This window comes from Pseudonaja textilis, chromosome 1, assembly GCF_049901715.1.
Source record: "Pseudonaja textilis isolate UNSWEBS1 chromosome 1, rPseTex1.2, whole genome shotgun sequence".
Lineage (NCBI taxonomy): Eukaryota > Metazoa > Chordata > Lepidosauria > Squamata > Elapidae > Pseudonaja > Pseudonaja textilis.
In genome coordinates, this window is record NC_141990.1 from 228,086,162 (window position 1) to 228,230,340 (window position 144,179).

Here is a 144,179-nt window from a genome sequence, read left to right on the forward strand (position 1 = left end):
AATCAAAACGAATGTCTCAAAGCATATTTCAATTGGTAAACCTTTACATAATAATTGTGTCCATATTTTGCATAGAAAGTTGGGGCATATTGGTTTTCCCATTGTTAAAAAGATGCTGAATTGTTCTGAGGGACTCAAAGTAAACAATTGTGAAAATTATTTAGAGTGTTCCATTTGTAAGAGTTCAAAGTCAAAAGAAAAACCCCAACCAAAAAAATCAAAAAGAAATACCATGCACATTTTTCAGTTGGTACACATGGATCTAGTAGGCCCCTTGAAGCCCTCTACTGGCCACAAAAACATTTTCTCACAATTGTTGACGACCATAGTAGATATGGTTTCGTATATACTCTCAAACACAAGGGGGAAACATTCACCAAGTTTAAAGAATTCTATAAGAGGGTAGAAATCCAAGATAACATTAAAATCAAATAGATCATGACAGACTGCGGTTCTGAATTTCTTTCCAAAGAATTCAGTGACTGGATTAATAAACATGGTTTAATACATTTTACAACTTCGCCATTTCTGCTTTTCAAAATGGTGTGGCAGAACACAGGAATGGCATATTACAGACTATGGTTAGATGCATATTAGAAGATGCCGGATTAAACTTTTCATATTGGGGAGAGGCCATCTTATATTCAAACTATACCCTTAATAGAATATGGTCAAGTGTGATACAGAAAGCCCCATACGAAATGATGTATAATCAGAAGCACACACTAGCACATCTCCATGTTTTTGGGGTAACTGCCGACGTACACATACCCAAGCAACTCAGACAAAAAGGAGATAAAGTATCAAAAAAACTCAAATTTGTTGGTTATGAACCAAAAACCAAAGCTTACAGATTCATGGATAGTAATCACAAGATAATCATATTGAGATCAGCAAATTTCCATGAAAACACAAACTGGAGTAAGATCCATTCAAATGAAATAATAATTGGCAAAGACACATTCAAAACTCATCAGAAACAAACACAACATCACACACACATTACAAAAACAAAACCCAACAGAAATAGCATTAAGGTTAGGGAGTAGAAGGAAGATCACCACATACTCGAAACCAAAGGTATAGATGAGTACAGTTCAGATGACTCATCGAAAAAAAATATCCCAACCGAAAACATACCCAGGAGATCACTAAGTTCTAATAAGGGCAAAATTCCAAATACTTTAAGGGACTATGTGATGTCTATTGATACCACCATAACTACACCCAAAAATTATAATGACATACACGCACTCCCACCAAATGAACAGCTAAAATGGAAAGAGGCCATGCAGAGGGAGATGGAAAGTATTAAAAAACTAGAAGTTTATACCCCCTCAAAGGTTCCAGAGAACAAAAAAATTATTGGTACCAGGTGGGTATACAAAATAAATCCCTTAGAGGATAACAAAAATCTATACAAAGCAAGACTGGTGGCACAAGGTTTCTCACAAAAGTTTTCAGATGATTACATAGACACTTATTCACCTATAGTGAGAGCAGAGTGTGTTAAGGTAGCCTTAGTCATTGCCTCAATTCTAAATGAACACGTGTATCAATTTGATATACAAACAGTATACCTATATGCACCATTAGATAAGGAATTATATGTCAGAGCACCACCAGGAATTGACTGTATTGAAGGAAAAACCTGGCTACTCAATAAAAGTCTCTATGGTCTGCGACAATCGGGTAGGAGATGGTACGATTGTTTTTCAAAAACTTTAAGACTAATAGGTTTCACCGCCACATCAGCTGACAAATGTGTACTTATTAAAAGGGAACAAGGTATATGTGAAAAAGTACTTGTCTGTGTCGATGATATATTATACATATGTAAAAGTAAATTTAAATATGATCAATTTGCCAAAAAACTTCCAGAATTACTCTGGCCATAAACATTTTTTAAAGTTAATTTTGGCTAGATCCATTAAAGGTTATTAACACTGGCTGATACAATCTTAATAATAATAATAATAATGAAATGTATGGCAATGAAGTATCCTGCCATCAGTGCAGATAAGATGCTACTTTCAAACAGCAAGATTAATCCTCCTACATAATCCATCCTCCGCTGAAAGTTATCCTGATCCATGTCTCCAAAATGATGTACATCATACTTCTGTGCTCTGGATTCAACTTTAGAGGAGATGCTTCAAAAAGCAGCCCCTGCCTGTAACTCATTAAAGTAACTGTGTCATAGAAAAAAGGCTGGCTCTTGCATTTTTTGAAGCATGTTTTTAGAATTGATCCCGAAACACTGCACAGCCCGAATCTATACTTCTTTTACCACTTTGTCAAGCGCTACGATTTGGAAGCCAACAATGATGGTGGGGGAGGAGACTCCCACTGCATTCAGGTTTGCACCCTAGCAGCTCCTCCGATCCATGTAACAGTTCACTATTAACCAGAACATTGCATTTCAAATACTTCATTTAATTTTTAATGATGCAAAATTTAGGACAGATCCTCCTTTACTCTCATATGTACCGCACCATAATTGTGTGGTTGAAAAACACACCTTAAAACAACCTGGTTCTTATTGGTTTTATTGTCTGCTACCTCATATTAAAATCTCCTAGGACATCTCAGCACAGCAAACTTGCCTCAGCCAACTCATCACTGTCAATTCGCCCCAGCCAACTCACCATGGGCCAAATTCAACAATGTTATTTCATTATTTAAAATAATTTTTAAAATTATTCTAATTTTTGGCAATTCATATTTCATTTTGTCCCTCCTTTTGCATCCTTTCTTTCATGATTCTATTTCACTATTTCTTCAATATTAACTAACCTTTGCCCCTCAACAAGTAGTCCCATGGTGAGTTGGCTGTGATAAACTGGCCATAGTGAGTTATTTGTAGTCAGGGTTGAAACAAGGTGCTCTCTGAGCTTGGTTGTTTTCTTGCAGATGCTTCATTACCCAAACTAGGTAACATCATCAGTGCTAGTAAAGAGTGGAGTGGCTCTCAACTTATATTCTAGTGACAGAGCCAGCCACTAAAATATAACCTGAGAATAAACCTCACCCCTTATTAGCATTGATGAATTTACCTAATTTGGGTAATGAAACACTTGCAAGAAAACAACCAAACTTGGAGAGCACCAAGGACCCCCTGCAAAGTTCTTGCCTGCTGTAAACATAATTAATTGTTGCAATACCTTTGTGGTTCTGGCATGGTACATAAATTCACAAAATTAACCCTCAATTACTGATCAATAAACTTAACCCTAATCTATCTGGCAGAAAAAAGGGGCAAGACAGTCAAGATAAGTGGACATAATCAAACTTGGGGTTGGGGGCTAAAATGTTTTAGTTTTGGCTAGCCAAAAAGGGACAAGACCTGTTTCATCCTAGTTTGGTGTTATGTCAGAGTAATGTTGTTGCTGCATTTCAGATTATTCTTTTTGCATTCAGAAGCTCACCTCTCACCCATCCACTCCAGCTTCTCCAAACTCCTCAGACAAATGCCAAACACATGGAGCATTGGCCTTATTTTGCTTCATGTCACTTTTATGGAGGGGACAAAGGGATTTATTTTTTTTGTGAATTCATAGAATCATTGGGTTGGAAGGGTCTTAGTGGTCACTGAGTGCAACTTTCTGCTCAGCACAGGGTCCTGAGCTGAACCATTCTGAACATCAAACCTCCATTGGACTGGTTCTTGTGAATACCCGACCACTTGTCCATCTGTTCTACTGACTGAAAAGTTCTTCTTGGAGTCTTGCCTGAACTTCTTTCTATGTAATTTTAAACTATTAGTTCTGGTCCTGTCTTTCGGGGTAATAGCACATGTCCACTATGCTTCCATGTGACAGCCCTTCAAATATTTAAAGAGGGCTATCACATCGTCTGTAAGCATCCAGACTGAAGATACTCAGAGCTTTGAAACATTCCCCATGGTGCTTGGTTTCCTGATTCTTCCCCAACTTGCTAGCCCTTCTCTGTACTTGCTTCAGTTGTCATTGCCCTTTTTGAATTGAACTGGACACAATACTCCAATGACATGATTATGGAAAAATCAGTGGAGGATATACTTGGATCTCTAGTTTCAAACATCTAGGAAATGTTTCTTACATCAGCGAAGAAACAATTGACAATTATTTGACACAGGCATCTACTAGATAATCTGTATTACACCCATATAAAGTTTTTGCAATAAAGTATTTGCAATACATTGCAATCCATCCACCTAACAATTAAAAAGTATTATGCACAGTGCTCATATAATAATGTAGATCAATGTATGTTGAAAACAAGCTCTGAAAATTGTAGAGTTGTAATTGTAGGAATATCATTATCTTGATGGCAAACCTCAGGTAATAAAGGTTCCAAAGCAAATACAACTCAAGCAAACAAAATCACTAATGCAAAGAAGGATTAGAGAGAGGAAGTAAACATATGTTAGACTTTAACTAGAGATAATTAGTTGTGTTAATTACTGTGCTAAACAGTAACGAAAGCTGAGCGAAAACTAAAGTTAACCAATGTTAGAGGATTACTAAAAATGTGTATAAATGTAAGACTAGACTCCAATAAAGTTCATCTTGATTCATTTGATCATGATCAAACACCTTGACTGCCTCGTCATTACAACAGAAAATAATAAAATAAATAGTATGAGGAGATCATGGTGTTGCACATAAATGCTAGGGTTAGTAGCTTGGGATGTCCCTCTATTTGGATGTACCCTTGAAGATAATTAGCTGCAAAATTCTATTCCTGTACAAATTTAGGATGATATATCCAGACAAGTATGAGCAAGCAGTATTATGGAGATCTAGAAAAGAATAATCTTGGGCTGCACTAATTGAAGTATTGTGTTACACCAGAAAGTAATGATTTCAAAGTACCATATTTCAGTTATAGGCTTCTTCCGTTGACGAATGTCATTGCTAAGATTTTATTTGTGTCCACGGTTTACAGATTTACAGGTAGCTTTTTCAAAATTATGCACCCAACTCAGATGGCTGGACTCATATGGTGCCATCAAAATGCCACAAGAGGACTCTTATTTAAGCTTTCATTATAATTCAAAATAAACAGAATCCAGCTGTTACTATTTATTTCAATTTTAAGAAAAGATTTAATATGGTTAGGCAGAAATTTCTGAAATGGACCATGATTCCTTTGAATTTCCCAAAAGGTTGTAGTTTCCATGCCATTTCCAGATCATGAATGTTTATGAATGGTGTGTTTTCTCTTCAGTCATGGGGAATGTAAGACCATAAGATTCTGTTTTCCCTTCATTAACTCCTTTTACTCGTAAGTTAAATTCATGTTTAACAAACATGTGTTAATTACTAATCAAAAATGAATCACTATGTAGCATTTCAAAAAAATTATCACAGACATCCACTCATTTTCATTGCACCTGTCTATTAGGAACATATATTAGAATAGGATTAGTACAGTGTTGCCCCAAAATACGACCTACCTCAAAAATAAGTCCCAGCCTGATTTTTGGGGTGGGCCTAATATAAGCCCTACCACAAAAAAAGCCCTAGTGAAGGGGGCGGGCATGGCCAGCACAGGAGGCAGCCCTTCCCTTCCCTGTCACCTCCTGGCTGCCTGGCCCTTATTCATGGTCCACAGATCAGCTGAGATAGCAAGGGCCGGTAGTTGCCTCTAGTTTTTTCTCTCTGGGCACCTGTTTCCAGCATACTCTTGCCAGCCCCAGCCCTGCCCACTGTGCCAGGCAACCTGAATGGTAAAAATGAATTGGTTTTCATATGTACAAATACAATCTAGATCTACAATCTACAAATTAGAGGAAGAACAAGTTAAAGAAATGATGATTGCTTGGGGGAAAATTTTTGGATATGGGATTGACTTAGAGAAATGGCAAAAAATGTGTTCTCAAAATTAAAAAATGACAATGTCAGTTGCATATAAAGAAAATTTGTATAAGATGTTTTACAGGTGGCAGTTACCCCCCACAAGAATTGCGAGAATGTTCAAGAATAAATCGGATAAATGTTGGAAATGTCATCAGATACCTGGTTCATATTACCATATGTGGTGGACATGCTCGGATGCAAAAAGATACTGGACTATAATCCACACGTGGTTGGAAAAAATGATAAAACAACACATAGACTTTAAACCAGAGATATTTTTATTGGGAATTATACCAGAAATATACAACAAAGAATTGAAATATTTGATTGTAAATATTTTAACAGCGGCTAGAATTGTATTTGCTAAGAATTGGAAAAATGAAAAAATACCTATGCAAGAGGAAATAATTAAGAAAATCATGGATTGTGCTGAAATGAGTAAATTGACATTTGAAATTAGAGAACAAGAAGAAAAACAATTTTATATGATATGGGATTTATTTTATCAATGGTTAGATAAAAAGACATGGTAAAGAAATAGATTAGGAAGTTTTACAATAAAAAATTAATAGAATACAATATAAAATATATAACCATTGGATGAATGTATAAGATTAAACTATAATGAAATTTAGAATATCTCGCATAAAATGATGGAAAAATAGTTTAGTCAAATGAATGATTAATGATTGATAAATACATAAGCATATGTTTGATTGACAGGGTGAGAATTTATACAACTTGTGAGTAATGGCTAAAAAAAAGGATAGCACAAAAGATTGTAACCAACTGACACACTGTATGTATATAATTGAAAGATGGTTTTATGTTTTGTTTGTATGTTTGTCGTAAAAAATAAAAACTTTTTTTATAATAGAAATAGACATTCATAACACAAAGCTTGAAGAAGGCAGAAAGTTGCATGTTCTCCTCTCATTTGTATCTCTTTTCTTAAATTCACAACTATGTTGACATAAGCGACTCTCCCATTTTGAAAATGCACTGATATCGGGAATGAAATTAGAGGTGATAATGTACTTGAAAAAGTGAGGGGTTAGAGCGTTCCATGCCTAAAAGGATTTAGAATTTTGGAAGCAGTCTCATGCAATGCTTCTCTTTCTGAATGGATTTCCCAATTCTCTGCTTTTCTGCTTTTGGTGTTTACAGAAGGAAGCCCATTTAAAGAAACTGTTGATGATGAGGCTGCTAGACTTCTATGGAGAGCTGTTATGGAACTTATTCAATTCTTACCCAGAATATTTTATAGTTCTTTATTTTTCCCACACTGCCGTTAACCTGTTGCACCAGATGTAATCTTGCAAGGCTTCCTTACAACCTGTAGGCAGGCATTTCTTCTTTCAGAGAGCATAAACCTGGAGAGTATTAGAGTATCAAGTTGGATTAATGAGGATATTATTGTTGAGGATCTTCTGTTTTTATTTTTTTTAAAATCCTCAACAATAATATCCTCATTAATCCAACTTAATACTCTAATACTCTCCAGGTTTATGCTCTCTGAAAGAAGAAATGCCCGCCTACAGGTTGTAAGGAAGCCTTGCAAGATTACATCTGGTGCAACAGGTTAACGGGAGTGTGGGTGGTTGATAGAAGTGTATATAACGTTGGCTAAAACATTTAACAGAATGAAGAGGTAGAATCGCTTTCACTTTCCACAGGGTAAAAAAACCACCCCAAGAATTCGTGGAGCAGAACTTCTCAGTGCTTCCAGCCAGGATGCTGCCTCAGTCAGGAGCCAGTGTAGTAAAGCCAGGGGTCCCACGGCTCTTCACCTGGGAGGAAGTGAGTCTCCGCACAGGCCAAGGAAACTTCAAGGAAGAGAGATGGCTGGTCATTGATCGAAAGGTTTATGATGTTAGTCAGTTCTATTTGCAGCACCCAGGTGGGTTTCGTCTCATCAGACACTATTCTGGACAAGATGCCACGGTGAGTCCTTGCTGAAGGGAAAGAGGGCCTTGGATGATTGAAGGCTGCCACAAAACACTTGCTTTGTGTGCACACACTCCAGGATGAGACTGTGTCTTTCTCCAAGGATCTCAAATAGCAGAATGAGGGGAAAGAATCTCTCTTGTCTGAAGCCATAAGGAATTCTGACATTACAGAACAGTCATTCTGGGTTGGACAGTCCAATGCTTTAACACAATGTAAAGAAATTCCAGGTGGTGGTTGTAGTGCTTGGCAATTTTGTAGTATTGAGTAACAAAATCTGACCAAAATTTAAAAGTGTAATTGGAAAAAGGATAGGGCAGGGGCCAGGCAGCTGATCCCCAGATATACAAGTTGATGTGATTTGCAGGCTTTCTTTTTTCCAGTTTTTGGTCAATGTTTGCCTGCAGTTAAGTTACTTAACTTTATTGACTTCTAGACAATGTGAACAAAATACAGCTTAGGTTTGAGGACCTGATCAGAAGGTGTTTGTGAAAAAGAATGGACACAGTTTATATTTTGCCTAAGCAAAATTCAGTCTGGCAGACTTTCTCAGTGAGAATATATGAGTAATATTGGGAGCATAGAAGTGTGACCTCTACCAAGTACTGCAGGATTTTAGCTTTTTTTAGTAAATACAATGAGTACTGAATTCTAGTTAAGTTTAGAATCTGTAGACTGTATTGTATATTTCACAATACAATAGTTTATAGACCAGAATTCTATTAACATGTTGATTAAACGTTTAAATGCACACACATACACACACATGTACACACACACACACAATGTCATTATTGCTTCAATGTGTGAAGAAGAATATAAATATAAGCTAAATAAAAAAATATCAGAACAGAGATAGACTTTTTCGATTTACCTGTTGTAACTAGCATATATAAGGATCAGTAGCCGTGGCTCAGAAACATGTTCTGTGTGCTTGCATATCTATGAGGACTTTCAATCTTGGAAGCATCTGCAGCAGATCACACTTTCTACAGACGTATCTGTATGACTTTTAGACATATCTGATAAAGACCTGATATATTCTGATATATTCAAAATTTACAGTTATATCTGTTTCTGCAATGTCTGCAGAAAGATTCAATCTTGTATGTCCTTAGGAAATTCTTCCATTGAAGTCCTGATGGAATGGAATGAGGGACTTTCATGGGTATGGATCATGAAAATGTCATCAGTAAATTTCATATAAATTCAGGACTTAAGAGTTGAGAACATTTGAAATCTTCCATGAACACATTGGCATATTGCAGAGCAATATATGTGCACATAAGTGCACTGATAACTCAGCGTGGTGCAATATTGGTGTGTCGCCTTTTAGTTTCATGAACTTAATTAACCACATTCATAATGACAACTATCCCTCATTTATCAGCTTGTTTAATTATAACAGCATTGTTGTTCTTAAAGCCTTAGATGGTATCTTGTTTTTCTCTGCTGAGAGTATTGTGCAACTGAGGGTAGTGTGCTAGTTTTGCCCTTTCCTGGACCAACATGGTCACTGTTGAGGTAATTCCCCGTAAGGAGAATGAGCGCATAAAGGGAGACGTATAGAGAGTAGTGATGTTTAAAACATGGTTACTACACTTTATGGCTTCACCCCACAGTGTTTCAGGTAAACCTGAATCAGATAACATAGTGCGAGCCATGGCTTGTAATGTTTGCCCTCTTCGTTCTATAAACGAGTTATGTTGTGGTCTGTAAGGTGCAGAAAGTTTATGCTCAACACCAGCCAATTTCGACATATTTTGGAATCTTTTATTAACAAACTCAGTCCCATTATCAGTTACTAAAGTAATTACTTTACTTTTCATTTTTCTCTCAGCAAACCTTAGCCAGTTAAAGAAATGTTGGAACGTTTCTGTTTTGTTTTTCATAAGATAGCAGAAACCACATCGTGAGTAATGGTCCATAATACTCAAAATATAGCAGGCTAAACTTGATTTCTTAGGACCAATTATGTCAGCAAAAACAAGCTCTAAAGGTCTTAAACCCATTTAGTCTGTTTGCTGGAGTAACCTTACTTTTTTCTTGGCTACAAGCATTACAGTGTAAATACTTGCTACAGGGTTTCAATTTTACTCCCTCTGCCAATTCAACAGTTTGTTTGAGCATTTTGAAATTAATGTGTCCTAGACATCTATGTAGTAAATGTATACATTCATCATGTGGCTGAACATTGTTATAAACTGAGTTATCCATCTTCAGCTGATCATCATGTATCACATATAAATCATTTTTTAAAGTAGCAGTAACACTTTTACCCTCTTTCTCTATTATACAGTTATCTCCCCTAAAGGTTACTACATAACCAATATTAACTAAAGCCTTTACTGATAATAAATTAAATTTCAGTTTAGGTACATATAACATAGTTAAATGTTCGTTTATACAAGAACAATATGCAGTACCTTCACCTGATGCTTTCATCTTCCATCCATTTGCCAATGATACATGTTGTTTACTCGTGGACATCTTTACAAACCTTTTTCTATCCTTAGCAATGCATTGTGATGCTCCACTATCAACAACCCACAAATCATGGTTTACAGTTGAATTGCTAGACATAGCTAAACTAACATTCTTCTTGGCCTTCTGGTGTTTGCCAGCATTCTGTCCTTTTCTTTTCTTACAGAATCTAGCTATATGTCCCTTAGCCCCACAAGAAAAACATTTCCTAACAGTATAGGCAGTTAAAGACAAATCCTCTTCTTGTGGTTGTTCCTTCCTCAGTTGGTCCCTATCCAGCCGTCTTCTTGCTTCTTCTAACAATCTTCCAGTTATGTCAGTTAATGTCAGTTTATCTCTGGGCAGGACTTCCAGTGAAGATACATAGTCATCATAACTTTCATCCCATGAGGAAAGAATGATGTAAACTTGATGCAGCTCTGAAAATATCCGTTATTTTTCATGTAGCTCTTGAAAAGTTCGTTTCATGAAGTTGAGCTAGCATATGAGCTAACATATCTCCACCTTTCAGAAGACGTGCTCTAAACAGTTTATGTGTAAGATGTATGTGTGCACCTACACTGTCACGAACATAAATCCTCTTCAAATTCTCCCAACACTTAGCAGCAGACTCTTCTCCACGAATATGGACTAGCTGCTAGTCACTCAGTGTTAGTCCAATTTTACAAAGAGTTCGTTCATTGTTCTGTTTAAAGTCAGCAAGCTTCTTGGCATCATCCTCATTAGCTGGAGCCCAAGCATTTACATCCGGTGGGTCTTGAAATACATTCCATAAACCTTCTTTACGCAGAAGTAGACTACATTTCATAGACCAGGAAACATAGTTTGTTCCATCCAACCGGGTTATCAGTGATAGACTTGTCGAAGTGACTTGTGCCATCTTTACCAGGATAGTAAACCACAATTAAACAGTAAACAGCTGTCTGTATACAGTATTGTGTATTCACACTAACTCTCAGTTATCTGAGCCTTGTATGGCCTGGGCTCATAACCAGTGTTGAGGTAATTCCCCGTTAGGAGAATGAGTGCATACAGAGAGACGTATAGAGAGTAGTGTTGGAATAATACACACAGAGTACACAGATACACTGTATAGTAAATGTAGGTTTTTACTTCCAGAAATGTTTAAGCAAAGTCCAAAATAAGCAGTCCAAAAATCATTCACAAGTTAATCAGTCAGTTTTCAATCCAGGGATAATCCAAATATCAAATTCCAGTGTCAAAAACAGTTCAGTATCAGACTTACATCAAATTCCAGTAATATCAGTCAATTAGAAGAAATGGAGCAACGGCAATATTTTCCAACAGAAGGAAACAGTGATGCACTCACTCAGACACACTCTCTTCTGAGACTAAGACTAAACAACCCGGGTTTCTGGCTCCATCTTATGGCTGTTTAAGAAACCACACCCAATTGCATGCTCTTGCATTCCCTTAAAGATATAGTACTAAAATGTTTATCCTGGTTTATATATTTCTAACCCAAATACCTGTTACGTGACTTCTATTCCTAACAGTCACTTATCCATTTCCTAGACAAGCATGGCCACTTATGCCCTAGTCACCTTCCGTCTTGACTATTGCAATGCACTGTACATTGGAGCTGCCCTTGAAAAGCATTCAGAAGCTCCAGTTGGTTCAAAATGCAGGAGCCCGCATGGTTTTGTGCATGGTGACTTATAACCTTCCTGGTGTTTATGTGTCCATTATGTAGTTTATGTGTCCAATAGTGTGTCTTTTATCAGAAAAGTGGACTTGTTGGATACATCTAGGCTTAGGTTGATATTGGGATTGAAGTATTGGAAGTATGCACCTATGTCATCTCTTGTGCGGGAGCTGAGATTGGTTGCCAATTTATTGCAACTCAAGGTGCTGTTTGTCACCTTTAAAGCCCTTCATGGCTTGGACCAAATTATCTAAGGAACCGTCTCTTGCCAGTCATATCCACCTGACCATCTAGAGTGGGGAGGCTAGGAATGTTGTGAATTCCACCCACTAAGGAGGTATATCTGGTAGGACCTAGAAGAACAGAATGATCAGTCCAAGCACCGCTTGTTATATGGCTCCCTCCTTCTTCCAGTTGGATTATCTTGGAGCAGCATCTTGAGGAGATACAATATCTACTTTTGATTCCCCAAGCACCCCCCTCTTCATCCCCTCTCTCATGGCAGTCTGTCACCACATAACAGTGAAGCACAGCAAGCATAAGGTGATAACTGACTTTCTGCCCTTCTTGAAATAAGGCATTAGGCCTGGAAATGAAAAGGGAAGAAGAAAGGTTAATTAATTAGTGTGGCTTATCAGGATACTGAGCATGGAAGTTATGTAAGAGGTTTGGTGCTCAGAAATGTTGGGCAGCTACCCAGAAGTGGGATTCAAATTTCTTAACAACTGATTCTGTGGGCCTGGCCTAATTTGTGGGTGTGGCTGGTCATATAATTGGGGTGGGCATGGCTAGGTGGTCATGTGACTGGGTGGGTGTGGCTTGCTGACTTGTCATGGCTAGGTGGTCATGTGACTGGGTGGGTGTGGCTTGCTGACTGGTCATGGCTGGGTGGTCATGTGACTGGGGTGGGTGTGGCCAGGTGGCTATGTGACTGGCAAACCAAATATAAGTTGTTCTCGCTTAATGGCCAGTTGGTTAGCAAATGTTCTAATTTACGACTGACCTCCACAGAGCTACTTAACCAGTTTTTGGTGTTTTGACAGCAATGCACACACGCACGTGCACACACTTATGACCAGTTACAATATCCCACACAGTCTTGTGCCTGAGGTTTTCTGTTTTTTTGCCAGTTTCCAAGTCCTGGGGAGCTCTGGAGAAGGCAGGGTGAGTCCGGTGAGCTCCGGGAAGGGCCTGCAGAGAGTAGGGCAAGGCCTAGGGAGCTACGGAGAGGGCTGAGAGAGGCCTGGGGAGCTACCAGGAGGGCAAGGCGAGGCTCAGGCAGCTACAGGGAGCTACAAGGAGGGCAAGGCACCCTTCCGGTTTGTCAGGCTTCGGAGGCAGCAGGAATTCGCGTTTGTGTGTGATCCCTGCTGCGCTCGCTGCTGGAGTGCCTTCAATCCAACTGGATTAGGAGGCTATAGTTATCCCATAGGGATAACTGAAGAGAAGGGAGATCCGGGCAGGGGTCGGGGGATATCGCACCCCCCCTTCCCAGCCGGCTTAACTCCCTTTTCCAAAGGTGGTGGAGCGATGGTCAGCAATGGCCGTCATAAAGAACCTCTCAGCCGGACAAGTTATGTGCAGGAGGAAGTGAAGACAGAGAAAGCTTTTGGCTGAACCAGGATGACAATTAACATCTGAATACCCTGGAACTTTGGCCTTTAAAGTGATATATTGTTTCCCAGAAGATCGTTAAGCTGTGGTGGAAAGTAAAGGGAAAGTTTTTTTCTCCTCACTTTCCTTCCCACGGAGACAGCAGATGGAAATCAGAAATACCCGCTTTGGCAGCAGAAGGTACTAACTTTCAAAATTGAAGCCAAGGGGACATTAGATTTCTAACCACTGATATTTAAAAATTAAAATCTTTTTGCTTTAAGTGGGAAGGAAGAGAGGTAAATGATTTATACTAACGTTTGTTGAAGGAGACTGCTTGGAGTTTTATAAGATTAGAGATTAAATCGCAATAAAACTTCCAAAAAATACCTTGGAATTGTGTAATTGAATTTTGCCCCAGGAAGAGAAAGTAGAAGAAATTGAAACAGACTGTGCTGATTGTGCTGATTTTGATTGCTTGATGACTTTGGGACCTTAACTATCTTTTGAAAGACTAAGAAAACATTTGGATTGTTTAAAAAAAAAATTCTTTCACAATGGTATCTATTGAAGAACTGAAAATGCAATTTGAAAAATTAAGAGAAGAGGAAGAAGAAGGCAAGGGTTCTTTTGGATCTATCCTTTGCTTTTTAGAAATGGCAATTTCTGCTTATCAGGAAATGCAACAAGAAAAAGGCTGGGATGATGAAGAAGAAGCCATCTTTAATGGACATATGATTTTAAAAAAGGGTAAAAAGGAGAAGAAAATGAAGAATTTAAGTTCTAAAAAAACAACCAAGAAAGGGAAAAGTAAGGTGAAAAATTGATATAATGATAGAAAGCAACAGAAAAGAGGAATACAACAGAGAGGGGAGACTAAAAAGCTGGAGATGGGGGGGGGGGTAAAAAGGTTAGATTTGACAAGGAAGGAAGGGATAAAGTGAAGGGAAGTTATAAAGGCTTAAAACAAGATGTTAATAAACAATTTTTTTTAGAGATAAAGGGTAAAACATAATCTAAAAAGAGATTCTGCAAAAGTACATAAGATTGTATTTTAGTATTTGTATTTGAAATATGTGTTAATAGAATACTGTAGGGAATCTGTAATTAATGTGTAATTAGTTTAATTAACTAATTTGTTATGGAACATTATTTTTAATATACTATAAGATCATTATGTTTTATATGTTAAAATGTTATGTAGAATGTACTAAGCAGAATCAGAATAGAAACTATGTATTATTTTAAGTGTTAAATTTGGGGGGAAAATAGAAAGGTGTCATACTTCAACCAGTCACTACAGGAAAAAGTTTGTGTTAAAGAGAAAGATAAATGGATAATTGAAAAAGAACGGACAAAAGATACAAGTGTAATGATTTAAATTGAGATTAAATAAATAAAATAGAATTAAGAGAGTGAAAAGAGGGGAGAAGATATATGGAAAATATAGAATTTTAAATAAGATATGAAATAGTATATAAGGTGAGCATGAATTTGATTTATGTCTGTACAAAAAGTTATAACCCGAGGTTAAGCCGCTTTCTAAAAAGAAGTTTTATGTTTTTATGTTATGTGTTTTGTTAGTTTATGTTTGTTTATTGAGGAGTAATGATGTTGGATAAGAACATATGAAATAGTAATAATATGAAATATAGTAATATGAAATACATGAAAGTATAAGTTTAATGAATAAAATTGAACAGAAATAAAGGAAGAAACAGTGAGAAGATGGAAAACAGTAATAAGATATGAAGTTGAATATATAAGATGCATATTAAATTGTGTGTGGAAACGTGATAATTTAGAACTATGTTGTACTTAAATGAGATGTCTTATTTGTTTTGTTAAGCAGTTGTTAGAAAAGATGTCTATGTTCTTATGTCTTATGTTTTGTTTGTCTGTGTACTCTCTTTGAAAATTAATAAAATTTGTTAAAAAAAAAAAAAAAGGAGGGCAAGGCGAGGCCCAGGCGGCTACAAGGAGCTAATGGGGAGGGCAAGGCAAGGCTTGGGCAGCTATGGGGAGCTACGGGGAACTCAAAATAGATTTGAAAATGACAGTCTGTAAAAAAGATGTTGCACTGTGTATATAAAAGAATGGCTGATATTTTCATAATTATAATTCATTAATTGAAAAAGAAACACTTAAAATGAAAATACTATTAACAAACCATGGGAGTTTGTTATTTTGTGCCAGTAGTGGCACAAAAATCTTTCCTAGCCAAGACTACGTACCTGGACCAACAGTCCCTAATGGAATGCTTTCTCTATAGCAGAGAGAGAGAGAAGCCAGGGGAAGCCATGTTTGGTCGCCTAACCTTTTTAGAATGCAGCTTAAAAATGTACTGAAGCTTTTTACAGCCTTATGCAGATATATATAGTTCAAAAAACAGATAATAGTAAAAAATCATCTAAGATTTTAGATTACGAATGGAATTGATAGGCACATTCACAGAGCAATACTGAATTCTTTTTCTGAAATTTATTCCTCAGTTTAAAAACCTGGAATATATGAATTCAGTTTTGGGCTCTGCTAGTGTAGCTATTCAAAAGGATGTAGTGTCAACGTTAGCAAAAATGGTAAAGCAACATATAGATTTAAATTTTAAAACCAGAAATATTTTTGTTGGTATGCATGTAATAAAGGGAGTACAATATATATTTAATGTTTCACGTGTTAACAGCAGCTAGAATTATGTTTGCACAACAGTAGAAAAATGAAGAGATCCCCATAGATGAAAATGAAATTAAAAAATTACAATGTGCAGAAATGGATAGAAATAAAAGGTAGAAATTAGGCAGAGAATGATCATTGCTATGTATAAATTAAATACAGAAGGTTGACAATTATAAACATGTTGATATAATTAATAAAATTTGAAATAAGCCAATACAAAGAAATTTAAATAATTTTTCTGTTATACTGCTGTACTTATTGATACTTATGTTTCTGCTTTGTTTTTTCCTATTAGAAAAAAGCAAAACAGAAACATAAGTATCAATATGTAACAATAGTATAACAAAAAAAATTTCATTTATGAAATATTTTATAATATAAGTATAATAGAATTACAGAGATAAGGTAAAGTAAGGATATATTGTTATAGAATAGATTGGTGATAATGAAATGAACATTATAAAGTAGATTAAGTAAAAATGGTGATTTGCTTGCCTAAAATGATGTAATATTACTAAAGTCTAGTAAGTAAATAATAGTAATAATATAAATATATAAAGTGAATTTATGATATAAGGATTAATGCAAATTGGAAAGGAAAGACTGCAGAGATTGTGCACAAATGATTTGAACCGACTGACATGCTGTATGTAACTGAAGATGTTTTATATTTTATGTTTGTTTTGTTTATATTTGTGTTTAAAAAAAATAAAAAACTTTTATTTTTGAAAAAGTCCATTTATCTATGCATGCAGGTTTTTGTTACATTGCTGTTGTTATATATTGATTTAAGCTGAAACATAACTGGGTTTTTTTTTAAACACTTTTATTGATTTTCAAAGACAATACACAAACAAACAAAACATAAAATATAAAAACATAGAACATCTTTTCTGATAGCTGCTTGATCTCAGGTTACACCTCTTCGTACAGACACAAATTCAAATTCATATTCATTTTATATACCATTCCATATCTTTTTACCATTTTCAATTTTCTATATAACTTCTCACCTCTTTTAACTTTCTTAGTTTTATTTTATTTATCTCATCTCAGTTCAGATCATAATACTTATTATTCTTTGTTCTGTTTCCAGTTATCCATTTATCTTTTCTCTTTAAACAAAACTTCTCCTGTACACTGATTGGAGTATGACGCCTTTAACTCTTTCCCCTAATTTTATAATACTTAATATAATACATAACTTGCATTGGGATTCTGTTTAGTACATTTTAAAATTACACAATGTTTTTTATAGGAAAAAAAAATAGGTATATGATGTAATTAAAACAACTATCAATGCCAATACAAATCTAATCATTAATATTAATATTCATTTATATCTTAAACACTTTACACGTTACTTTTCAATTAAATATCATACTTTTATGGGAACGCTTATGCTTTCCATAGTTATTTTCCCCCCACATCACATGTTTTAAATAATTATTTCATTAAAATACTCCCACTTCTCCTACTTCAATTCTCTCATTTATTTCATTACCTTCTTTTTCTTCACAAAAATTTCACTAAATTACATTAAATATTTTATCCCATTTTTGATTACATGTTGTTTCCAATTTTCTAACATTATTTCTGAATACAAATATAAGAATATAATCTTATGTACCTTTGTAGAATCCCTTTTTCAATTAAGTTTACCCATTGTCTCTAAAAGAATTTTGTTTCTTTACATCTTGCTCCCCACCATTGAGGCTTCTCATCCCTTCCTTTCTCCCTTGCTTGTTCTTCTCCTTGCCCTTTTTACCCCCTTGTCTCTCCACCTCCCTTTTCTTCTTCTGCTTCCCCCCTTTCTGTTGTTTTTGTAACATTGTATCCACTTTTCACCTTATTTTTCTCTTTTTTGGTTGTTTTTTCAAATCTTAAAGTCCCCCCCTTTTTTCCTCTTTCTCCTTTCCTTCCCCAAATAGACTCACTTGTTCATCAAAGATGGCTTCTTCTTTATCCCAGTCATCCTGTTGGCAGTCAGCTTTTCATAAGTACAAGCCACCATTTCTAAAAAAGAGTGCCAAGAGAATCTTCCCCTTCTTGATCTTCTTTTTTGTATTTTTGGTATTCAATTTTCAATTCATCCACAAGTGATGCCATTGTAGAGAGAAAAAGTTTTTCCAAAACAACCACCCAAGTGCTTTTAATCAAAGATAGTTCCCAAAAGTTCCAAAATCACCAAGCAATCCAAATAATCTGTTTCTTTTAATACTTTCTTCTTTCTTTCCTTTCTCTTTCTGGGGTTACTGTTTAGTCACAAAGTTCCAGTTAAAATGTAACTTTTAGAAGTCTTGTTAATATTTAATAGCTCTTTAAAATTCTAGGCAATCTCCTCCTTACTTTCAAATTCTGCTCCAATTTTTTCCCCTCTCCCTTCCCACTTACAGCAAAAAAGGTTTTTTTTTATTAATGTTCAGAAATCCTTATCCCTTTAGCATTTAATTACCTCCAATGCGGGTTTTCCAATTTCTCTTGCGGTTCTATTTGCTGTCAGGTTAGGAAGGAGAGTGAAAAGAAAGAAAAACTTTCCCTTTTAAACTTCCATTCGCCGCTTGTAAATCTCTGGAAACGATGTATTATTGGCAAATTTTAAGTTCCAGGGTACTTTCGCTGTCATTTTATCCCGGTCAGCAAAAACACTTTCACTTCTTCACAGCTCCTCCTGCACTTTCTTTTTCTGGCTGAGCGCTTCTATGTGGCAGCCATTTCTGACCGCTGCTCAGCTGCCTTCGGAAAGGGGGGTTTAGCCGGCTAGGGAAGAGAGGTGCTATATCTCTCGACCTGCCAGGTCCCCCCTCTATGTCACCTTCTACGGAGGTGGCTAGCCCTGAAGCCGGGTGGCTCAGGGCACTCGGGCAGCGAGCACAGGCAGAAACTGCACACAGTCGTGGATTCCTGCCTGCCCCAAAGCGCTGCAGACCGGAACTCCCCTGAAACATAACTGTTGAGGTAATTCCCTGTTAGGAGAATGAGTGCACACAGGGAGACGTAGTGAGAGTAATGTTGAATAACACACACACAGCACACAGCTAAACTGTATAGTAAAATGTAGGTTTTACTTCCAGTAAACAGTTAAGCAAAGTCCAACAAACAGTCCAAGTCATACACGGTTATAGCAGTCAGTTTTCAGTCCAGGGATAATCCAATAACAAAGTCCAGTATCAAAAACAGTTCAGTAACAGACTCACATCAATACAAGAATAATGACGATCAGCAACAGTCAACAGGGAAATGCAGGAATGGCAACACTCTGGGAAACCAGGCTTTTGGCTCCATCTTATGGCCGGTTGAGGAACCACACCCAGTTACAATTTTAGCATTCCCTATTAATAACAGTATTAAAATGTCTATCCTGGTTTATATATTTCCAACCCAACTGATAGGTTACTTACATTCCTAACAATAATTATCAATGTATAACAACAGCAATGTAACAAAAAGTTGCCTGCCACATTTTTGGTTAGCTGCTTTTAAAATTTATTTATTTAGTATCTGTTTTGGTTTTTAATAATCATAAAAACAAAACATACTAAATAAATACATAAATAAAAATTATTTTACTATTCATCTTGATGTTTGTTTCTCCTTTGCTTTTTCCTATTAAGGAAAAGCAAAGCAGAAACAAGTATCAATATATAACAGCAATGTAACATTTTGTTTCCATTTATGCATCATGTAGGTTTTCAGTAGGTCTACTGATTTTATCATTCATAAAAACAAAATCCATAATTTTTAATAATATTTTTATGTATGTTTGTAGGCAGCGCACATGCGCTATAAGTAGGGGTGGGGCAGGGTGGGTGGGGGAGAAGGCAGTCAGCTGTTATTGCACATGTGCAATAATGGTTGATTGAGCTGGGAATTGTGGAGCAGGGCTGGGGACGGGAGAATGCCTTCCCCGATCATCGAGCATGCTCGCAATGTCACGCATGCGCAATAATGAATAACTGGGTCATGAAGGGAGGGGCAGGTGGGGAGAATGAGGCAAGGATTGTTGCGCATGCACAAAAAATGTCAAGCATGTGCAGTAAAAAAACCTGGTTTTTGGAGTGGAGGAGCAGTGGAGAGGGGTGGGGCCAGCCAGGGATCCGTTTTACCGGTTCTTAGAACTACCAGTGACTTTAACAACAGGTTCTATAGAACAGGTGTGAACCGGTAGAATCCCACCCCTGCAGCTACCCATTCAGCTTCAAAGGATTGGGGTAGTATTAGAGTTTGCCCCTATGAAAACAAGAATCCAAAATATTATTTACTTCAAAATGTTGTTCGCCATCATTTTGCTGGGTGGGCATGGCGTGTATGGCCTGATCAGCCTCCTTCAAAGTGGTGGGGAGGAGGGTGTTTTTGCCCTCCCCAGGTTCCAGAGGCTTTTCTCAAGCCTCCGGGAGGGCAAAAATGGCTTCCCCAGGCTCTGGAGGCTCTCTGGAAGCCAGCCTTCCCAAACTTCCAGGAGGCCCGTTTTTTCTCCCCCCCAAACATCCACGCAGACCCTGCACTTACCTGCATCCAAAATGGGCTGGGTGGGGACTCCTGAGAGGGGCAGGGTGAGATGGGCAGGGCCAGCCAGGAGTGACATTTGGGTGTTCTCTGAACTGCACAGAATCTTAGCTAGGGGCTCCCCCAAACCCCTGCCAACCCCCAGCAGCCCACCACTGGTTTTCAGCCAGTTTAAGAAGACTGCAGTGGAAAATAGAGTGTACTTTCTAAGGTTTTTTGGCAACTTAAGTTCAACCATCACTGGTCATGGCTACAAAGTCTCTGCAACTCTTGCAACTTGGAAAGAGGCAAAGCCAGTGCTGCTATGTACTGAATTGTTATATGCTACTTCTGCAAATGGGAGCAGGTCGGTTCAATTATCTTGCTGATAATTGATATAACATCTGTTCCAATCCACTACTGGTGTGTTCAAAGGACCTGTTAGTCTAAGGATGGTACAAAGACCTAAATCCTTGGGTTGTCCCTACTAATTTCAAAAACTTTTGCCAGAATTGGGAGGTGAACTGCACTCCTCAATTGGAGGTAATCCTTTAGGAGGGATGACCTTGAAGGAATGTTTTAAGGAAGTACGGTCTCGATTCCCCAAGCATCCTCCTTCTCATTCCAGTTCATGCATAACAGTGAAGCACAGCAAATATAAGGTGACAGCTGACAGTGGGGTTATTGTCTTCTATTTTTTTCTGTATATTATGGTTTTTATTGTTTCTAAGCCTCCTAGAGTCACTGTCAGCAAGTAGACAGCTATATAAATTTTGTAAATAAATTGTGTAAGGAGCTTTTTCTTTAAATGATTATTGTGACTTGGGTTTATTGCTGAGAGCACAAAATGTAGAAATCCAGTTCAGTGTTGTGTCCATCTGGGGATGTCCATGAAGGTTGTTCATTTAAAGTCTTTGGAATCTGTTGTCAATCATGTTTTCAATTAATGTATGCATCTTGTTTCCTGTCTTGAAAATATTCCTTAAGCAATGAAAAAAAAATCTCAAAACATAGAGTTGTATAATTTTTGAATGTTTATTTCAGCCCCACTAAGTAGACCAGACCAGATAATCAATTCCACAGTAAGGATCAAACTATTTTTTAAAGACTGGCTGTAATAATAGAACCTTGAAAGTCTTATCATGTAGCCAACCAAGTCCACCCATTGCAAAGGAAGATGGTCCTGCCTTATTTTCATTTCAAGTAAACTACAACAGCACAGCTTTAGTCCACAAAATTATTCAAGGTCATAGAATTGGCCTCCTAGAGAGCCAGTTGAGAAGCATTGCCTACAATACACTTTTTATTATTTCTAAAAAGAACACTTAGCCAACTTAACTGGCATTTCCATCATGTTAAAAAGTCTTCTCCATGTTAACCTTATTTGTGTGTGTGTGTATGTGCCTGTATTTAGGATGCCTTTATAGCTTTCCACAAGAATAAGGACCTGGTAAAGAAATATTTGAATTTACTCCTAATTGGAGAACTTGCTCCAGATCAACCGTGCTGTGAGCCCACCAAAAATGTGAGTATTGGGTGATCTCAGCTGTTGTATTCCTTTTGCAGAACCTTTATTTTAGAGTTAGACATACATGTGTATGTGTGTGTTATATATATATATATATATATATATATATATATATATATATATATATATATATATATATATATATTTCTTAAGTTTCTACGGGTACTTACATGTATGGTATTCAGCATTGTTCAGGTATTTTCCCACGTCATTATACTTGTGCTTTTAAAGTTGTAGCAACGTTTCGGCAGAATCTCATCTGCCATCATCAGGCTTCTGTATAGTGTTCGTCTGTGAGTCAGACTTTTACAGTTGTTTCAGTTTTAAATTTGGGGCTAGCCTACTGCTGTGCTAGAATGGGTTTTTCTTCATCCTGATTGGTTGGGAGTCTTGGTCTATGTTTATTGGTCTTGGAGTTTGCTGTGTTCTGCTTGATTGGTGTTTCTAATATCTTCTGTCTGTTTGTGGCTTTTTTTGTCTTGATTGGCTGGCAACATTGTGTTCCTATATTGGAGGCTTTTAGTGCAGCTTGGCCCCTAGTAAATGGACGGCTATCATTTGTTAGGAAGCTAGGTTTCATCTGGGTGCCTGGTCGGGGTGTGTTTGAGCTGGAGGTATCAGGGGGATCTGTTTGTGCCCAGGTGTTTGCCTGGCTTGTGGTGTGGAGATTTTTTTTGTTTGTGAGTGCAGGCTTCCAAATAATTGACAGTCTGTGGAATCATCTCTTCTATTCATGCTTTCTGGTCTTTTTTCAATCTCTATGGCTTCTCTGATAATTCTGTGGCTGGGGTTTTCTATAATGACTAGGGTTTTGGTGCCACTGAAGTTGATGCTATGACCTGTGGCTTTCATGTGTTGGACTAGTGAGGAAGTGTGTTCCAGCTTTTTTACTGCATTTTTGTGTTCATCCAGGTGGGTACTTATTCTTCTATTGGTCTGTCCAATGTATGTGGCCGGGCATGATGCACAGGGGACTTCATATATGCCTTGGTTTTCCAGGTCAATTTATCTTTGGGGTTTCTAAGGATGGCTGCTATTTTTCTGTCTGTTTTGAAGGCAGTCTTGATGGGATGCCTGTGTAGTATCTTACTGATTTTGTCCAGAAGAAAACACACACCAGAAGAAAACACACACCAGAAGAAAACACACACCAGAAGAAAACACACACCAGAAGAAAACACACACCAGAAGAAAACACACACCAGAAGAAAACACACACCAACCGCTACCTCAACGCCCAATCCCACCACCACCCAGCACAGATAAACTCTGTGGCCAAAACACTAATCGCTAGAACCAAACGCCTGGCAAAGACACACATAAAGACTGAACTATGCACCCTGACTAAAGTACTGACAGCCAACGGCTTCCACAAAAGCAAAATTACCGGCTTGATCCACAAAAACACACTGAGACATAATGGAGACCTAGAAGATGAACAGACCTATGGAACAGCTGTCCTGCCCTACATAAGAGGTACTACAGACAAAATCAGTAAGATACAATGGCACCAAAACCCTAGCCACTATAGAAAACCCCAGCCACAGAATTATCAGAGAAGCCATAGAGATTGAAAAAAGATCTGAAAGCACGAATAGAAGAGATGATTCCACCAGACTGTCAATTATTTGGAAGCCTGCACTCACAAACAAAAAAATCTCCACACCACAAGCCAGGCAAACACCTGGGCACAAACAGATCCCCCCTGATACCTCCAGCTCAAACACACTCCAACCAGACACCCAGATGAAACCTAGCTTTCTAACAAATGATAGCCGTCCATTTACTCAAAGCCAAGCTGCACTAAAAGCCTCCAATACAGAAACACAATGTTGCCAGCCAACCGGGAGTTCCGGTTTGCAGTGCTTTGGGGCAGGCAGGAATCCGCGATCGTGCATGGTTTCTGCCTGCACTCGCCACTGGAGTGCCCCGAGCCAGCCAGCTTCAGGGCTAAGCCACCCCGTAGAGGTGGTGAAGACAGGGGAGACCTGGCAGGGTCAAGGGGAGCTGCACCTCTCCTCCTCAGCTGGCTAAACTCCCTTTTCCAAAGGCGGTAAGAGCAGCGGTCAGAAATGGCTGCCTCAAAGAAGCACTCAGCCAGAAAAGAAAGTGCAGGAGGAAGTTAAGAAGTGAAAGTTTTTGGCTGACTGGGACAAAAAGCAACAACTAAGGTACCCTGGAATTTAAATTTTGCAAAAGATACATCACTCCCAAAGAAGAGTTGGAAGCAGCAAACGAAAGTGAAAAGGGAACATTTTTTTTTCACTCTCCTTCCTAACGTTGACAGCGAACAGAAATGAATGAGAAATCAGAAAAACCACTTTGGCATCAATAGGTAATTAAACTGGATAATTAAATGTCAAGGGGATAATAAGGATTTTTGAACACTAAAAAAACCCCACTTTTTTTCTTGCTGTAAGTGGGAAGGGAGAGGAAAAGAATAAGAGCAGGATTTGGAAGGATGAGACTGCCTAGAACTTAAAAGAATCTGATTAAATACTAACAAGAGTTCTAAAAGATACATTTTAACTGGAATTTTGTAACTAAACAGTAACCCCAGGAAGAGAAAGTGAAAAAAGAAGCAAGTGTCAAAAGAAACAGCTTGTGTGTATTTGGATTGTTTGGTGACTTAGGGACTTTTGGAAATTATATTTGAATGACTAAAAACACTTGGGTGGTTGTTTGAAAAAAAATTTTTTTTTACAATGGCATCACTTGTAGATGAACTGAAAATGGAATTTAAAAAATACAAAGAAGAGAAACAAGAAGGGAAGGGCTCTCTTGGCTCTCTTTTTCAATTCTTAGAAATGGTGATCTGTACCTACGAGAAACTACAAGAAAGGACTGCACAAAAAGAGGATTGGGACAAAGAAGAAGCCATCTTTAATGAACAAGTAACTTTACTTGGGGAAGAAAGGGGAAAGGAAGAAAAGAAAATGGAGACTTTAAGATCTAAAAAAACAACCAAAAAAGGGAAAAATAAGGTGAAAAGTGGATATAATGTTAGAAAGCAACAGAAAGGGGGAATACAGAAGAGGGAAATGGAGGTGGAGAGACAAGGAGGTAAAAAGGGCAGAGAGAAGAAGCAAGGGAGGAAGGAAGGGATGAGAAGCTTTAAAGGTGTGGAGCAAGATGTAAAGAGACAGGACTTATTTAGAGATAATGGGTAAAAACTTAACTGAAAAAGTGATTCTGCAAAGGTACATAAAATTGTATTGTTTTATTTGTATTAGAAATAATGTTAGAAAATTGGAAACAACATGTGATTAAAAAGTGAGATAAAATACTCAGTGTAATTCAGTGAAATTTTTGTGAACAAAAGGAAGGAAATGAAATAAATGAGAGAATTGAATTAGGAAGGAATGGGAACATTTTAATGACACAATGTTTTAAAATATAAGTGAAGTGGGGGGAAAATAATTATGAAAAGTTTATAAGTGTTTCCATAGAAGTATGATACTTATTTGAAAAGTAATGTGTAAAATGTTTAAGATTTAAATGAATATTAATATTAATGATAGATTTGAATTGGTATGGATTGTTGTTTTAATTATATTATATATTTATATATTTTTTTCTTTTTACAATATAGTGTGTAACTTTAGAATGTACTAAGCAGAATCCAAATGGAAGTTATGTATTATACTAAGTGTTATAAATTTAGGGGAAAGAGATAAAGCCGTCATACTCCAATCAGTGATTACAGGAGAAATTTTGTTTAAAGAGAAAAGATAATAGACAGCTGGAAACAGGACAGACAAAGAATATAAGCATAATGATCTGAACTGAGATGAGATAAATAAAATAAAATTAAGAAAGTTAAAAGAGGGGAGAAGCTATATAGAAAATGTAGAATGGCAATAAGATATGGAATGGTATATAAAATGAGAATGAATTTGAATTTGTGTCTGTACGAAGAGATGTAACCTGGGATCAAGCTGCTTTCAAAAAAGATGTTTTATGTTTTATGTTTTGTTTGTGTTTGTTTTTGAAAATCAATAAAATTTGTTTTAAATAAAATGTTGCCAGCCAACCAAGACAAAAAAAGCCACAAAACAGACAGAAGATATTAGAAACACCAATCAAGCAGAATACAGCAAACTCCAAGACCAATAAACACAGACCAAGACTCCCAACCAATCAGGATGAAGAAAAAACCATTCTGGCACACCAGTAGGCTAGTCCCAAATTTAAAACTGAAACAACTGTCTGAAACAAAACTGAAACAAAAGTCTGACTCACAGACGAACACCATACAGAAGCCTGATGATGGCAGATGAGATTCTGCCAAAACGTTGCTACAACTTTAAAAGCACAACTATAATGATGTAGGAAAATACCCGAACAAAGCTGAATACCATATATATCCCCATCACACTAATGCCTTTCAGCGCAAACAACATTATACAAAATGCAGTGGCATAAAGAACATTAAACCAAAGGAATTAAAGATATAAGGTAAAAGCTAAATCAACAATCAATAATCAACCAATGGAACACTTTGCCCTCGGAAATTGTGGGAGCGCCATCACTTGAGACTTTCAAGAAGAGATTGGACTGCCATTTGTCAGAAATGGTTAGGGTCTCCCGCTTGGGCGAGGGGTTGGACTAGATGACCTACAAGGTCCCTTCCATCTGTATCCGTATCTGTAAATCTAGGTTACATCCATACTACTATCCACTTTATCTCTTCATATTTTTCTATTAGAAAGTGAAAGTGAAGCCATCACAAATGTGATAGACAGATAGACAATCAAGAGACATCCTTACAAATTTCAATTGATTCATCTACATCTATTTATCATTTCATTCATTCTCTATTGCACTTTTAACTTATTCTCTCTCTCATTTTAAGGATATCTAGTCACAACTTTCTCAGTCTTCCCCTTGACCCATTCACCTCTTACAGATTTTACAGGTTTTACAGATCAATCTTCATTCATTCTTTTTTTACTGATCAAACCACCTCAACATATTCATCATACAGTCACTCACTTTTGTATTTAATAGCCTTCACTTAGGAACTTTTAACCTTCTCTCTTTCTTTTACTATTTCTTCAGTACCTTATTCCTATTAGAGATCTTTACTATTACTGCTATATTATTATAGTTCTTGGTTCTTTGTTTTAAGATCTGGATGTCCTGTTTAGTGTAAAGGCAGAAAGGCAGTGGGAAGCATTTTCCAGATGAGACATTGACTTTGTCAATGACTTAGATAATATTTTCTGGTGCAGTAGTAACATTGAAATAAATCTTTGGGTATTGACTTTGTTATTTCATTGAAAGGAGAATGCTTGGTAATCTTTAAAAGCATTCTGGTTACCATTCTGAAGAGAAAATATTAGGTTCAACATCTGAGAATCCAAAAACCTCTAGGCAGTGGAATCAAAATGATAGACCATTATTTATTAGTTATGTATTGCATTTACATCATACACTTTCTTAAAACCTCCAGATGACATAAATGGAGATCTCCTTAATTTTTCTCAGCAAGTCTGTGTTACAGCTTGGTCTGAGAGAGAGAATAACTAGTCGTAAGTCACCCAATAGGCTGCATGTTCAAGTGGTTCAACCTGGTGCAAATCCAACCTTAAGTTTAATACATAAAACTCAAGATGGCCTTTTGGTCTAGTCTACCAAAATGATTCGTATGCAAGTAAAAAAAAACCTGCCATCCCTTCTTGTAGGAAATGCTGGTAAAGGATTTTCATGAACTGCATGCAACAGTGGAGAAAATGGGGCTCTTTAAGTCAAGATTCAGCTTTTTTGCTTGGATGTTTCTGCATGCTTTCATACTAGACATTGCATCTTGGTCTACTATCTGGTACTTTGGAAAATCCTGGATGCCTTTCCTTCTTGGAGTAGCAATGTTCACCATTGGACAGGTAAACTCTTTGTGATGTAGAGCATAGCAGTGTTGTAGCATATTTCAGACAATTTAATTGCTTTCATTAGTAACTTAACACCTTGTACGTGTATGTCAGTTTTCAATTCTTTGAGCTGTTGAATCTAAATATAGTAACTAAACACAGATTAAGAAAAATGCTTCAGTACCTGAGAGAATTATACTGCAGAATATGCATGATATTGCTTCATCTTTTTTGTCTGCTTAAATTAAAATGTTTGAAAGGAAGGCAGCAAGTAATAGTATTTGCTGATAGCATACAGCATATAAAGTCTTATGTATGTATGTATGTATGTATGTATGTATGTATGTATGTATGTATATGTATACATACAGAGACATGTACCTATGCATACAGTATATAATCACACAATATGTGTAGTATAACTGGTTCTTTTCAATTAATTAATGATGATTAATGATGTTCCTCTACCAATTAGTTCAGGTAGAAAAAAATGTTGAGAAATCATACAGTGTCATGTTTGTTGACTTTTGCTTCCAGATCCAGTATGGTTTTCTCCAGCATGATCTTGGCCATGTGTCGGTCTTTGAAAAGCTCAAGTGGAATAAAGTAGCTCACTTTGTGGTGTTTGACATTCTTAAGGTCAGAATCCACCCAAACGAAGGGATGATGATTTGTGATTTATATATTTGAAGTTGGGTCTGCCAATCCATCGTTATTTTCTATCTCTAGAGTTTGAAAAATAGGATAAGGATAAAGAACTAATATCGAACACTTAAAGCACTGAAGGGCTGAAAATATAAAATCATCTTTTTGCAATATCTCTGTAAAGTCTGATAGTATTATTAGTGCTTCCTTACAGAAAAGGGTGATAGAATAGAATAGAATTCTTTATTGGCCAAGTGTGGCCAAGTGTGATGGGGTTAAAAGGAATATAGCCAATCTTCATTTCATAGGTATGGATCATTTTTAACAATACTGCCCTAGCTGTGCTTTTTTACTACTAAACAGAAAATAGTGGAGTGTTTATTTTTGTTTCACACAAACGCATTTAACATCAAAGCTGGAATTTTCAATAGTCAGTCTCGGAATAAAACTTTTTCAGATGCTTAATAGGAAGGGGACAAAATGAGTCTAGCTTACACAGAAGTAATGGAGGTCAGAGTGCCATTACTGTGCACAATTCAATTCCTGCTAGATGGATGGAAGCATAAGCCAAAAGAACTGCAGTTGGTTTATGTATTTTGTTTGTAAATAGTCAGTGGGGAATCCAAAAGACACAGCATTATTCATAAATAGGTGGAATTTATGTTTGTACTTCTGTACTTCTCAAGGGAGGGCCAATGGGCCTATGGAACTACATGCATAATCAACATCACGCCAAACCCAACTGCTTCCGCAAGGACCCTGATATCAACACACATCCGATGTTTTTCAGCCTGGGGAAGAAACTTTCCTTGAAGGTAAATAAATAGAAAGTCTTAGGTAGATAAAAGACCCTGAAAAAATATTAGCAGTACTAAAAGAAAAAAACTACCATATCTCCGATGAGCAATCTAGGAAAGTAGGAAGAAAAGATTCTTTCTATCTCCCATATTTCTTTATAGCAACTCTTGCTGCTGTTGGATCAGTTCACGCACTGCCTTATTTTCTCGTCACTGCTTCTGTAATGAATCTGTCAAACTTTTTTTCTTCTTTTGGATAATAATCCCTTTCATGTTTGCTTGCCAGTTACATCAGAATCTGTTGCTATATTTCATTTTCTTCGGGCTATTTGGAACTTAAACAAGAGAAGGCCCCTGATTAGAAAATCGTTCCTATCTTAACAGATCTTGATAACTACATAGATTTCCTCTCTGCTCAGAGCACCATTTCATAGTACAAATTTACAGGCAAAATATCAATTTTACAGTTAAATATTTAGTTTTCTGGTATTTTTCTCTCTCTCTTTACCCCAACCAAGTTGAATGAATAGGACTGTTAACGATTCTGAGCTACATTTAATGACACAAAGTTCCACTGCACCTCTGCATTAATCTGTACAGTGCAGTCTAAATATGTATTCCCCTTCCCAAAAGTTGTGCTTAGATGAGTGCAAAGTCAAATAATTTAACCAAGTGAATTGTGCATGTTTAAGGCTGCAGTAAAATGCAGTGCCCCTCCAAAAGGTGACAAACTATAAGTTTTAATGTGGCAAAAAAAGAAAAAGTAATTTAACTTGTGGGGATTCAATGTAGGAATAAACTGAATAAAATTGAATCAAATTAAAATGAAATCATATTTAATTTTGGTACTGTCTTGTCCATGTTTTTCCCCGGCTCTTTTTATCTCGGAAAGGTAGCTTCCCTCAAAGATCAGGTGCAACCCTCAGCGCACAAAAGCTGTGTGTATGGCAGAAATTCAAGAATCACAGATCAAATAATCTGTGATATAGTAATATGCAAAGATGAAAATTTTTCAAGAATCTATATTGTAAACAATGGGCCCTGACAACATGACTTTGATGTGGAATTTACATAGTTGTTGATTTAACTGTTTGCTCTCTTACTCCTTGTGCAGCTTGGAAAAAAGAAAAGGAAGTATATGCCTTACCAGTACCAACATAATTACTTTGTCTGTAAGTATTTTATCATGTTTACAGGAGCCTAAATTTGGAGGAGGATAACCAGTGAAGTTATATATCAGCACTATAAAGCAGAACAGACTAAGAAACTAATGCCACACAGGTTGGGATTACTTTTATTGGAACATCTAGAGCAGACTTGTCAAACTTGCGGCCAGATGCGTCAAGCCCACCCTGTTTTAGTGGGCCATGCCCACCCTGTTTTAGTGAAGGGTGGAAGTGTCATGATACATCACGTGAAGACAACATGACACCGCAGGTTTGATACCCCTGACCTAGAGTAACAGGAACCTATGGATATGAATGTGTTCTTTCCTTTATGTCAGGAGTTTCAAACTCATATAGTCATGGTTGTGTCACGTGACATATCAGGACTTTCCCCCCCTTCGCTAACAGGATGTATTATACTTTATTTTAGTCACACACTCATTTTGTATTCTCCTTTTGCATTTTTATATTAGTGTTTGCCCCATTGATGTTTGTAATTGGTGCCCAATTTCTGCCCTTTCGCTTTTTCCTTCTAAGAAGAAAATGGTTGGTAAGTTATAACACCTCTTTATTTTAGGGGATTGGTATATGATCAGGTGTAACACATAAAGGTCCTGAATCCTCCTTCTTTCTAATGAGCTACAGAAGATGCATTACAAAATGCAAGTTGCTTTCTTTCCTTAATCCTCCACAACATCATGGGAACATTCCCTGCCATTCGTGATTTCATTGGCATTCCCTTTGGTCAGCACCATGGAACAGAAAATGTAACTGGTTTGTTTAGGAAGGGAAGGGTGAGCAATAAGCAAATAGTACCATGAAAGCCAAGGAATGCTTGTCACAGCTGCAAAGAGCTGACCAGAGTATCTACCCTGATGGTAACAATGAGCCTCTTCCACTGGGTTGCATTAGGCATTAGTGAAATTATCTCCTAGACTGTGAATCTTTTCCAAGCCAACCTGAAAGTCAGAAAACAAGCACACACTCCTCCAGGCAGAGGCAGTAGCAACAGTGGAACAGAAAGTGATGAGGAGCAGAGGAAGAGATTGTCATCTAACTGCCATGGATATCGGGTTGCATTTACAGAGCGATGGGGGAGATTATCTGGGCACTAGTATGTGGAGTACAGATACAATTTAATAATAATAACAATGCAACCAGTTAGACATATTCTTCCCCATGGATGCAAATCCGCTCCCCCCACACACTACTCATGCCACTATCCATTGCAATTCTCAGCCACTTTGAAACCTTTAGCAGCTTCAAGAATCCCATTTCTAGAGAAATTCTTTCCATTTTGATGTAAAACAAGGTTTCTGCCCAACTGATGCTAGTATGCTCCACCCCCACTCTTTTTATCATTGTGGGAGTTTTACTAGATGCACAAATGAAAAGACCCTGAAAATCCTTCAGCACTACAGTACACCAGAGGTGGTATTCTACCTGTTTGCACCAGTTTGGGAGAATCAGTAGCAGTGGTTTGGTGTGGGTCGCCAAACTGGTGTTGACCCCTGGCTGGCCACGCCCCTGACCCAGTTGCCTGGTCGCTTGGTCGCTCACTTGCCCCGGTCACTCTCCTAACTCTCCCTACCATGTGGTGGCTGTGGCACAGCTTGGGTGGATGTCCTGGGGCTGCTGCACATGTGTACCGTGTGTGCAGCCACTACACATGCAGTGCACATGTGCAGCAGTCCCAGGACATCTGCCTGCCTGCCTGCCCACCCTCCTGGAGCATGCTTTCTGCCTCCTCCCGACAGATGCGCCTCTTCCAGCCTAGGCTGGCCCAGCCAGCCAGCAGGTGGGTGGGCAGATGTCCTGGGGCTTCTCACTCCACTTGTCATGAGATGCGTGCTGCTGCTGCGTGCTTTTTGCGGTGCCAGGCCCGGCAAGTCCGAGGAGCTGGCACACAGAACAGGGAGGCCCTGGACCATTGATAAGTGGAGTGAAGCTGGAGTTAGTAATTTTCACTGCAAGAAGCCTGCAACTGCCTCGGGTTCTCAAGCCCCATCGAAAAAAGCAAAACATGCGCTGGCCCATTGGGGATGTGGAATGGCAGCTACAGGGTTCTCACACCGAAAAAGGGGCGGCTGGAGAAGACTCTTTTTCGGTGCCAAAAGCGTCCGCCAGCCACCTCTTTCGGCAGGAAAAGCCTCCTGCAACCTGTCTGCTTCTCTCTTCCTCCTTGGCCATACTGAACAAACAGGAAGAGAAGGAGGAGAGCAGCCTCCAGGTTGCGGGAGGCTTCTCATGCTGAAAGAGGCAGCTGGAGACCGAACAAGAGTTGCCTCTAGCCGCCCCCTTTTTGGTGCAAGAAACCTGTAGCTGCTGCTCTGCTTCTCCAATGGGCGGGTGATGTGCTTTTTTCAGTGGGGCTGGAGAACACGCGACAGGATTCTTGCAGAGAAAATGACTGATCTCTGGCTTCACTTCTCCAATGGTCCGGGACCACCTTGTTCTATACACTGCCAACTCATCGTTGGAGAGGTGTAGCCCCTGAATGAGAAGTCTTGGGCAAAGTTCTCTGACTTAAAACGCCTCTGTGCAGTGTCTGCCTCCCTTCACGCTCCTTGTGCATGCCAGGAGTGCCCAACTGGAGCAAGAGAGCGTGTAGTTGGCTGCTATGGGGCGAGCACCTTGGCTTCCCCCCTTGCTCCTCACAGTCACCCTGAGCCAGTGCAGTTCTTTAGTTGGGCAGCCAGACAGCCGGAGCAGCACCCGCAGCAGCAACAGGCAGCGCCTCAACAATGAAGTACAGTAAGATTTGGCAGTGCAAATTTATCTCCGAGGGGCTTCTGGCAAAAAACAAAACAAAAACCACCCCAAAACAAAACCCATTCGGCAGGCAGTTGCAATCTTTAGTTGGGCTTTATTTATTTTTTTGTCAACCCAAGGGCAGAGGGGAGGGGAGGTACGTAGGGAATGACCCTGTCTCTGCAGCATCGGTCATGTGAGGGAGTGGGCGTGGCCAACTGGACGTCACTCACAGCAAGGTGCCGCATCACCTTGCCAAGTTGTCCATGCCCACCCAGTCACATGACCACCAAGCCATGCCCACCAAACAAGCCACACCCACAGAACCGGTAATAAAAATTTTTGAATCCCACCACTGCACTGCACACTGCTTATTATTCTGCATGTTATTGCATTATAGCCTTTAGCATTTCTATTTGCCACATTGTAACTAATTAATCTGAAATTGACAAAGGAACTCATAATTATGATCCACATGCTGTTACTATTGTGCTTATTTAACACTCTGTTCTTTGACAGGAGATGTTTACCTATCTTTTCTTTTACTTCCGTGTCTGCCTCATGTATGTTCCTTTAATGGGATTTAAGAGCTTTATGGCTTACTACTACTTAGCAAGGTAATAATAATTATGTAAAACTCTACCCTGCTTCTATGATTCAACTAATGCTTTTAAATGCTGTGAAGTCAAAAAGAGACCTTCAATATGTACATAGCTAACTTTGTTTACCAGTCTGAAAAAAATAATGAAGTCTCCATTTCTTGTTGACTTAATATGGTGATCTAAAACAAGAAAACAGTTAAAATTAGTATACACTGTTACTGATCACTATTACTGATTTGAGAGATGCAATAAATATCTTCCACACGGTGCATGCCACAAAAGGGCAACAAGTAATATCTGTATCTATGACTATATTGTTTGGGTTTTTTAACTTAAAAATGATACGTCATGCCTCCTCAAGCTCACCTCAAACTAAGTTTGTAACCCCAAAAACTTTAAACTTAGACTATTTACTACTGACCTCACCCCTTTCCCAAGAGGTCTGTAGGGGGCATGCATAAGCGCACCAAAGTGCCTACCGTCCCTGTCCTATTGTTTCTTTTTATTTTTCTTATACGTATCTATTTCATGTATTCATAACTATGTTTATATTTATACCTACTATCTTGTAAGCGATTGACAAATCAAATCAAATAAATAAATAAATAAAATAAAAGCATAAAAATGAAAATAAATTAAAAATAATCATGCTATTGCAAAGAGCATAGTTCACCACAATGATCTTGATCAAACTCTTGTTATTATTTGGTCATCACCAATTATCAAATTATTACTTACCAATTATCAGTCTCAAATATTCTTCACTCATTGCCAAATAGCTTCATCTGAGAACAGAGGTTGGTGTTTAAAAGCTTGATCTTATACTATGAGCAGGTTGGTATAGGGGGAGACATTTCTTTAAGCATTGATTTCCTCAGAAAAAAAAATATTGTTATTTATTTGTCCTGCACTTCACAGTTAGATAAAACTTGCATCTTGGTGGCTTCATCCAAGGAGTGGGGGCATTTGGAGAGCTTGTATATATGCATATACAACCTGTCTCTCAATTTGTGTTTCATCCAATCTACCTCACAGCAAAAGGCCTCGAATGTAGTTTTGCTAGCATGCCGTTTTGTAGCCCCAAAACCCTCTCAGAAGTTGTTGGACCAATTAGCTATAAGGCTGACCCTACACCAGGGAAATGAAGGAATTTTAGACTTCTTTAATTTTTTCACAAATGACTCCTCTGTTACAATCTGGCAAGCAATCTACCTGAAAGATTATTTCCTAAACAAACTGACAAACATACATATGTGTTATGTCTCACCTGTATCCACAGGTGAGCAATCAAAATTCTAAAGTTCCAAAAATACAAGCAACCAAAAACAAACCCCAACAAAGATAACTGCTGAGGTTTTTCCAGTCCTCAGCAGTAATTCTGAAATCTGTTTGGCAATCCTGAAGTGCCTATAAATCACAATGCCTCCGAGAATCTTCACAGTACTTTCGCTCCAACAATACACTTTGCTTCTGGCAAATTTCTCAAGCCAATCCGTTTCCTTTTATCCCCTAAAGGGGGCGTGTTAGTCTCATTAATCACTGGCTTGACGCTTCTTTCCCAATTGAGATTGACGTCTCAATCTCCGTCTATTTCTCACGTCAAGCCAAGATCCCTCAAAGCCGTCCTCCTTACTTGAAACCTCTTGCACGTTTTCCTGATTATCTGTTCCCGGCTGCTGTGTAATCAGAGAGGGAGATTCGGGGTAGGACACCTTCAATAAATTAGGTTCGTCTCTCATAGCTAAGTCCATTTCCTCATCCTGGCTATCTTCAAAATCACTCAACAATGCAGGCTCAAATCTCAGTGCCAGATCCTCTTCATTCAAATCCCGGAGTCACAAAACATATGCATGCTGCAAATGCCTGACTAGTGCATGTTGTGGGGGAGGGGAGTAGAAACTCTTTGAGATTTTTTGTCAAAGGAAGGAGCTGTTTGTAACTCATATGCCACTAAAAGTTCTGGAGACAATTCATGTAGTGATATTCAATCCAGAAGAATGTCAATATTCTGTTCAATGGCTGGGATTCTTGGTGTAGCTGTTGACCAGTCCAAACTGGCAACAATTGGCTCAGGGTGATGTGTGTGAAACCCAAACTCATAAATACTGTATATAAATAACATTGAGCTAAAAGGGTTTTGATCAATTGATAGTGAGGACATGTTGGAGAATTCAGGCTGGTTTTAAAGTACATTGAGAATTATTTGCAGATGAGAAGTGATTATGGAAAAGGAGCTGTGAAGGCAAATACAGACAAATCTTAAGCACTTTCCTCCTTCTTTAGAAACTAAGCTGAACTTAAGCACTTTTACCCATCTTTCTTGCCCAATAGTTAATCCAAATGTGGGCAGTTCATCAGCTTGTGTAACTAATAGTACTACTTACTTAATTGAGAACTCTGAAGAATATGAGTTTTAGAATACCTGAAACTTCTAACTAGATATTAGGTCTTAAAGTGTGATAGATTGTACAAGATTCAGTTGTAGTATTCATCCAGTTCTCACCGGTTCGCATGAACTGGTAGCAACAATTTGGTGTGGGTCACTAAATCAGTAGTGACTTCTAGCTGGCCACGCCCCAACCTGGTTGCTGCTCACTCACTTATTCCACCTGCCCAATGCTTGCTCACCCTGCCTGCCTGACGCTTGCCCTGCCCAGTCACTCCTCACCTCTTATGTGGCACACTGGGTCTTCATGGCTTGCCTTAATAACCTGCCTTCCCACGTGGTGCCTATGCCCCAACTGAGCAGCCCTGATCTGCCTGCTCACAGGTAAGCCTGTGAGTCATGCTATCCCCTCCACAGTCCCCAGAGCTTGCTGCCCCCCTCTGTCCCTGGAGCTTGCCGCCCCCCCACCATCCCCCCAGGTTGCTGGGGCCCCCCATCCCCAGAGCATGCTAGTGGGGGCTCACTGTCTGGAGCTGGTCGGGGCCCCCCCATCCCCAGAGCTCGCTGTCCCCCACCATCCCCGAAGCTCCCCACCATCCCCAGAGCTGCCAGGGCCCCCATTGTCCCTGGAGTTTGCTGAGGGCCCCCACTGTCCCTGGGCTCGGCTAGCTGGTTAAGCTGCCATGTGGCACTCTCCCAGCTGTTCCTACCACATGGCGGCCACGGCACAGCTCTCCAAAAGGGCAGAAGGATGTCCTGGGGCTGCCTCCCAGAGCAGTGCTGCTGCCGCCACCACTCACTTTCTTCCTTTTGTCCCCTGGGAGATGGAAGAAAGATGTAGTGCAGCCCCGGGACATATGCCTGCCCTGCCCTCCTACCCTCTGTGGCCACTCGCTTTCTTCCTTTCATCATCTGAGAGAAGGAAGAAAGTACCACAGGTGCAGCCCTGGGACATCCGCCTGCCACACCCTCCTGCCCCTGCAGCTTCTCACTTTCTTCCTTTCACTCCCTGGGAGAAGGAAGAAAGTGAGTGGCAGTGGAGGTGCTCCAACCAGGAGGGCAAACAGATATCCCGGATCTGCTTCTTGGAGCAGTACCACCATTGCTGCCACTGCCTCTTGCTTTCTTCCTTCTCCTGCCACCCATTGCCTGATCAGTTCATCCCAGACCAGGTGTGTGTGTGTGTGAGAGAGAGTGTGATGTGTGTGTGTGTGAGTGAGAGAGAGAGAAAGTGAGAGAGAGAAAGAGAAAGATAGAAAAAAAGAGGAAGAAAGAAAGAGGAAGGGAGAAAAAGAGATAAAGAAGGAAGGAAGGAAGGAAGGCAGAGAGAAAGAAAGAAAAGAAGAAGAAATAGAAGGGGAAGAGTGTGTGTGTGGTGTGTGTGTGTGAGAGAGAGAGAGAAGAAAGAAAAAAGAAAGAAAATAGGAAGGGAGGGAGGGAGAGAGGAAAAAAAATATTTATCATGTGTTAATATTTTACACTGTCCCTACCCCTAGAGTGATTTTACTGCCTTTCTTTTGCCCAGGGCTATCACATATTTTTCAGGGATTTACATTCATTCAATGTCTATAGTCCAGAGCATAAATATGTGTGTGTTTAAACGGGCTGCCGTGATTGGTCTAGCCAAGTGCGGCAAACTCAAATCACCATCATTGGCTGCCTAGCCGCAGCCAGACCTATATAAGGGGCTGCTGCGGCTGGGATATTTCGCTCAGATCTGAAGTCACTAATAAAGAGCTGTGGTTGCTATCTGAGTCTTGTCTCTGTCCTTGGACCCATCCTCCCAGATCTAACACTGGCGACGAGGGTGGGATGCGGAGACAACAAAGCCTACTGAACACTCGCTAAAGCTGTTGGAGCACGTGGCTGACAGAGCGCAACATCGGCGACATGGCCAGCAGCGCTATAACACCCGCCCCATTCGATCCAGCCAGCGAGGACTGGGACTCATATATGGATAGATTTCAAATGTTCCTGGAGTCCAATAACCTTAAAGATGCCACGCCCAGCAAGAAACGAGCAGTCTTTCTGATGCATTGCGGACCCGCCATTTTTAAAATGGCTAAAGCACTTGCGAAACCGGCTGAAGTCAAAACGATGGACTGGGATACCCTTGCTCCCATCCTTCACAACCATTATGCTCCAGCAGTACAGACTCTCATTCGCAGGCACGAGTTTTACCAGAGGGATCAGCACGAAGGTGAGAGCATCGGGGATTTCGTGGCTGACCTGAGAAACCTGGGCGGATTATGTGGCTTTGCCAATCTAGAAGAAGCCATGAGAGACCGAATTGTCCTTGGCCTGAGAGATCCAACTGTCCAAAGCAAGATCATGGCCAAAGGAGACATTTCCCTTGCAGATTCCATAGCAGACGCCACTGCAGCTGAAGCCACCCGTAAATCAGCAGCACGAATGTGCCGAACCAGTGGGGCCAACCACCAACCCACCAACGATGCTGGGAAGCCTTCAGACAAATACACATCGGCCACCCATCACGAAGATGTCGAATCCTCCTCAGACAGTGAGGAGGAAGAAGTCCACAGACTCCGGTCAGAACGTGAGCAACGGGACCTGCGGGGTCGTAAATCGAACTACCAATGTGCTGGATGCGGTGGAAACCACCCACGATCCGAGTGCAGATTCCTAGACACCATCTGTCATTTTTGTGAAAAACGAGGACATATTGCAAAGGTATGCAGAAATAAAAGAGGCTTCAGCCCCAGACAGAGAGGGAACAGCCCAAAAAGAACCGATGGCAACCCCACCACACAGAGGGACCGCCCAAGCAACCAGTGGAACCAGTACAACAGACCCCGAAGGTTTACTGGCATACCCAGACGAGAAGAGGCACATCAGACCATCACCATCAGCCACACTTCATCACTAGTTACAAAGAAAATCCGTGTAGAAGTCACCATCGAAAATCAACCATGCATCATGGAAGTAGACTCCGGGTCTTCCCTATCCATGGTATCCTGGAAAACCCTTAAACAACTGATTCCCAACATCCGCCGCCGAGATCTCAGCAGTCAGAGACTCATATTAAAAGATTACCAAGGCAACCAGATTCCAGTTGCGGGCACCAGCCACTTCCAGGTTTCTTTCAAGGGACATACTGCAATACTACCACTCACCATTGTTGATAGAGACCGACCAAGCCTACTGGGCCTTCAGTGGTTCATGCCATTAGGAATCGGAATGGCTAGCATCCACCATACCAAAGACGATGACTGGGAAGTGGCCCTCGTCCAAAATTTCTGGGAAGTTTTCAGCGAAAATTTAGGCAAGTACAAAGGGTCCCCTATTTCATTTAATCTCTGCCCTGACATTGCGCCCATTCGCCTAAAACCACGCCAAGTTCCCTTTGCTCTCAAACCCAAAATTGATGAGCAACTGGACAAATTAATTGCACAAGGCATGTTAGAACCCATTGATCACGCCCGATGGGAGACACCAATTGTCACCCCCATAAAACCTGACGGGTCTTTGAGAATCTGTGGAGACTACAAGGCCACCCTCAACCATGCACTGCAGCAGAGCGCCCATCCAGTACCAGTCGTCCAGCATCTCCTACATTCACTTGGGGGTGGCAGAATATTTGCAAAACTTGATCTGGCCTAAGCTTATCAACAGCTGCCAGTCGATGCCAAAACCGCCGAAGCCCAAACTATAGTTACACATCGAGGCGCGTTCAAATGTAACAGGCTCCAGTTTGGAGTCAGTGTAGCACCAGGCATTTTTCAAAGCCTGATGGAGAGACTATTGCAGGACATAAAAGGGATTGTGCCCCATTTTGATGACGTGTTAATAGCCGCCCCAACGAAGAGTCATTTAGAGAAACGCCTAAGAACAGTCCTACAAAGGTTCAAAGATGCTGGCCTCAAGGTTAAAAAGGGAAAGTGCCAGTTATGCACAGAAAGGGTTGAATTTCTTGGTTACCTCCTTGACAAACAAGGAATTCACCCTACAGAAAAGAAATTGGCAGCCATCAAAAATGCCCCAAGACCCAAAAACAAAACAGACTTTCAAGCCTTCCTGGGACTCATTAACTTTTATAACATTTTCCTACCCCAGAAGGCGACCGTTGCTGAACCCCTTCATAGACTCCTCGATAAAAGGGCCTCCTGGATTTGGGGATGACGGGAGGAACATGCTTTCCAACAAGTAAAGGACCTTCTCACTTCAGATGGAGTGCTCATACAATATAACGAAACACTCCCATTGACTGTTACTTGTGACGCCTCACCTTTTGGGGTGGGGGCCATCCTGAGCCACGTCCTACCAAACGGTACCGAGGCACCTATTGCATTTTTTTTTGAGAACCTTGTCAAAAACAGAAAGGAGCTATAGTCACCTAGACAAGGAAGCCCTTGCAATTGTATCTGCAATCAAAAGGTTCCACGATTATGTATAAGGGAGATCATTTTCTATCATCACAGATCATAATCCATTACTTGGCATCCTGGCAGGCGACAAACCTACTCCACACATTCTATCCCCCAGAATGACACAGTGGTCGGAGTTCCTAGCCGCCTACGACTATCAACTGAGGCATCGCCCTGGAAAATCTATTCCCCACGCAGACGCCTTGAGCCACTCTCCACTACCTGAACTGCAAAATGACCCAGCTCCCATGCTTCCAATACTACAAATTGAGACAATCCCCTCACCACCACTAACAGCTCAGGACATCGCCTTTGAAACCAAAAAAGACTCAGGTTTGGCACGAGTTCTTGGCTGGTTAGAGAGGGGATGGCCAGAAAACGAGCCCAATGAAACCTTTAAACCCTTCAAGAACAGACAATCAGAACTTTTCTCACAAAGAGGGTGTGTATTATGGGGAGATAGAGTGGTCATACCAGCAAAACTACACAAAAAAAGTCCTACAATTGCTACACGAGGGACACCCGGGCATCGTGCGTATGAAAGTGCTGGCGAGGAGTTACGCCTGGTGGCCAGGTATGGACAAACAAATTGAAACCTGGGTCACCTCCTGTAACAGATGCCAAGAAACCCGCTTAGCCCCACCAAAAGCCCCACCAGCAGAATGGGAAACACCCAGAGGTCCCTGGTCACGTATTCATATCGACTTTGCGGGACCTACAAAAGGGCATACTTTTCTAATAACAGTAGACGCATATTCTAACTGGCTCAAGGTTAATAAAATAAAAACAACCACCACAGATGCAGTCATCAAGAAATTAAATAGACACACACAATAGCAACACACAGCCTACCCGATGTTCTGGTATCCGACAATGGGCCTTAATTTACTGCCTTAGCCTTCGAACAATACCTAACTGACCGTGGCATCTGACACGCACTGACATCGCCGGCTCATCCAGCGGCGAATGGTAGAGCTGAACGAATAGTACAGTTCACAAAAAAAAAAAAAAACTCTACAAAAAATGAAACAAGGAAACATCCACGACAAAGTCACTAGGATGCTCCTTCTCCAGCACATCACACCTAACAGCACGACTAACAAGAGCTCAACTGAACTCCTGATGGCCAGGAAACTCAGATCGCCTCTAGACCGGTTACACCCTGTTTACACCCTGGAAAAACCCCTGGGCTCCAACAGCAAGCACCGCGCCTTTAAGGTAAGAGACCTTGTATTTGCAAAAAACTTTTCAGGGGATCCCCTGTGGATTCCTGCTCAAATAACTCAAGTCACAGGCCCCCGCTCCTACCGCCTACTAACCACTGATGGCAGAGAGTGGAAATGCCACATTGACCAGCTATGTTCCAGGCTGACCACAACTTCCACCAATGACCCCAACCTCGACACCGGGGGGGAGGGGAAACCGTGAGTCATGGAATAGAACCAACATCTGGCCCACCAGAACTAACCCCAAGATCACCACATCATAGCTTACAATACTTACCAACTGAAGTAGAGCCTGGCCAAATGAACACCTAGAAGCAACAGCCAAGCAGGCTCAGCGAGCCCGGGGAGCCATAGCAGTAGCAATGAAGCTGGCGACTCAACCATCCCAAGGTCACCAGTAGAGAATCGCAACTATGGCACTGGTTCACCGTTCCAGACAGATCCAGCAAGCAGTCCGTCTGAACCCGAAATTGAACACGGGCAATTGGAATTACGTGAGTCAGGTAGACAGGTGTGAAAACCCACCTACCTGTGAGACTACATAACCCCGCCTCTTAAACGGAATCGAGAGGGGAGGGGTGTTCCGGACTAGCAGGCTCAAAAGCCTGCAACTCTGATTGGCCCGCTGATAGCGGATCGTGATTGGTCACCTCAGACTGATCCAGTTGGCTAGTAAACAGGCTGCTGCGATTGGTCTAGCCAAGCGCGGCAAACTCAAATCACCAATATTGGCTGCCTAGCCACAGCCAGCCCTATATAAGGGGCTGCTGCGGCTGGGATATTTCGCTCAGATCTGAAGTAACTAATAAAGAGCTGTTGTTGCTATCTGAGTCTTGTCTCCATCCTTGGACCCATCCTCCCAGATCTAACACATTGCACCCCCCACTTCTTTCTGGCAGCCTCTTAAAAGCCTTTCACACTCTTGGGCAAAGCATGTGAGCCATTTCCTCCTTTCAGTGATCCATGAAAGTACATCTATAGTATGTAGATAATAAAATCAAAAAAGGTGAACAACATTTTTGCAGAACTATAGATACATTGAAGTTGCATGTGACAAGGAATGGCTAGGAGGGGAGGGGCCAGGTGAGGTACCCTTGACGTGAGTGACATTGAATTGGCCACACCCACCCAGTCACATGACCTCCAAGCAATGCTCACAGAACCGATAGTAAAATTCTTTGAATCCCACCAATGACAAGATTGTTACAAAATACTATAGCTTTAACTCCCTGCTTTTACCTGTAAAAATTGTGTTTCTGTATAGTCTGTTAATGCAATGATGTGCTAATAGTAATTATCATGTTATGTTTTGGGCTGAGAAAAGCAAAGTAGTTTTACTAGTGAGTGAACCATTTAAAGAATTTGTTTGAATCACTATTGTTATTGTTTCTATGTCTACACAGGTACATCGAAGCTTCATGGTTTCTCTGGGTCTCGCAGATGAATCATATTCCAATGAATATTGACTATGATCAGAATTTAGACTGGTTCTCTGCCCAGGTGAGATAGTTTCTAACAAATGTTGGGTCCTTAGTTCTGAAACACAGGGCCAGATCATGCTGCTGTTTTCTTAAATATTTCATGCCCTTAACTACATGGAAACATGGTCTTATAAAGAGCAGGTCATACAAATGGAATGTCTATGCTGGCAGCTAGAAATCACTCCCATATTGCAGTTTCTGAGCAAATCACAATTGCACAGTGATGCCATTTCTCATCTCATGGAGAAAAGTTACAGGGACAAACAATGAACTAATTGTCCACAGTAGATGATGAGATGGTAAACAATGTAGCACATTGCCTGTTAATCTGCCTTGTTTCTTCAGTAAAGCAGGAATAGCACCAATGCTATTCCTCCTCCATCCAAAAGGACACTATATAATTCTACATCCCCACGTGTGGATTTCAATTTACATAATTGTTCTTTTTGTGTTCATAAACCAGATTTTCCATGGCACAAAAATTAACTTTGTAAGATGCATTGATCCACAGAATAAGAACATAGATCCATAAGGCTAACATATTGATTCCAGATAGGAATAGGCAAAAAATGATGGTGATAGTGGAAACACTGCCATTTTCTCTTTATAATGTAGGGAAGAACATATTGGAGTGTTGAAATACATTTTGTTGGAATATTTATGCAACAACTACAGTGGTATGCAGCCACTAGATAGCAGTGTTTACAAGTTGGGATCTATGGTATATATCAGGGGTGTCAAACTCATGGCCCACAGGCCAGATGCGTTATGTGTTGGCCTGCCCCTGCCCGATTTAGCGAAGGGGAAAAAAGTCCCAATGCATCACTTGACGATACTGTGACGATGCGAGTTTGACACCCCTGGTATAAATTCTATGCTTTTTATACTAAGTACGGTTTCCTGTTACAGTTGAGCAATTAATCAGTAAAGCACATAGTGACCGTACTCGTTATTTGATCTATGGTGCTATATATAAACAGAATTTCTAACATGGAGGAAGTCTAATTCTCCTGATGGTAGTTACACCAATCTCCCCAGAAAGGGTAGAGTGACTGTGTAGATGTGAAAAAAAAAACCTACCCAACGATTTTTTTTAAAGCATGTTTTTTCATGCTTTCTTGGTGCCCTTTTCCTTTAGGGCTTTTTACCAGATATTATGGGACTAGAGATTGGATTAGATACATTCAGTTTCAAACTGTGGTTTAGGCAAGATAATTAAGGGATGAGACCAAATGACTAGATTATGTGAATAGGCCTCTGGCAAGCATTAGACAATTTAAAGTTAATACCTGAAACATGATTACAGTGATGCAAGTTAACAAGAGAAACAGCATATAGTTGTTGTGACATTAATAACAGATTATTTCTGCATAGAAATCACAAAGAAAGAATGAAAGATTATGAGAGACAAGACAGGTTTTCTCTCTTTTTTAACAGTAAATCCTAAATATAAATGCACAATGGCACTTGTATATTATCTTATATGTCCTCCAAATGTAAGCTAGTACCATCCTTTATTATATCATTACTGTTGGTACATCCTTATATTACCCATGTATATATTTCATTTGGATTCTACCTTTTCTTTATGGGACTTACAGTCAGTTTTTAAGGTAGCTCTAAAGATTGGTTTATTCATACACAATTTCCCTGTTCTAATTTCTGTTTTCTTTTATGTTTGTAGTAGCATGATATAACCCTGAGGGAGGGAAATGGTTAACTGCTAATCAACCGGTTCTAGACAGTTCAGGCGAACTGGTAGCTATAATTTTGGCTGGCCCTACCCACCCCACCTGGTGGTCCTTGAGGCCCAGAGGACAGCCAATGGAAACACCCGTTTCCTGCTTCCATTGGGCTATCTGCGCCGCACTGGATCAGGAAGGGGAGCGGGGAAGCAAAAAGCCTACTAGGTCCATAGGTATTCACCATCACAATAGCGAATCTCTCCAGGCACCAATTCTCCCAGCCTGCCACACAATTGGACTCCCTTTCTTCTAGTGCTCATGCGGGAAACAAGACTTGTAGCAGCAGCAACAATTTGGAGCTTGTTAAGAAGGACTGCTCCTCCACCCCAGCCATGCGTTTTCCAGCCTGAGCTGCTTGGAGTGAATAGCATGCAATAAGCTGCTGCTCCCATGATTCCCTGAACAAGCGCTGGAAGAAAGGGAGTCTGATTGTGAGGCAGGCTTTTCCAAGGCAGGTCATAGAGGGAAACAGTGAGTGCTCCTTGCCTCCCCATGGCTCTAATCCTTTAAAATTTTGAGTAGTTGCGCACATGGAGAGCTGTGGGAATCAGTGCCTGGAGTGAGAGGGGAGCCCGGGCTGACTGGTTGGGGAAGGAGTACCGGACCTCCAGTGCTCATGCTAGGAGAACAGCCTGCTGTGCCAGAGGGACTTGCTCATGTGCCATCTCCTTGCAGAAGATCCCGGCACTGTGAGATGCATGCACTGTGCATGCTCTGTCTATATTAACATATCATGTATGTTAAGCAAAGACCCTTGAACCTGGAAAAGTGAAACTGAAATTGCTTTTTAATGTCTGTTAAATTAATTTTTTAAAAAGTATGAGTGAATAAGGTTTTGACTCCTTGTTTTCTTGAGAGAGTACTCTCTTTTCAGAGCAGGGATTCCTTTTCTTTCTTTGCCTGGGATTTCTTTGGCACAACTTTATTTTTCCCCTCCTCTGGGCTTTTCAAAAATCTAACCTCCCTCCCTCCTCCCCTCTCTCTCACACACCCACGCACACACAGAGATTGGATCTTTCCTCCTGGCCCATACAGGCAACACCCACGCCATGATGTAAAGTTGGCCATGCCCACCTAGTCACATAACCACCAAGCCAAACCCACCTAGTCACATGACCACTAAGCCATGCCCACAGAACCGATAATACATTTTTTTGAATCCCACCACTGCTGCTACTGTATGTTTATATTATTATTTTTATTAAAATTGGAGGGTACATTAATTCATATGATTTCATTATGCCCAGTTTTGATTTCTGTTTAAAATAAAATTAAAGCCCATAAAAATAGATTTATGTATACAGTAGAACCTCTGGTCACAAAAGCTTCTGACCAAGACCAAAAAAATTCACATTTTTTTTCGTGGCTGATTTCTCCTTCCACACCATTTTTTTTTAAAGTACCAAATTTCCAAAATTAGCTTTGGGTCATGACCAAATCAGGTTGCGACCAAAGTTATGGAACAAATTATGGTTGTGACCAGAGGTTCTACTATGAATGTTTTATATTGAATGTTATTTTGAATATATTCTGAAATCATGCAAGCTGCTCTGTTTTTAGGAATTATATGAACTATATAAAATATAATTATGAAACATTTTTGAGGAATTATTAGGTAAAATTATATTGGATCAAGTAAATGGTATTGAACGACTGGGAAGTCTGGATATTAAGGCAGGGGTGGGATTCAACCGGTCTTACTACCGGTTCGATCAGAGTGCTGTGTCCGTGTGTAAAACAATTGCAAAAAAACAGCTATGCCTCCTGGACAGCTCACAAGTGCTGCACGCGGCTGCGCAGCATTTGAAAATTGACTTTTTTCCTGCTCTTTCAACCTCAGCTGTGCCGCGCAAAGCAGCTGAGGTTGAAAAAGCAGGAAATAAAGGACAGCCAAGAGTCCGGGCAGACAGGTGGACCAAACAGACGACCAAAAGGTTGTCGCACCGAACTGGTTTGGTGCCTGCTGTTCTTCAGAGCTACCAGTTCTATAGAACTGGGTTGAACCAGTAGCATCGCATCCCACCACTGTATTAAGGGCTGGATTGGAGAAAATCTAACTTTTTTTTAAAGCTACTTGTTCTAACCAATTAAAACTTTTAAATTTGTTTCTGTTTTCTGTTTATTTAATTAAAACACAATAATAATTCATTAATTATTTTAGAAGGATACCGTCTTTTGAAAATAGGAGAAAAATAATTGGTTTAAATCTGTTTGCTGAGGGCTGATGGAGATTTGGACGTTGCTCTTCTTGATTCTAGCCTAATGTCCTAATTTTCACAGAACTAATTACATAATATTTCCATGTCTACTTCTAAAGAAATAGTTCAATAAGGATGACTCAGGGAAGCCAACTTTAGATTCGGAGGTTGATTGATTCACTCCAAAAGAGAACTATATTTCTCCTGAAAAGAAGCTAGCCTGTTAAGCAGAATAAGCCGTTGAATCTGAAATGTCATCAATATCCTAGTCTGTGCAAATTTCTTCCCACACATATATACCATTGGATTTCTTCCCATGCACATAGCACCAGTACAGTAGTTAGCCTGGATTGTCTGGCCTGGATTAAGGAATATTTCTAATGTCATTCTGGGCAGTGGCCATATTATAAATCTAAAATGAATGATGGTTTACAATACTGTAAATTGATATAATTATTTGTACTGTTGATAGAAACTAGGAAGAATATGAAGGAAGTCATTGGAACTCTACATGTTTTTATTTCCCCCTTAGCTCTCAGCAACATGTAACGTGAATGAATCTCCATTCAATGACTGGTACACTGGGCACTTGAATTTTCAGATTGAACATCAGTAAGTATTAGTTATATAGAAAGGTTGTACAGTATATAATGCAGCTTTTGTACAGCTTTTTCTCACCACTAAGCACCACCTGCATATTATGGTCCAAGTTTTAGTCCAAATGATGGCTGTGGCCAGGAGTTTTGGCTAGTTTTAAAGAAAGTAGATCTTGTCCCAGTATATATGCTATGGCTATTCCAGACTAGATTTGGGGATCTATCCTGTTAAAATGCCTAGAAACAGCATTTCATAAAAAACGCAGCAGTGAAACTGATATCTAGAGCTTGGGCTTTTCATATCTTACTTTGAGTTATATAGCAGATTAAATGGTTGATAAATATAATTCATTTCTGGACCAAGTCAAAATGCTGGTTTTCACCATTAAAATTCTTAACCAGGATTACAAAACCTGAGAGCAACTCCACAGTACCCTACTACAAAGTGACTCATAAGGAAAGATGATGGTTCAGCAATAATCAGAAGGACCTCAGCTTGTTCATCTACCCAAAACTTTCTGGGAACCAGAAAGGTGAAAGGTTATCCCCTTCTGTATCAACCTGCCTGTACTGAATAGGAAAGGAGAACTCTTTGCCACTGAGATGGGAAGGGCAGTGATGACAGCAGGATCCAAATCACAGAAGTATCTTCTACTGTGTCCTCTTGATCTTTTCCCTCTCTTTCCACAGTCTTTTTCCAACCATGCCTCGACATAATTATTACAAGGTGGTTCCCCTGGTGAAATCCCTGTGTGCCAAGCATAACATTAAGTATGAATGCAAGCCCATGCTCACTGCTTTTGCAGATATAGTGCGGTAAGTATAAGCCAACAGGAAAAAGGCTGTTAGGAATATAAGTCACCTAACAGGTATTTGGGTTAGAAATATATAAACCAGGATAAAAATTTTAGTACTATATCTTTAAGGGAATGCAAGAGCATGCAATCGGGTGTGGTTTCTCAAACAGCCATAAGATGGAGCCAGAAACCTGGGTTGTTTAGTCTTAGTCTTAATCTCAGAAGAGAGTGTGACTCTGTCTCTGTTTCCTTCTGTTGGAAAGTATTACCATTGTTCCATTTCTTCTAATTGACTGATATTATTGGATTTAATGTAAGTCTGATACTGAACTGTTTTTGACACTGGAATTTGATATTTGGATTATCCCTGGATTGAAAAACTGACTGATTTACCTGTGAATGACTTTTGGACTGCTTATCTTGAACTTTGCTTAAATCTTTCTGGAAGTAAAAACCTACATTTACTGTACAGTGTATCTGTGTGCTGTGTGTGTATTATTCAAACACTTCTCTCAAAATACATCTCCCTGTATGCGCTCATTCTCTTAACGGGGAATTACCTCAACACTGGTTATGGGCCCAGGCCATACCAGGCTCAGATAACTGAGAGTTAGTGTGAATGCACAGTACTGTATACAGACAGCTGTTCACTGTTTAATTATGGTTTGCTATCCCGGTAAAGATGGAACAAGTCACATGTCTATCACTGATAACCCGGTTGGATGGAACAAACTATGTTTCCTGGTCTATGAAATGCATAACTCATTTATAGAACGAAGAGGGCAAACATTACAAGCCATGGCTCGCACTATGTTATCTGATTCAGGTTTACCTGAAACACTGTGGGGTGAGGCCATAATGTGTAGTAACCATGTTTTGAACAATGTAGTTAATACAACAACTGGAGAATTGCCATTCACTTGTTAGCATGGCAGAAAATCAAATTTAAGTTACCTACACACATTTGGAGCTCCAGCATGGGTGCATATTCCCTCACAAGTAAGACTGAAAGGGCAACATAGAGCTAAGAAATTATTTTTTGTGGGTTATGAGGCCAACCATAGATCATTTAGATTCTGGGATCAAGGCACAGCTCGTGTTTATTGTGGTGCTAGTGCAAAATTTCTCAAGCATGTTGGGTGGGATAAACTGGAACAGGAATCCAGCAATGATATTATTATTGATACCCAAATAGTCCCTAAAGATGATATCAGTAAACAATAAATAGCCATTAAAGAGGAAGAACAGGAGGAAGTAGGAGAACAGGCGCAGGAAGAAATAGAAGAACAGGAGCAGGTGGCACAGGAAAGTCCACCAGTAAGCCCTGTATTACCAAGACGTTCAACCTGAGTAACACGACCACCTGATAGATATCAGGCTAGTGTTGTATGACAAGTGAATACAGTTCTAAGTAATTATAGTGAATTCAAACTGTTTCCTGTTAAGGATCAGGCTGCTTGGCAGAAAGCAATGGATAAGGAACTGGAATCTTTAAAAAGACTGGAGGTATATGAAAATGTTAAGTTACCACAAGGTAAACATGCCATAGGATGTAAATGGATATATAAGCTAAAGACAGGTGTAGATGGGACTGTTACCCATAAAGCCAGGTTAGTAGCACAAGGGTTCAATCAGACAGCAAACGACTATGATGAGGTGTTTGCACCTAGTCTAAAGGCTACTACATTAAGGGCGGCATTAGTGTGGGCAGCTAAAGAAAAATACATTGTAAATCATTTGGATGTAGAGACAGCATATCTGCATGCACCGTTGCAACACACTATATATTTAAAGAAACCTTTAGGTCTGAAAAATGATAATACTGATAATAATGATTGCTGGAAATTGAAAAAGAGTCTTTATGGTTTGAAGCAATCTGGATATGAGTGGAACCAATGTATAGTTAAAGAATTAACTAAGATAGGCTTTGTAGCTGGCATGGCTGATCCATGTTTGTTTAAAAAGGAAAGTAATGGTATAGTGTCATTATTGTTATTATTTACTGATGACATAGCATTAATCATCAAAACTGAACAAGAAGCTACTGAGATAATTTCACTATTGAAAAATAAATTTAAGATAAAACAATTAGGAGAAATCAAACAATATCTTGGTTTAAAGATAGATAGAACTAGAGGAGGATACAAGAACTCACAAGCTGATAAAATTAACCAATTACTAAAAAGTTTTAAAATGGAACTTTGTAAGCCGGCTAAGACACCAATGAGCCAGGAGTTTAGCCACAGTGGTGTTCAAAGTCCTATTTTTGATAAGAACTTTTATCAGTCTTTGATTGGTAGTTTATCTTATCTCAGTAATTGGTCAAGGCCAGATGTTGCATACATGTTAATCAATTAGCGACATTTAACGCTGAGTCTACTGAAAGGCACTGGCAAGATGCTAAACGTGTGTTAAGATATCTGAAACAAACAATGCATTATGCATTGTATTTGGAGCCAAAAGATGAACTGAATTTGACTGCATATGCTGATGCAAGTTTTCCTACAGACATAAATACATGAAAATCTACATCGGATACTGCTGTATTATTGGGAAAAGCATTGATTGGATGGAGATCTATTAGACAGAAACATTTAAGTTTGTCAACAATGGAGGCTGAATTTTCATGTTTGTCTTTATTATGTACAGATTTAGTTTTGTATAAGCAATTATTAATTGATATGGGAATTGATGTAAAAGATCCTATTGTTGTTTATGAAGATAACCAATCAGCAATACAGATGGCTTCAAATATTGCTGTTAAAACAAGAACAAAACACACAGATTTAAGATATTTAAATGTGAGACAATGTGTGCAAAGTAAAATGATTTAGCTAGAATACTGTATGTCAGAAAACAATATAGCAGATCATTTTACAAAGGCCCAAGGCTCTATAAAGCATAAGGCTAGCTGTGAAGATTATGGAATTAGAATGTAAGGTTGTATGTATTATCTTACCCAAAAGGGGAGAATGTTAGGAATATAAGTCACCTAACAGGTATTTGGGTTAGAAATATATAAACCAGGATAAACATTTTAGTACTATATCTTTAAGGGAATGCAAGAGCATGCAATTGGGTGTGGTTTCTCAAACAGCCATAAGATGGAGCCAGAAACCTGGGTTGTTTAGTTTTAGTCTTAATCTCAGAAGAGAGTGTGACTCTGTCTCTGTTTCCTTCTGTTGGAAAGTATTGCCATTGTTCCATTTCTTCTAATTGACTGATATTACTGGATTTAATGTAAGTCTGATACTGAACTGTTTTTGACACTGGAATTTGATATTTGGATTATCCCTGGATTGAAAAACTGACTGATTTACCTGTGAATGACTTTTGGACTACTTATCTTGAACTTTGCTTAAATTTTTCTGGAAGTAAAAACCTACATTTACTGTACAGTGTATCTGTGTGCTGTGTGTGTATTATTCAAACACTTCTCTCAAAATACATCTCCCTGTATGCACTAATTCTCCTAACGGGGAATTACCTCAACAAAGGCCACTTGTAAGCATGTTATCAAGGGAAGATCAGTGGGGCAACATAATATCTCAAGTGGACAGTAGCTTGAAAGAAGTCATTGCTGTTCAAATATGCTTTTGATTAATATTTGTAGAGATTCTTAGTGTGCTTTTGATGAAGGTGTTCCCTGTTCTTTTTCCCTCTGCAGCACCTTGAAGGAATCAGGAAAGGTCTGGCACAATGCTTATTACGAGGAATAAAATCAATACCAGTGAGGAATTAGGATGGCTCCACTGAAAGAACATCTGAACTTCTCTCTTAGCCTTTGTAATTTAAAACAATTTAAATAATAATAGTTTTTTTTCCTATTGATTGTTTTATAATGTTGTTGTATGCCACCCAATCAGTTTTCATGAGATAGACAGCCATGTACAGTTGATGAATATATAAATAAATAATCTTGAAAAGGAATCTTGTGCTTTTCTCCTATTCTGGATGGATGGATGGATGGATGGATGGATGGATGGATGGATGGATGGACAGATAGACAAACAGAGAAGCAGAGGTCAAGATGATAAATGATATATTTGACAAAGAACCATCCAAGATGTACTCCCAACTGCAGTGCAACACCAAAGTAACATAAAAGCTGCCTGTCAGCAAGCCTGCTGCTTGCTGCCGTGGAAATGGGGGAGACACGTTCAGTGGAGAATTTTCCTTTGCAGCTTTGAAACTACTGATCTTAGTTTTGCTTATCTCTTCATGGTCATTTCTTCTAGCTTTGGTATGCAGCAGCCAGAGACAATGTACTTGAATCAAACTTTCTCAACACATTTCCTGTCCAGTGCTTACGCTCTGATTGCCTGTATACAAGGGGATTGGGCTCTATGGTTTGTTTCAATCTCATGCTTCATACACTTTTGCCTCAGATCTTGCCTGAAACTTGTTGCATTCAATTCTCTCCAAGTAAAAGTACTTTTTCTCTGAATCTATGGAGCCAATGGTTTTTTTCTTTCCTAGGCAGTAGAGAGAGGAAGCCCTGACATTAGGCAAGATCTGCTTTAATGGTCAACCTGGAGATAGCAATCTACCATATGGACTGAGCATCCAATGTCCAACCATGGGAGTAAGCTGGAATAAACCAGAGCTATAGCAAGCTCCCCCTCTAGACTGCACCATGCTCAAGATAAGGCAAAATGACAAGAGGAGCTGGACCTCAATCAGAAGCCTATCAGGCCCAGATGGTCTCTGGATGTGAGGAAAAGGAATGTTCTCCACTGAGCCAAAGGGAGAATCCAGGATGGGTAGTCTCTAGTCTCATAGCTCTGCAGACCCAGTTGAAAAAACTGAGGACACACTCCCTGGTAACGGTCCCCAGTTCTTCACTTGGTCTCAGCGTGTTCAGACCACCTTTAAGGGCTCTGAATAGTTAAGATTGTAGAAGAAGCTTCACCCCCTGGATTGAGTTATTTTTTCCTCTTCAAGTGGCTTAGAGCAGGTTTGACAGCTAGCTGGCTGTCTTTTGTTTAGCACTTTTGTTTTTTGCATTTTTGGTTTTTTTGACTGCTTTTTTAAAAAAATTCTTTGCTGGTAGACTGGTTTTTGGAATTGTGATTGTAAATTTGGTTGGAGGTGCCCCTGAGAGCCCGTGTGGCCCGGGCTGGCGGGGGGGCAGGAATCAGTGTCTTATTCAACTCACTTTATCCTAGTCCATTCTTATTGATCTGTGCTAGCCGCAAAAACCACAAGGCGCTTCTGCGCCTTTTCAGCATCGGCGGCCATTTCAGACGTTTCAGGACAATTCTGCAGTTTGTCTCCAGGATTGTCCCTTGGGGGGGTACTGGCCATCTAGATTGAATCCTGACCTCCTGTCCAGTCACCAGAGCACCATGGCAGCTGTGAGATGCTTGAGACTGCCAAATTGATTGCAGTGCAGCCAGCACTGGCTCACAAGCCTCTGATCTGTCAGGGCTTGTAGCAATTTTAAAGAGTCAGCCATTTTATTTTATTTTTTCCTTTTTGCTTTGACTCTTGCCTTAAATTGCGGAGCTGTGCACTAGCCTCCTGAAGTGGTGGACAGCTGCTGTGACCAAAGCAGACAGCTTTAGATCAAATAAATTTTGTTTTTATTTTTCTTTTGCCCCCTTTTTCCTTTTCTCTCTCCCTGTCAGTGACAATTATTTTTGGCAGGCTCAAAATGGCCACCAGGGGAGCTGGCCAAGAATTATCAGCTCCTCAGCAGAGTAGGGAGAGAGCTGCAAGGAGATCAACTAAGGTCTGTTGGGCTGGAGGCAGCAGCTAGGATCAGAGCTTGGACCCTAGCCCCTAAAAGACCCTCTAGGGCAGAGGATAGGCAGGCCAGGCATAGACAAAAAGCCCTAGATAAGGAGTTTGATAAGGTGGTGAGAGACTCCAAGATGGCTGAAAACAGGGCCATCTCTCCTCTGCTCCCACAAGATGGCAGGCAGCAAAACCAATTGGCAGATAGACAATATTTGACTGCCTGATATCCTGGTGGCTCAAGTACTCAGAATTTGCAGGGAAACCTCCAAATCAAGGCAAAAGCCACTCATAATAATTCTGAGCCACCGCAAGGATTTTTGATTGCTGCACCTGGAAGCCCAGCCTCCAGCACCAGACCTGTGCCTGAAAATAAGAAAGCCATCTTTACCCTATAGTGGCTGTGTTGTGGTCTGAGGAGGCCCACAGGCAAGAGATGGATCTCCCAAACAATTAGACAAGAATTTCAGGCTTAAGTCAACCAGCTGCGCCGGCTGCCTGGTTTGGACACCAACAGAGGAATTCCTCAGGAACAGGCTTCTGTAGAACAGCCAATCTACTTCAGAAATAGTTCTGCATCCCCTTCAGAAAGAAGCCAGTCTTATGTTTCCGAGGGGGACCTCCTTCTAGAGAGGGCTTTTTGAACAGGGAGTCGGAGGTAGCAGGTCCCCCCTCCTTTAAGGACCTTTTCCAGCTGGCTCTCTCCAAGACTCTGCTGGTTAAGGCTAAGAGCACAGTTCATCTTAAAAAAAGGGACAAGGTCACCGGGATCTTTCCCCAGAGGGGGAGGATCAGGAAGATTACCTATTCACTGAGAAAGCATCTGTGGTGAATGCTGTACCTGTGCCCCAGATGTTTATGAATGTGATTAAAAAGCAGTGGGAGTCCAATGGGGGGGTACACTTGCCCCAGTGGTCTGAGTCTACCTTATTTAATGGGTGGCTGCAGCAGCTGCAGGGTAGAATCCCACCTGAGGACCTCAGGGTGCATCAGGACTTAAATAAGATAATAGCCGCAGCTCAATCAATAGCAAATGCCATCCTCACATCAGCCAAAACTTCTTCCAGAGTCATGGCCTCATCTGTACCGGCATGTAGGCTCATCTGGCTAAGAAACTCGCAGATGGACTCCAGAAACAAATGGAAGCTGGCGTTTGCTCCCTTCAACGGAGAGAGGCTTTTTGGGAAAGCCCTGGATCCCTTTTTTTGATGGAAACCAGGGACAAGTGAAAAATCCTGCCCTTCCAGGGGAGGCGTTTTGAAGAGGAAGCTGGGACAAGCTTTCCCTGTCAAAGTAGGCTCTTCTTCCAAAGATCCTCATTTCGGGCCGATAGACCAGCCTTTGCCGCCAGAGGGCATCAGAGGCAAGATGACAGAAGGTCTTTTCAGGGTTCCAACAGACCTTTTAGATGCAACAAGTGACACCCAAGCCTCCTTTCCCACAGGGGGCCGTCTGGGACTGTTCTGGCAGAGATGGGAACAGATCACGACAGATGCTTGGATCCTGACAACTTTATGGTCAAGTCTCTCTCGGGAGTTTCTTTCATCCCCCCCAAGTGCCTTTGTGTGCTGCCCCGTCTCAAGGGATCCCTCAAAGAGGAATCTCATGGAATCGGCGATCCACCATCTGCTGGACGTTTGGGCTATCCATCGAGTTCCTGAAGACCAGGAGAGACAGAGATTCTATTCAATTTGGTTTGTGATTCCAAAGGCCTCGGTGGGGTGGCGAGCAATCCTCAACTTGAAAGGGCTCAACAGGCATCTAATCTACCGAAGATTCAAGGTGCACTCCCTCCACTCTATCCTACAGGGCCTGCAGGAGGGAGATTTTTTTTGCCTTCGGTAGGCCTGACAGAGGCCTATCTCCATGTGCCCATAGACCCCAACCACCGTGAGTTCCTGAGGTTTTGCTAGGCGTCCACCATTTTTAATACAGGCTCTCCCATTCGGCCTGTTATCAGCCCCACGGACTTTTACCAAGCTCCTGGCGGCCATAGCGGCGTACCTTATATCCTTACCCATAAGGATCCTATGCTATTTGGACAATATCCTGATAGCATCCTCTTCCAGACCCCAGGTGGAGGAGGATATGATGTTGACAATCAGGATCCTTCAAGAGCATGGGTTCTCAATAATCCTGGACAAATGCCACCTAGTACCATCGAACCGTCTCTTGCATTTGGGACTATCATAGACCTTAACTGGCCAGGTCTTTCTCTCACAGGACCATTGAGACAGTATAAGGTACGTCACATCACAGATCCTATCTGACAGAGAGGTGCCTATCATCTTGCTGTCTCAACTTCTCAGCAAGATGATATCATGCATTGGGATCGTCCCAGGGCCCGCTTCCATGCCCGAACCCTGCAGTGGTTCCTGCTCCCTTACCAGAAGGTGGGCAGGAGTGACTCACCAAGGAGGATTCATGTCCCCTTGCTGGTTCTTCTTTCTCTCCATTGGTGGCAGTCCTGAGCCATGGATCAGGGTTGCTTGTACAGGGCTCCCCAGAGGATTACCATCACCACCGACACCAGTCTGTATGGTTGGGGGGCCCACCTGGGAGTCCAGGTTAGGTGGTCATGGGAGGAGCTTGCCCACAACATAAATTGGCTAGAGCTCAGGGCTGCCCGCTTAACTCTCAAGGATCTAAGGCAGGAAGTGATGGGGAGACAGGTTTTTCTCCTCACAATGTGGCCACCAAAGCCCACATAAACTGGCAAGGGAGCACTCACTCCAGATCTCTAATGCAGGAGGCGACTCAGTTGTGCAGGTGGGCAGAGAGACACCTGTTGTCCCTGTGAGCAAAAAACATCTCGGTAGTTTCCAATGTGCAAACAGACTGGTTGAGCAGGACCACAGTCAACCAGTTGGAATGGCGACTGCATCCCAGTCTGTTCCTGGAGATGATGGAACAGTTCAGCCATCTGATTCTGGATCTCTTTGCATCTCCAGAGAACTCGCAGCTCCCGAGGTTCTTTGCATGGTTCCCAGGACCGGGAGCAGAAGGGGTCAACACTCTGCAGTGCAGGTGGCCCCAAGGGCTATTGTATGCCTTCTCCCCTTCCCCTGATTCCGGGGACAATCAGAAAGGTACTGACAGAGAGGGCAGAGGTTCTGTTGGTAGCCCCTTACTGGCCTAGGTGCCCATGGTTCACCTACCTGGTGGGCCTGTTGGTCACCAGACCCTGGAGAAATTCCCCTGCACAGGATCTCCCTCAGCCAGGGCCCGATTGAGCACCCAGATCCAGCCTGGTTTTGGTTGACCATCTGGCACTTGAGCGGGTGCTCCTGAAACAGCAGTAGTTTTCCAGAAGGGTCATTCAAACCATCCAGGTGGCCAGAAGACCTTCCATGACCAGGATATACGACGCATCGTGGAGGATTTTCTGTGGCTGGTGTGCCAGTCACCTATTGGAACCTACTGCTGTGTCTGTGGCAAATGTGTTAGAGTTCCTGCAGGACAGATAGGACAGAGGTCTCACTCCCAGTACCTTGAAGAGACAGGTGGCTGCCTTGGCCTCAATTTTTTCAGTCAAGGACTCAACCACTCTAGCCCAACACCCCAGGGTGAAAGCTTTCCTTAGGGGAGCCACTAATTTGAAGCCACCGGTGGTCCACCGTTACCCCACCGTTACCCCACCAGGGTCCTGCAGGCACTGACTTCTCCCCCATTTGAACCCTTGCGTGAAGTCAGTCTTCGCCTACTCACGTGCAAGATGTCATTCTTAGTGGCCATTATTTCGGCCAGGCATATCTTGGAGTTGACGACCTTAACCATCAGACAGGACCTGTGCCGACAGAGTGGTTCTGCGGTTGGGCCCTTCACCTTTCTGCCCAGGGTGAACTCCTTATTCCATCGCTCACAGGAGTTGATTTTTCCTGACTTCTGTCCAGGGCCTACCCATGCACTGGAGAGAAAATGGCACACCTTGGATGTTAGGAGGCGCTTCCTATATCAAAAAGACCTCCTCTTTTAGGAGGACTGAAGCCCTGTTCATTTCCTTTCAGCCGTCAACTTTGGGTCACAGGGTGACACTATCTACTGTGGGTCGCTGGCTTAGAGCCTGTATTGCGAAGGCCTATGAGTTACTGGCTCTTCCTGTGCCCAGGGGAATCACTGCGCACTCAACCAGGAGTGTAGCGACCACTGCAGCCTAGGCAATGCAGGCTTCGGTTCTGGACTTTTGTAGAGCTGCAACTTGGTCATCTGTGACCCCATTCATAAGACATTATAAAATTGACTCCTTTGCCTCAGCAGAGGCGTCCTTTGGAAGACGAGTCCTGCAGGGTGTTCATGTAGAAGTGGGGACCTCTGACCAATCCAGTTCCTTCCCATAGGACAGCCATCAGCCAGCTTTGGTATGTCCAATCCTGGATTCTCCCTTCGGCTCAGTGGAGAAGGGGCGTTGGTCCTACTTGAATGCTTCTTCTCGGGGAGCTGAAGGGAGAATCCAGTCCCACCCTGTATTCTGTCTGGTCGGAGTAGGGAGGAAATGTTTTTTTCTCGCAGTATCAAATAGGCTATCTGTTAGAGGACAGGGAGCAACTGGATTCACTTCAACGTCGTTCAGAACTGGGGACTGTTACCAGGGTTTTTTTTCAACTCGGTCTGCAGAGCTATGAGACTAGAGACTACCCATCCTGGATTCTCCTTTCGGCTCACTGAGAAGAAGCATTCAGGTGGGACCAACGCCCCATCCCTTCCCTTCCTCTGGAGGGAAGCTTGGAGTAAGCCAGGTACTGAACCAGGTACTATTCTTGATACAACAATGAGGAATCAAAGAGCCAGGGAAACTCTTGCACAGACCCAGGCTTCCTGGGTCACCCCAGGTCAAACCATGGATGGGAGCTACTATGATGGGGGCCGCACTTGCTTTATTTGGACTGGTGTCACTGGCAGCAACTTCACCACTGGTAGCAGCTGCTGCACAAGCTTCTCTGCCTGCAGGGGCCACTCCTTAGAGGCATCGAGCCCTAAAAGTTCCAGCCTTGGGGGTGAAATATGGGGGAGATCCTGAGCAACTGGGATTCTTCCTCACTCAAGTCTGGTACCACATGCAGGGGTATGGGGCTGAGCTAGAGACAGGAGAAGCCCAAATGAGACATGTCATCAAGGGTGAGACCAATCAACCAATGGAATAGCTTGCCTTCAGAAGTTGTGGGTGTTCCATCACACACAAGCAACACAGTTACAAGATAATTTGAAATCTTTACAGTCTAATACTGCAAGCTAACTCTTAAGGGATGAAAATGCAGGCTCAAAATACATAAACATAAAAACAGCATTGCAATCCTATTCTAATTTAATAAAATCAATTCTGATAATTAGAACATGTATTTAAAAATACATAAGAACTCTGACAAGAAACTCTTATTCTGTATTAACATTTTAAAAACTCCTTCCCTGGACTAGTCCTGTCAAGTTTCTATTGTTTATTCAAGACTGTGCTTGGCTGCATTCCTGCAGTTTTGTCATTACAAATAAGTATTTTCCTGTTAATTAGTTCTTGTCTTTCTGCCTGGAGCTATTAACTGAAGGCAGAGAGAAGGAAAAAAAACTCTTGCATTTTATTTTCCCCTCCTGAGTTTTAAAGGGGCTAGAATTTTTCTGCTGAGGAAATGGCTATGTGGTTATTTCTTCTTTTTCTTTTCCTTTCCTTTGGTTAATTACAAATGAGCAGGAAGGTCTGAGGTGTGTGTGAGCTACTGGAATCGTTAGGCAGGCAAGCAGGCAACCTTGACTATCTGGCCAATTGGCAGAACTCCAAAAAGAGTTAACAAACAGTTCTCTTGAACTTGTGCAAGCTGGCTTAATCCCACCACTGAATTTAGTGTAGAGAAAAGCAAGGTTTTAGGCATTTAGACAGGGAAACCCAAAGTACACATAATGTGATACACATTAGATGAAACCTGGCTCAAAACCAATAACTGTGAGAGGGACCTTGGAGTCCTAGTGGATGATCACTTAAATATGAGCCAGAAGTGTGCAGCAGCTGCCAAAAAAGCTAATACAATCCTTTGTTATATAAACAAAGGCTTAGAATCAAACCACATGAAGTATTAGTAGCACTTTATAAAGCCTTAGTTTTGATGACCACATTACAAAAAATATGTTAAGACTTTGGAAAAAGTGCAAAGAAGAGCAACTAAGATGATTAAAGGACTGGAGACTAAAACATATGAAGAACAGTGGTAGGATTTGGGTTTGGCTAGTCTAGAGAAAAGAAGAACTAGTGGGGCCATGATAGTAGTATTCCAGTATTTGAGAGGCTTCCACAAAGAGGAGGAGGTCTACTTATTTTCCAAAGCATCAGACGGTAGGACAAGAAACAATGGATGGAAACTAATCAAGGAGAAAAGCAACCTGGAATTAAGAAGAAATTTCTTAACAGTGGGGACAATTAACCAGTGAAACAGCTTGCTCTCAGAAGTTGTAGGTGCTTCATCTCTGGAGGTTTTTAAGAGACTGGACAGTTATTTGTTTGAAATGGTATAGGGCCATGGTGGGCATGCGAGCCGTCACCCCACCTCATCTCTGTTGTGCATGCATGCGTGCGCCTCCAGATGATCAACTGGTCTTCGGGTCTCTGCCATGCATGTGTGGGGTACACACTCAGTGGTCGCATGTGCATGCGTGGGGGCAGGGCACACATGGGGGGTAGCACATGCATGCACAGGGAGCAGGGTGCACACGCACGGTTCATGAACATATATGCGGGGATGTGGCACACATGAAGGGGCTGCATGCGTATGTGCGGGGTGGGGCACTCTGTGAGGGTTGCACATGCATGTGTGGGGAATGCAGGAGCACGCCCATGCATTTGCGGCAGCGGGGTGCATGCGCAGTGGCATGGAACATGTACGGGTGATGGGGCACATGAGTGGACATGTGTAGAAGCCAAAAAATATTGGTCAAAAATACATATGTGGTTGGAGAAGATGATACAACAGCACATCCATCTGAAAACCTAAATATTTTTGCTAGGGATTTTACCAGAAACTTATAGTAAAGAAAATGTATATCTGATTATTCATGTATTAACTGCAGCTAGAATTGTATTTGCATAAAACTGGAAAAGTGAAGAGATTCCTACAGATGAGAATGTGATTAGGAAAATATTAGAATGTGCAGAAATGAATAGGTTAACACTTGCAATTAAAGAGAAGGAACAAACTGAACATTATATTATATGAGAACTAGTCTACCGATGGCTAGAGAATAAATATGAAAGTTCAAAATAAAAGTAGATTAGTGAAATATAGAAATTATATCAGTAGAATTAGGTTAAGATGTTGTTGTTACAGTATTGTTACAGTATTAGATATGTTATGTATATCAGCATTAAGTTAAGAATAGACAAATAATGAGTATGGATGTAAATGTTAATTGCTATTGCACAAAACATTTGTATCTAGGCGACACACTGTTTAATGGAAGATGGATTGTTTGTATTAAAATAAAATACAAATTTATAAAATAAAAAGAAAGAGAGAATCTGGTAAAACCTACATACCATTTCTCAGAAAAATGTATTTAAATGTCAAAAATAGCAGAGATGTAATATGTGTTTCTTTATAAACCCATCTGTTAATTTCAGATAGTAAGGTTTGTTAAAGTTAGCAAGTATTTTTGGAGTCTAAAGACCATCCATTATTTTATTGCCTACAACTGGTATTGACAGCAAAGCTAAATCTCAATTTGGATAGTGAAAATATAGTTTTAACTTTTTTCCCATCCAAGTTCATGGACCTGTTCCTAACAGATTACAAACCACTGCTCTGAAGCTTGATGATCATATCTTTTAAAAAAAAAATTAACTTATTAAATTTATATGTTAAATACAAATTAAACAGAAATTAAATTAAATTTATCTAAAATTTATCTGTTGAGTAACTTTTAATGGAGGATTTCCTAACTATCCAGACCCTGTAATAAACTCTGAAGCCTTTGAAGCTAGACATGTACAGAACACCACAAGCCAATCAGAACAGAACACAATGTCTCCAAAGGCTGGATTTTCTTTTGCAAGAGGCAGCTGTGATTCTCCCTGGGAAAAAAAACCTTTCTGACTCACAAGAATATAAATTATGCAAATGTTGTAGATCTTATTGTATCCGGATTTTCTAGTTTAATAGACATGGTGGATTTGATTTTTTTGGCTGGTTGAAAAGTAAATGTTGACCAAAATGTGGATTTTTATCTGGGACTTGTTGAGGTAATTCCCCGTTAGGAGAATGAGCGCATACAGGGAGATGTATAGAGAGTAGTGTTGGAATAATACACACAGAGCACACAGATACACTGTACAGTAAATGTAGGTTTTTACTTCCAGAAAGGTTTAAACAAAGTTCAAAAACAAGCAGTCCAAAAGTCATTCACAGGTAAATCAGTCAGGTTTCAATCCAGGGATAATTACAATATCAAAGTCCAGTGTCAAAAACAGTTCAGTATCAGATTTACATCAAATCCAGTAATATCAGTTAATTAGAAGGAACAGCAATTTCTCCAACAGAAGGAAAACAGGTTTCTGGCTCCATCTTATGGCCATTTGCAGAACCACACCCAATTGCAATTTTTGCAATCTCTTAAAGATATAGTACTAAAATGTCTATCCTGGCTTATATATTTCTAACCCAAATACCTGTTAGGTGACTTATATTCCTAACAGGGAGAAACTGTAGAATGTGATTCTTATGGAAAGATAATGTCAAAATGGGAGGAGTGGAAAATTATTATAATATAGTTAGTTATTGTCCTTCACTGGATAACTTTTAAAATTCAATTTTTCTGGGAATGAGTTAGGATGAGTTATTTTGGGAGGAACTAGCAGTAAGAGAAGGAGCAAAGGCAAAAGAAGCAAAGAGAGACAAGAGTGACTAGAACAGCAAAACCCATTTATAAGTAAAATCATGGAAGAAGAAATAAAGTTAATGTCTATTAACATAAATGGACTGAATTCGGCAATAAAAAAGAAAAGGACCTTTAGCAAATTAGAAAAATTAAAATTGACATAATTTGTTTGCAAGAAGTCCACATCAAAAAGCAACACAATAAAGTATTGACAGCATGGGCAAAAAAAATTGGTTATACAATAGAATTAGAAAAATGGCAGCAATTATGGGATAGAAACTATAAATTAAGAATGTCAACTGCCATATAATGTCATATAGAGAAAACTTGTGCAAGATGTTTTACATGGCATTTTGCACCGGCAAGGTTGGCAAGGATGTTTAAAGACAAATCAGCTAAATGTTGGAAATGCCACCAGACACCTGGTTCATACTACTATATGTGGTGGACACAGTAGTGAGATTCAAATTTTTTTACTGATGGTTCTGTGGGCATGGCTTATTTGGTAGGCGTGGCTTGGTGGTCATGTGATTGGGTGGAATCAGAAGATTGTGGATTCTAGCACCCCCACCCCTTAGGCATGAAAATTAGCTGGATATGTTCTCCATCTTGAGTTATTTATAAAAACAATAAAAGTGAGATTAGAAAAATTAAATAAATAAAACAGAGGATATGCAACATAGTCTTCAATTTCCTATAACAGCTCTTTATACATTTTTAAAAAAAGTAAATCTCAGTCGTGTCTGACTCTCGGAGGCAGTACTTAGTTTCCTAGCTGAAGGAGCCAGTGTTGTCCAAAGATGCTTCCATGGTCATATGCCTGGCATGAATATACACTGAGATGCATCTTCCTGCTGAAGTAGTACCTATTTATCTACTCACATTTGCATGTTTTCAACCTGCTAGGTGGGCAGGAGCTGGGAGTTCACCCTATCACACAGTACTTGGCTTTCAAATTGCCAACCTTCTGGTCAACAAGCTCAGCCTCTTAATGTTAGGCCTCTGTACCTTCTATACCTTATTCATACCCATTTTGAATTTAAAATCACAAAACTTTCTAATAATAAAATCAAGTTTACTTCAACATTGTTGCCACAATAACTGCAGGGGCAGGAAATCACTAAGAGTTGAACTCTAGTCAAGGAAGATGTTTTAATAGTGTTGTCCAGGCAACTGTAGTCATACTTAAGCAACTTCTTCTTAAATTGAGATATAGTTGTGTGCAGAAGCCAAATACATAATTTAAAAGACTATATATTTAACCCAAATATATTTGTTACTGTATTCCGGGTGTCAGATCCATTCTTCCTGCTTTGTGGGACTTTGTTGGGACAGACTGATTATCATCACCATAATATGATATGAAATGGCACTTAATGGAAATCAGGTTCAAACTCATAAGAATTTTACCTTTTTGAGTAAATAAGATATGATTAACCACTGAAGTATAGCATGTTTGAAAAAAATTGAATTATAAATGATAATCTCATTATAAAATTAGAATGAAATAAAGTAAAGTGGCTTTCTCCATCTTTTCTTGCTAGATGTGCTAATAGCCAATCCTATGCATTTTCTTTCTGCTGTAGACCCCAAACTGCTACTTACCAGTCATAATATAGGTCCTTAGACAGTGTTATATGTTTATCTGGGCTGAGTCCTGAATCAGAGATAGTTTTCAATAATCTTTGAAATATATTCAATATTGTATATCCAGAAAGTAAATTCTAACTGAAGATTAAAAGTAATCAAGGATGATGATTACTTGAATAGAATAGAATAGAATAGAATAGAATAGAATAGAATAGAATAGAATAGAATAGAATAGAATAGAATTCTTTATTGGCCAAGTGTGATTGGAAACACAAGGAATTTATCTTTTCTTTTATGTATACTGAGAATATTTGCACCAAGACAAATTCGTCAAGAATCATAAAGTACAATCCTTAATGATAGTCATAGGGTACAATAAGCAATCAAATCATACTAGGAAACAGTAAATATAGATCATAAGGATACAAGCGACAAAGTTATAGTCATACAATCACAAGTGGGAGGGGATGGGTGATAAGGAGTGATGAGAATAGAATAGAATAGACTAGACTAGACTAGACTAGAATAGACTAGACTAGACTAGAATAGAATAGAATACTTTATTGGCCAAGTGTGATTGGACACACAAGGAATTTTTCTTGGTGTAAATACTCTCAGTATACATAAAGAAAAGATGCATTCGTTAAGAATCAAGAATCATAACGTACATCACTTAATGATAGTCTTAGGGTACAATCAACAATCAAATCATACTAGGAAATAGTCAATATAAATCGTAAGGATACAAGCGACAAAGTTTCAGTCCTACAATCACAAGTGGGAGGGGATGGGTGATAAGGTGATAAGATGGGTGATAAGATTAACAGAAATAGTAGTGCACACTTTGTAAATAGTTGAACAGTGTTGAGGGAATTATTTGTTTAGCAGAGTGATGACTTTCGGGAAAAACTGTTCTTGTGTCTAATTTTTCTGGTGTGCAGTGCTCTATAGCATCGTTTTGAGGGAAGGAGTTGAAGCAGTTTATGTCTGGGATGTGAGGATGAGTTTGATACCCCTGTTCATAATCCCTAAACCTAAAATAAAGACACAAATGAATTGGATCTGAGTGTAGGCACTTAAGCAACTGCAAGATATGGATACATATTATTACTGATAGATCCCTTTCAATTCCCCATAACAGGCAAACACTAACAGTAGGATGTGAGATTTGTCACTGTAATGTTTTGACAAATGAAAAGTTGTTTCAGATTGTGCCAATCTCTTTTTTGTGTAGCAGGTAGAAATTCTCAACCTGTGGCATTCCAGAGATGGCGAGGAGGTGGAAAGAGAAGAAGCAACTCTGAATTTTTTAAATCACAAGTCAGCCTATTCACCAAAATGAACACATACTGTCAAAACTGATTTTGTTCCCATCACTACCAGCTGGAGAGGTTAAGCATTACAGACACGAATTACCTCTGGCAAAACAATAAAAAATGGAAAGAGGCTATAAATGAAGATATGTTGTCTATGCAGAGACATAAGTTTTTCACTGAAATGAGGTTACCAGAGGGACAAAAAGCTGTTGGGTGGACAAAAAGAAACTTTTGATGAATGTACAATATATAAATCAAGGTTAATTGCCCAAAATTTACACAACCCTGGTTAGGAATTAAAAGAATACTACATTATTTAAAGAGAAATATAGATTTAGAATTGCATTTGTAACCATCAAATGAATTGGAATTGAAATGTTTTGTAGACAGTGATAGGCCTAATAATGTACAGAATAGAAAATCAAGGTCAGGGTTTGTTGCAATGTTTGCAAATATATTAGTTGGTTGGAAATCTAAAAACAGACTTCAGTTGCCATTTCCACAGCCAAAGCAGAATTCATAGTGTTATGAGAGTTGTGATGAGAGATAACATGACATACAATTTTAAGGGATTTGGATATTGAAATGAAGAGTGCTATACTAATATTTTAAGATAATACAACATGTATACAAATGGCAACAGATGAGAGAGTGATGTGCCTGACAATCTTGTTTGCTATATATATAAATGTAAAATATATTCATATAAAACTAAAAGTTAGTGTCAGCATCTCTGACTTCATTTGGATACTTGCTGTGCAATTCCCTGATAGTCTCATCCATTGCTTCTTGTCTTGCCTTCAGGTGCTTTGGAAAATAGTTTGACCCTCTCTTTGTGGCAGTCTCTTGAATATTGGAATACTGCTATCATGTCACCCCTCGTCTTTCTTTTCATTAAACTAGGCATATCAAATCCCTTCAACTGTTCTTCATAATGTTTAACCTCCAGTCCCCTTATCTTCTTTGTTGCTCTTCTCTACACCCTTTCTAGAGTCTCGACATCATTTTTATATCGTGGCGACCAAAGCTGAATACAATATTCCAAGTGTGGTCTTACCAAGGCATTATAAAGCCTACTAACACTTCACATGATCTTCATTCTATCTCTTTGTTAATGCAGCCTAGAACTGCATTGGCTTTTTTGGTAGCTGCAGCACACTGCTGGTTCATATTTAAGTGATTATCCACTAGGACTCCAAGATCCCTCTCACAGCTACTTCTATTGAGCCAGGGGGCACCTAATATGTACCTATACATTTGATTTGAATTTCATTTTGTTATATAGGGTTCAATGTTCAAGTCTGTCAAGATCAGAGATGGGATTCAGCTGGTTCTCTTCTTAACTTTTTGCCCAGTTCAGAGAACTGGCTAATCCCACCTCTGGCTGGTCCCGCCCACCCCCTCCCAGGAGTCTTCCAGCATGCCCAGTTTTGGCTTCCAGGTTAGTGCAGGAGGCCTTCCAGGCCCAAAATGGGGCATGGGAGCGTGTCACGCAGCCCCCTCACCCCGTTTTGGTTTCCAGGGTGGTGCTTGAGGCCTTCCAGGCCCCAAACCCCAGCTCTAGGGTTAGTTGGGAATGGGGATTGTGCATGATCATTACTGTGGAGTGAGGGTTTTGCATTATGATTGCTCAAAAGTAAATAGGAACCAATGAAAGAGGGATGGAAAAATTCCTATCTGTAGACCAGCGTTTTCCAGTCTTGGCAAGTTTAAGATGGGCAAATTTCATGCTGCCTGGGGAATTCTGGGAATTGAACTCCATGCACCTTAAAGTTGCCAAAGTTGAGTAGGATGGGTCTACACTAGACCTTAGGATTTTCCATTCCTGTTTTATTTAGAGTTTCGTACAATTAAATAAATTAGTTGTGGTTTTGTTAACAAATAGTGATTAAAGCAGTATGAACCATTACTGGACTTTTTGTGAGAAACTGAAATTAAAAGTTGATCTGGGGTTTGATGATTAAATAAGGGTTATGAAAATAATGTAGACAAATATTAATCTTAGAGTTTGATATATTTTTTTACTTATGCCTGTACCAAAGAAAGTTGGAAGTCATTCTTTTTCAGTTTTCCTTCTTTTCCTCTTTCTTTCTTACACTTTCATTCTTTTTCTTTCCTGAGCCTTTTCTTTCTTCAAATCTGTTTTTTTTATTTGTTTATCCCTTAGCTTTGTATTTTTTTAATGTATGAAGGCCATTATAATTCTACATTCCTTATTTACAAAAATCATATCAAAATTTAGAATGAAATCCACTGGGAGCCATCTCATATAACACAGGCTCTGAATCCGTCTAACCAAAAAGCATTTATTGATAGAAGAGAATATTTGTATCTCAAGGTTGAACTGTGGGTTCCTTGGTGCTCTCTCCAGAGAACCATAATCTACAACATATTTGCAACCTCTGGCATCCATTTTGCAATTCTATGTAGGAGAAATGCAGCAATATTTTTTCTATTTAATCTACAGGGATCTTATTTTATTTGGAACAATACGTTCAAAAATTAATTCTTTAGATCAAGTTTATTTGAGAAAATGGAGGATTTATCCTTTCGGCTCTAGGTCATTCATGTCTTCTTGTTTTAAGAGGTTAGTAGCGCAGATAAAATAGAGGGTGAATGTCAAATTGCTGGCCTTGCGAAGTGTGGAAGCACAACAAGCAACAAAGGAAACAATTAGAAAGATGTTCTATGTTGTGGATAATGAGGAAAAATATTGTTACAAACTATATGATCTTTTATTTCTATTTTTTTTCTTGGATAAGGACACAACAGGGTGGAGAACATTAATAAAAATTGATTTAGTAAGGCTGGTCAGCCAGATGTTACTTGGAATATACGTTTGTCTCATCAGTTATTCAGAAACACATTTGATATGAAATGGTTTCTTAGGATTTGGGGAATGAAAACAGGTGACCAGTTTTCCCAGGAGTGGATCCAATTTTTAAGAGCACATTGTCACCATCTTAGAATATTTATGGGCAAAAGGCTCACTTTGTGTTCCCAGCAGAAGGTTTAAGTCACCAGAGCAGCTGCAGATTGATGCTGGCCCTAGTACAAAACTTTTCGGCATTGACCATCCATTGTACCTGCGCAAAGGTTTGATACAGAACAGGAAGAATGGGAGGTAATAGTCTCAGAAATAATTATGTTTGTTAGGAATAACCATAGTTACCTAACATTGTTTGGGTAAATAATATATAAACCATGATAGCAAAGTTTAAATGTGTTTTTCACTTTAAACTCTAAATGATATAATTTGGGTGCGGTTGAGAAACTGCCATAAGAGGGAGCTAGAGAACCCGGATTGCTACTGGATTGTTGGTTGATTGTTCTGCGTGTTCCCTGTTGTTGATGTCGAAGGAGGAAAGAGTTTTGAATGCTGCATATCTAATCTACTGTGAGAAGATATTTACGGGACTGATTTATGGATTGACATTGTAAGTTAACTGACCTTTTTTTTCGACACTGGTTTTTTGCAATTGAACAATCTCCGGACTGAACTGACTGAACACTGGGGAATGATAGTTGGACTGTTTGACCCTGCTAAACTCTTAATGGAATAAACTATTCAACTAAGACAGTGTATCCGTTTTTACTGAGTGTGTAACCTAAAAAACGCTTTCTCTCATATTCGCCTGACTGCCTGACTGCTGTGCACATTCTGCTAGGGTATATCCCTAACAATGTTTTCTTAAGAGTACCTTATTTTTCTTTCATTCATTAGGTTTAGATGGAGAAATGGACTGTGTTAATATAAGGAGACAATATGGAGGGAGGCATCGGGTATCCATATATGCAAACTTCTTGGAAAAGTTAAGAATGGGGACTATTCTAGTGAGAAAGGAACAAACCCTGAATAAAACAGGCAGCTCTGAAAAACCCATCCTCATAGAGGCAGGTCAAAATTGATTTCTTTGCATATTTCCTCTTCCTCAATTCCAGACCACCTTAACGAAAAGGATTTGTCCATGTTTGATGACCAGATACAGACATTGGTACAAGGAACAAAACCAGCAAATCCAACAATTTTATGCAAGTTGTCTACGTTTAACCACAGGCTTTATTTCTCAGCAGAAAAGGGCTCATTTGTTGGAACAGCACAAATTATGCTGGAAGAGAAGAAATTTGTGGGCCAGGAAAAAAAAGTTGTGGTAATGATAAGGAAAGCTCTGGAAGATCAATGCATGGTCAATAAGAAAGACAATTTGCTGTACTTCCTCCCACTGCCTCCCCTCACAACAAATAGATGAGTAGTTAGTGATAAAACTGAGAAGACCATATCCCCCCCCACAATGTTAAATTACAACTCTCAACAACTCTTGACAACAGGGGTGACTGCAGCGGGGGGATGGGATTAAAAAAAGTAGGATGGTAGCAGTGCCTATGTTGAAGCCTGTGCAATTATCAGAGGGTGTGATCATAAGCATCATCTTTACTGTTTTCACACCAAACAGCACCCACACCATTGTGGACACCCCTAACTAACCCTAACTCTAAATCCATGCCCTCTAAGGTAGATTCTGAGTCTCAGCATGGCCTCACCTGGCAGATTTCATGTTCTCCACCGTGATTAAGATTTAGAATAATGGGATGAATATCCCCAAAAGGAAGCAGCTCTGTTGTTCATCTTAGCAAATGGAGTAAGACAGAATTAGGCCTGGTGGCATGAAAGAAATGGCTGAGTCACTATTTTATTTATTTTTATTTATTTGTTTATTTATTTATTTACTTACTTAGTTATACTATTCATCATCTATCTGAAGTGCTTTTGTTCCTGCTTATTCATTATTCTAAGAGACAGTCAAAGTCAGAAGTTCAAATTTCAGCTCAGCTTTTTATATACACTTATCTCTGCTCAGAGAGTTATAAAAAAACAACGCTCTATAAACCAGAATAAAACAATGTCCAATAATATTTCACATAAATAGTAGAAGTATTGAATACAATAAACATTCAAGTATCAACAGGAATTGTCAAATCGTTTTCCAAAATTGTAAGAAAACTGAACATTTGACTCCGAAATAGAGAGGGAGAAAGAGGAAGGCTACTATTTCTGGTAGCATCACAGGAAGAGTTTGAGTTTACATCTCCTGAGTTTACATCCAATGGAAAAGCTCCTAGAGGAAGGTCTCCACCAGTCTTTACTTCTTCAAATTAATATGAACTCAATGAACCACTGTCAAGAAATGAAAAAAAAAGACTCATTAAAGAAACTCACATTGGAAAGTGCTTCACAATGATTGCTGATCATTACACAAAGTTGTATCTTGTAAAGTCTAACTCCCAATTAGAGTGGTGGTATCCTACTTAAATGACCTGGATGGGTGTATGATAGTCTGGTTAATCAGGGTCTAAAAGGGATGGCAATGGTAAGCAAGCCAAAGAAGTAGTTGAAGGCTTATCAGCTCCTTTGTCAATGTTCCCACCTACTGAAAACAAAACTCATTGTGTCATTTCCCTTTTCCTAGTTTTGTACCAATCAACACAAAGTGAGAGTTCCTACAAGGTGCACCAAAACAACTTTCCACTCAGCCCTCTAGTTGTTTCCCATTTATAAATGGTGATACACAGACATGACCAAATCCTGATGTCTCTGCTAAAGCAGGGGAACAGAGAGGTGACCAATTCATTATTTGAAATATTGTATTCTCTCCATAATTAAGCCATTCTTTCTTACCAAGTTAATGTATTTCTGTTGCTGTCTGAACATCTCCCACTCCTAATTCATGTAGATAAGCTTCCTGCCAGTCCTGCCCATATTCCTTCAGGCTACTACAGAAAGACAAAAGAGAAGAGAATTAATGGCAGTAAGAACATGTTCACCAGACAATCTTCTCTGTGATCTTTCTGGCTGCAACCTTTTCTGGATAAACCAGTGCCCAAGAGGAGCCTCCCTCAGCTGTGAACTTACTGCAATATATCTGCAAAAGCTGTGAGGATGGGCTTGCACTCATAGTGCACACCATGCTTGGCACATAGAGATTTCACCAGAGGAGCCACCTTGCAGTAATTGTGTCGAGGCATGGTGGGGAAAAGGCTACAGGAAGAAAAGAGAGTGTCAGGTGACGATCCCAGAACTTTTGCTAGGTTCAAAACATGGCAGACCTGCTTAACATCAGCCGTGTGTGATGTATGACTGCCCTGAAGGTCTCCCACTCCCACACACATTTCTATGGCCTGGCCTCTTCTCTTGCTCATACTCACTGATGCTCAATCTGGAAGTTCAGGTGCCCAGTGAACCAGTCATTGAACCAGGAATGGTCAACATTACATGTTGCTGAGAGCTAAGGGAGAAAGAGACAGCAGGTGAAGCCCTCCGGTTGGCCCCTTTCTTTCCAGCCACTGTTGCTTCTTATCATAGGGAGGCTCTGTAACAAGTAACTCTTATTCTTGGCTTGTGGGTCTGGACTTCTGTTTGGTTTCTCTTTGTTCGTTCTGAGCTTCCTAGACATTTGGATGTAAATGTTTGACTCAGGCCAGCTCTAACAGACAATGTACCTTGTACAGAAACCTTGTAGCTAAGAGACTGGCACTGAAATCTTACATGCCAGACATGCACAATCTGAGGATCCAAGAACAATTGTTATCTTAATTTGATAGAAGAAAAGGAGAAAAGGAAGCGAATGTTTTAAAATGTAAGACTGGAAAGTAGGCATTTATCTTTAGCTTTCAGTACAGTAAATAGAAATGAAAATGAGAGCCAATTTGATGCAGTGGTTAAGGCCGGATCACCCATTCCTGGTTTAGCAAAGTGGGGGGAAGTCCTGATACATCACCTGATACCGGAAACATGAGTTTGACACCCCTGGGTTAAGACGACAGACTACAAACTGGAAGACTTTGAGTTCTAGTCCTGCTTTAGCCACAAAACCAGCTGGATGATGTTGGGCGGGTCTTTTCTTGGGGGAAGCAAGGAAGAGCGAACTACTTTTTTAAAAAAAACCTTATCAAAAAAACTATGGGGTCTTATCCAAGCAATTTCCAGGTGTAAAAAAATTATGCAAAGATGCACACACACACACACACACACACACAGAGAGAGAGAGAGAGAGAGAGAGAGACATACACAAATGGAATGAAATAAATTGTAGCTTTTTATTCTGATTCCTGTCTGCAGGTTTTAAGATGGCATACCCAGCACAGCATTCAGATACCAAGTGTGAATATCAGCCCATTTAAAAATGTTGTTGACTACTGTACTCTCCATTTCCATCTAACAGCCTAAGGCAAATGGTGACAGATAGATGAGAAGTTTTTCATCTGCTGCCTCTGTGTCTCTTTCTTATATGGCTTATGATTAATTAAAGAAGGGTGTTTTATGTTTCTCTCTCACACTCTCTCTCACTTTCTCTCTCTCCCCTCTCCTCTCTCCCTCCCTCCCTCCCTCCCTCTCCTCTGTCCCTCTTCTTCTCTTTCACTTCTCTCTCTCTCTTCCCCTCCCCCCTCTCTCTTTCCCCCTCTCCATCTCCATCTCTCTTGCCTCCCTCTTTCCCCTTCTCTCTCTCCCCCTCCCTCTTTTTCTCTCTCTTTCCCTCTCCCTCTCTCCCCCTCTCCTCTCCTTCTCTCTCGCCTCCCTCTCTCCCTCTCCTTCTCTCTCGCCTCTCTCCCCCTTCTCCTCTCCTTCTCTCTTGCCTCCCTCTTTCCCACTCCCTCCCTCCCTCTCTCTCCCTCTCCCTCTCATCTCTCACCTCCTTCTCTCCCTCTCCCCCATCTCCCTCTCCTTCTCACTTGCCTCCCTCTCTTCAAGGTGTAGTTCAGATAGAAGTCAGGCTTTCTTTTTCCATAAATTGAACTTTGAACTTTTCCATAAATTAAATTATTGATAGCTGTGCTGAGATTATACACTACATCCAAGACAATAATATTGTGAACAGTTTTTAATTAGAGTTGTCTGCTACTTATTACTTTGCACATGCTCAGCGCATCCTTTAAAATGGATCTTGTTCAACTCAAATCTCCAACAATGTGAATCCCTGCTATATATGCCTATCTGCCTATCCACAGGTCATGCACCCAGGCATACAGTATAATTTGTATATATGCTGTTGTTGTTCTGCGGCACTATCCAGTGGCTGTATTGCTTGGAAGCTGACCCTGCCCTTTAATCCTCACTCCAAAAACAAGTTCTGTGCATCCTGGGAAGCCAGACTTTACCATGGAGAGGGAACAGAAGCACTAGGAAGAAACAGCATAATGTGTGACACGTGTTCATCTGAGGACAAAAATCCACGTCCCATATACAGAGCATTGCTGGTGAGATTTCAATTTATTTGTATTTATTAATTGTTATGCTCACCAGCAACTCAGTACTGCTTATTTTATATTTAGGTTCTTATTGTATGTATTTCTATTTTTACCAGTTTCACCAATCCTGTTCCTTTAATAAAGCAACTAGTTCTACACAAGTGGTCTGTTGTATTGGAGGATAGGTGGGTTTAGCTACATGTCAAGCTGCAAACAGAGTAATGTGTAGCAAAGACAGAACAACATAGAAAAACTTAAGTTCTTGTTCTTTCCCAATTGTTATGTCTAGAATATTTTAGTGGTGGTCATGAAAGCCTTCTGTTCAAAGTCCACATGCCCCAAAGTATGAATGGACTAAGTGAAAGAAATATAGTGTCTCTGAGCAAAAAAATTGAAATGTTCTTACCTGGGAAGAGACCCAATCCAAATTCTGGTCATAACTGATGTTCATTGGAATATGATTCATTTGAGAGACCCACAGAAACCATGTGCTTTCTAGGGACCTGTGGAAATAAGTAATTTTGAGAAATAAAACAATTAGGAAACTTTTACAATTTTTTTCATTGTCTTTATCATCTTTGCTGACAAAACTCCCATCTTCTAATTTTATTTATTGATTTTGCTCTTACAAGTCCACCACTTTTTTCAATGTTTGTCTTCCAGTGGAAGGTAAGTAATTAAAGGTGAGAGAGTAACTTATTGTATCTGTTACCCAGGAAGACATTTATTTAATTATACTTCAAATGTTCAAAACCTTCCAATGCACATAGAACCATAATTACCAGGGATATCAGCACCATGGGAATCCTGATGTCAGAGAACATCACATCCCTTCACCAGTTACAGTCTGTTATTATATTTCAATTCAAGGTGGAGAACTTGCCCAATGCTCCTATTTTCCTCACAACTATCTTAAAGAGGTGTATTGGACTGAGAGTTTGTGACTGGGCCTGGCCAGCTTGCATGCCTCAGGCAAGCCTGGAATGTCCTTTTCCTCTAGGCCAAAACCTTCACCACTGCCCCAAACTGGCTCTTCGTTGCCATATTGTCTATGGATTACCATTTTGCTCTTGCCAAAAGGCAGGTTTTTAAAAAAGAAAGAGAGAATGTAAAGTCTCTTCTAGGGAATCTTGATTCCTGATGACTCCATAAACATAAAGGTGCTTTGGAGGGTGAGGGAATACAGACGTGGTTTCTCACTGCCTTATTCTGAAACACTTTTAAGCACTTTAGAACCTTAAAAAAAACCCTTTCTACTCTAGTATTCAGATATGATATTTCCTGGAGGTCTCTCATGTAAGTATTAATTGGGTTTGTTTGGCCCTCATCCCATAAGTTTCTACTTTTTGCTGTGATTGGTGTTGTATTAAGATACAACACCAATCAGTGTCAAGATCATATATGTAATACATTACATATCAGATCAGGACTTAATAACCTTTTCTTGTGATTCATGACTCAGACATGGTAACAGTTGCCCTTCTTCAGACTGGCAAGATCATGGGGGACATGAAGCACCACACATAAAATCTCCCTCATTCCAAACACATATTTTGTACATCAATTATATGCACAGGGGGCAGCAGTGCAGTTGAGAATTCTCCACAGTTCCTACCTGGCAAGCCAGTAATATGCCATGAAGGTCTTGAATCCCATTAAAGGAATGAACATGAGGCACATACGGAAATTATAGAATAACATAAGAGCAAGATCCTGGCCAAAAAAAAGAGAGGAGAGAGTAAAAAGGATGAGAAAAAGTAGCTTCTGTCAGCTTTCTAATTGCTTTATACAAATAGGTTGATTTTAAAATACATTATGTTGTATGATTCAGATCACTTAGCTCAGGGATGTCAAACTCAAGACTCGCAGGCTGGATCCAGCCCTTGGGGTGCTTAGATCTGGCTCATGGGGTCACCCTGGAAACAGAGAAGGACTGGGTCATGGTTCCTCTGCCAGTAAAAACAGAGCTCAAGTGGGCTGCAGGTGGCCCTCCCCAGCTCTGCTTTCACTGGGCAGAGGGTTGCAGGAGGCCATCACAGCCCAAAACAGAGCTGGCAAGGGTGGCATGCAGCCCTCCCAAGCTCCGTTTTCATTGGTAGAGCACTTGGGTCACCACAGATGCCCCCAAAACAAGTGATGTTGAGCTTGTCCTGCCCCCCACCCCCGAGGTCAAACAAAATCCTGATGCAGCCCTCAGTGAAATTGAGTTTGACACCCCTGACTTAACAAATAGGGAAACACCTTGCTGAAAGATCATATTTAAGTCATTGCCTTGTAACATAGCACAAGAGCAGAACAACTCTTTGGTCAGTTCTGCCCTGGAATGAATATTATGGGATATTGGATGTATTCAGTGATCTATGACAATTGGGTGCAATACCTGGCCACACCTGCTTCATGCTGCTGCCCCTTTGGCTACCCCTTCCCCCATCCCCCATGACCTGTCCCCTTTTGCTCCTCTCTCCACTCACCCAGGCAATTGGCTGAGGGACAAATTGCCACAACCAATTCACCACATGGGACAATTAGCCATACATCCTGGTGGCCAATCTGCAGATTGAGGGGTGTGCCCCTGCTTTCCCATTGGACACTGCATACAAAGAGAGCACCAGGTGGGGCAGGCAGCAGCCTCGGGAATGGGCTATCTGCCCTCACACACAGCTGCTACTTCTCCAGGTTCCAGCCCTGTAGCCTCTAAATTGCATCCAGAAGAAGGCTGAGTGAGAACTGCAGTAAAGCCTTCCCGTAACCCCCCAGCATAGTGCAGAGGCTCTCACCGGAGCATGTGCCTCCACTTGGCAGTACCAAATGACCCTGGCTGCAAGACAAGCAAGGGTGGGATTCTACCGATTCACACTGGTTTGGTAGAACTGGTTGTTATGATTCCCAGTAGTTCAGAGAACAAGTAAAATGGGCCCCTGGCTGGCCCTGCCCCTCTCCACCTGCTCCTCCATTCGCTGCCTAGTCAGTCCTCATCACGCAAGCATGACATTGTGCACATGTGCAACAATCACTGATGGCATTCTCCCCCAGCTCTGCCCAACCCAGGCACACCTTATAGCACATGTGCGCTACATCACTTCCTTTCTTTTCCCACCTGCCGCCATCACTTGCAGCAGCAGTAGCATCAACCAGCCAGCCAGCCAGCCAACTAGCCAACAATCACTGCCTGCCTTCCTCTGGCCTGCCTGATCTTAGTGAGTGAGGGCTCTGCAAGCCCCAGGCACCCCACCACCAGCCGCCCTTGCCCAGCCTGCCTCATCTGGCCTGCCTCCCCAGGCCTTCCTGCCTCACCCGCCTGCCTGCCTGCCTGCCTCACCTGGTCTGCCTCCTCTGGCCTGCCTTGCCTGGCCATTGCTGAAGACATGGATTGGTGAGTGAGACCTCGAAGCAAGCCACAGTCGCCTACTGCCACCACTGCCAGCCCTGGTTGAGTCCCGATGATTCCTGGACTGCCAAGCTGCTCTCGCCAATGCTGCCTGCCTTGCCTGGCTGCCATCTTCCACCTGTAGTCCACCGCACCATGACTTCCTGGCCTTTCACCATCGATTGGTGAGTGAGGAGGCAAACAGCTAGACCCGTGGGTTGCCTACCTCCTCCTGCCGCCACTGCCACCAGTCCCAGTTGAGTGCCAACTCCTGGGCCACCCAGCCACCCTTGCTACTTATCTCGCCCAGCCGCCATCTTTGGCTGGCTGCCATCTTTGCTTGGCCACCATCTTTTCCCACCCTTGGCCCACCACTCTGTTGTTTCTGCCTGGCCTTCCACCATCAATTGGTGAGTGAGGAGGCAAGCAGCAAGGAGGCAAGCAGCAGGCTCCTATCTCCTCCTGCCACCGCCACTAGCCCCGGTTGAGTGCCGACTCCCAGGCCGCCCAGCCGTCCTCACCACAGCAAGCTCCAAAGACTAGTCCCAACCGAGGACCCCGGTATAGCTGGCCAGCCAACTTGCCTGCCTAATTTTTGGTAAGTTGCTTTTTTAATTTCTTTATGTATTTATTTAGTATCTGTTTTGTTTTTATTAATCATAAAAACAAAACAGATAGTAAAAAATAAATAAATGCATAAATAAAAAAATATTTTACTATTATTGTTACATGTTGATACTTCTGTTTGTTTCTATAAGTGTCAATATGTAACAATAAGAGTAATGTAACAAAAAAAATCATTTATGTATTTATTACCAGTACTTCCATTGGTTTTGGGGGAGCCACCACTGGCCACATTGAAGTCCATGCCTCTTAAACATGCCAGAGGGGAGCAACACTCCTGTAGAGCCCTCTCAATAAACCCCCCACTGAAGACAGCCTCAAAAATAAGTTCTCATAGAACCAGCTCAGATCTGAGCCAGGACATGGGAGGCTGAGACTCCCTCCTTGTCTATTCAGCCAAGCTGGTGCAGGAGAATCAGGCATCACTCCAGAATTTAGGGGTCACAGCTCTTTGCAGAGCAGGTTTTATAAAGCAGCATGGAGAGACAGCGACGGTGTTGGGTGAGGAAAGCCAAGCAAGCTCCACGCCCTGCCTGCTCCTCCTTCACCTGGGTGGGCACCCTCCTCCCCTGCAGCACAGCCCCTGGCCCCACCCACTTGGCAAGCCATGCCAGCTTTTGCAAGCCAGTGTCCACCACAACTCCTGCCAAAATTCCCCCCCCCCCGCTCCCTCTCCCACATGAAGGGGAGCTCTCTCTGGGATCTTCTGACCCTTGTCCACAGCTAGTTGGGCACGGAGAGAGAGCTGCCGCCCCTTTTCCTGGTCTCAGATCTGAGCTGGTTCTGATGGGAATTGGTTTTGAAGCTCCCTTCAATGGGGGGTTTCTTGGGTGGGGCTTAGGTGCTTCATAGCAATGTTGCTCTCCCCACTCAGCAACTTTAAGAGGCTTGGACTCCTTTAAGAAGAGTGGTGGTTCCTCAAAAGCCAAACGAGGTTCTGCTGACAGCCCCTTTCGCACCAGATGAAACCTCCTTGGAAAGGGCATGTGACACCACTCCCAACTGAACTGCAGGGCTGTTTTAATGCATGGGCCTGATGGGCACGTTCCCGTGGGTCCCACGAGCATAGGGGGCCATACTAATCCCTGTGTGTTAAACCTTCAATGCACCTTGTAGCATATAAATACAGCAACATATTTATAACACTTTACTGCATTTTTAAAAATTAATACTAACATGCAAATATATGTTTAATTTTACATTTTTATTCCTGTAGTTGTTGTAGGGGGCGCAGTAAACTGCTTTGCCCGGGCCCATAATGCTGTTAAAATGGCCCTGCTTCACCGGCTTCTCCAGTTCTTGGCCCAGCATCTCTCTGAAGAAACAGCTGCCATGCAGCAGAGTGGCCCAAGACAGAGCTGTTTCTGATGGGAGCTGGTTTTGAGGGAGCAGTGGAAATGTTTACAGCTAAAATACCAATGTTATCTGTGTCTCCAATGTCTGGAAAAAAATAAGGGTGGCATCTCCACCATCGAAGCAATGCTGTGTTCTTTTTAATGTATCTCCCTTTTGGAAAGCAATGATGATGCAATCACTGTTCGTGTTCCCCGATACATATTGTCCCCAAACAGAAGGTATTGTGTCTGCATATCGGTCAATTACTTACAATCCACATTTTCCTCTGAATAGCATAGCGAAATATTGCTAGCTGCACAAAAGCAATGAATGTTAAGGGTGCCAATACTGGAAAAAATGAAAACAAGAATGCAAATATGTGTGAATCATTCAAGGTTGGAAACATTTCTCAGAGATCTTTCTTCCTCTCCAATTTCCTACTGACTAATGAATTACTACAGATTTCCTCTATCTGCTAGGCCTTTCACTCCATGTCATTGCCACACTTCATATATAGTGGATTATAATTCCAGTTTTTTGGGAGTTTTGGTCTCATATCTGCAGTGACTCATGGGGGGGCGGGGAAGCTGAATACTTTATCAAAGCAATTTAGTCTTTGATCCCAGGTATTCTCCTAAGCCATCTTTCTCCTAAGCTTCCACTGATTGATTAATTTAGCCAATTTATATAATTGCTCCTCTCACAAGATGTGATTCTGAGTAGTTTACAAACATAGTGACAATTAAAACCATGTAACCATTCAAAAAAAAATTAAATATGAATAAAAACAAAAATAAAAACATGAAAATCCCCAAACCAGCAGGAGAACAACTACCACTTGACCTTAGACAGCCTCTTTGAAGACTTTCCACAGGATCCCCAAAGTTGATGGAAGAACTGATCCTGATGTTTAGAGACTAACTTTTGGGTGCAAAATGGCAGAAGTACTCACAGCTAAAATATTTGTGCTGGTGCTGGTAAGGCATATATTTCTTTTTCTTTTTTCCAAGCTGTAACGAAAACACAACAGTTTAATGAAGGACAAAATAAACACTCTTCAGGATAAACCAAATAGCCTCTCTTCTACACATTTCAGCTCAAGAATTGTAAAAAGTGATTGGTTCTCCAGATTTTGTCAGTGACTTTATATATGAAGTTACTTGATTTATCACATCTGGACAAAATGAAAATACAATAAAAAGTTTTATTAATCCTGGAGGGAGAAGAGTGCTGATTTGCAATACTAATTTTAGCATCATGAAAATCACTGCTATGAAATGGATTTTCTCTATAAATTTATACATAACATGTGCCTTAAATTTGAAGTGACCTGGACAAAAGTGGGTACTTTACTATGTCTATTAGATGAAGAGTGCCGTAATATTTGTAGCAATATGTTTGTGTTCCTGGAAACTAATAAATGTTGTGAATGATATAATAATACCATACAAATCAGAACAACCAATTTTTTTTCAAGTGTTTTTGCATTTTTCAGGGAAATTTCAGACCGGGCAGGTTTAAGAAGATTTTATTTGTGGCATAGCAGTAGCTAAGACACTGAGGTCGATCAGAAAGGTCAGCAATTTGGTGGTCTGTAGCATTGCGTAACAGAGCGAGCTCCCGTTACTTGCCCCAACTTCTGCCAACCTAGCATTTTGAAAGCATGTAAAAAATGCAAGTAGAAAAATAGGGACCACTTTGGTGTGAAGGTAACAGCATTCCATGTGCCTTTGGCATTTAGTCATGCCAACACATGACCATGGAGACATCTTTGGATAGCACTGGCACTTTCGCTTTGTAATGGAGATGAGCACCACCTTGTAGAGCCAGAAACTACTAGCATATATGTGCGAGGGGAACCTTTACCTTTACCTTTATATCTGCTGCACTATATTGCTAAATCTTAGTGGTGGAAAATTGGAGGTTTGGGAAACTTCAAAAGAAAAAGACTAAGAGGAATAAGGGACTGCATGCAGCTCACAAGCCCCTGGCTACATATGTCTGAGTGCAAGATGTTCAGGATTCTTAATTTTTTGAATACGATTACCTAAACTGTACTCACCTCCACAGAGAGAGACTTCCCTAAGCTGAAGAGAAATGGGTGCATATTGAGATCAGGATCCTTCAAGAAACAGTTGGGTTTGGCATGATGTCGGTTATGCAAGTCAATCCACCAAGACTTTGGCCCACCCTGCATAGAAAATGTTGAAATCCATACATACATTCCAGTCTTCATTTGTTCTTTGGAAAAGCTATTACTATGTAAATTATTCCTGATCTAGCTCCTTTCCCCTGCCCACAATTTCCCTCCCCCAATCACTGGCCCGTTAGAAAAAAATAGAAACACTAAACCAACTGAGCAAATAGGGAAACCATCAAAGCGATCGATACCTGGGCCATTCCTGTGATACAATACACTACTGGAATTAACTGGACACAAGCTGAACTGTACAGTTGGGCCTGAAACACAAGAAAACTGATACTATTCACTATGCATTACATCCCTGTAGTATTATTGATAGATTGTATTTGTCCTGCAGAAATGGAAGCAGAAGTTTACTTCAAGTAAAAAAAAACTGTCAAGGATTAAAACTATGTAATGGCTGATTATGTAAAAGATACCCAAGAACAAGTATTGATGCAAGTTAAAAATTGGAATTTGCAGAAAGTACAGGAAACAAAATATGACTATCAAACTAGTGTAATAAAGACAAAATGCAATGGCAAGGAAAAGTATTACATGGTTAATTTCTACAAAAGATTGAGGGAAAGGTGGTTAAAGGTAAAATCTGGCAATGTCTTGTCAACTGGAACATTAAAAAAAAGAAACTGAAGGCTCGATTTTGGCTGTTTAAGAGCAAGCTATTTGAATTAATGCAATTGAGGCCAGAAGTGAAAAATCATCAAATGATTCACAATGAGGATATAAAGAAGCAAAATAAACAGTATAATATATACTCAGCTCATGCAAGAAGATCACACAAACTGATTGTAAGCAACCACACAGTTGCCAAAATGATTCACTGGGACAGCTATAAAAATTATCATGTGCCAGTAATGAAAAATTGGTGGCACATAATACAATTGAAAGTAGCTGAAAATGAGCAGCTTAAAATATTGTGAAATTTCCAAATTGATAAAATCTTGGCTCATAATACAGCAGATATAACTGCAATTGGAAAGAAGAAAGCATAGATAATTGATGTGGCAATAATCAGGGAACAGTAGAATAGAAGATAAAGAACTGGAGAAGATAATTAAGTATCAAGATTTGAAAATTAAAATTGAAAGATTATGGCATAAACAGCTATGATGTCTGAGTAGTTATTGCGCATTGGATGCCATAACAAACATATTATTGCATGGCACTTAGAAAATATGCACATTGACAACATTTCCACCTGACAATTGCAAATGGTCATACTGCTTGGATGCACACATATCCAATACATTACAACATCCTAGGTCCTCGGGAAGAACTTGGTGCATATGAAAGTCCACACTAGCTAAATAATTAAGAGCTGGCAATAATTTACTTCACATTATTATGAACAGATAATAATAACAATGGATTGGGCGCAACCAGAAAAATAGGAAGATCAGAAAAATAATAATGAATCATGCCCTTCATCCATATAGCAAAGCTGACAGACTCTATTTACCAAGGGCATGGGATATTGCAAGTACAGTAGTTAGTTGAAGAAGAAGAAGAAGAAGAAGAAGAAGAAGAAGAAGAAAGCCACTGGAAGAATAACTAAAAGACAGTGAAGAGAATGCAATGAAGCTAGTACACTGTGGAGGCTTACTGGATACCAGAGAGATCAAACAGGTCCACAAGAAAGACCAAGCAAAGAATAGAAAAGAGACAAAACAAGTATTAATGGCCAATGCGCGCACGCACACACACACACACACACACAAAACTAGCAGGCAAAGCAGACGACAAGTCCTGACAATTCCAAGAGCATGAAAGTTGAAAGAGATAAAGGGGCTAAGTTTGGTTGCACAAGATCAAATATATACGAAGAGTGAATTGAGAAAACAGCAACAGAGAGTAAGCACTGTATACAAAAAAACTGAAGAAACAGTAGACCACATAGTTATCTGCAACAAGAAGACTGATTGACTACAGAGAACAGCATGACAACATAGCAGCAATGGTGCAATGGAATATTTTCAAGAAATACCATTTGACTGCAATGGTATGCAACTAGTGCAACCATGAAATAAAAGAAGTAATAGAAGCTAAAGTGTTTTGGGAGCTTCAAATTCAAATAGAGAAATGCCTGCTATATAAAACCTCAGACTTAACAAGTGTCCATTAAAAGGAAAAAGGAATCTGAACACTGGATATTGCAGTACCTTGAGATAGCAGAATAGAAGAGAAAAAACCAGGGGGAAATTACCCAATACAAAGATCTGCAAATAAAATGAGAATGATTGTGGTAAAAGAAAGCAAAGATAGTACCAATAGTACCAGGCACCTTGGATGCAGTTCCAAAACATCTGAAGCACCACTTGAACACCATCATCATTGTCAAAATCACCATCAATCAATTGCAAAAGGCAGCTTTAATTGGAACACCTTACATCCTCTGACAATATCTTTAACACCATCAAAGAACATTCTATCTATCCCAGTCCTAAAAATCTGGCTGATTGCATGACCAATCATAATAATAAATTAAACATGTATGCATTCCTAACAATTCTGGGTGACCAATAACAATTTAACTCCAACAAAGTTGATTTGAGAAAACCCACTTTCAGTTTTAAACTCTTACCTTAAGGATTCCCATCACAAAAGTGTGAGCCAGTCTGTTCCATTTCGGCTTCTGGAAGACTGAAATATGCCCAAGATCATGTTGAAAGAAACCATATTGGATCTAGAAAGCAAGAAGGACATGAATTGCATGAGACTTCTTTTGGCCAAGTTCTCTGTTTTGAAGGACTCATTGCTCAGCTTAAGCTATCATATTCTCAAATATCTATTTGAGAAGAATTTAAATTGGGAAGCACAATAGGAGCTATTTTATATAATGACATTAACAAAGAAAATGTAAGCATCTTCATCCTACTGAAGGAAGCCATATTGGTTCTGGAAAGCAAGAAGCAACACCAAGTGTATATGATTTTTCCCCCTAAGGCCTGGTTGTTCTACTTAAGCATATAGACTTGAAACCAGAGATATTTTTATTGGGAATTTTACCTGAAATATATAGTAAAGACTTGAAATACCTGATTGTAAATGTATTAACAGCGGCTAGGATTGTATTTGCTAAAAACTGGAAAAATGAGAAAATACCATCACAGGAGGAAATCATTAAGAAAATATTGGAATGTGCTGAAATGAGTAGATTGACATTTGAAATTAGAGAACAAGAGGATAAACAATAACAGCTATTTATGTACCAATATTAGCAAAGAAAGTTAAACAGAAATGTAAACACATTTTTCCCAAGCATTATTAATTCCCAGAAGGCTAAGAAGAACAATTATGTCTCCCAGTAAGGTTATGCCTTGCAGAATGCTTTGCATTACACTTCAGAGACAAATACAGATTTAAATGAAACTTTTAAATATAATGGGAACAGGGTGTGTTATGTCCCTGGACCTTGAAGAAGTTCCCACCCAGGTCCGTTCTCGCTGCAGGGGCGGCTGCCCCTTCTCATTGGCTGGGTTTCCCCAGCAGCCTGCTATAAAAGCAGGCTGCTGGGTCCAGCCCTTTCGCTGTTCGCTGCGAGCCAGTTCCAGGCTGAGCAAGCACGTTCAGTCCTTGTAAATAAACCTTGTTGCACTAAGCCCTGGTTCAGCCTCTTATTTCCCATACTTAATACTGGCGACGAGGATGGGATGGCTACCAGAGGCAAGCTGCAACGCTGAATCACTAAAACGCTGATCCGCAGCCCAGAGAGAGAGCGATCAGCCAAAATAAGGGCAAACGCTGACCGCAACCCAGAGAGAGCGATCAGCCCGAAATGAGAACGAACGCTGAATCACTAAAACGCTGATCCGCAGCCCAGAGAGAGAGCGATCAGCCAAAATAAGGGCAAACGCTGATCGCAACCCAGAGAGAAAGCGATCAGCAAACAAGCTAGTGAAAGTGAGAAGCGCCTGTAGCCGCTTGTTAGCATAAGCTACAGAGGAAGTGTAGCGCTGCGAGCCGCAGCCGCTCGTGCCGTTTAGGCGCGAAATTCAAACAGCTGTCAGCTGAAGCACATTCAAATGCAACACAGCGTTGTATTAGGAAATCGCTAACGCCCACACAGGCGCGAATTTCAAAAGACGCTGCCAATGACCGTTGCAGTCTAAACACCTTCTGATCCCCAGAGAGAGAGAGGGAATTGCGAAACTTCCCCAGAGCTGAAGTCACTTGCCTAGCACAGGCACTAAACCTCTACTGCTACCCCAGAGAGAGAGAGCACTTGCCTAGCACAGGCACTAAACCTCTACTGCTACCCAGAGAGAAAGCATTTTATCCAACAGGTTAACCAGTAGACCCACAACATGAACTCCAATCCAGCCTTCCCAGCGTTCAAGCCAGATGAGGAGAAGTGGGAATCATACAAGAATCGGTTTAATCATTACATCGATGCCATCGGATTGGCTGATGCAGGGAACACCGAAAGAAAGCATATTTCCTGACCTACTGTGGAGCCATCGTCTTCGATACAGCCACAGCTCTTGTGGCTCCACGTGAGTTAAAGAATGTCCCCTGGACAGAACTGTTAGAAATCCTTACTAACCACTATTCTCCTAGACCTTCACAGATTGCCAGACGCTTCACCTTCAGAATGAGGAAGCAGGGGGACAAAGAGAGCATCAATCAGTACATGGCTGCTCTCAGGACTGCAGCACTCCATTGTGGGTTTGGCAGCTATCTTGATGACATGCTCCTAGACCAGCTGGTCTGCGGGGTCAAGGACCTGCACCTACAAAGACGGCTGCTCGCCAAAAAGACCTTAACCTCGCTCAAGCCATCGAGGTAGCCCTGGCAGAGGAGATGGCATCTCATTCAGCCACCGAGATCCAAGGTCCTGTCACCAAGCAAACAGCAGTTCCCGTCCACTCAGAAGAGGTGGTCAACGAGGAAGACCCAAGTGACGAGGCTGACATTCACCGCCTCACAAACGCCAGGCGCCCGCAGGCAGGAACCAGACAAGATAACACCGGGCCATCCAAGCACATCACCCTGTGCCTTTCCTGTGGTGGACCTCACCTGAGGACCACATGCAAATTCAAAGGAGCCACTTGCAACAACTGCCATAAGAAGGGGCACATTGCAAGAGTATGCCAAGCCTCACACAACGTAGCACAAAGGGCATCTTCATTCGCACATGCCGGGGCCCAAAGGCAAGTATTAAACTGTCGCACACACCTCTGCGCTAATCACACTTGCTATTCTATTAGTAAAATCTCTCTTTCCGTCTTATTAGAAGGTAAACCTTGCAACATGGAGGTTGACACGGGGTCAGCGCTCTCCATTATTTCCTGGAACACCCTCAAGGAGCTTCAACCCAGCCTATCAAGAAACCGACTCCAGAAGTGCCAGCTTAGCCTAAAGGACTACCAGGGAAGACCATTCCTGTAATCGGCAGAGGCAAGTTTTTGTTAATTTTAAAACCTTTAAGGGCCACCTACCTCTAGTGGTAGTGAGCGGCAACCTCCCTACACTTTTGGGACTTGATTGGTTTCCCCACCTCGGTTTAGGGCTAACAGGAGTCCATGCTACCTCAACCTCTGACACGGACTCCCTGTTTGCTGATTACTCAGACGTATTCAGTGATGAGTTAGGGTGTTATAACGGCACCCCTATCTCATTTTCAGTCGATCCCCAGGCAGTCCCAATTCGGTTAAAACCTCGCAGAGTTCCATTCGCCATTCGGCCTAAATTAGACCTTGAATTAGATAAATTACTAAAACAAGGGATCCTGGAGCCTACAGACTTCGCCAAATGGGAGACGCCCATCGTCACACCCTCAAAAAGATGGTAGCCTGAGAATTTGCTCAGACTACAAGACCACAATCAATAAATTCTTGCAAGTTAGCGCTTATCCAGTACCTGTCATTCAGCATTTATTACATACTTTTGAACCTGGCACCATCTTTGCCAAATTGGACATGTCTCAAGCATATCAACAGTTCCCTGTTGATGACCAAACGGCAGAACTTCAGACCATTGTCACCCACAGGGTGCCTTCCGGTGCAAGCGCCTCCAGTTTGGCGTAAGTGTTGCCCCAGGCATTTTTCAATCCCTCATGGAGCGGATTTTACAGGGCCTTCCTGGAGTAGTACCCTACTTCGATGACATCTTAGTCTCGGCCAGGAACAGACCCCAACTCTTCCAGAGAGTTCGAGCAGTCCTAGAGAGGTTCAGGCAGCATGGCCTCAAGTTAAAAAAAGAAAAATGTGCCATTGCCACTAGACAGGTGGACTTTCTGGGTTATAAAATTGACGCCTCAGGCATTTACCCCCTGGAGTCCAAGGTTAAGGCAATACACGAGGCACCCACTCCAACCTCCAAAGCGGAACTGCAGGCCTTTTTGGGGCTCTTGAACTTTACGCGTCGTTCCTGCCCCATAAAGCCTCAGTGGCAGAACCCTCCACAGACTTCTGGATAAAAAAACGGTTTGGCATTGGGGACACAAAGAAGACTCCGCTTTCCGCGCAGTCAAGTCGCTACTCACATCAGAGGCAGTGCTTATCCAGTTTGACCCCAACCTTCCATTAGTACTGGCAGCAGACGCATCTCCCTTCGGAATTGGGGCAGTCTTAAGCCACAGGCTCCCCAACGGCTCCGAGGCCCCTATCGCTTTTTTTTCCAGGACGCTCTCTGCAACAGAGCGCAATTACAGTCAGATCGATAAAGAAGCCTTGGCAGCTGTTGCAGCGGTGAAGAAATTTCACGAATTTCTCTTTGGCCACTTTTTTCGAGCTAGTCACGGACCACAAACCGCTCTTAGGGTTACTAGCAGGTGACAAGCAGACCCCTCAAATTCTGTCCCCCAGAATGACCAGATGGACCCTTTTCCTAGCAGCATACTCGTATAGACTGCGTGCACCGCCCAGGTAAAACATTGTCCCACGCAGACGCCCTCAGCCGCTGCCCCTGCCTGCCCCAGCTGAAGACCCTGCCCGGTCAACGCCATTTTTGAAGTCACCCAACTGGACCTCCCAATCACTGCCCTTGATATTGCCAATAAATCCAAAGCGGACAAAAGATCGCCCAGGTACTGGACTGGGTGAGGAGGGGGTGGCCGGGCAGTGACATTGAAGCTAAATTCACTCCATTTAAGACCCGCTTACAGGAACTATCGAGCTTACAGGGCTGCCTGCTGTGGGGCACTCGAGTGGTCATACCGACATCTCTGCGTACCCGAGTGCTGGAGGCGTTGCACGAGGGCCACCCGGCATCGTCAGAATGAAGGCGTTGGCGCGAAGCTACATTTGGTGGCCCGGCCTCGACGAGGACATCAACAAATGGGTAAGCTCCTGCCATCCCTGCCAGGTTTCCCGTCCATCCCTCCAATTGCCACCCCCACCAAGTGGGAAAGTGCCAACGCACCCTGGTCCAGGATTCACATCGATCTCGCAGGCCCATTGCATGGCAAAATGTTCCTCGTGGTCGTAGACTCTTACTCAAAGTGGATTGATGTGGCACAACTATCCACGACCACTTCACAAGCAGTCATCAAGGCATTGACTCGCCTGTTCGTTACGCACGGTCTACCAGACTCCATTGTTTCCGACAATGGTCCCCAATGCGTCAACCGAATTCAGTCGTTTACGGCCAACCTGGGCATTCGTCACATCTTCACGGCCCCCTTTCATCCTGCCAGTAACGGGCTGGCAGAGAGAGCCGTTAGGACCACTAAAGAAGCCCTGGCCAGGTTCAACAAGGATGACTGGCACCACAGACTATCCTGTTTCCTGTTAAGCCAGCATTCAACCCCTTGCACGGTAACCAACAAGTCCCCGGCCGAGCTTCTGATGGGCAGACGCCTGCGAACTGTATTGGACAGGCTTCACCCACATTACTGCCCTGACTCTCCTCTCGCTTCCACATCGGGAGTAGGCATTTTGTCTTGCAGGAACCCGTGTTCGCGAGAAACTTCGCTGGCGACCCATTGTGGATCCCGGGAGAAATCGTAGCCATCACAGGACCCAGATCATACCGGGTTAAGCTGGAAGATGGCCGGGTCTGGAGACGACATCTGGACCAGCTTCGGAGACGCCAGGGCACCCTCGTCAGCCGCGACTGTGGGCACAGACTGGTGAGAGTCCGCTGCAACTACCACACAGCAACATCTACCCCGATGACCTGCTAACACCTTCAGCCGGACCAGAGAATCCAAATGCTGACTGCGGCGACCTAGCGTCCAACCCATCCGAGCCAGACGGCGTGAGGACACTCCCAGCGTCCAGCCCTTCTAGCCCCGGACCTGCTCCGACCGAGGGTGGTACTCAGGACTCATCATCGAGCCAACAGTCACCGACGGACTCTGATCCACCAAACAGCACACCAGAGTTGCGCCGCTCTGGACGTCAGCACAAACCTCCCGTATACCTCAAGGACTATGCGTGTTCGCATCTGGGGGGAAGGGGTGTTATGTCCCTGGACCTTGAAGAAGTTCCCACCCAGGTCCGTTCTCGCTGCAGGGGCGGCTGCCCCTTCTCATTGGCTGGGTTTCCCCAGCAGCCTGCTATAAAAGCAGGCTGCTGGGTCCAGCCCTTTCGCTGTTCGCTGCGAGCCAGTTCCAGGCTGAGCAAGCACGTTCAGTCCTTGTAAATAAACCTTGTTGCACTAAGCCCTGGTTCAGCCTCTTATTTCCCATACTTAATAGGGTGGGAGCAACATCTTGTAAGGGAGATGGGTGGCATAAGGTTTAATAAATAAATAAAGTAAAATAAATAAATTCCAATCAACTCCCACAGGGCTGCTGTATTGATTTCAGGCCTCCAGCCATATGAGCAGGATGTGATCCTCAAATTTTTAGCATGATGAATGTAACCATTTCCAAGAGAGTAAGGCCTCCATTTATGATAAATGTTGTGATAGCTGGCCCCACTAAATAGTTGTTAGCCTTTACAATCTATAGCAGTGAGGCAGGTTGAAGTTATACAAAAAAGTATCCAACAGCTGCACTGTAATATTTAGGATCATAGGAGAAGGAATTCTACTTGCCAACTCTCTTGATGGTAGCCCAAGCATATTTCTGCCCACAAACTCTGTTAATGTTGAGATTCTCTCCCCCCGTTTTGTTTTGAATGAATGGAACCAATGGAAATTGCAATTTATTCTGGTCTGCATGGTCAGAAATGGAAACTCATTAGTAAACTCATGAGGAGATGTCTAGAGCACCGCTGGCAGAAGACAGGAAATGAATTTGATCAAACATGGTAAGAGCTGCTTGTGTGATTCGTGCGGCAAGTGTAAATACTTATCCACACTAATTGCGTCTGCAGATAATCACCCAGTGACTCTCTTTAAGGTGAACTGTCTCCTCCTGGGGAAGGAGGAGATTGAGGTCCACTTGAAGGGGCACACTGAGGAATTTGCTGGTTTTTTGGAAGACAAAATCACTCAACTTTGTTCCCAGTTAGATCCCAGGGTGGTTGCTGGTCCAGTGGAAGCTCCTGAGGCAGGTTCTTGCCCTGTTATCTGGGAATGGTTTGACTCTGTTGCTCCTGAGGAAGTGGATCCTGAGGAGTATTCATGCAAGCACCTGTCTTTTAGACCCATGTCCCTCCTGGCTTGTGAAAGCTTCCCAGGAGGTGATAGGAAGGTGGACTCTGGTGGTGATTAATGCTTCTCTACAGGAGAGGATGGTGCCCCAGCACTTTAAGGACTCTGTGGTCCGCGCTCTTCTTAAGAAGCCATTGCTGGACTCCACCAGGTTGGATAATTTCCGACCTGTCTCCAATCTTCCCTTTTGGGGGAAGGTTGTTAAGAAGGTGACTGCACAGCAGCTCCAGAGGGTTTTGGTTCAAAGGGATTGTCTTGACCCTACCAGTCAGGATTCAGGCCTGGATTTGGGACAGAAATGGCATTGGTTACATTTTTTGGATGATCTCTGGCAGGAGCAGGATGGGGGTAGTGCATCCATCCTTGCTCTACTTGACCTCTCGGTGGCTTATGACACCATTGATCCATGGGATTCTCCTGGGGAGGCTTTGGGGGATGGAAGTGGGAGGCCTTCTGTTGTCTTGGTTCACTTCCTTCCTCTGTGGCTGATCTCAGTCAGTGTTGGTAGGAGGGGAGAGATCTAGCCCTCGCCCACTGATTTAGGGGGGTTCTGCAGGGCTCGGTACTTTCTCCACTCCTGTTCAACATTTATATGAAGTCGCTGGGTGAGATCATCCATCACCATGGACTGAGGTATCACCAATATGCTGATGATACTCAGTAGTATGTCTTGGCCCATGGTGAGTTAAGTGATACTGTATCCTCCCTCTTGCAGTGCCTGGAGGCTGTTAGGGGCTGGATGGGGAGCAATGGGTTAAAACTAAACAGTTGCAAGTCCAAGTGGCTCTGGATTTGGGGTTCATTGGCTCAGGGAGAATTGCCACCTTTGGTCTTGGATGGGGTGGCACTACCCCAAACAGACCCTTTGCGTAATCTAGGAGTTTTCTTGGACTCACGACTCCTGCTTGAAGAGCAGGTGGCAGTCAAGGCCAGGAGGGCCTTTGCGCAACTGTGGGTTGTGCACCAGTTATGCCCTTTCCTGGACTCTACTCCCTACTCACAGTCACTCATGCCCAGGTCACTTCCCATCTTAATTATTGCAACATGCTCTACATGAGGCTGCCCTTGAAGAGCATTCAGAAGTCCAGTTGGTGCAAAATGCAGCAGCCCACATGGTTTTGTGCAGACCCTGATGTGCACAGGTGTCACCTCTCCTGCAGGAGCTGCATTGGTTGCCAATTTGCTTCTGGGTGCAATTCAAACTGTTGGTTGTCACCTTTAAAGCCTTTCATGGCTTGGGACCAGGTTAACTGAGGGAATGTCTCTTGCCGGTCACATCTACCTGACCTATTAGAGTGGGGAGGCAGGAAATGTCCCCCCTGAGGGAGATATACCTAGTGGGACCCAGAAGAAGGGCCTTCTCTGTGGTGGTTCCCTCTCTCTGGAATATCATTCCCTCAGAGATTAGAATTGCCCCCACTCTAACAGTCCTTCGAAAGGCACTGAAGGCCTGGTTTTGCCAGCTGGCCTGGGGAACACAGAGTGGGATGGAGCCCATCAAATGGCTCGTATGAACCGCTGTTGTTAGGGTAGGAGGTGGGAGTTGTGGGGTGATTTTTTTTTCCAGATTTGTTCTGTTATACTTTATTAATTTATTTGATTCTTTTTGTTAGTTGTTGTTGCTTTTTATTTTTTGTTTTAAATATGGCTTTACGTTGTGTAAGCTGCCTCAAGTCACCATGAGAGAATAGGTGGCAATATAAATTAAATAAATAAATAAAATTACCTGTGGAGTGGTGAATATCACTATACTACTAAATTAAATGTGCTAAAGACTGTTCTACCACCCTGCTATACTCCACAACAGAAAGAGTTACCTGTGCAACAGTGAACATTGCTACTCCAATAAGGAAAGGCACCCAAGATTTTCCAAAGTACCAGATGGTGAACCAGGACGCCATATCCAGCAAGAAAGCATGCAGAAAGATGAAGGCAAAAAAAGGAACACTAGACTTCAAGAGTCCCATCTTCTTCACTTTCATGCGTAATTCATGAAAATCATGTACCAGCATTTCCTATGAAAAATAGTGACACTTAATTATGCCCCCAGCAACTGATTTCCCATCTGTGTTCAATAATTGCTGCATTTTCACCATTCCATGAAATCACAAAGGCAATAAAAGTTATACCCAGCTGTTTATTTGTATGTGAGTCAATATCTCAGCAGGTACGTGTGAAAAGTACTTTCTGCTGCTTCTTCATCTTCATTTTAACCAGTACAAATGGGACAGGGGTAGTTTAAAGAAATTAGGGAAGGTGCACTAATTATCACAAGGTGAATGAGGCTTACTGCAGTTTATCAACATATGTCAGGCTGCTCTGTTTAAGAAAGAACACACCAGGGGAAGTTTTAGCTCTTATTTAAAATATGTAATAAACCTCTGTTCTTACAACAAACTAGTCATTCTTGAATGCTACATATTTTCAGACTATGGTTTGACTTGTGAAAGGGTAAAATCATCCTTTTTTACTCCTAAATAAGCATGCAGAACCACATTTGATATATACATATGCATATACCTATACATATGCTTGTAAATGCATGTCAGATTTAAACTTCCTTGTGGGTTCAACTTGATTAGACAAGTAAAGTATAAATTGAGTAAATAAATAAAACAGAGCATAAGTCTTCATATTTAAAACAATGAAGTTTCTGGTCCTACAAAAGGAATCCTCATCTAAGGTCATCGTTGCCCTGCTGTGCTTTGATTTATTTGATGCAAAAATGGGCAAATTTTCAGCTCTATCAAGATGCAGTTCTAATCAGCTGCTAACAGGTGACACGGGGCTAATTATTTATTTCCCCTCCATAAATTCCAGCATCTGCAAAATATTGCTGATTATGTGTTCATCCTAGGAGTTTGCATTCAATACCAGAACTAGTATTTGTATTAAGCACATTTTTTTTGATATGCAAATGGTAATTTTGGAGAAGTTTCTTAATTTGAATTGTTTGATTTAGTAGAAGTCAAATGGCTTGTTGTCATTCAGACAGAAATTAGTACTGCGCAAGATAGCTCTCTAAGCAAATCACCAAGGGGATGTTCAATGCAATTACTTGTAGATATATTCTGCCTAACCCATGCCCTAATTGTAATACATTATTTTGCCTTATATGTGCATGGATTTTATTCTCTCTCAGAGACAGAAATACATGGATACACTGTGAGTTTAAAGATATTGCTGGGAAATACTCACATTTTTGGTGGGCTCACAGCTAGGTTGATCTGGTGTTAGTTCTCCAATTAATAAGGAATTCAAGTATTTCTTTACCAGATCCTCATCCTTGTGGAAAGCTATAAAGGCATCCTAAGAAATTCAGAAAGAAAGCAGGTATATAAAGGAAAATGTATTGATTTATGAAATTTGTATAATCACCCATCTTAAAACCAACTCTTGCATAGGTGGCCTGGAGTATTTTTGTGAAAAGATGAAACATCCTGAGGGTCTCTCCACGGGGACTGAAGGTAATTTTCCCCAACAAGCTTTGGAAAAAAAAAACCCAGCTCCATTAACAATGGCTCATTCTGAGGGCTGATACAACCTTATTTTGGTTTATATGATGGAAGAGATAGGGACTTTCTTCCATTGCAATGCTGCGCCCTTGAGATGGTCTGGTTCTCTCCTGGCTTTGCCATGATTCACCCTGCCACTCAGAATAGCCATTGGAAAGGTCTTGTTCAATATCTGCTAGACACTAGCAATAGTAGAGTGTGAATTAGGGTACCTTATCAGCAAGTCTAATCTTAATCCTTCTTGTTCAGTACCAAGAACAGTGGAGCACAGCCTGAAGCAAGGCTCCAAATTAACCACTAACCATTTATTGTGCTAACAGAGCTTACTAACCATGGCTGCTGAGCTCACAACAACAGCAGCTGATCAACCCCACTGACAGCCCTTTTATACTTGGTTGTCAGAACCCTTTAACCAATCAGAATGCTTCACTGTTCCTGCTGGAAAAGTGGACCTGAGTGAGAACAGTACACAACACTCTTTCTCCATTAGTTAGTGCATGCATAGTTACAGAGGTAGGCCAGACGGCATCAGGTCCTCTCGGACATTTGCAGCTCGGTGCTGGCGTTTGGATGCTTGGTGCAAGTGGTTGGTGGCAGTGAAGAAGCAGGGGAGGTCTCTGGAATGGTTGGGAACTGTGAGGATGCCTCAGCTGGAGTTGGCAGAGTCGAAACAACACCTGCTTCTATCAGTAACTGTCTTGGTTGCTTTGCGCCAGTTGTCGGTTCACCTCTGGGACATTCTGCTTCTGCTGGCAAAGTCTGGAGAGTATCATCCGGCCTGACCCCAAAAGGCTGTTAGTATGGCTTAGTGTTCTACCACCCCATTAACTGGTCAATATGGTGATGCCACATCCTCCCGTCCTCCAGCAATACTTGATATGAGCGTGGCCCAGTTATGTCAAGGATGATTCCAGCTAGCCATAATGGGTGACCTGAGTAATTCCTCGCATAGACGAAGACCCCCTTGATAAAAACCTGTACCAATGTGGATGGCTAATGGCTTTTCTGGTGCATATCCAGGGTGCAATCTGTCTAAATTTGCCCTCAACCTCCTGCCCATTAGAATCTCAGATGGGCTGCAGTTCATTTCTGGACATGGGGTAGTGTGCTGCATTAACAGGTAGGTAGCCACCTTGGTAGGCCAATCCCCAGGACCCATCCTTGCTAAGGCTTTCTTAACTGAGCGCACTGCTCACTCTGCCAACCTGTTGCTGGAGGGATAAGGGACCACTAACACATGCCGTATTCCCAACCCTGCCAGGAATAGTTCAAATGGCCCTGCTGTCAATTGAGATCCATTGTCTGAGACCAGTACATCAGGTAGGCTGTGTGTGACAAATAGCATTCTGAGGGCCTGAATGACAGCTTCTGTGGTGGTAGATGACATTAGAAACACCTCTACCTATCGAGGTAATTCCCCGTTAGGAGAATGAGCACATACAGGGAGATGTATTTGAGAGAAGTGTTTGAGTAATACACACACATAGCACACAGAAACACTGTACAGTAAATGTAGGTTTTTACTTTCAGAAACGTTTAAGCAAAGTTCAAAATAGGCAGTCCAAAGTCATTCACAGGTAAATCAGTCAGTTTTTAGTCCAGGGATAATCCAATAACAAAGTCCAGTGTCAAAAACAGTTCAATATCAGACTTACATCAAATCCAGGGATAGCAGTCAATTAGAAGGAACGACAATACTCTCCAACAGAAGGAAAAACAGAGACTCACTCACACTCTCTTCTGAGACTTCCTGAGACTCTCAAAACAACCCAGGTTTCTGGCTCCATCTTATGGCCATTTTTGAAACCACACCCAATTCCATGCTCTTAAAGATACAGTATTAAAATGTCTATCCTGGTTTATATATTTCCATCCCAAATAGCTGTTAGGTGATTCACATTCCTAACACTACCCATTTAGAAAATGCATCCACCACTATTAGGAACATTTGTCCCTGCACTGGTCCAGCAAAATCAATGTTGATTCGAGACCAAGGGCCCCTCGGTCTCTCCCACTCATGAGGCTGGGCAAGGGGTGGAGATGGTCTGGTTTCCTGGCAATCTTGGCACCCAGAGACCCAGTCAGTGATTGTCTGATCCCGATTAGGCCACCATATGTAGCTTCATCCTAGAACTTTCATCCAAACAATGCCTGTGTGGCCTGCATGTAGGGCTCCCAAGACCTGCTGTCTCAAGGGGGTAGAATAACCACCCTGCTTCCCCACAATAAACACCCCTGCATAGTGGATAACTCATTTTGTCTAGTCTTAAAAGGCCGAAATTCTACTCCAAAGTGTCTTTGGCCATCCCCTCTTAACCCAGTCCATTACGAGGGATAAAACCTGGTCTTTAGCTGAGTGTCTGGCAATGTCAGAGGCAGTCAGTGGGCATTGGAGGTTGTCGATGTAGAGGATTGTGTAGGCTGGTGTTGGATCCTCAACAGGAATTGGCAATGGGCAGTGGCTCAAAGCATCTGTGTGGCTAAGGTACTTTCTAGATTGATAGGTCAAGAAATCATCACAGGCAGTTAAAAAAACAGCCCACCTGTTCAACCTGGGGAGGAGTACTTGGGGAGTCTGCCAGCTTCCAGACAGTAAAGCTAACAGAGGCTTATGATCTGTGACCAGCTGGAATGTTCTCCATACACATACTCGTGAAAACTTTTAACACTGGCTACAGCTGCCAAGACCTCCTTATCAAGTTGGCTGTAGTTCCTTTCAGCCTTGAACAGGGTCCTTGAAAAAAAATGCTATGGGTGCCTCAAATCCACTTGGCAGTTTGTGACTCAGCACTGTGCCCACTCCAAACGGGGAAGCATCACAGGTCAGTACTAATGGCAAATGTTCATTGTACTGAATCAGCACACTTTGTGAAGTTAATCGGCTTTTAATGGCTTTAAAAGCATAGTTCTCTCTTTTGCCCCACCCCCATGGGGCTTTAGTGTCCAAAAGTCTGTGCAATGTTTTGACAACTGATGCTTTATGGGGTAAGAATATGCTATAGAAATTTAGGAGTCCAAGGAACACTTGCAATTCTGTTTTGTTTCTGGGGATGGGAGCATTTTGGATGGCCTGTACTTTCAATGTATCGGGTGTATGCCTGATGCATCTATCAGGTATCCGAGGAATTTGACTTTGGGGATAGCTAGCTGGCACTTTTCTTTCTTTAATTTAAGTGCAGTTTCCTTTAACTTTATAAGTACTGCTTTTAAACATTCTCTTAGTTCAGTATGGTTAACTGCTGATACTAGGCAGGGGTGGGATTCTACTGGTTCTGTCTGGCTCTGTAGAACCGGTAGCTCTGAAGAGCAGCAGACATAAAACCGCTTCTTCTTAGCTAGTTTTGGCACTAGTTGCTTAAGGTTGTGCCAGGACATCAGGGACATGGCTGATCTTGTGTCCAGCTCCATTTTGCAAGGAACCCCCTCTAATTTTATGGAGAGACACATTTTCTTTTTTCCAATCACTGAGGCTTGGCCAATAGTAGATTCGACTGGGTAACTGCCCTTCCTTATGGTAAAACACCCTTCCTCTCTCACATTTTAAAATAAATGTGATTCATTTAAATATTGAATTGAAATGCTTCTTATAAATAAATTCTGAGTATATAAATCATTGTATTGTGAAATATACAATAGATGTTATAGATCATAGACTTATTTAGAATTCAGTCTCCACTGCATTTACAAAAAAAAAAAAAAGCTAAAATCCTGCAATACTTGATAGAGATCACATTTTTTTGCTATCAGTATTACTCATATATTTTCCACTGAGAAAGTCTTCCTGACTAAATTTGCTTCAGCAACATTTAAATTGTGCCCATGCTTTTGCACAAACACCTGAGGAAGTCTTCAAATCTAAGCTGTATTTTGTTCACATTGTCTAGAAGTCAAAGTTAAACAACTTAACTGCAGGCAAACATTGATGCAAAACTGGGAAAACAGGAAGTCTGCAAATCACAGCAATTTGTATGTCTGGGGACCAGGTGTCATGTCCCTGCCATTTCCTCTTTCCAGTGATGCTTCTAAATTTGGGTCAGATTTTGTCACTCGGTTCTACAAAATTGCCAAGTGATACAGCCACCACCTGCAACTTCCTTAAATTTTATCTAAGCACTGGGCTGTCCAACCCAGAAAAACTACAGATAGCCCTCAAATAACAATCACAATTGGGATCAGAATTTACGTTGCAAAGCAACATGGTTAAGTGAGTCATGCTCAATTTTATGATTGTTGGGTGAACAGTTGTTAAGCAAATGACTTGAGTTAAGTGAATCATGTGATCATTAAGCAAATCCAAATTCCCCCATTGACATTGCTTGTTGAAAGCCAGCTGGGGAGGTTGCAAATGGTGATCACATGACCTTGGGACCTGCAACCATCATAAATACATCCAATTTAGTATATGCGCTGCCAAAGCGAGCACATCAATACATGCTAATTGCCAAGAACCAAAATTTTGATCATGTGACCATGGAGATGCTGCAGTAGTCATAAATGTGAGGACTGATTGTAAGTCACTTTTTAAATGGCTATTGTAAACAAATAGTTGTAAATCAAGGACTATCCGTTTTCTGTAATGTCAGAAAATCCTTATGCTTCAGATAAAATGGATACTTTCCCCCTCCTTCTGCTTGTGGAGACACAGCCTCAACCTGGAGTGTGTGCATGCAAAGCAAATGCTTTGTGCACCTTCAGATCATTCCAAGGTCTTCTTTCCCCCCAGCAAGGACTCACCGTGGCATCTTGTCCAGAATAGTGTCTGATGAGACGAGGCCCACCTGGATGCTGCAAATAGAATTGACTGACATCATAAACCTTTCGGTTGATGACCAGCCATCTCTCTTCCTTGAAGTTTCCCTTGCCTGTGCGGAGTCCCACCTCCTCCCAGGTGAAGAGCTCCAGAACTCCTGGCTCAACCTTTGTCTTCCCCTCACTGGTTTCTGACTGAGGGGGCATCCTGGCTGGGAGCACTGAGAGTTTCTGCTCCACTAACTCCTGAGGTGTGCTACTTATCCTATGGAAAGATGAGGCAGCTCTAACTCTTCATTCTGTTAGACGTTGCAGTCCAGACAACTTTATATAGACTCCAGCACCACCCACATTTCCCTTATTTTTCTGTTGTTCCAGGCAAGCTCTTGCTCCTCTCTCCCATTGCATTTCTCCATGATGACATAAGAGTCTTTTGCTATACTTGATGTATACTTTGATTAACATTTGAAACAGGATAAACAAGCATATTTTCAGCAGAGTTTTTAAATTAACAGCACAATATATCAGTATATAAAATCTGTATTCTTGTTTCTATATATTGGGTAAGAGCCACAGCAGTATTCCACAAAAATACACCATCAGAAACAGTATAATTACAACAGTTAAAAACTAATAAAAACAAAAAATACAAGAAAAGGAAAGTGGAAGATGCAGAAAACAAAAAAAATAGAAAAGGTAAATATATAGTAAAGGAAAAGAAAGGAAATACACTAAAAAGTGTCTTCCCACCTTCATCAAAAGTATAAACAATTTTTGTAACATTATCTTCTTTCAAAATACAATAAATAATCTCTTCTTCCCATATCCCATCCCTTTTCTATAAACAAATCCATAAAGCACCATCGTTTCACTCCTGACGTCAGCAAAAGTCTATTAGTTGGCTGTGTTGTTATTTCTTAATTGGTTGATAGAGTTGATGTTTGCAGGTTGGTTGGCTTTTTCATAAGAACCTGTGTGGCTGAGGTGCTGGCTGTGTGTCTATCAGCCTCCTGCATTGTAATGACCTGAGTAATGGGCTGTGTGATGACTTTCTGAGTTCTATTGTTTGACATCCTGGGTCTTGTGCTCTAATCTCCTGTGTTGTAACGCCTGGGTAATGGGCTTTGTGATGACCTTCTGAGTTCTATTGTTGTCAGGCTGCCAATTTAAAGACACTGATAAATTAAAATATCTAAATTATTTGGAGCCAGATTACTGGAACATTGAAGAAGTGGTGGTTCCATGGGAAGTAGCTGATGAACAAACAATTGGTTGCATTTGATGAAAATTATGAAATCAATATTAATGATTATCGCAATTTCATAGAAAACGTATTAAAAGATTTGGAAAAATATACAATTCCTTGCAGCATTAAACAGGCTAGAGATATTGTTAGGATCATTGTAGTCAGCTCAGCAGAGGTGGAAAGGGGTTTCTTGCAGATGAACATAATATGTTCAGAGGGCAGAAGTTTCTCACAGAAGTCCCCTAATAGTTTCCAATATAACAAACCTGCTGAAAATCAATCTAATTGGCTTACCTCTGCAAAAATGGGACCCTGTTCCTATAGTAAAGAAATGGTTACGGGCACATAACAGCTGATAATGCTCGTGTTAAACAAAAGAAAACTGTAACTGAGGACACCAATAAAAAAGGAATTTGGCAGTATTTTAAATAAGTTTCATTGGTTTTTTTGTAAAATTTTGTTATGTAATAATTTTTGATTAATATTTTAAAACATAACAATCTACTTTTTAATTATTTAAGCATTAGACATGAAATAATAAAGTACCTTTTGTTTTGGTATATCTTTTTTTTATACTTAAAAAAGTCATTAAGGCAAAGAAGTGATGTTGAGTTGGTCATTCCCAGGCAGTCACGTGATCACCAAGCCACGCCCAGCCGGTCATGTGATCACCAAGCCATGCCTGGCTAGTTGTATGACCACCAAGCCACACCCACAAATTAGGCCATGCCCACAGAACAGTTGTTAAAAAAATTGAATCCCACCCCTGTTTATAACCTCTGTTGGGCTTTGAACTTGCTTCCTGTTCCTGTGGCAAGAAATATATCCTGATTGCTTGTCAGACTTCCATGGGGCCATGCAGGGGTAGCTTGGTTGAATCTTGCTGGGTGATATAGTCTTCCCAGGTGCCATGTGGTGAGAAGGGTAGAGGGCTAATCCTATCATGTCCTGAGGGCCATGTCTTAATCCCATCACCCTGGAGCTGAGGGCGGGCAGGGAGCTGCAGGGAGCTGCTTTGTCTTTAAAAACATGTTTCTACTTTTCTCATCCAGGGAAATATAATATTCTGCCTTTTTAATATTTCCTAGAATATTTCATTCTTCTAGGAGAGGGGTGGGTGCTACACTAGCAAAAATATAAGCATTAAAAGATTATGAGTCCATCATTATTTTTCCAGTTTCAATTCTTAATACAGTTCAGATCTGGAATGATAAAAATCCTTCTAGGACTTCTGGGTGATGTTGTGCCATGGCGGTGCAGGAGAATCTCGGTCTGTTCTCCTGCACCAGGTTTTTCACTTCTGGACAGCTGTTTGTGGTAGCGCTTGGTCTCAGAGGGATCAGCAAAGTGAGGAGAAACTCTCAGAGTTAATTTGGGAAATTGCAATCCTGAACCAATAAGGAAGAGAGCCTGAAGTCCAAAGTGGAAGAAGTCTGCTCTCAATGAGCAGATCTGGAGATGCGACGAGCTATTGAAGAAGGAAGTGGAGAGACGATAGTGAACTGATTTTTGGCAAGTTACCAATGCTGGGAATTTCTCTGGATTATAACTGAAATGTTGGAATGGACAGTTGCTGGTACTAAGGAAAAACAGGGTGAAAGGGGTGAAGGTGGAGACCAGCAGCAGTGATTTAGCTTCTCACCCCTAATGCTGGGAGGACAGTGGAACTGATGGCTCGAGAGAACGCTGAGATAAATAATGGAGCAAGGAGACAGAATCGAGAGGATATTATCTGATACTATTTGAAGGAACCCTTTAACTGTTTAGACTGAGATTGTTGGGGCCAGCTGGACTGAGGAGAGTGACCCAAAAGGAGTTTAATAAATAACGAGGAGTGACTGTGCAACTCTTGGAGGCTGCCATTGTGAATGCCAATTTCTGGTGTCACTGTGTTTGGAAGAGACACATAGAACAGTGTTCAGAAGTAGAATTGATATAAGATAAGCTGCTAAAATCTGACCTAAATAAATGTTGAAAAATATTTAATTGCTATACTTATTATATCTACTATATTTACTATATTTATTAACATTTAATATTGTATTTAATATTTGAACTCATTTAATTATTTATTAGATCCTCCTAGGATTTTCTACCTCCTTCTTTGCATTATTTTGTTGTTCTCTTTGAATCTGTACACCTTGACTTATATACTTAAATTTTATTGTATATCTTTCTCCTCTTGTCTGTTAAAAAACTAAGATTGATAAATTGCATGTTGAAATTAATATATTAATATATTTTGTCAAATAGATTAATAGAGAAATATAAATATAAACACCTACCTGCGATTTTAGTGATAAGATATATTTGATTGTAGGGATTAATTCTGAGTAGAAATTTAGTAACTATTAGTGATAGTTTAATAATGTATTGATAATTTATTGATAATTCATTGACAATTTTAAATTTGACAATTGAAAAGTGATTTTTCTTTTTCTGGAAATATTAATTGATTAACCACCCGATTAATTGATAATAATTATTAATTTTAGTAGTGATAGAGAATTAATTTAACTAGTTAAATAATAAAAGAAATCTTCAATTAATTAATTCAAAATACTTAGAAGTTCTTAACCATTTACATAGTTGATGGTAATCTGAGATAATATATATAGAATTGTGGATGAGCAATATAAGATCATTAGAGATATGACCAGCATCACTACCACTAAGACTGGAAAAAAACCAGTACCAACGGTGGCATTATCTAGTCCTGCACCATCTACCCAATGTACGATTGAAGGGATGTTGGCACCTGAGAAACTGAGTACTACGCCTAGTGCCCAGTCAGTACAAGCCTCACTATTAGCAATACAAGGAACGATGTTGATGCTGCAAGAGTCAATGTCAAAGAATCATATTGAAAGTTGAGCCGATAGGGATATGATGAAAACCGAACTGAAGACCGAAATAGGGGCAATGAAGGCTGAAATTAGGAATCTGGATGAAAAAATGGGATTGATTCAGGAATCAATCAAAAAGAATGAAGAAAGGGTTAGAATAATAGAACAACGATCTGATCAAGCTGAGGAAAAATTAGAACATATGGACCAAAAAATTACTGGTTATAACAAAGAGACAGAAGAAGCCTTAATTCATCCTGAGATGGACAGAGCCTCTTATTATTTAAGATTCCAAAACATAGAGGAAGCCAAAGAGGAAGATCTAACATTGGTGATGGCTGAACTTCTAGTGGAACTCTTATAAAGGGATAAGGCCAAAATAATAAATGAAATAGATGATATCCATATGAGCTACACGAGATGGCATAAACTACCCAGGGAGGTCCATATTAGATTTGCTAGGAGAAAAGTCAGAGACATAATTTATAAGATCTCAAGAGAGGAAACAATAAATCATAAAGAGAGAGAGATAATAATCCTTAAACAGATTCCAAGAAGAATTAGGGAACAGAGGAAGGACTACCGGTTCCTTACTAACTACCTAAACAAAAAACATATCTCTTTCAAATGGATTACCCCAAAAGGCATTCTGATGACGTAGAACGAGAAAAGAGTGAAAATTGATAATCTACACAAAGTACAAGATTTTTTTTTAACAGATAGGTGGGTTGGAAGAATAAACCAGTAACAGAGATGAGCTTGAGATTTTAAGTCAAGAAGTAGTGCAGCAAAGAGTCAAGGAGAAAGAGAAAAATCAAGATAAAGAAACTAGGGAAGAATTAGGCACTTGAGAATAATCAGGGATTAAAAACAGAAGTCAAACAGCAACCAAATCCAACGAAAGGTAGAGGTTAGAATAAGAAATAATGGAAAATTAATATTGATCAATTTTAATGGATTAAACGATCTATCCAAAAGGGAAGGAATATTTTCTAAATTAGAGAAACAGAAATCTGATATTATATGCCTCCAAGAGGTTCATATTAAATTACAGGATCAGATATACTTACAAAATAAAAAATTGGGGAAATTGTATACATCATTGGCAGAGGGAAAAAAGAAAGGAGTAGTAGTATATATTAAAGAAGAAATAAGTTTGAAACTGATTTATAATGATATGATGGGGAGCATACTAATTGTAGAGGTGGTTATACAAAATAAAAATATTCTATTAGTAGGGATATAAATCAGAATGAGTTTTATAAAACACTTATATGACAAATTAGTTGAAATAGGCAATTCTAAGATTTGTATAATTGGTGACTACAATGCAATTACTAACAATAAACAGGACTATGCCAGTGACCAAAAACAGCAAAAAAAAAACCGGAATATATTACCCCAATTTTTTTTTTGGCAGCTGAAGAATTAGATCTAGTAGATGCTCGGAGGAAATTGAACCTGTGGACGACTCAATTCTCTTTTTACTCCAATCCATTTCGACATGGCATGGATGAATAGTGATATACTTTGGGATATTCAAAATATAGAGGTATTACCAAATATTTGGGCAGATCATAACCCTCTGCAAATAATTTGGAAAGATCAAATTTGTAAGAAAAATACATGGAAACTCAATCCACAAATATTAAAAGAAAAAGAGTACATCCAAAAAATTAGGGAAGAATTAGATGTATTTTTTAAATTTAATAAGAAACAAGATACCTCATTGCAAACTCTCTGGAACACGATGAAGGCATACCTAAGGAGAATATTGATAGCCTATATGGCTAACAAAAATAAAGAAAGGTGGAAGAAACAAAATATTTTAATAAAGAGAATAAAAAGTTTAGAAGATAGATTAACAAAAATCCTAGGAGATGAACAAGTAAGAAATGACTTGGCATGATTTAAACATGAAATGAACATTTTAGACCCAGAAGACTTAGTTAAGAAATTACAATATGTAAAACAAAACCATTTTGAGTATGCAAACAAACTCTGGAGATGGCTAGTTTATATGCTGAAAAAAAAAATCAAAAAAGAACCATATATCAATTGGAAGACAACATTGGGATATTAGAAACAGATTTGGAAAAAAAGAAAACAATTATAAGAGAGTATTTTGAAAATTTATATAATCAAGACACAGTAGATTCAAATAAAATATTTGAAGGAAGGGACATTACATTTGCTATCAAAAGACAAGGAGATACTAAATAAGGAAATAACCCTAAGTGAATTGAAGGAGGCAATAAAAAGACAAAAAAGTAATAAAACCCCAGGCCCGGATGGCCTCCCAGGAGAAGTACAGTATATAAAGACATAGGAGAGTCACTAGAAAATTTGTTACTAGAGATTTGCAATGAGGTATTATTAGAGGTGAGAATACCGGAATCATGAAGGAGACCTATATCATATTAATCCCTAAAGAGGGCACAGATGCCAACCAAATAAAAAATTACAGACCAATATCACTTTTGAATATAGATTATAATTTTTTTATGAATGTGATGGCAGAAAGACTGAAGAAAATTCTCAACAATAGGATTCACCCTGACCAAAATGGATTTCTCCCCACGAGACAGATCAGATATAACACGAGAACCATAATTGATACACTAGAACAGTGGTTCCCAAAGTGGGCGGTACCACCCCCTGGAGGCGGTGAGATGGCTTAGGGGACACTAAGAGGCAAGGGGGCCAGCAGTGTGGTGCTAAGAGGTGGCAGAGTGGCTTTGCTCTCCTTTTCAAACATTGAGCTGCCGCCGTGTTCAGGGCAAGGCCCCACAGGATCACCCCATTGATTTGCACACTCTGGTGCAAGGGGCTCAATGGGATGATCCTGTGGGGTCTCGGCCCAAATGCAGTGTTGGGAAAGGAGAGCAAACCAGAGTGGCTTTGCTCTCCTTTTCAAACATCCCGCTGCCGCCATGTTCGGGGTGAGGCCCCATAGGATCACTCCATTGACTTGCACACTCTGGTGCAAGGGGCTCAATGGGGTGGTTCTGCGAGGCTTCACCCCGAACACAGCACTGGGAAAGAAGAGCAAACCAGAGTGGCTTTGCTCTCCTTTTCAAACATCCCGCTGCCGCCGTGTTCGGGCGAGGCCCCATAGGATCACTCCATTGACTTGCACACTCTGGTGCAAGGGGCTCAATGGGGTGGTTCTGCGAGGCTTCACCCCGAACACAGCACTGGGAAAGAAGAGCAAACCAGAGTGGCTTTGTTCTCCTTTTCAAACATCCCGCCACCACTGCGTTCAGGGTGAGGCCCTGCAGGATCACCCCATTGAGCCCCTTGCACCGGAGGGCACCTGCCCAAGCAAGTCTGAATGGAGCAGTGCATGAAGTCAGTGTGGTGAGCCTGAGAGAGGGAAAGAGAGAGGGAAAGAGAGGAAAGAGAGAGAGAAAGAAAGAGAGAAGGAAGAAGAGAAAGAGAAATGGGACAGAAAGAAAATGGGTCAGACAAAGAAAGGGAGGGAATGGAAGGAAGGAAGGAAGGGACAGAAAGAAAAAGAAATAAAGAGGGAGGGAGGAGAAATATATAATGAGATATCTATTCTAGTCCAATCACCTGCTCCAGCAGGGTTAGAAGAGAGTGTGTGTGTTTGTGTGTGTTCTCCTTGTAATTTACCAGTACATTTTGGTTTTGCCTTCTTCAGAATTGGCACTGTAATACATTGGGGAAAAATAATTGTTTAGGGTGGAGGTCTGGTCCAATGGATCCTATTTAAAGCCTCAACAAAATGGGAGAGCTTCCTGATAGCCTTGGCCATGTTTCGTCCACAAAACTTTTAATTAATAGAAGCCAAAGGTGTTTCAATGTGCTGGCAAAGATGCTGGCAAAGATGTTTCAATGTGGAAAAGGCCCTTTAAACTAGGCCTCATTTCAATCTGATGCATCAGGTCTCTCTCTCTCCCCCTCTCCCCCTCCCTCCTCCCTCCTCCATCCCTCCATCACCCCCCCTCTTTCTTTATCCTTTTTTCTTTCTTTCCCTTTTCTCTTTCTTTTCTTCCTTCTCTCTTTCTCTCTTTCTTTTCTCTCTCTCTCTTTCCCTCTCCCAGGCTCACCCCATTGATTTGGTGCACTGCTCTGCTCGGACTTGCTTGGGCAGGTCCCTCCAGTGCAGCAGCCTCAGTGGGGTGTACATCACCTAACAGCTATTGGAGTTGGAAATATATAAACTAGGATAGACATTTTAATACCGTATCTTTAATAAAATGATAAAACTGTAATTGGGTATGGTTTCTCAAACGGCCATAAGATAGAGCCAGAAACCTGGGTTGTTTAGTCTCAGTGAAGTGAGCGAGTCTCTATTTCCTTCTGTTGGAAAGAGTTGCCGTTCCTCCATTTTTCCCTATTGACTGTTATTATTGGATTTGATGCAAGTCTGTTACTGAACTGTTTTTGATACTGGAATTTGATATTGGAACTATCCCTGAACTGAACACTGACTGCTTTAACTGTGCTTGACTTGGACTGCGTGCGGATTTTGCTTAAACGTTTATTGAAAGTAAAAACCTACATTAACTGTACAGTGTATCTGTGTTGTGTGTGTATTATTCAAACACTTCTCTCACTTCGTCTCCCTGTATGCGCTCATTCTCCTAATGGGGAATTACCTCAACACTGGTTATGGGCCCAGGCCATACCAGGCTCAGATAACTGACAGTTAGTGTGAATGCACAGCACTGTATTCAGACAGCTGTTTACTGTTTAATTGTGGGTTACTATCCTGGTAAAGATGGCACAAGACCAATCAACAAGTCCATCACTGATAACCCGGTTGGATGGAACAAACTATGTTTCCTGGTCTATGAAGTGCAGTCTACTTCTGCATAGAGAAGGTTTATGGAATGTATTTCAAGGCCCACCGGATGTAAATGCTTGGGATCCAGATGATGAGGACAATGCCAAGAAGTTAGCTGACTTTAAACGAAACAACGAACGAGCTCTTTGTATAATTGGACTAACACTGAGTGACCAGCAGCTAGTCCATATTTGTGGAGAAGAGTCTGCTGCTAGGTGTTGGGAGAATTTGAAGAGAATTTATGTTCGTGACAGTGTAGGTGCACACATACATCTTACACGTAAACTGTTTAGAGCACATCTTCTGAAAGGTGGAGATATGTTAGCTCATTTAAACTTCATGAAAATAACTTTTCAAGAGCTACATGAAAAATAACTGATATTTTCAGAGCTGCATCAGGTTTACATCATTATTTCCTCATTGGATAGAAGTTATTATGATTACGTATCTTCACTGGAAGTCCTGACCAGAGATAAACTGACATTGACTGACATAACTGGAAGGTTGTTAGAAGAAGCAAGAAGACGACTGGATAGGGACCAACTGAGGAAGGAACAACCACAAGAAGAGGATTTGTGTTCAATTGCCTATACTCTTAGGAAATGTTTTTCTTGTGGGGCTAGGGGACATATAGCTAGATTCTGTAAGAAGGGACAACAACAGAATACTAGTAATCACCAGAAGGCTAAGAAGAATGTTAGTTTAGCTATGTCTAGCAATTCAACTGTAAACCATGATTTGTGGGTTGTTGATAGTGGAGCATCGCAATGCATTACTAAAGATAGAAACAGATTTGTAAAGATGTCCATGAGTAAACAACATGTATCATTGGCAAATGGATGGAAGATGAAGGCATCTGGTAAAGGTACTGCATATTGTTCTTGTATAAACAAACATTTAACTATGTTATATGTACCTAAACTAAAATTCAATTTGTTATCAGTATGGGCTTTAGTTAATATTGGTTATGTAGTAACCTTTAGGGGAGATAACTGTATAATAGAGAAAGAGGGTAAAGGTGTTACTGCTAAATTAAAGAATGATTTATATGTAATACATAATGATCAGCTGAAGATGGCTAACTCGGTTTATAACAATGTTAAACCACATGATGAATGTATACATTTACTGCATAGACATCTAGGGCACATTAATTTCAAAATGCTCAAACAAACTGTTGGATTGTCAGAGGGAGTAAAATTGAAACCCTGTAGCAAGTATTTAAACTATAATGAAAACAGACTAAATGGGTTTAAGACCAAAGAACCTTTACAGGTTGTTTTTGCTGACATAATTGATCCTAAGAAACCTAGTTTAGGAGGTGCCTGCTATATTTTGAGTATTATGGACCATTACTCATGATACGGTTTCTGCTATCTCATGAAAACAAAACAGAAACATTCCAACATTTCTTTAACTGGCTAAGGTTTGCTGAGAGAAAAATGAGGAGTAAAGTAATTACTTTAGTTACTGATAATGGGACTGAGTTTGTTAACAAAAGATTCCAAACTATGTTGAAATTGGCTGGTGTCCAGCATAAACTTTCTGCACCTTACAGACCACAACATAACTCGTTTGTAGAACAAAGAGGGCAAACATTACAAGCCATGGCTCGCACTATGTTATCTGATTCAGGTTTGCCTGAAACACTGTGGGGTGAAGCCATAATGTGTAGCAATCATGTGTTGAACAATGTAGTTAACACAACAAGTGGAGAATTGCCATTCACTCGTTGGCGTGGCAGAAAACCAAAGTTAAGTTATCTACATACATTTGGAGCTCCAGCATGGGTGTATATTCCCTCACAAGTAAGACTGAAAGGGCAACATAGAGCTAAGAAGTTATTTTTTGTAGGTTATGAGGCCAACCATAGATCGTTGAGATTCTGGGATCAAGGCACAGCTCTTGTTTATTGTAGTGTTAATGCAAAATTTCTTGAACACGTTGGGTGGGATAAACTGGAACAGGAATCCAGCAATGATATTATTATTGACATCCAAATAGTCCCTAAAGATGAAATAAGTAAACCACGAATATCCATTAAAGAGGAAGCACAGGAGGAAGTAGTAGAACAGGCACAGGAGGAGGTAGAAGAACAAGAGCAGGTGGCACAGGAAAGTCCACCAGTTAGCCCTGTATTACCAAGATGTTCAACCCGAGTAACATGACCACCTGATAGATATCAGGCTAGTGTTGTATGCCAAGTAAATACAGTTCCAAGTTACTATAGTGAATTAAAACTGTATCCTGCTAAGGATCAGGCTGCTTGGCAGAAAGCAATGGATAAAGAACTGGAATCATTAAAAAAAGTTAGAAGTATATGAAAATGTTAAGTTACCACGAGGTAAACATGCCATAGGATGTAAATGGATATATAAGCTTAAGACAGATGTAGATGGACTGTTACCCATAAAGCCAGGTTAGTAGCATAAGGGTTTAACCAGACAGCAAATGACTATGATGAGGTGTTTGCACCTAGTCTGGTTAAGGGCGGCATTAGTATGGGCAGCTAAGGAAAAATACATTGTAAATCATTTAGATGTAGAGATAGCATATCTGCATGCACCATTGCAACACACTATATATTTAAATAAACCTTTAGGTCTCAAAAATGATAATACAATTGATTGCTGGAGATTGAAAAAGTCTTTATGGCTTGAAGCAATCAGGATATGAGTGGAACCAATGTATAGTTAAAGAATTAATTAAGATAGATTTTATAGCTGGCATGGCTGATCCGTGTTTGTTTCAAAGAGAAAGTAATGGTGTCATTTTATTGTTGCTATTATTTACTAATGACATAGCATTAATCACAAATTAAAATTTAAAATTAAAGAATTTTAAAATGGAACTTTGTAAGCCGGCTTAGACACCAATGATCCAGGAGTTTAGCCATAGTGATGTTCAAAGTCCTATTTTTGATAAGAACATTTATCAGTCCTTGATTGGTAGTTTATCTTATCTCAGTAATTGGTCAAGGCCAGATACTGCATACAGTGTTAATCAATTAGTGAGATTTAACACTGAGCCCCACTGAAAGGCACTGGTAAGCTGCTAAACATGTGTTAAGATATCTGAAACAGACAATGCATTATGCATTGTATTTGGAGCCTAAAGATGAACTGAGTTTAACTGCATATGTTGATGCAAGTTTTGCTACAAACATAAATACACGAAAATCTACATTGGGTACTGTAGTATTATTGGGAAAGCTGTTGATTGGATGGAAGTCTATTAGGCAGACACATTTAAGTTTGTCAACAATGGAGGCTGAATTCTCATGTTTATCTTTACTCTGTACAGATTTAGTTTTGTATAAACAATTATTGATTGATATGGGAATTGATGTAACAGATTCTTTTGTTATCTATGAAGATAACCAATCAGCAATACAGATGGCTTCAAATATTGCTGTTAAGACAAGAATGAAACACCACAAATTTAAGATACTTAAATGTGAGACAATGTGTACAAAGTAAGATGATTAAGCTAGAATACTGCATGGTAGAAAACAATATAGCAGATAATTTTACAAAGGTCCAAGGCTTTATAAAGCATAAGGCATGCGGTGAGGATTATGGACTTAGAATGTAAGGTTGTATATATTGTCCTACCCAAAGGGGAGAATGTTAGCAATGTAAGTCACCGAACAGCTTTTTGGGTTGGAAATATATAAACTAGGATAGACATTTTAATACCGTATCTTTAATAAAATGATAAAACTGTGATTGGGTGTGGTTTCTCTAACAGCCATAAGATGGAGCCAGAAACCTGGGTTGTTTAGTCTCAGTGAAGTGAGCGAGTCTCTATTTCCTTCTGTTGGAAAGAGTTGCCGTTCCTCCATTTTTCCCTATTGACTGTTATTATTGGATTTGATGTAAGTCTGTTACTGAACTATTTTTGATACTGGACTTTGATATTGGAATTATCCCTGAACTGAACACTAACTGCTTTAACTGTGCTTGACTTGGACTGAGTGTGGACTTTGCTTAAACATTTATTGAAAGTAAAAACTTACATTAATTGTACAGTGTATCTGTGTGGTGTGTGTATTATTCAAACACCTCTCTCACTATGTCTCCTTGTATGCGCTCATTCTCCTAATGTGGAATTACCTCAACAGGGTGGACCTGTGGGACTTGCACCTAGAATGCGGCAGTGGTGGTGCATTTGAAAAGTAGAGCAAAGCCAGAGGTCGGTAATTTTTGCTGCAAAGAATCACAAAAGCTTCTGGGTTGTGCACAAGAAGGGACACACATGTCAATGCAATTCAGCAACATAAAGAAATACAAATAAAAATCAACAAGAATTGGCAAAGCATCTCTGATTAGATTCTATTCACTACTAGAATCTAATCAGAGATGCTTTGTTGATTTTAGTCCAATGATCTGCTCCAGCAGGATTGGAAGGGTGTGTGTGTGTGTGTGTGTGTGTGTGTGTGTGCGCATGTGTATGGCTGTCAAAACTCCCAAAACAGGCCAAGTAGTTCTGGTGAGGCCAGTCATAAATTAGAACACTTGCTAAGCAACCGGCCATTAAGTGACGACCATTTGTATTTGGTTTGCCAGTCACCAAACCATGCCCACCCAGTCATGTGACCAGCAAGCCATACCCACCCAGTCACATGACCAGCAAACCATACCCTCAAATTAGGGCACACCCACAGAAATTTGAATCCTGCCCCTGGGTGGGGGGCATTGAGGATGAGTTTGTAGCACCAAGGGGGCGGTGGACTGAAAAAGTTTGGAAACACTGTACTAGAATATTGTGAGATCCATCCAGGAAGTCAACTTGCCCTTGTCTTCCTGGATGCACAAAAGACTTTTGATAACCTTAGTTGGGATTTTATGAAATAGCAGATTAATTTGATGGAATTTGGAGATAATTTTGTAAATATGTTAATTTTAATCTATTCCACACAAAAGGCTAAGGTAATGATAAATGGTGATTTTACTTGTTCATTTGAGATAAAGAAAGGTGTTAGGCAGGGATACCCATTGTCGCCTCTGCTTTTCATAACAATATTAGCAACACTATTGGATAGAATTAGACTGAATAAAGAAATTAAAGGAACAAAGATTAAAAGGCAAGAATACAAATTAAAAGCATTGGCGGATGATTTGGTATTTATTATAGAAGATCCAATTGATTCAGGATCAATATTACTAAGGGGAATAGATAAATTTGGCAAATTAGCAGCATTGAAAATTAACAAAGAAAAGACCAAAATGTTAGTTAAAAATTTAACAAAGCAGATAAAAAGAAATAGAAGAAATAATGGGATTGCAAATTATTAGCAAGATCAAATATCTAGGCATATGGTTAAGAGCCAAAACTTTAACTTTGAAGGAAGACAATTATACAAAAATGCTACAACAAATTGGTAGAGATTTGGAAAATTGGAGTAAAATGCAAATTTCATTACTAGGCAGAATTGCCACCATCAAGATGAGTGTCCTACCTAAACTATTATATCTATTCCAAACAATTCCTATACAATTAGACAAAAACTTATTTAAAGATTTGGACAAGATTACTATGAAATTCATTTGGGCAGGTAAAAAAGAATTAAAAAGACTTATTTACAAGATAATAAAAGCAGAGGCAGCTTTGGACTCCCTGTCTGGGAGACCTATTATAGAGTGATGGCGCTAGTTTGGATAAAGGATTGGATTAAATTGGAAAATAAAAGAGTTTTAATATTAGAAGGTCACGATTTACAAATAGGGTGGCATGCCTTCTTGTGGAATCTGAACACTAAGAGTCACACATATTTTCATAGACACACCCTGCGTAAATCTTTGATAAAAACTCAGGTATTAGGAGAAATCATTATATTAAAATCCCGACATGGTTATCAACAATGGAGGCAATGTTTCATTCTAATACAATGGGTATTAGTAAAAAACTTAAATACCATCAAATTTTAGACAATAAAGAAAAACTTAATTTGATCCAAGAATTAGAAGCTCAAGGATTATCTATCGACCATTGGTCCTATCTCCAAGTAGCAATGAGATATGACAGGGATTCAAAAGTATTTGGATTAGAAATAAAATTGGATAAAAATTTTAACAATTGGATAAACAAAATTGTTTAACAAAATTGTTTAACAAAATTGTTTAACAAAATTGTTTAACAAAATTGTTTAACAAAATTGTTAACAAAATTTTAACAATTGGATAAAATACTCTTGGGTCCAGAAAAAAACCATGATATCTAAATTATACAATTATCTATTAGAATATGACCCAGCCGAGAAAATCGTGAAAGGACCAATGATAGCATGGGCAATTTTTTTTGGCTATAATATAGATTTAGATGATTGGGAAGAGATTTGGCAAAGGAACCTCACATTAACAAAATCAGTATCCTATAAAGAAAATTTATACAAAATGTTATATAGATGGCATCTGGCACCCTCTAGATTGGCAAAAATGTATCCAACAGCAAACCCAACCTGCTGGAAATGTAAGTGAAACCATGGTACCTTCTTCCATCTCTGGTGGAAATGTCCAGAAGTTAAAAAATTCTGGATCAGGATTAAGTCATGAATAGAAGAAATAATCTAGGATGGACTGGAGTGGAAACCTGAATTGTTTCTCCTGGGTATAATTAAAGGGGATTATTCACTTAAAGTAAGGTATCTGATCATTCACATCTTAACAGCGGCACGAATCTCACTGGCATACTACTAGAAAACGCCTAACTTACCACCTATATTTTTTGTTATTCAGAAAATATATGAATGCACCAAAATGAAAAGGCTTACAATTAAATTAAAAGAGAAAGATAATATGGAATATTATTGGATCTGGGATAAATGGTATGAGTGGATAGATCGTAAAGAAAAATAATGTATAAAATAAAAAGAAATAAGGACTTTAATAAATATACTACCCTATATTGGTTAAAGGACAGGATATCATAGAGTACGAACTTTTATTCCTCTCTCATTTTGAACAAGCCAAATAAATGATCTATTTATAAAATTATATAGCTGTAATGCAGGAGTAAGAATAGATTAATACACAATATCAAACTGTAGTAGAGGATAACATGATTGGTTGCACTACAGAATTTGTCGTGATTGTTTATACAATTTTGTGTTTTTTACCTTTGTATTTAACAGATAACAGATAATCAGAGTTGGAAGGGACCTTGTAGGTCATCTAGTCCAAACCCCCACCCAAGCAGGAGATCCTACACTGGTGGTTGTTAGGGATACACCCTAACAGAATCTGCACGGCGGTCAGGCAGGCAGGCAAAATATGTGAGATAAACGTTTTTGTAGCTTACACTCAGTAAAAACAGATACACCGTGCTAGTTAAATAGTTTATTCCAGAAAGAGTTATAGCATAGTCAAGCAGTCCATATATCATTCACTAATTCAGTCCATCCAGGGATTATTCAGTTGCAAATTCCAGTGTCGAAAAAGAGAGGTCAGTAAACTTACAAATATCAGTCCAGTAATATATCTCCTCGCAGTAGAGATATGAAGAAGTCAAAACTCCTCTCTTCCTTCAGCAACTCAGCAGTAGGGAAAACACGCAGTTAACAAACCATCAATCCATCAAACCAGTCAATCGTCAGGAATCGTCAGCAATTGTCAGGTTCTCTTGCTCCCTCTTATGGTGGTTCACAACCGCACCCAAAATTACATGCTTTGCAGTTTAAAGTGACACACACTTAAACTTACTATCATAGTTTATATATATTATTTTACCCAAACTACGTTAGGTAACCTATGTTATTCCTAACAGTGGTCCCCAACCTTTTTTGTACCAGGGACCAGTTTCACACAGAAACACTTTTCCAAGGACTGGGTAGAGGCGGTGGAGTCCGAGTTTGGTGGTTTGCTTGCAGACGTTTCATTACCTGACTAGGTAACATCTGATGTTGTTACCTAGTTGGGTAATAAAACGTCCGCCAGCAAACCACCAAGTTCAGGGAGCGCCAAGGCCTCCTCATTGCAACCCTGAGCAACAGATAGTCTCTTCTAGTGGGACATTTAAAATGGAGGGTTTCAGCTGCAGATTCAAGAACTGCGCCTGGCTGAGAAGTGCTTTCAAAACTGATCGCTGGGCGGCAGCAACCCCCAGCACTGGCTTTCTTGCTGAGAGCTCCTAGACTCTTGCCTCCATATGTGCCAAATATAAACCGCACAGTAAAGCAAACGAGAAAGTCCAGAAAACAAGTTGGGGGGAGGGGGAACTGGAGAAGATCAGCCGAGCAGGGTGAATTCCACATATCTAACCTAGGCAGGGAATTGTTGATGTGACTTTTGAAAGGCATTCGTGGCTCGCCCTCACCCCACCCCAAAGAGTTTTATAAGAAAAAGTAGGACAGTGTTCTGAACCTTGCACACCAAACTCTTTCCCTCCAGGGTGCCTTTAGGGCCAAATTTTCCTTAAACGACTTAACCATTTAAGCCAAGATAGCTACCAATTGGAAGGTACGGATCTGTGTCCGACTCTCTCGCCTAAATTAAGGGGTCGCCAGGCTTGAAGCACATGCCACAGTAATTCTGTCTCCGCTGCTCCGCTGTGGGGGTGAACGGGCTCTTTGGAGGATCTGCGCCAACAGGAAAATCCACCCTGCCAGCTTCGTTGAAGCAGTTTCTTCCTGGGCTGGTGGAGGAGTGAGAGAGCGACTGAGAGATGAACGAGGAGGGCAGAAACCAAAGCCACTGAGCTGGAGAGCAGGACAGGCTTTGGTTGCTAGAGGGCCGGCAGGCACTTTGGGGACCTGGCGGCAATCGGGGGGCTGATCTGAAACTGGCTTCCTCCCTCCCCTTCTTTGTGGCCCGGTACAAAATGATCCACGGACCGGTACTGGTCCGGGGCCCAGTGGTTTGGGACCCCTGTCCTACACTATTTCTGACAAATGGCAGTCTAATCTCTTCTTGAAAGTCTCAAGTGATGGCGCTCCCACAACTTCTGAGGGCAAGCTGTTCCATTGGTTGATTGTTCTCACTGTCAGAAAGTTTCTTTCTCTTTTTATTGTTTTTTATTTGTATATTTTAATTTTTTGTATTTAATAAAGTTTTAAATTTTTTTAAAAAAAGATTAAAATCCTTCTAAAAAGATGGTGTCCTCTCCCTCTTTTTTTAAAAAAAAAAAAAACCTCTAAGACTTTTTCCCCACTGATTATTTTTGCTGGAAACATACAGAAGAGGCAGGACAAAAGGTATAAGCCAGTGAGAGTATTGAGCTAATAAGATTGGGGCGGTTCAGGTTCAAGTCACTGAGTGACTTTAGACCAGTCTTTCTTACTTAGTGTATCTCACTCACAAGGTAATTCTTGGGATAAAATTGAAAGTTGAAAAGCTGCTTGGATATCTTGAGCTCTTGCAGGCACCATACAAATCTAACAAAATATGTAACTGAGTAAAGCTCCTTGAAAGAACTGGAGATATTTGAAGAACTAAGAAAGGTTGAATGTATAGAAAAGTAAAGATCTATAGACAGTGATTTGAGGGGAAGCCCCACTTTTACTACTGTCTATAGTTGTCCCAATCTCTATACAGTCATACCTTGGTAATCAACTACTTTGAAATTTATCAAACTTAGTACATGATGCATTTTGACATGAAAATTTTGTCCTGATACTTATTGTTTGTTTGATACTCAGTGCACAAGCCAGAACTTGGTATCAGTTACCTCATGACTCACTACCTTTTCCAGCCAAAACAAAGGGTCACACTTATGGGAACAAAATTTTGGTACCTCTTGTTTTCAGTACTCATCGTGCCTTCTGGAACCAATTAACAAGTACCAAGATACCACTGTATCTGCATTTAACTTCACCCTTGTTCACTCTTGTCCAAGGAATATTAAATTTGATTGGATTAACATAATCAAGTTTCAATTCTCAACAATTTGAGGTAAATATTAAATAGGAAGAAAACTAAATGGAACCCTATGACTTAACAGCATTGGGCAACACCCGAGATATCAAAGAACAGGTCCTTCAATTCCATCTTCAAGATCTATAGAAAGAACATGGGATGTCAGTTAATCCAAGCATTATCGTGGTAAGTGAATCTTAAGAATCACTCAGAGATTCAAGAGAATGAACAATACCACACTTCACAAGGTAGGACAACTGTCAAGGCAATTTAGGCCACTTTGGTCCCATATCCCAGCCTTGGATTCAATTGAAAGTGGTCCAGATAGTATCTTCCAGGGTCTAATAGAATTACAAGGATTCTACCTGCTCAATCACCATGGTCAATGACAATGGACAATTACAGGTATGCAGTCTTTTAGCTTTCCCAGGTCAAAGGAATGTTTTTATAGCTTTCCCTCTTAAGAGAGGGGATCGTGGCATGGCAGTCCCAAAGTGGCTTATTTAACCAGCAAGTAGGATAATGCTTGAATATCAACATGTTATTTTTATTTATTTTTTCACAATTAGAAGGAATTTAACATAAAAGGACATACAGTTACCTATTCTATTGTTGTACTAAAGTTAAATTTCAGATGGATCTGATTGATTTTATGAATCAAAATTGGTGCAAATTCCTCAGTGCATGTCATCAACTCTTCTGGTTCCTCCTACGTGGGTGATAAACTGCCAAATACTATAAAACAATAACCATGATCTGCTCTATGAAAATATGGTATAGGCAGAGAAATAGAGTCTCTATTTTGTCCTCATTCTGATTTGTTTTGAGATTTCTTCAAATAGTACTCAAATGATCATTCCACCCACCTCATTGCTTTCAATTTCCTATTAAATCAAGATACTGATTTGATTCTGTGAGGGCCAAAAGGGCATTTAGGAGTCTACTATAGATAGTTTCTGTGTTCCATAAATTGGATATGATTTCAGAAACATTACCAAAAAATGAGGCAACAAAAATTTTAAGTGCATCCCAGAATTCATTCAGTTCTATTAGGAAATTGGGATAGACATTTTAACTGATCTTCTACTCCCACAGAGTTTCATAGTGTCATCCCATGGCTTATCTTTTGATCAGTTGATGAGAGAATGTGACCTACTGCTTGCATAAAGACAAATACTAGTTGGGAACAGGTGCAAAATTCCCATCTGATTGAGAAGTGAACGCTGAAAACTCCCCATACAAAAAAGCCTAAGAGGAACCCACACAACCACTACTCCACCTAATTCAGGAAGGAAGATTGTGTTAGGTAATACAGCAAGATAACTCCCACTGTTCCAACTACTCACAATAGAAAGCAAATCTCTGCAATTCAGAACTGATAGAATGGATTGAGCATGTCTCATAAAGTTGCTTTGGATTTGTAGATGTAAAATACTGAGGGGGTAGTTCTAGAATATGGTGGAAAACTCATAAAGCCAATCTACTCTGCATTACTCTTCCCTCATCACCTGTAGTATGTTTGCCAAGTTTCCTTTCAGAGGCTGATGGAGAGCCTGAAACTCTCAGGGTTCTCAAAAATAAAAAATATACAAAACTATGACAGGATCTGTTCTATGCTTAGAGAAATTCCAAATGCAAAAAACAGTTATTTCTTCTAAACCTGAGTCAAGTAACATGTGATACATATGTCTCTTCACATTTTTGTAATGGTTACTCCAGATAGTGGTTTAGGAATTTAGAAAAAAAGTGAGGCATAGGTAAAGGTTTCCCTACCCAGTTGTGTCCGATTCTAAGGGGCAGTGCTCACCTCCGTTTCTTAGCCAAGGGAGCCAGCAATGTTTAAAGATGTTTCCATGGTCATGTGGCCAGCACGGTACACGTGTTTCTTCACATGTTTTAATAGTTACATTTACTCCAGACTGTGGTTTAGGAATTAAAAAAGAGAGAGAGTGAGGCAACAAATCTTAAAGGTACTTAGGGAAGGGGAGACATACCTCTTTTCTGAACCTGAAATGTTGCCTAGAAATGTAGAGGAGAATATTTTTTTATTTTCTTCTGTTTACTTTTAGAGATTGTATACCTGTACAATCTCATCTCATGTCAGAAATGCAGGAATTAGAAAATGGAAAATTATTAACTTAAATTAAAAAGATTTAAAACTTTAATAAAAACATAAATGCATGTACTTCTAGCCCAATGCTTGCCCACATTGATGGCAGGGATATTTCCAACCAGCAACTTATTCTGAGTGCATGTCAGTCCCCTGTGTGCTTTTTAAGATGCATAATTGTTTGAATACTGCCACATTCTCAGTAAATATGCTTGTTCTCTGGGAGAAACATTAATTTTTCCATGTGGTCTTCAGTTCTAACCAAAGCAGTGGACAGTCTATTTCAACATCTCCAAAGTGTCCACTCCTCCTCTGAACCCCCAGGCAACTCCTCAAGTGGTTCTATCCAATTATGGAGATTTTAATTTGAAGTTTCCATCTTTTTAATTATTCTGTTTGAAGTATAGTAACAATCTCATTGGCATAATCTAAGATACCCCTTTTTGATTTCCATCTTTTTGCAGGGGTTACTTGAGGCAAGTAATGGGTATGCTGGATCATGTAGCAACTTTCCATATTCCATGTCTTGTGCCCAGTGGCAGATTAAGGCTCACTGGTGCCCTAAGCACTGATAAATCTTGGTGCTCCCCTCCTTTGTACATACTGTACAAATGAAGCCAAGCTGAGGCTACATAAAAGTTTTTGTGGTGCCCCCTTTGGGCCAGGTGCCCTAAGCACGTGTTGAGTCTGCTTAATGGTTAATAAACCACTACTTGTGCCACACTCCTTCTGATCCCTGGGGGGGCGGTATTCTCACCAAGATATATAGTTTATCAAGTTGCATGGATGCAGAGATCCAATAACAATGCAGCATGTGTCTTTCCACCTGTGCAGAGTGTGCAGATTGGTCCCAAATGGAGCAGGTATACTCTCCCACCAGTAACACAATTGTTATAAAAATAATTCAGTAATGGAAATACACACACAAATCACAGGCAATAAATCTTACTTTGAGATCAGAGGTTTATTTCATGAGCAATTTGGAACATGAAAAGCCATCATAACACAACTTATATCAATAACCCATTGCAATGAGGTCCAGAGACAGTAGCTAACTCCAGAAAGGATAGCTATTATCAGTGGCCCTGATTTGAGATTTACTCCTTCTTTTATACCCTTCTTCTCCTGAAGCCCACCCAGTAGTATGTAATCTAACTGGATGTACTTCCCTATTCCCTCATACTGACCATCACTTAATACCCACTTGCATGCCAACTCTTTGCCAACTCGCTTACCATCTGCTACCTTCAATTCCCCCTTTTCTCAATGTCCCAGACATTCGTGATCCAAAATAGCTCTAGTTTTGAGGGTCCAGCAAATATATGCTTTTTTTTATAAAAGAGTTTTTATTTTTTAAAAAACAAACATACACATACAAAGCATAAAAACATAAAACCATTTACAATCAAATATTTCAGCTCTTTGTTGTATATTTCTGGTATAATTCCCAATAAAAAGATCTCTGGTTTAAAGTCTATATGTTATTTTATCATTTTTCTAACCATGTGTGGATTTTAGTCCAATATTTCTTTGCGTCTGAGCATGTCCACCACATATGGTAATATGAACCAGGTATCTGATGACATTTCCGATATTTATCCAATTTATTCTTAAAAATTCTCACGAGTCTCGTCAGGGGTAGATTCTACATGTAAAACATCTTATACAGATTTTCTTTATATGCAGTTTACATTGTCATTTTATAATTTTGAGACCACAATTTTTGCCATTTTTCTAAATCAATCCCATATCCAAAATTTTCCCCCCAAGCAATCATCGTTTCTTTAACTTGTTCCTCCTCCAATTTAAATGTTAATAAGTGACCATAATGTTTTTTAATTACCTTTTCATCAGTACACATCAAAATTTTATCTAAATCAATTAACTTATCATAAATACCTTCTGTTTTAACATCTTTGTCAAATCTAGATTGTATTCAGCAAATATATGCTTTTTGCAGAAGTAGCAGATAGCAAACATATTGCTGTTCCTGAAAATTCAGCTCAGCAGATTGCAAATAGTTTACCATGCTTGCGAAATCAGCTCAGCTGACATTATTATACATTGTTAATTTGAGGCCTTCAATTAAGCAGAGGCCTACACCAACTTTAGGGCTTAGTTGTCTTCCTCTCACACAATGTAAGTGTTGTAGTTGAGCAATGAGAGGCTAGACCAAGGCTTGGTGCAACAAGACTTTATTGGAACAATAAAGGACTGAACGTGTTAGCCCTGCCTGGAGCAGGCTTCCAGCGATCAGCGGCTGGCCGGACCCTGCAGCTGGCTTTTATAGCCGGCTGTCGAGGGAGGCCAGCCAATGAGGGGCAGCAAACGCCCCCGCAGCATGAATGGACCTGGGTGGGGACTTTGGCAAGTTCCAGGGACATAACACCCCTTCCCCCCAGATGCGAACAACACGCATAGTCACTTAAATAAGCGGGCGGTCTGTGCTGGCGCCCGAGCGTCGTAACTCCAGTGAGTTACCAAGTGTCTCAGAGTCCAAGGAACCCGGTTGGGTAGGTGATGGGGTGCGGTCTCACTCTGGGGTTTGCACTGGCACTGGTGTGGTGCTACTGGTTGGCGATGTTGTGGTCCCGTCTGCTGGTGCTGGTGGCGGATCCATCTGGCAGTCCCGGTCTACTGCCAACTCTCCGGGTCCGGGTTTAGGTGGTGCAGTGGCTCTGGCATGGTCCTCGATGGAAGCTTGGTGTGGCACCTGGGGGTCGACCTGAGCCCACGATCCGACACTGGCGAGGGTACCCTGTCGTTTCCTTAGCTGATCCAGGTGCCTTCTCCAGATGCGGCCGTCTTCCAGCTGGACTCGGTACGACTGGGGACCGGTGATGGCTACTATCACTCCTGGGATCCACAGTGGGTCTCCGGCATAGTTCCTCGCAAATACGAGTTCCTGCAAGACAAAATCTCTGACCCCCGTCATTGAAGCGAGAGGGGTGTCAGGACAATAGTGAGGGTGGAGCCTATCCAACACAGTTCTTAGGCGCCTACCCATTAGAAGTTCTGCAGGGGATTTGTTGGTGACCATGCAAGGGGTCGAGTGTTGGCTCAGCAAGAAACGGGAGAGCCTGTGATGCCAATCTTCTTTGCTGAATCTGGCTAATGCTTCTTTTGTGGACCTGACAGCTCGTTCTGCCAATCCGTTGCTGGCAGGATGGAAGGGAGCCGTGAAGATATGTCGGATGCCAAGATTTGTGGCAAAACGGCTAAATTCTGTTGAGGCAAACTGGGGGCCGTTATCTGAAACAATGGTGTCAGGTAACCCGTGTGTTACGAATAGGTGAGTTAGAGCCTTGGTAACTGCTAGCGTGGTGGTTGTGGATAGTTGGGCCACATCGATCCATTTTGAATATGAAGCTACGACCACCAAGAAGGTCTTGCCGTGAATTGGACCCGCTAAGTCAATGTGTAGCCTTGACCAAGGTGCGTTGGCGCTCTCCCACTTTGTGGGGGTGGTGACTGGAGGGGATGGTCTGGATTCCTGGCAGGGTTGGCATGAGCTTACCCACTTGACGATGTCGTCGTCCAGGCCCGGCCACCAGACGTAGCTTCGTGCCAACGCCTTCATCCGGACGATGCCCGGGTGGCCCTCGTGTAGTGCCTCTAAGACTGGTGTGCGGTGCGGCCGGAATAACCACCCGGTGCCCCACAGCAGGCAGCCCTGTATGCTAGACAGCTCCTGTTGACGGGTCTTAAAAGGTGTGAATTCGGCTGAGAGGTTTGAGCCCGGCCACCCCTCCTCACCCAGTCCAGTACCTGGGCGATGGTTTTGTCCGTCTTGGATTTGGTGGCGATGTCTAGAGCGGTGACAGGGAGGTCGAGCTCGGTGACATTGAAGATGGCGTGGACCGGGCCGGGTCTTCTGCTGGAGCTGGCAGGGGCAGCGGCTGAGGGCGTCTGCGTGACTTAACGTTTTCCTGGGCGGTGGATGAGCTTGTACGAATAAGCCGCCAGGAATAAAGTCCACCTCATCATTCTGGGAGACAACACTTGGGGAGTCTGCTTGTCCCCGGAAAGAAGACCCAGGAGAGGCTTGTGGTCCGTGATTAGCTCAAAGTTGTGGCCAAACAGGAATTCATGAAATTTCTTAATCATGGCCACTGCGGCTAAAGCCTCCTTGTCGATCTGACTATAGTTACGCTCTGTTGCTGAGAGCGTTCTGGAAAAGAAGGCAATCGGTGCCTCAGAGCCGTTGGGTAGTCTATGGCTTAATACGGCGCCAATCCCAAAAGGGGAAGCGTCCGCGGCTAGTACCAGTGGAAGGTGTGGGTCGAATTGAATGAGGACCGCGTCAGATGTGAGCAGTGATTTGACTGCGCGGAAAGCGGTGTCTTCCTCGTGTCCCCAGTGCCAAGGCGCTTTTTTATCTAAGAGCCTGTGTAGAGGCTCTGCTACTGATGCTTTGTGAGGTAGAAATGATGCATAAAAGTTCAATAATTCCAAAAAGGCTTGTAGCTCGGCTTTAGAGGTTGGCGTGGGTGCCTCATGAATTGCCTTGACCTTGGACTCTAGGGGGTGGATGCCTGAGGCGTCAATCTTATAGCCCAGAAAGTCCACCTGTCTAGTGGCAATGGCACATTTTTCCTTTTTTAATTTGAGGCCATGCTGTCTGAATCTGTCTAACACTGCTCTGACTCTCTGGAAGAGTTGGGGTCTGTCCCTGGCAGAGACCAATATGTCGTCGAAGTAGGGTACTACGCCAGGGAGGCCCTGTAGTATACGCTCCATGAGGGATTGGAAAATCCCCGGGGCAACACTTACGCCAAACTGGAGACGCTTGCACCAGAAGGCACCCCTGTGGGTCACAATGGTCTGCAGTTCTGCCGTTTGGTTGTCAACGGGGAACTGCTGATACGCTTGCGACATGTCCAATTTGGCAAAAATGTTGCCAGGCTCAAAGGTATGCAGTAAATGTTGAATGACCGGGACTGGGTACGCACTAACTTGTAGAAAGCGGTTGTTTTGTAATCAGAACAAATTCTCAGACTGCCATCCTTTTTGAGGGGTGTGACAATTGGCGTCTCCCATTTGGCGAAGTCTGTCGGCTCGATGACCCCCTGTTTTAATAATTTATCGAGCTCTGCGTCCAGTTTAGGCCGAATGGCGAATGGGACTCTACGCGGTTTCAGCCGGACTGGAACCGCTTGGGGGTCAACTGTAAATGAGATGGGGGTCCCCTTATAGCACCCCAACTCATTGCTGAATACGTCTGAGTAGTCAGTGAATAAGGAGTCAGTGTCAGAAGCTGAGACAGCATGGACTCCTGTTAACCCTAGGCCGAGGTAGGGGAACCAATCAAGCCCCAGAAGACTGGGGAGGTTGCCGTTAACTACCACTAGAGGCAGGTGGCCTTTAAAAGCTTTAAAATTAACGAGGAACTTGCCTTTGCCGAGCACTGGGATGTCTTTTCCCTGGTAATCCCTCAAGGAGATCTGGCACTTCTGGAGCTGGTTCCTGGATAGTCTGGGCTGGATTTTCTTGAGGGTGCTCCAAGAGATGATTGAGAGCGCTGACCCCGTGTCAACCTCCATACGACAAGGTTTACCTTCTAATAGAACGGAAAGTGTTATTTTACTAATAGAGTGACAGGTGTGGTTAGCATGGTAGCAAGTGTGACAATTGAGTACTTGCCTTTGAGGTCCAGAATGGGAAAAGGAAGGAACCTTTTGTGTTGAATTGTGCGTGGCCTGGCAGACTCTAGCGATGTGGCCTTTTTTGTGGCACTGGTTACAGATGGCCCCCTTGAATTTGCAGGTAGCTCTTGAGTGAGGTCCTCCACAGGATAGGCATAGAATGATGTGTTTGGGTGCGCTGTTGGTTTCTAGCCTGGCTCCTGCCTGTGGTTGTTTGGCATGAGTGAGGTGGTGGATGTCTGTTTGCTCGTTAGGGTCGTCTTCGTTGACTACTTCTTCTGAATGGACGGTGGCGCAGGTTTGTTTGGGAACGGGGCCTTGAATTTCAGAGGCGGACTGGGTTGCCAGCTCTGCTGCCAGGGCTTCCTCGACGGCCTGGGATAGGTTGAGGTCCTTCCTGGCGAGTAGTCGCCTCTGGAGGTGAAGGTCTTTGACCCCGCAGACGAGCTGGTCGAGGAGCATGTCATCAAGATAGTTCCCGAACCCGCAGTGGAGGGCTGCAGTCCTCAAGGCAGCCATATACTGATTGACGGTTTCCTTTTCTGCTTGCTTCCTCATCCGGAAGGTGAAACGCCTCGCGATTTGTGAGGGCCTGGGGGAGTAATGGTTGGTGAGAATTTCTAGCAACTCTGGCCAGGGGACATTTTTTAACTCACGTGGAGCGACGAGTGCTGTGGCAGTATCAAAAACAATGGCTCCGCAATAGCTGAGGAAGAATGACTTTTTTCTGTGCTCCCCAGCATCAGCCAGACCGATAGCGTCGATGTAGTGGTTAAAACGATTCTTGTATGATTCCCATTTTTCTTCTTCCGGTTTGAATGGTGGGAAGGCTGGGTTGGAGTTCATGATGAGGGCTCCTGTGTGATATGCTGTTGAGAAATCTCTCTGGGACACAAATGGCACTTGTGCTCTTGTTAGTCTAGTGACTTCAGCTCTGGAGAGGCTTCATGGACCTCTCTGCTCTCTCTCTGGGCTACAATTTGGCTGAGCTGCAATGACTGTTGGCAGCGTTTTGAAATTCGCGCTCCTGGGGAGCGTAGGCGGTGCTGGCTTGCCGCCTCTGATAGCACTTTGAAAATCGCGCCTGCGTGAGTGTCAGTAGCTCGGAATAACAGCACCGCGCTGTATTCCGGCTAGAAATCCAAACGACAGCCGTTTGAATTTCGCGCTCTTTTTGTGCTGAGCGGCTGCGGCTCGCAGCACTTCACTTTCCTCTGTAGCTTGCTAACAAAGCGGCTACAGATGCTATTACTTTCGCTCTTTGCTGACCGAGCTCTCCGGCGGCGCGGCTGTGGCTCAGCGGTTATTTTAATGATTTCAGCTGTTGCGAATTGCCTCTGGTAGCCATCCCACCCTCGTCGCCAGTGTTGTAGTTGAGCAATGAGAGGCTAGACCAGGGCTTGGTGCAACAAGACTTTATTGGAACAATAAAGGACTGAACGTGTTAGCCCTGCCTGGAGCAGGCTTCCAGCGATCAGCGGCTGGCCGGACCCTGAAGCTGGCTTTTATAGCCAGCTGTCGAGGGAGGCCAGCCAATGAGGGGCAGCAAACGCCCCCGCAGCATGAACGGACCTGGGTGGGGACTTTGGCAAGTTCCAGGGACATAACAGTAAGGGCAGCCATTCGTAGAGTAATAGTAGTTCTAGCCAGTTTTCTGAGGAGATTATTATGGATTATTATCCATCCCAGATAATATCTAGCCTACATCTGGCCTGTATACACAGAGAGCAAGAGAGCAAAGTTTTGTCTTGTCTTTTGTTTTGTTTTGTTTTTGAAGAGGATATTAACTGATAAGTTGGAGGAAGAGAGATAGACTGCTATTCCATTATACCTTTACAATGTTTCTCATGCAATTGGATTACTCCTAGCCATAAAAAACCCCTCCCAAAACAATACACTTACAACCAAGTTCCTTATAATGGATTTCTGCATAATACTTAATTTGACCCAAAGTCTCTCTATAGTGAGATTTGTCAGATGGCAAAGAGTCAAAGAGAATCAAATCTGAACAGCAGTCCCACAGGAAGTGTAGGATTGCTCAAGTTTGGGATTAAAGAATGCCAATCTGATATGTAAGTATGCCTGTATTTAGAAAGTCCTTTAATTACATTTGTATTATCTTTTGTCTTATATTAATTGCAACATACTGTATAAAAACATCCATTAACAATGGCTGATTTTGGAACTTGCAGACTAGTAACTATGTTCAAATGCATTAAATGGAAATCATATATATTTTATCTATTTTGATCCCTGTGTCAACTTTGGAAGCCATATTGAAATTTGATGTTCCCATGCTGCCACAAACCTGAGAAAGTGGGAGGAGGAATTCAGTTGAGTAGCTCTAAGTAGATAAAATAAAATTTTGTTAGTTCAAGGTCATTGAGTATGGCGCAGAATGAAACAAGGATCTTATTTTAGGACGGATCATGACTGGGCCATGTGATGTGATGACGGCCAAGATGGGATGGATTTGCAGCTTTGGATATTGCAAGGAAGCCTGAAAACTTTCAGATTTGGGAATCCACAGATGTGCCATTTTACTTTCTAAATAAAGGTACCTTTGAGATATATCTGTCTCGGAGTTATTGATTGGAATGGAGGTTTGCTGGAATGCTGACACTCTGCTTTCCATTTGCTTCCTGTCCAATTTTGTCTCCCCTGTAGTACTTGAGGACATGTGTATTTGTCTTTATGTGTGTGTGTGTGTGTGTGTGTGTGTGTGTGTGTGTGTGTATGTGTTTTTAAGAAACTAAAGTAAAGCTCTGGGCAAGGATAAATATTATCCTACAAAGAATGAATCTACACAGAATGAATTACTAGATAAAATGACAAACTACAATACATGGAGTCAAAACTGAAAATCTATTGATTTCAGTATCCTGTCAAATGGAAATATAGACCCTATGTTTTGAGAACTCCTTTGGATGGAGAGCAGGGGTGGGATTCAAATTTTTTAACAACTGGTTCTGTGGGCATGGCTTAGTTGGTGGGTGTGGCTTGGTCATGTGACTGGCTGGGTGTGGCCAACTCAATATCACTCACATCGAGGCACGCATCTCCTCGCCTGGCCTCTCATGACTGTGGGGATGCTGTAACAGAAGTAAGTGTGAAAAATGGTCATAAGTCACTTTTTTCAGTGCCACTGTAACTTTGAATGGTCAAGTACCAGCAAAGGAGGGGAAAAAAACTCCAAAGATGTTCCTGAGACAGGAAGTCTAGTCCTGCCAAGAATGTAATAAGGGTTAATGAAGAGGCAGTTTCTGTAAGCAACATCAGAATGTTTCTTTCCTGCCTTCCTTACAGGATTAGGCCAGTAATTTCTTCTAACAACCGGTTCTCCAAACTGCTTAGAATGTTAACAACTGGTTCTAGCGAATAGGTGCAAACTGGTAGAATCCCACCCCTGATGGAGAGTCAGAAAACTGGGAGGTAAAAAAGTATACAATTACAAAGTTAAATCTAGCCACAGTTAATTAGCACATACATAATTTTTCCAAAGAAAGCTGGCATGAAAATCAAAACTAATCAATGCTAGCTATGCTAGAGTGGAAGCTGGGATCTTCCTGTGTTTAGGAATGTCCAGACATCCTTGTTTGCAGCCTTATCATGGGTATTTGGTGGCCCTTTTGCCATTTTCAAGATAAAATGCTCCACCAAATACCCAGAAGAACTGTGTCTGATTCAGTTGTACCAAGACCAAGTGGCTGTGGATTTGGAGACTACCTGGTTCCAGGGATATTCCATCTTTAATCTTGGATGGAATTGTACTTCTCCATTCAAGAGTGATGTACAATCTTGATAATCTCCCTGAACTCACAGCTGTGCTTGATGAGCAGAAGGCAACTCTGTTCAGGAAGTCCTTTGCAGCTTCATTTGGTACAACAATTGTACCATTACCTGGATCAGGAGCCTCTTCAGACATTAAATGCTACTCTGGTTATCTCATGACTTGACTACTACAATGCTTTCTACATAGGAATGTCCCTAAAAACCATTCAGAAACTTCAGCTGGTCCAGAATGAAACAGAGCAGGCAATTATGGACATGCCTTGGTATGTCTACATGACATCTTTGCTCTGCAAACTGCACTGGTTGTAATTTCACCTTCAAGTGTGATTCATGGTGCAGATTATAGTACATAATGTTATTTATTTCATAAATGTTAATTATTTGAGGTATTGCCTAACTTCTGTGGTATCTGCCTTGCTGATTCATGCTGACAGGGCTGATGCACTTTGGGTTCCTTTGATTCTACAGTGCTACCTATCAAGACCCAGGAAGCCTATCAGAGGTTCCCCCTGATATCTGGTGGTTCCATCTGTGGCATTCCAAAGAGTTATAAAGACCAAGCTTTTGGAGACTACCAATAGAAGACCCCCTCTATAAGCTCAAGGGGTTTTGAGTGTTGCTTGGAAAGAAGGTGAGTACCTCTAAATTTTAATTTTATAGTCCAGAAAAGCATGGGAAATGTGTGTATGCCTCTGTGTCTGTGAGTGAGGGGGCACTTCTAACTTATGTTTGGATGTAGAGTTTAATTCCTAAATTTAATACCTCAAAAAAGTTTTTCTTAATCAGACACATCATATTCATCTAACTAGGGCTAGGCTGATGTACCTAGTTACCTAGTTGGCTAATGAAACATCTGCAAGAAAACCAAGCTCAGAGAACACCAAGGATCTCACAGTTCAATTCTGAGCTACAAATATTCTATAAATTCAATGGTGGAGATTGAAAAACTGAGAAGATTGGGAAAGAGACAAAAAGAGCAAGCCTTGTGTCACTTTTTACTATTAGGCCAGATATGGTGCAAGGTGTGGTGGATATTCCTAGGAATGCAGCCAGCAAAGGATAGTGAGTCATAGAAAAGAGGTGGACACTTTTAAAACTTTTTTTTAAAAAAGATCTGATGGCTATAATGGCAAAGCTTTGCAGTTGCTTCATTATTCAAATGCATCTGCAGTTGCTTCATTTTTCAGCAGTAGGGGATGAAGGATTCAGGGATGATAGACCAAGGCTGTCAAACTCCCAGCCCATGGGCTGGATGCATCATGCACTGGCCATGCCCACGCCCAGTTTAGCGAGGGGGGAGGAAAGTCCCAATATGTCAAGTGACGCCGCCATGACGACATGAGTTTGACACCCCTGTGATAGACCTTCAAAAAATATTAACCTTGCCAGGTTTCATATATCTTTGAGAGATTCATTGCAATAAATTTTTGAAATACTCTTACACTGTATATCTTTCCCAAGGTTGAGGAAAGGCAAAGGAGCTGCCAAATTTTCCAATGTACTGAACCAAGGCAGAAAGCATCCTACTTCAAGTTTTAAAAAAATCCCACTTATTTGTTTACTATTCATTTATTTATTAAATGTATACGCCATCCATCCCACTGTCAAGCAACTCAGGGGGGTGGGGGTGGTTTAGCTACTATTTGCTCATCTGTAGTAACAAGGTTGGCATGTTGAGACAATAAGGTTTGCTGGCTTCAATCAGTGATTATTTGGGTGACAAAAGGGCTGTTCACATTCTTGACTCCACATGGAGAGACAAGGAAGCAACTGTCTTGCCATTAAGAGGCAATGTAGTTGTACTGTCTCTGACTACTATGTTTCATAAGATGTTAGGAGGGTTAACATATTAAGAATCTGAAAGGGAAAGGAAACTTGGCCCATCATCCCTGGCAAGACACATCACTATGTCAGAAATATGGTTTGCTGGCAATACCCAAAGCTATTTAGTTAGCTAGCAAAATACAATGAAATACAATGCTCCTGAGATAGAAAGGCCAAAATAAATTAGGCTGATCCAGAAAGAAATAGCATTTGTAGCTTTACCACTTCTTTAAAAAAAAAACTAAACATTTAAAACAGCAGATATTTGGCTAGTATTTATTCATGCATGGCCAACAAATGTAATTCTGCCCGAACAAGCAGAATTTTGAAATAAAGAATGTACAGCCTTAACCATTAAGAGAGCTGACAGATAGGTTGAATTTCCAGTATATTGGTGAGATTTCCACAGGAATGTGTTATCTTATTATCATCCATGTCTCCCCAAAACAAGTTTCCTGGGAAATTGAATGAGGTGGTACAACTCATTGGCTGGCTTCTCATGTTACTATCACAGATTTCAACATACCACTGATGACACACCCCTTCCACTAAGATTCATTACTTTTGAAAATGAATTTGTATCACTATCTTGTTTAAAATGACTTCTGGAATAATAGAAAGGGATGCAAAGTGCTTCAAAAAAACTGTCAAATCCATTTGCACTTTCCAGACTATAATTTGCTGCTTCCAAGTGGGCCTTTGATTTGATTCATGTGGAGAGGATGTGTGGGTGGGTGGGTGTGGGTTTGTTTGTGTGTGTGTGTGAAAACTCGCAAGATGATGAGGGACAGGTCATTGTGATGCAAGCTTTTTGTACTTGCTTGTTCACATCGTTCTGACTGTGATGTTGCGATTTTGACACCCTCTTCCCTGAACACTCCTGATTTATGAATGTGCTTTCCTTGATTCACCTAAGCATTTGTCATTAATATTTTCAAAAATGCAGCCTTAGTGAGAAAAATACTACAGAAAGAAAGAAAAATCCAAGTATTTCTAAAAAGCGTTAACGCTTATAAGATGTGAATTGTTTCCAAACTGAGTTCCCTGATAAAGGAAGGAAATAAAGTTATAGTCTGACATAACGATCTGAGGATTGTTTATCAAAGGCCTTGAGTGAACTTGTTGGAGATCATTTACAGGTATTCTGTTTTTATGATGTGTAATATTGTACATAGGATTTCTACTTAGACTTCTGGGAGATGCCTAGGCTGTTAAATCAAGCAAAACAACCCAGGGAACATTTAGTTTGGATGTGATCTAAAACCTTATCTACACTGCCTGGTTGCCCCATTTCAGAATAGTCAGGTAACTTTTGGAGGGTAGAAATGGATGACATTGCCATCTATTAATTTGCTACTCACTTTCAAGATGACCTCAATGTGCATGGCTCTATTCTATGTCTAAAGTAACATTTCTTTTCTTGTGTCTAAACCAACCTATTGGTGAATCATTGCAATTGCAAAACTTACCTGCATGCCTTATGCCTGTAATTTAAAGCCTTGCACATCTTGTCTCTGCAATTTATGTTTTACATATCTTGTCCTTCCTTTCATCTTTTAAATCTTCTTCTTGACTTTTGCTTTTCTGGTTCAAATGTTGAAAAGCTTTGCTTTTTGACTACAAAGGACTTGTCTCTATATTGCACTACTAAGGTTTTGCCCACAGGTTCAAATCAAGAAATACATGTTGATACCACATATAATGAGTTTGAAACAGTGGATAAGATGCTGAACCTGCCGTAGGGAGGCCTAAGTCTACTTTAATCCACAAATCCATCAGTCTCCCTTTCTAGTCCAATCTACCTTAGAAGTTGATCTGTCAGAAAGATATCTATAGTCCTCCCCATACTGATGCTAATTTATGTCATCTCTCAGAGTACAAGATTTTGCATGATTTCTGTCTCCCTTCAGGGTCTGTGTGAATATCCCTATTTTTATATCCTGTATGATATTTTTATTTGTATAACCCACTATGACATAGTTCTGATCTGCATTTAAATTTTCAGACTTATTACAAGTAGGCTTGATAGGATTACTATAGTAGTGAAAAAAAGAAGGGTAAATATTTATTTATTTTATGTATTTATTTTATCAAGAAAGTATTAGATAACTGGTATAAGTATAAACATGATTATGAACACATGAAATAGATATGGAAAAAAAGGAACATTAGGACAGAGATGGTAGGCATGTTGGTGCGCTTATGCACCAAACCTCTTAGGAATGGGGTGAGGTCAACAGTAGATGATCTAAGGTTAACATTTCTGGGGTTTGGGGAAGAAACCACAGAGTCAGGTAGTGTATTACAGACATTGACCACTCTGTTGTTGAGGTTGTATTTCCTGCGATCAAGTTTGATGCAGTTTACCTTGAGTTTGTATCTATTGTGCACTCTTGTATTGTTGTGGTTGAAGCTGAAGTAGTCATTGATGGGTAGGACATTGCAATAGATAATTTTATGTGCTACATAAAATTCAGATTGAAGGTGGCGTAGTTCTAGGTTGTCTAAGCCTAAAATTTCAAGTTTGGTGGCATAAGGTATTGTGTTGTGAGTAGAGGAGTGGAGGGCTCTTCTCATGAAATATCTCTGGACTTTCTTGACTGTATTAATATCCAATATGTAGTGTGGATTCCAGACTGATGAGTTGTGTTCGAGTATTGGTCTAGCAAATGTTTTGTATGCTCTAGTTAGTAGCATAATATTACCAGAGAAAAAGCTACGTAGAATTAGGTTAACAACTCTTAATGCCTTTTTGGCTATGTAGTTACAGTGGACTCTATCACTTAGATCATTAGAGATGAGTACTCCAAGGTCCTTGACATAGTGGGGGTCATCAACAAGTTCTTGACCATTCAGCCTGTATTTTATTTTCTGATATTTTTTTTACCAATATGTAAGACAGAGCATTCGTTTGTTGAGACTTGAAATTGCCACTTGTTTGACAATTCTGACACGTAGTTGAAGTCTTTTTGAAGAGTAGCAGTATTGTCAGTGGTGTTGAATACATAATGTTGAATACACATGATGTACAAATATATCATGTGGCCATGCTGCAACAGTTATAAGTGCAAGAACTGATTGTAAGTATTTTTTTCAGCATTGTCGTAACTTCAAATAGTTGTTAAATGAATGGTCATAAGTCGAGGAGTACCTGTAGAATTCTTTGATTTAAATTGAATGCTAAATGATCACTCCACTTAAGTGCTTGTAATACTCTGTATAAAGAACGTTGCAAGTATAAGGGTAGATAGGGTAAGTCATAACTAGGACAATAAGGGATTAACATATAGGACTGGGAACTCAGTGGTTATTGAGATAGTAGAGCAGTATTTCTCCTTAAGATGTGTAGACTTCAATTCCAAGAATTCTCTTTAGGCACTTTAGATGCCTATTATAAAAATCCCTGTGCAATAAAGTCACTTGTGAACCTGAGTCAAGGACAGCCCTTTTGCCACCTGACTTCTTGACTTTGGCAGTTTCATACAATTGCTTCCTCATCTCCACAATTATACAAATCACTGGTCTCAATAACCTTTCTGCTGAGGCAACAGGAGATGTCTCCTCCTCCTTGTCACCCTCGGTCCTGAGGATGGGGCAACCCTTGCTGCCAGCAAAGTCATTGTTTCCATCATCTAAGAATTCTGAGCCTTCAGAGTGGCAATTTCTGCATTAACCTCCACAGCATTCACCACCCAACACCTAGAAACAATTCTGATGATGAATTGGCCAAATTATATAATAATTTGTTTAGATATCTGATGTACCCAGATAGACATCAATCACCTCATTGGTACATGTGTTCGAACTAGTAAATTAGGACAGAAGCCTTCTGTTTGCCCAAATTCTTCTTGCAACATGTTGAGGCAGTCATAAGCTGGATATGACCTCTGTCTAAATGTTGATGGCTTCTACAGTGAAAGCTTTCAGGCTCTCAGTAATCTGTTGTTTCTTTTGAGCCTCTGGAACATCCCATTCTTTCACTGCCCACATGGCTTGTTCCATCCAGGTTTCATACTTCTCTTCCCCAGCTGGTACAGGCTGTGCCCCAAAGAAAATTCTCAACTTTCTGTAACTATCCTCCACCCCACCTCACAATAACTGTTGATAGCCTGAGTGCAAATGGCCATAAGGTTGAGGCAGATGTTTCTGAGGAGCCAAGGTCATGTCAAAGAGCATGACCTGGTTCATGCTCCCTGAATTGCTGGCTTGGGATTTTGGGTGAACTACATCTTCTGACAAGTAGATGGCATCCTCCATTAGCTGAAGGCTTCTGCCACAGAAACAGGCCTGGGATTTTTTCCTCTCCACTCTAATAATGCACAAGAGTGAGAAATGTCTTGGTCCATTCTCATGTCCAGTATGAATAATTGCTGATCTGGAACCAGCACCATCACTGTTTAGAGGATCTGTTCTTCTGTTCAGGTATCCATAGGGATTCAATCACTGCGCTCGATTCCACCTGGCTATTTTGTTTCTAAGACCATTTAATAACTGTGATGGGGTTCATTTTGCTTGTCTGTTTTCTCTGGGTGTGGTCATAACTCTTGGGGAAGGGGTAGAAATAATCCTGGAGGAGCCTTCACTTGTAGTGCTTCCCCCGAAAGGGTAATTGGCAATCAGGTCCTTCTATCCTTTTAACAGTGGTGAGCCCGGTCTGGCCTAGGTACACCAGCATTCTTTGGCGGGAGTTATAGGCCTTGATAAAAAAAATAATGGCCATTAAGATAAAATCAAATTAAGCAACATAAGAATATAAAATTGAACGTTATAATGAGCATTGGTGCTCAAGCTGAAAATATCCCAGAGATTGTCCTTTCTGGCTGTTGTGGATCGAAGGAAAGGAGAGGCTGAGGCCAGAGCGTGCAATGAACAGACTTTATTCAAAGAACAAGGGTTGTCGCGTCTGCCAGCTAACAGGCAGACTTGCCAGCGAACAACGGCTGGCTCAGCCCGACAGCCGGCTTTTATAGCCGACTGTCAAACGGAGCCAACCAATGGGAGCTGCTGGTGCTCCCGCTTAAAGAACGGATCTGGTTGGGAACCCCAACCAGTCCCAAAGACATAACACCCCTTCCCCCTAGATGGGAGCATGTATAGTCCTTGAGATACGCCGGTGGTCTGTGTTGGCGACCGGAGCGTCGTAGCTCAGGGGAGTCACTGGGTGGCCACAAGTTCGTGGAGCCCTGGTTAGAGGACGTTGGGGAGTGAGCTTGGCTCGGCACAGGATCATGGACCCGGGGAAAGTCCCTGCCTTCGGGCTGGCATGGATAACAGTCTCTGCCCGAATGGCCGGTGACCACGCTGGGTGGTAGTGGTGGAGTCTCAGGCTGGCAGTCCCGGTCTACTGCTGGCTCCCTCTGCTCTGTTGGGAATGGCTGGTCCCTTTGGAAACTCTCGACTGGACTCTGGTGGGGAACTTGAAAACTGTCCAGTGGACACGGCTCTGAGCTGGTCAGACTGCTCCATCGCCTCCTCAGTTGGTCCAGGTGCCTCCGCCACACGCGACCGTCTTCGAGCTGGACCCGATAGGATCTCGGACCTGTGACAGCCACGACCTTTCCCGGCATCCACAGCGGATCCCCCGCATAGTTCCTAGCGAAGACTAGGTCCTGTAATGCAAAATCTCTGACCAGACTGTCAGACCCCAAAGGGGTGTCTGGGCAGTAGTGGGGGTGTAGCCTGTCTAAAGTAGTCCTCAGGCGTCTCCCCATTAACAGTTCGGCCGGGGACTTGTTCGTAGTTGTGCAAGGTGTAGTATGCTGGCTTAGGAGGAAACGAGACAGTTTAGAATGCCAGTCTTCTTGGCCGAACCTGGCCAGCGCCTCCTTAGCCGATCTGACTGCCCTCTCTGCCAACCCGTTGCTAGCAGTGTGAAAGGGGGCCGTGAGGACGTGTCTGATGCCCAGATTGGTGACATACCTGCTAAATTCGCTCGAAGTGAACTGGGGGCCATTGTCGGAGACCAGTGTGTCAGGAAGTCCGTGAGTCACGAAAAAACGAGTCAGGGCTTTAGCAACTGCCTGGGTGGTGGTCGTGGGAAGTAAGGCCACATCTATCCACTTAGAGTATGAATCCACGACCACCAAGAAAGTCTTGCCATGCATTGGCCCGGCCAGGTCGATGTGAAGCCGTGACCACGGGGCATTGGCACTTTCCCACTTGGTGGGTGTGGCGGCTGGCGGGGCTGCCCTAGATTCCTGACAGGGTCGACATGAGCTTACCCACTTGGCGATCTGATCGTCCAGCCCGGGCCACCAGACGTAACTGCGAGCCAACGCCTTCATCCGTACGATGCCCGGATGGCCCTCGTGCAGCACCTTCAGGATGGGTATGCGAAGGGTAGTTGGGATGACGACTCTGGTACCCCACAACAGGCATCCCTGCAACTTAGAAAGCTCCTGCTGGCGAGTTTTAAATGGGGTGAAATCAACTGAATAGTTAGTTTCCGGCCACCCCCTCCCTACCCAGTCCAGAACCTGGGCGATTGTTTTGTCCTTTTTTGAATGTGCCGCGATGTTGTCCGCAGTCACTGGCAGCTTGAGTTCGTTGACCTCGAAAATAGCATGCACAGGAGCTGGGTCCTCGACTGGGGCCGGCAAGGGACAGCAGCTGAGGGCATCTGCGTGGCTCAGATTTTTTCCGGGACGATAGACCAGTTTGTACGAGTAAGCCGCCAGGAACAAGGTCCATCTAGTCATCCTGGGCGACAATACTTGTGGGGTTTGCTTGTCCCCTGATAACAGTCCTAGAAGCGGCTTGTGATCGGTAATGAGTTCGAATTGGTGCCCGAATAGAAATTCGTGGAATTTTTTGACTGCTGCTACTGCAGCCAGGGCCTCCTTATCAATTTGGCTGTAATTACGTTCAGTTGCTGAGAAAGTTCTCGAAAAGAAGGCAATTGGTGCCTCGGAGCCATTGGGGAGTCTGTGACTTAAGACAGCTCCTATCCCAAAAGGGGATGCGTCTGCGGCTAGGACCAAGGGGAGGCGTTGGTCAAACTGGATTAAGACAGCCTCAGAGGTGAGTAGGGATTTGACTGCCTTAAATGCATGGTTTTCTTTGGGTCCCCAGTGCTATGGTGTGTTTTTATCTAAGAGTCTGTGCAGCGGTTCAGCGACTGAGGCTTTGTGTGGGAGGAATGAAGCGTAGAAATTCAATAACCCCAGGAAGGCTTGTAACTCGGTTTTGTTGGTAGGCGTGGGTGCCTTGTGGATGGCCTTGACTTTAGATTCCACTGGGTGGATGCCTGAGGCGTCTAGCCTGTATCCCAGAAAGTCCACCTGTCTAGTGGCGATGGCACACTTCTCCCGTTTTAGTTTGAGGCCATGCTGCCTGAACTTCTCTAATACTGCCCTGACTCTCTGGATGAGTTGGGGTCTGTCCTTGGCTGAGACCAAAATGTCATCGAAATATGGCACTACGCCAGGAAGGCCTTGGAGAATTCGCTCCATCAGTGATTGAAAAATACCTGGGGCTACACTTACGCCAAACTGGAGACGTTTACATCTGAATGCCCCTCTGTGTGTTACTATGGTCTGTAAGTCAGCCGTTTGATTATCAACAGGGAACTGTTGGTATGCCTGTGACATGTCCAGTTTGGCGAAAATGGTGCCAGGTTCGAATGTGTGTAACAGGTGCTGAATGACTGGAACAGGATATGCGCTAACCTGTAGATAACGGTTGATTGATGTCTTGTAATCAGCACAAATCCTTAAATTACCGTCTTTTTTTAGTGGGGTGACTATGGGGGTCTCCCACTTAGCGAAATCAGTGGGTTCAATCACCCCTTGTTTGAGGAGCTTGTCTAGTTCCGCGTCCAATTTGGGGCGGATGGCGAAAGGTACTCTACGTGGTTTTAAGCGGACGGGGACTGCCTGGGGGTCTACTGAGAAGGAGATGGGAGTGCCATTATAACAGCCTAACTCACTACTAAAAACGTCGGAGTAGTCTGAGAATAAGGAGTCAACATCGGAAGTTGAGACAGCATGGATCCCTTTTATACTAAGGCCAAGAGAGGGGAACCAATCCAACCCCAAAAGACTAGGGAGGGCACCATTAACAACCACTAAAGGCAAATGGCCTTTGAAGGCTTGGAATTTAACGAGGAACTTGCCTTTCCCGAGGACAGGGATGTTCTTTCCTTGGTAGTCCCTCAAGGTGAGATGGCACTTTTGAAGCTGGTTCCTTGTCAGTCTGGGCTGGATCTTCTTAAGCGTGTCCCAGGAAATGATTGAGAGCGCTGACCCCGTGTCGACCTCCATGCGGCAGGGATTACCTTCTAAGAAGACAGAAAGTGTAATTTTATTGGGGGTATAAAATGTGTGGTTAGCGTGGTAGCAAGTATAGCAGTTCTCTACTTGCCTTTGGGAACCAGGAGAAGAAGGAGATTTTTGTGGAAAAACGCGCGCTGCCTGGCAGACTCTTGCGAGGTGACCTTTCTTGTGACAGTTGTGGCAGCTGGCGTTTCTGAACCTGCAAGATGCTCGGGAATGGGAACCTCCACAGGTTAGGCACAAAAGAGTTTGTTTTGGGCCACTGTTGTTTCTTTGCCTCGCTCCTACCTGTGGCTATCTCATCGGCTTGAGACGATGAATGTCGGAGTATTCTGCAGGGTCATCTTCGCCCACCACTTCTTCAGAGTGGACGGTGGAAGTGCTGGGCTTGGGTGCGGTGCCCTGGATCTCAGCTTCTGATTGGGCTGAGAGTTCAGCAGCTAAGGCTTCCTCAACGGCCTGGGGAAGATTTAAATCTTTTCTGGCCAGCAAACGTCTTTGGAGCCTTAGATCTCTCACCCCACAGACGAGTTGATCGAGCAGCATATTGTCCAAATAGTTCTTAAACTCACAATGTAGAGCTGCTGTCCTCAGGGCTGCCATGTATTGGTTGATGGATTCCCCCTCGGCTTGCTTCCTCATTCTAAATGCGAAACGTCTAGCGATTTGGGACGGTTTCGGTGAGTAGTGGTTGGAAAGTGTTTCCAGCAGCTCAGTCCATGGGATGTTCCTGATCTCTCGTGGTGCTAAAAGTGCTGTGGCGGTGTCGTAGACTGCAGCCCCACAGTAGCTGAGGAAGTAGGATTTCTTCCTCTGCTCCGTAGCATCAGCCAATCCAATGGCATCGATAAAGTGGTTGAAGCGATTCTTATACGAATCCCACTTTTCCTCATCGGGTTTGAATGGTGGGAATGCCGAATTGACATTCATTCTGGATCCCTCAGTCTCTTAGCAGACTGGTTTGTCTCACTGGGTGTTCGTGGCCCTGGTTTAACGCTAACCGTGAGCGTTGGCGGCTGTGGCTACAGCGCCCTAACTCGCTCAGTGACTCCAGCCTTCGTGAGGCAGTTTGTATTTTCGCGCTCTTTGCGAGCGTTTGGTGGCTGTGGCTACAGCGCCGTAACTGACAGCAATTCAAATTTCGCGCCCCCTGGAGAGCGTTGGCGACTATGGCTTTAGTGCCGTGACTGACAGCAGTTTGAATTTTCGCGCTCCCTAGAGAGCATTGGCACTGTGGCTACAGTGCCGAACTTTCACTTGAGTGGTTGAATTCAAACGACAGCGGTTTGAATTTCGCGCTCCTTTGCGAGCGCGGGCGGCTGCGGCTTCAGCGCCCGACTTTCACTAACCGTAGTGTTCTAACTCGAGCGGCTCTAACGCTCGGGACTTTCACTCACAGACAGCAGCGATCTGAGTCCGAGCTCTGCGAGCAATATGGCTGCGGTTCAGTGCGGCGATTCTGTCAGCGTGATTCTTAGCTCTTTGAATAAGTGCTTCTGGCTAGCCTTTCGATCCCATCCTCGTCGCCAGTGTTGTGGATCGAAGGAAAGGAGAGGCTGAGGCCAGAGCGTGCAATGAACAGACTTTATTCAAAGAACAAGGGTTGTCGCGTCTGCCAGCTAACAGGCAGACTTGCCAGCGAACAACGGCTGGCTCAGCCCGACAGCCGGCTTTTATAGCCGACTGTCAAACGGAGCCAACCAATGGGAGCTGCTGGTGCTCCCGCTTAAAGAACGGATCTGGTTGGGAACCCCAACCAGTCCCAAAGACATAACACTGGCCCTTCACCAATCTTGTTGCTTCATAAACATGTCCTCTGCAGGTCCAGTGTGAGGACTATCGAGTCTATCTCTCATGGCAGCCAGCATACAGTCTCCAGGCCAAGATACAACCATCATCTTCCCTAGAGGTGGCAATGTCTCTCTCTTTCCAAAGGAGTCCAGCTCTTTTCCTCATAGGGGTTTCATTCTTTTCACTCCCTCTCAGTCCTTTTTTTCCCCTGAGCTGATCAGAATCCTACTCCTCAGCATTTACCTTCCCCTGATGGGGACTACATTTCTCAGAAATCTTCTCCAGGACCTCTTCCTGTACCATTTCCAGGGAAGAGGCCCCAACCAGACAGTCAACTAGGGAATGCTACTTAATAGAGCAGGCTACATAAGGGAGAATTTATAGGTGAGTTTGCATAGTGTTGATTATCAACAAGAATGCATTCTTCAGCAAGATTTTTTAAAGATTTTTTTTTATCTCACTTTTACTGGGTGTTTTTTTCATTAAATAAGGTAATGAAAAACATATATACTTGTTGTGACTCCGGGGTTTGAATCTGGTCGGTCAGCGGATGTGAGCTCGAGTGAAGAGGATCTGGCTCTGAGATTTGAGCCTGCATTGTTGAGTGATTTGGAAGGTAGCCAGGATGAGGAAGTGGACTTAGCTATGAGAGACAAACCTAATTTATTGAAGGTGTCCTCCCCCGAATCTCTCTCTGTGATTACACAGCAGCCGGGAACAGATAATCAGGAAAACGTGCGAGAGGTTTGAGTGAGGAGGAGCACTTTGAGGGATCTTGGCTTGATGTGAGAAATAGACGGAGATTGAGACGTCAATCTTAATTGGGAAGGAGGCGTCAAGCCAGTGATTAATTAATGAGACTAACACGCCCCCTTTAGGGGATAAAATGAAACGGATTGGCTTGAGAAATTTGCCAGAAGCAAAGTGTATTGTTGGAGCGAAAGTACTGTGAAGATTCTCTGAGGCTTTGTGATTTATAGGCACTTCAGGATTGCCAAACAGATTTCAGAATTACTGCTGAGGACTGGAACAACCTCAGCAGTTAACTTTGTTGGGGTTTGTTCTTGGTTGCTTATATTTTTGGAACTTTAGAATTTTGATTGCTCACCTGTGGATACAGGTGAGACATAACATATACTCCTTTATTCTCTTCCTATGCTTCCCCACAACAACCACCCCGTGAAGAGAGTTTGGCTGAGATAAAGTGATTGGTCCAGCTGATTTACCTAAGGTGTGACTAGCAGTCACCTGGTTTCGACATTACAGCTTAACTGCTTTTGCACTGGTTTCATTGGTTTTTGGGGGAGGGTAAAAAATAGGAGTAGGGTATAATAACAGTCACAATCAGACTGTGATTGTCACAGTCAGACAGTCAAATCTCTGATGTCTAAATATGTCCTTCATGTCCTTGATCAAATCTTGCCAGTTTTTAATCTCCTTGTTTCTGTTGAGAATTACATAACCCATCTTTCTGTCCGAAAGGTTGCAAAGCAAGTTATACAAAGCCCCCAAAATGACAATTATTGTATATGATAAATTGTAACAGCTCATTCTTTCAACTTGTTTTAGCATGCACATATAAAGCAGAAAACAGACTGATTGGTGAAGAAATTTAAAGCCCTGAAGCTATTATCAATTCTCAGAAGCCTTTTTAATTTTTTTAAAAAATATTTTTGTTGTTGATTTTATATACAAATCATTCCATTTCAATTGCGATATTCTTCTCAACTCTAACAATCCATCAATGTTCCCATATATATTCCTGTATACATAATAATATCACACATTATAACTTTGCTTAAATTTCTCTAATTCCTCTATAAATACAGTACATCAAATCTTTTTTAACTGGTTCTATTCTCTATCTATTGATAAAACATATTCCATACCATATAATATTCAGTTTCTTCTTTTTCTTTAATTTTTAGTGTCAATCTCTGCATTTCTGCACATTCAAATATTTTTTCTATTTTTTCCCCCCTCTATCAGTATTTTATCACTCTTCCAATTTTGGGGACATACAATCCTAGCTGCTATTAAGACATG

General features: G+C 41.3%; 2 protein-coding genes across 4 annotated transcripts; one reads left to right on the plus strand and one right to left on the minus strand.

Annotated features, from left to right (window-relative positions):
- Positions 1-7,492: 7,492 nt before the first annotated feature.
- Positions 7,493-53,314, plus strand: LOC113449140 (acyl-CoA (8-3)-desaturase-like). 3 transcript variants are annotated; one of them, XM_026720137.2, is made up of 12 exons: positions 7,493-7,787; positions 22,109-22,219; positions 27,910-28,107; positions 28,630-28,731; positions 29,424-29,552; positions 30,649-30,706; positions 31,174-31,250; positions 33,971-34,068; positions 43,454-43,550; positions 48,007-48,086; positions 48,761-48,886; positions 52,535-53,314. In XM_026720137.2, exons 1-12 carry the CDS (start codon positions 7,578-7,580, stop codon positions 52,584-52,586), a joined length of 1,338 nt encoding a protein of 445 aa, XP_026575922.1. In that variant the 5' UTR covers positions 7,493-7,577; the 3' UTR covers positions 52,587-53,314. The 3 variants fall into 3 exon arrangements, with proteins under 3 accessions (XP_026575922.1, XP_026575923.1, XP_087776983.1); XM_026720138.2 differs by lacking the exon at positions 22,109-22,219; XM_087920857.1 differs by lacking the exons at positions 22,109-22,219; positions 27,910-28,107.
- An 18,729-nt stretch (positions 53,315-72,043) lies between these two features.
- LOC113449142 (acyl-CoA (8-3)-desaturase-like) lies at positions 72,044-100,227 on the minus strand. Its single transcript, XM_026720141.2, has 12 exons — positions 99,928-100,227; positions 94,877-94,987; positions 93,496-93,693; positions 84,717-84,818; positions 81,995-82,123; positions 80,885-80,942; positions 80,204-80,280; positions 76,222-76,319; positions 75,013-75,109; positions 72,567-72,646; positions 72,274-72,399; positions 72,044-72,134 (listed from the first exon to the last, which is right to left on the minus strand). The coding sequence occupies exons 1-12, from the start codon at positions 100,147-100,149 to the stop codon at positions 72,044-72,046; spliced, it is 1,389 nt and encodes a 462-aa protein (XP_026575926.1). The 5' UTR covers positions 100,150-100,227.
- Positions 100,228-144,179: the final 43,952 nt, after the last annotated feature.

Coding starts and splice junctions, on each gene's coding strand:
- LOC113449142 (XM_026720141.2), bottom strand. CDS start 100,149: ATGCCCCCTCAGTCAGAAACCAGTGAGGGGAAGACAAAGGTTGAGCCA. Junction 72,400..72,566: donor AACTTCCAGATTGAGCATCA/GTGAGTATGAGC, acceptor TTCTTCCTGTAG/CCTTTTCCCCACCATGCCTC. Junction 72,135..72,273: donor GCTTTTGCAGATATATTGCA/GTAAGTTCACAG, acceptor GTCTTTCTGTAG/TAGCCTGAAGGAATATGGGC.
- LOC113449140 (XM_026720137.2), top strand. CDS start 7,578: ATGCTGCCTCAGTCAGGAGCCAGTGTAGTAAAGCCAGGGGTCCCACGG. Junction 29,553..30,648: donor GGAAGAAACTTTCCTTGAAG/GTAAATAAATAG, acceptor CTCCTTGTGCAG/CTTGGAAAAAAGAAAAGGAA. Junction 31,251..33,970: donor TTCTAAGAAGAAAATGGTTG/GTAAGTTATAAC, acceptor GTTCTTTGACAG/GAGATGTTTACCTATCTTTT.